This window comes from Quercus lobata, chromosome 2 (assembly GCF_001633185.2).
Source record: "Quercus lobata isolate SW786 chromosome 2, ValleyOak3.0 Primary Assembly, whole genome shotgun sequence".
Classification (NCBI taxonomy): domain Eukaryota; kingdom Viridiplantae; phylum Streptophyta; class Magnoliopsida; order Fagales; family Fagaceae; genus Quercus; species Quercus lobata.
In genome coordinates this window covers 68185603-68329781 of record NC_044905.1, presented here as the reverse complement: position 1 = coordinate 68329781, position 144179 = coordinate 68185603, and the positions used below count along the sequence as shown (strand labels likewise).

The 144179-nt window shown below is 36.2% G+C and overlaps 4 protein-coding genes across 4 annotated transcripts; 2 read left to right on the top strand and 2 right to left on the bottom strand.

The window, feature by feature from the left end:
• The first annotated feature begins 70884 nt into the window (after positions 1-70884).
• Positions 70885-72071, top strand: LOC115978189 (protein SRC2 homolog). Its single transcript, XM_031100208.1, has one exon. The coding sequence runs from the start codon at positions 71024-71026 to the stop codon at positions 71807-71809; it is 786 nt and encodes a 261-aa protein (XP_030956068.1). The 5' UTR covers positions 70885-71023; the 3' UTR covers positions 71810-72071.
• Positions 72072-78015: 5944 nt separating this feature from the next.
• On the bottom strand, positions 78016-79198 carry LOC115978188. The gene has a single exon (XM_031100207.1). The coding sequence runs from the start codon at positions 78949-78951 to the stop codon at positions 78298-78300; it is 654 nt and encodes a 217-aa protein (XP_030956067.1). The 5' UTR covers positions 78952-79198; the 3' UTR covers positions 78016-78297.
• A 10676-nt stretch (positions 79199-89874) lies between these two features.
• Positions 89875-91054, top strand: LOC115978186. The gene has a single exon (XM_031100206.1). It carries the CDS (start codon positions 90088-90090, stop codon positions 90703-90705), a length of 618 nt encoding a protein of 205 aa, XP_030956066.1. The 5' UTR covers positions 89875-90087; the 3' UTR covers positions 90706-91054.
• A 6541-nt stretch (positions 91055-97595) lies between these two features.
• LOC115969105 (glutathione S-transferase T3-like) lies at positions 97596-105504 on the bottom strand. Its single transcript, XM_031088677.1, has 4 exons — positions 105482-105504; positions 105224-105354; positions 97761-98209; positions 97596-97661 (listed from the first exon to the last, which is right to left on the bottom strand). Exons 1-4 carry the CDS (start codon positions 105502-105504, stop codon positions 97596-97598), a joined length of 669 nt encoding a protein of 222 aa, XP_030944537.1.
• Positions 105505-144179: the final 38675 nt, after the last annotated feature.

Below are 144179 nucleotides of genomic sequence, written 5' to 3'. Positions count from 1 at the left end.
GGCAATTTGCTTATGTCCACGGAGTTGCAAGGATTTCACTATTATCAGGGAAAAATTACAAAGTGCGGCTACAGTTTTTTTCAGTCTCTCAAGAACGACAACAACAACAAAACCCTAATCACCAAAAAAATAGTTTCACATCTTGTACACAGGATTCACAATGTGCTACAAAATGGGCCAAATTTTTTTTCCCAAGGGCGTTGCCCCTGAACCCCCAGGAGGCTTGTCCATGAGCGCTCTGGCTAGGGCTTATCGGCCTAAGCCTCCGCTCCATGGACTAAGTCTCAGAAAATCTCCCATTAAAAACCACACAACATTATTCAAGTTGAGTCGGGTCGTTAACCAGATCAAACACAACTAGACTCCACAAAGCCCAACAAATCTCCCACTTGAAGACTAGTTCAATCACCAACATCAACCGCAATCCTCCAAAAAAAAAAAAATCCCTCATCCCTGCAGCTCATCCTCCTGTCCTCAAGCTAGAAGGCCAACCGAAGCTACACACAGCTTCAGCTTCTTTATAGTGACACCTTTAGTGAACATGTCTGCCGAGTTCTTAGATCCACAAATTTTCTCAAGTATTACCAGCTTATCTTCAACAAGGTAACTCATAAAGTGGTATTTTGTCTGTATATGCTTCGACTTTGAATGAAAAGCCGAATTTTTGGCAAGGAAGATTGCACTCTGATTGTCACTGTGTAGAATGCCCATCTCCTGCTTCTTACCCAATTCATCTAAGAAACCATGTAGCCAAATCATCTCTTTTCCAGCTTCAATTACTGCAACATACTCAGCTTCTGTAGTAGACAAAGTAACAAGCTGTAGACACCCCATTTTACAACTTGCATTTAACCAACCAGTAGATCTTCAGATTTGTGATACAAAACAAATCTTGATGTTCTAAGGATCATAATGGTATGTCATGGGTTTTGATCGGACCACCTGATCAAAAGTTATCATACAAACAATTTTCAATGATCATGGCTCGCCTATACGATGGGCTTGATCACATCCTATTCTAAACACTTAATTTTGATTGGTTCTCACAAGAATTAATTTAAAGTTAATCAAGTGTGATTTTTGATTGGATTTCATTTTATTTCTTTTTGAAGAAATAATAAAATTTTTTTTTCTTTATGGCATCTTATCTGCTATTTTAAAAAATAAAATAAAATAAAATTGGAGATATGATCCATGAAAAATTCAAAAAAAAAAGAAAAATGCTCAAAAAACGTCATTATCTTCAGCAGCTACTTGAATCGCATTTTTGGTCAGAAAAACGTTGAAATTTGGATTTCTCTATTTCTATAAAAGTTGTAGAGAATTAAATTTCATTTCAAAAAACATCAATCCCAAATCAATTGGAATTTTGAGCAGCAAGTTATGGCCAAAAAACGAAACAGGTGCAGAAGATAACACAAATTCAGCATTATCTTCAATTTTCTCTCAAAATTTCAAATGAGTTCAACATCAAATCTGGTCAAGCCTATCTAATAGACTTATCCTTTCCCTTTGCTTCAGAAGAAAGATTTTTGAAAAATAAATTGGGTAAAGAAACAGATACAGCCTATGAAAAAATTCAAAAATGCTCAAAGACGTTACTATTTTCAGTAGCAATTTGAAACACATTTTTGGCATGGATAACGTTGAAATTTGGCTTTCTCTATTTCTTAAAAAGTTGTAGATAATTGAATTTCCTTTCAAAAAACACCCATCTTGAATCAATTGGAGTTTTGAGCGGAAAATTAGAGCCAAAATACGAAGCAGGTGTAGCATCATTTCAAAATTTGAATGGGGATCAACACCAAATCCATCCCAGCTCATTTAAACAGGTTATCTCCTCCCTTAGCTTCAGAAGAAAGCTAATAACTTAGCTTTAAAGCTAAGCCATCCCTTCCCCTATAAATAGAGAAGACCTCTTCCATTCTCTGGACCTCGAATTCCCTCTAGAGCGCTAGTGAGAAAGTAGAAAAAAAAAGCTATTGAGCAACCATTGTTCTTACTTTGGTTGTAGTTGAGTACTTCCTTGCTTTCTCTTTAGCCCTTTAGGTGATCATTTCCCCTTTTAATTTATGCTAGTAAGTAGTTAACTTTTTTTTTTATTATTCTTTATACATGCTAGAATAAATGCTTACAAATCATTATTCACTTCTTTTATGCTATGCTTGGATGAACATGCCTATGTCTTATTGGTTTTCTCTTACATGCTTAGATGAACATTTCTAGGCCAATACACAATTTTCTTTTGAATGCTTAGATGAACACTCCTAGGCTAAAACACAACTTTCTCTTTAATACTTAGATGAACATGTCTAAGTAGTTGTTTTACATTTTTAAATGCTTGAACAAACATGTCAAAGTATTTTGATTTTGCCTAGATAAACATGTCTAGGGTTTTTTCTTTTACTTCTCTTCATAATTGCTTGGATGATCAAATATGCTTAAAGGTTTTATTTTTATTTGCTTCTCTTTGCAATTATGTTGATCACAAATAACATGACAATTTTGTTTTCCCTCACATGCTTAGATGAACATGTCTAGGCTAGGAATTCTTTATTTATATTGATCTCTTGGATGAACATGCCATTACCTTCATTTTTTGTTATCTAACAAGTTTTATTTATTTATTTTTTCTCTTTATGTCAAATTCCCCTAACATATATTTATTTACACTTCCTGCAAATCACATGTTTATATGACATATTCTTTGTATTTGTTTGACATGACATGACATTGGCCACCTTAACCTAGGAGACCGGTTTTACAGGGCGAGATGGGTGCTTAATCCCTTCTTATCTTGTAAATTAGCCTTCGAACCAAGATCAAGGGTTCTAGACAATGTTTTTGTATATAAAATTTTACCTTTTTAGAATGTAACTAGGAAATAAAACAATGTAATTTACTTTTCTTAGATTGTACTTAGGACAAAAAGGTATTGTAAATTTGTGTTACAAAATTCGATGTAAATTGTCATATACATTAATAGAACAGAAGTATTTTTCATTAAAGGTTTTCTTTTTTTTCCTTTTTAAATTAAATAAGTGGCGACTCCATGTATGACCCTCGATCTAGGGGGGAGCACATTTTACACAAGCTTTTGTAGATTTGAAGCCCATGATATAGATGTACCACCCAGAGTAAAAACAAACCCAGTAGTACTCTTTCTACTATCAATATCACCAGCAAAATCAGCATCTATATAACCTTGCAGTTTCAAACTTGCACCTGTGAAGCAAAGACATGTATTTGATAAACCCGTCAGATATCTCAGAATCCACTTGACTGCCTCCCAATGCTGCTTTCCAGGCTTACTCATGAATCTGCTCTCAACTCCTACTACATGTGCAATGTCTGGCTTTATACACACTATAGCATACATCAAGCTGCCAATAGCTGAGACATAGGGCACTTTTCTCATATAGTCCCTTTCTTCTTCTGTCTTTGGTGACTATTCTTTACTTAGTTTTCCAGGCTTACTCATGAATCTGCTCTCAACTCCCACTGCATGTTCAATGTCTGGCCTTATACACACCATAACATACATCAAGCTGCCAATAGCTGAGGCATAGGGCACCTTTCTCATATGGTCCCTTTCTTCTTCTGTCTCCGGTGACTGTTCTTTACTTAGTTTGAAATGACTACCCAAGGATGTGCTCACTAGTTTAGCTTCATTCATATTGAACCTGCTGAGAACTTTCTTCACATACTTTGATTGTGAAAGTTTCAGTATACCATTAGCCTTGTCTCTAGTGATTCTTATACCAAGGATTTGCTTTGCAGCTCCCAAATCCTTAATTACAAACTGCTTGGACAATCGCTTCTTCAGATTATTAATCTCCTCAATGCTAGACCCTATAATAAGCATATCATCCACATACAATAGTAATATGAGGTAAGAATTGTCAAAAGACTTAACATAGTAACAGTGATCAGTTTCACATCTCTTGAATCCAATTATATGCATAAAACTGTCAAATTTCTTGTACCACTGTCTAGGAGCTTGTTTTAGGCCATACAAGCTCTTTCTTAGTTTGTAGACTAGATTCTCTTGTCCTTGAACAATAAATCCTTTTGACTGAATCATGTAAATGTCTTCCTCCAAGTCACCATGAAGGAATGCTGTCTTCACATCTAACTGCTCAAGATGTAAATTTTCTGCAGCCACCATTCCCAGTACCAGTCTAATTGTTGACATCTTCACAACTGGAGAAAATATCTCTGTGTAGTCAATGCCCTCCTTAAATATCTCGGTGTAGTCAATGCCCTCCTTCTGCTGGAATCCTTTAACAACTAATCTGGCCTTGTAACGTTTGCTACCATCATACTCATTCTTTATTCTGTATATCCACTTGTTGTGCAAAGCCTTATTTCCTACTGGAAATTCAGTCAGTTCCCATGTCTGATTCCCTAACAAGGAATTCATCTTATCCTTCATGGCTAATTCCCACTTGCTTGAATTCTCATCTTGCAAGGCTTCATTATAACACTTTGGCTCACCACCATCAGTCAACAAGAGATAATTCAGAGTGGGTGAATAACGCTGTGGAGGTCTAATGTTTCTGGAAGATCCGCGGACTTCAGTTACAAGTGTACTCTGATTTATCTGTGAATTTACATTCTCCTTATCTCCTTCACCCCTTTTCTAGACAGTACTTTCAGTCAATTCATCTAAGTTGACAAACTCAGATTTCTTTTGATCTATCTTTGTACCATCTAACACTATAATTGACCTATCCTTGTACATAACCTATTCATTAAATATCACATTTCTACTTTTGATGATTTTCCTGTTTTGTTCATTCCAAAATCTATAGCCAAATTTCTCACCATCATAGCCAATGAAAAAACATATTTTAGACTTTGCATCAAGTTTACTACGAGCATCAGAACCAATATGAACTTTAGAAACACAACCAAAAAACTTTTAAATGCGAAAACTTTACCGCTCCAAACCTCCTCAAGAAGTCTGAACTCCATGGGAACTGATAGTCCTCGGTTTATCAAATAAGTTACAGTGCTAACAGCATCAGCCCAGAAAGTTTTTGGTAGTCCAGCATGCAACCTCATACTCCTAGCACGCTCATTGAGAGTTCTGTTCATGCACTTAGTCACACCATTCTGTTGTGGTGTCCTAGGAATGGTCTTCTCCATCCTAATTCCCTGTGCAACACAATACTCACTGAATCTTCCATCTATGTACTCTCCTCCATTATTTGACCTCAAATATTTTACTTTCAAACATGTTTTTGTCTCAACTATGGCCTTCCACTTCTTAAAAGTTTCAAATACATCAGATTTATTTTTCAGAAAATAAACTCATACCTTTCTGCTTGAGTCATCAATGAAAGTAATGTAGTACCTTGAACCTCCAAGGGATATAACCGGAGAAGGCCCCCACAAATCGGTTTATACTAACTTTAATTTTTCAACCTTCGGGTCCTGTTAGTTTTCAAGAAGCTCACATTTTTCTGCTTTCCTAAGATGCAGCTTTCATATATGTCAAAATCAATGGACTTCAATTTTGGTAGTTTTCTTTTTGACAGCAGCATCTTCATTCCTTTCTCACTCATGTGACCAAGTCTGCGATGCCATAGGCTTGTATCAATACTTGCATCAGCAACTACAATTGCGTCTCTTGGACTTAAGGTCATATATAGAGTACCAGTTTTCTTTCTACGAGCCAATACCCTAACTCCCTTTGTAACCTTCCAAGTACTACCAACAAATAGTATTACATGTCCTTCATCATCAAGTTGTCTAACATAAATCAGATTCTTCCTCAGGTCAGGAATATGTCGAATCTTCTCCAGTAACCAAATAGACCCATTGGGTAACAATATCCAGACATCTCCCATATCTACAACATGCAAGGCTGAACCATCAACCAAATATACCTTATCAAAATCATCTGCAACATAATTTTGTATGATTTCTTAGTGTGGAGTGGTATGAAACGAAACTCCTGAGTTCAAAATCCAATCATCAAGTGGACTGTCTATTGCAAGAAGTAATGCATCATGTACCTCTTCTGTTACAGTATTAGCAGAGTCATCTTCATTCTTCTTCTTAGGACTTTTGTATTACCTCCTAAAGTGACATGTTTTCCCACAGTTCCAGCATTGTACTTGTTGGCCTGATCTAGATTTACTTCTGTTCTGATTACAATTTCTGGATTTTGATCAGCCCTGATTTGAATTTCTGTCAATACCTTGGCCTCTTATCTCAAGGTTTAGGGTAGTGATGAGAATGCAAAATTTCATATTTTTCTTCATTAATGTTTAGTATTTTATATTTATTTGGTGCCTTAATGTACTCATTATTCTTATATTTTGATTTAGGATGCAAATGGAGGCATTAAGTGCAAAATGTAGCTAATTGGGCGATTCTGAACAGATTTGATATCGCTACGTAATCTGGGTATAACTCTCTCATCTGAGTTTCATTTGAGATGATTCAAGATGCTATGGAACACTAAGACAAAGATCTACAACTTTCATGTTTTACGTTTTGAGAGATACAGGCTGCATCAATGTCAAAATCGGGCTTGAATTTGCTACACCTGCACTGTTGACGTTTTGGAATGTTCCTTTGCCTGCAATTCTAATACACAGATCTGATGCAGTTTATTTTTGGAAGCTTCCAAATCTGATACACGAAAATTTCAGCTGAAAAACACCACTTTCCTAGTTATATTTGGACTTTGTTTTTATTTTAATATTTTTCCTCAATTAGTCAGATTTGAATATTATTATTCAGAATATTTTTAGGAGATTTTGTAGGCTTGGAAAAGGGGAATTAACGTGTAAAAGGGGGAGGAGAAATCAGAATTGGACACACACGCCTCTCTCTCCTCTCTTCTCTGATTTTCTTCTTTGAATTTTGAATGTTCAAATAGTGTATAAAACACTTTGAACGTTTAGACCCCCAAATTACAAAATACCAATTCAAGCTTATTATCAAACAATGTATGTGCGGAATATGAACATAAGCTTAGAACAGAATTGAAAAACAATCAAAACCAAATAAAATCACATTCACAGTAGAAATTAAATGGCAAAGATTAAGAGAAGAGAGATGCAAACACAAGGACAACACAACGATGGGTTATCGAAAAGGAAACATAAGCCTTCGGCGTAAAACCTCTCCGCCGCCCTTCAAACGGTTAGTAATCCACTAGAAAATCAAGTTGGGATATATGAACAGCAGAAGACCCTCAAAGCCTAATCTATCTAGTGTATCTAAGCCCTCCAAATTTCTACTCCAACGAGGTTACGCCGAACCTTTATCTTCTCTAGCTTACCGGATTCCACTATAGCCTATAGCATCAACTAACATCAATTGGTCCCTTTCTAACTGCTTCCCAAGCACCAAAAAGCCTTCTCATAGATATAGGTATGGTGAGAAAAGATTTGGCTAATATACCTCGTAAGGATGTAATAATGGAGAGGGTGAGAATAGAGGAATTTGGAGAATCAAAAGATGAAGATTGTAATCTTGTTTTTCTCTAGGGTTTTTCTCCCAAAATTCTCTCTGGAAGCTCTCTACATTTTGTGGGTATGAGGGGTATTTATACTGGTGTGTGTTTGGACTATGAAGAGTCAATTTTTCCTAAACAGAGTGGACTGGCGACTTGGCCTTGCGACTTGACTGAGTCACGAGTCCAAGCTGCGAGTTAACTGAATGGCCAGACTGGACTTTTTGTCCTGTAGTGCTCCAATTGGCTTGACTGTTCAGCTCTTTTGCATGCTTCACTCGTGTGCATCCTTTAGCGACTTGCAAGCCACGAGCAAGCCATGAGATCCAGTCTCGAGTCCCTTATTGGGTGCATAATCTTGAGCTTTTCTTCACACTCTCTCACACACTACCCTTACATGATTCCCACCTAAATACAGAGTTTCTAAATGCTGAATTACAAGCAAATTTGGCATGAAATAAAACCAACAAGATGGTTGATTAAATTCAACCTTACAAGTTTTCATCATGGCCCTAAGTGGCTAAAACTTTTATACTTGGTCAAAGGAAATTGAAGCCTCAGAATCAATAAAATTGTGAAATCTAATTTTTTTTTTTTTTATTGTTCAATTTATGCTTTGAATATCGAATGTTCTTCCGTGCCTATTTTCATGATTGTCTCATTTAATTTCTAGGAGGCCTACTAGTTTGTTATTCGTTGCAATCTATTGCTAGGTTAGATATCAAATTTGTAATTGTTTGATCTCTCTAACTTGTGAAGCAACTAAGATTTAATGATTTGCTACGTCAGAAATTATTAGATCTTAGGAAGAACGCTCGACTAAATTAAATACAACCGCTTGTACTTGTGTTGTTTAGTTTCATCGATCTCTCTAATTCTTAATGCTGTTACTAGATTAAACCTTTAGTGCTTGTCTTGGGTTGTTTAGTAGTTAGGATTTATTAGATCGCTTGTTTTCTAATTAACTGTGACTAAGGGTGTGTTTGGTTCCGGTAAAATGTTTTCTGGAAAATACATATTTTCCGAAAATGCTAATTTCCGGAAAAGGAAATGTATTGAGGCTGTTTGGCTGTCTCGTAAATTGTTTTACAGAAAATTAATTCCGGTGTTTGGTTCGTCCAAACATTTTTACAGAAAATTCTTTACATAGCCAAGCCACCCAATTTTCCATACACTTCCTCAGCTGTAAACATGTGGATAATGAATCAATTCCACACTCATTCACAAAAGAAACAAGAAACAAAACCCAGCAAAAAAATTCATCAAATCCGGTCAAATTGAGATCGCGCAGCGTAGAAGAAGGCGAGATCGCGCGGAGGCGAGATCGAGCGACGAGATCGAGCGGCGCGGTGCTGCGATCGAGAGGCGCGGTGCTGCGATCGACGAGCGGCGCGGTGCGATCGTCAGACTGGAACTCCGTCTGTGGTCGCCGGCGAAGTCTTTTCTTCCTCTCTCTGTCCGATCTGGGCTCTCTCTTCTCTCTCTCTCTCTCTCTCTCTCTCTCTCTCTCTCTCTCTCTCCGGAAATACTTTGAAGTGAAAATGAAAGTGTAAAATGATTTCCGTAGTCAAAGCCTTTTTTTTTGGGTCAACGGAAATCAATTTCCGGAAAATTCTATTTTCCGGACTAACCAAACACCCGCATTTCCAGAAAAGCATTTTTGGAAGTGATTTTCACCTAAAGCAAACACTCCCTAAGGAGAGATAGGAAAATAGTTCCAACGGTGAATATTCAAAGTGTGAATTGATATATACTTGCATCGATGATCAGTTGTAAAATTCTAATGGTGGATGTTGACTTAGATCAAGGTTTGTTCTTTTGATTGAATTCGATACTTTAATTTGAATTGTTCCTTAGTTGTTTTTTTTCTTAAATTTTTTTTCATTATACTCAACACTCCCCCTCCTTGTTCACGTAGCATAAAACTAGGGCAGATACTCTTCGTGGGAACAATCCTTACTCGTACTACTACATATATTTTTAGGAGTATAGGTTTTATTTTTAGTTGCTTGCGACATCACACTGGGCAGAACCAGATCCTGAGGTTTCACCTACATCTCTTCTACGAATCTCCTCAACCAGAATTAAATCTCATATGTCATTGTACTTCAGCTTTTCCTTTCCTGTAGAATTGCTTACTAACATCCTCATTGCCACCCAACTGTTTGGCAAAGAAGCGAAAATGATCAGTGCATGGATCTCATCATCAAAATCAATTTCTACATACGACAATTGATTTGTGATAGTGTTAAATTCATTCAGATGTTGTGCTATTGATGCATTCTCTGCAATATTTAAATTGAACAGTTTCTTCATCAAATGCACCTTGTTGTTTATTGACGACTTTTCATACATACCAGATAAAGCCTTCATCAGATTTACTGTGGTCTTCTCCTTTACAACATTGTGTGCAATAAACCTAGACAGAGTTAACCTAATAACTCCCACTACCTGTCTGTCAAGAAGAGCCCATTCCTCAGCTTTCATAGTCTCAGGTTTTGTCCCTAAAAGTGGTAGATGCAATTTCCTTCGATAGAGATAATCTTCAATCTACATCCTCCAATACGCGAAGTCTGTGCAATCAAACTTTTCTATTCCTGACGCCTTTCCTGCTTCCTCTACCATTGCTCCCACTCAAACTTAACCCTAGGCTCTGATACCAATTGTAGAGAATTAACCCGAAATTCCCAACCTGTAAGAAACAAAAATAGAGAAAACACATGCCAAAAAAAAAAAAATCACATGCACAAGACAATATTTACGTGGTTTGACAATTTGCCTACGTCTACGAAGTTGTAGGGATTTCACTATTATCAGGAAAAAATTACAAAGTGCGGCTACAGTTTTGTTTTTTTAGTCTCTCAAGAATGACAACAACAACAAAACCCTAATCACCAAGCCTCTGCTCCATGGATTAAGCTTCAAAAAATCTCCTATTAAAAACCACGCAACATTATTCGAGTCTAATCGGGTCGTCAACCAGATCAAACATAACTAGGCTCCACAAAGCCCAACAAAAAGTGGTAAGTTGTGGAATCCAAATCTTCTTTCCCATATTTTCTGCTCTACTTTATACTATACTAATAAAAACTTGTCATATGTACACCCATTAAATTCAAATCTAATTTTTAGCATTTTTCTTATTTTAGTTTCTTAAAATAAATAAATAAAAAAATCTAAAACATCCCCACCAACCATAGCCACTATAGTCACCACCAAACTTCGACGATGTCATCAATGACCAACCAGCACCTTCGGCCACCAACCACCACCACCACCACCACCACCCACCATAATTTAAAGCCAAACCATCCCATTAGCCATCAACCACCAACCACCACCACAATCGTTCCTCCGCCACCCCCAACCTTAGTTGATGTCATCAATGTCCAACCACCACCTTCAACCACTAGCCACCACAACTGGCCACCATCACAACCAACCACCAAACCACCCCCCACCAATATCAACCTTTTTTGACACCACTAAGAAGAGATTGCCAATGTCATAGAGTTGAGCGTAGTTGTCAATATCGTACAATATTCGATATGTATCGTGTTGTGTAGAATAAGTTTCGTATTGTAAAGGCATATCAAAAGTGCTCATGAAACCTACTTATTGTATGAATCATATTGCGTATTGTAGGAATTGTATTGTATCGTTGATTCGTACGTATCATAAGATACATAGACAGGTAGGTTAAAAATGAGTTTTGTTAAAATTTGTGGTTTTATTTGATTTAAACGAGTTGTTAGACTTGCTTTTAACAAAAAGTTTTTGTGTTATTTGGTCTGATGATAAAGAGCTATCATCAAGAGCAGATGCCATAGGTTGAAACTCTCTCAAAAAAAAATTATATATATATATATATATATATTTATATTTATATATTGTGTTACTTAATTGAATCCAATAAAATTACATGTCCATCAGTTTTTTTTTTTCCCTTTTATCTTTTTGCTACAAAATTTGAATTGCACACTTGATACTTCATTTTCATATTCGCAATTTTTTTTATGCTATGAATAATGTATTAAATGATAATTTAATTATTTTTTATTTTGTTAATTGTTGTTATAAGTATAAAAAGCTAGATTGCCAAGAAGAAATACAAAGAAAAATTATTAGAATAAAAGGCAAGGAAAGGAATAGTAAATACTATTGATGATGAAAAAAATGTCAATGAAGAAATAATTTTGCAAAATGACAAACAAGATGTTAACATTGACTCAGATAGAGTTGATTATCGGAGATATTGAAAAAATTATTTTAGCTCATATATCATGTATTATCTCTTTTGAGTTTAATCAATTTGAATGTGTATGTTATCTATACTATTAATAACAGAATTCGCTGTTTGAGTTTCATCATTTTGCGTACTAAAATATCTACATACAAAATTTTAAAATAAAAAAAATAACCCTATTTTTTAGTTAAATAATATTAAATTTAAAAACACAAACCGGTTAAAAGATTAATTTACTATTTTTTAAAAAGTTCCTAAGTTTTAGACTTTCAAACTTTTATCAACTATCACATACATAAATAAACTAAAAATTTGGACATTATCTCTATCTCACTTTTAAAAATTATTTCACTAAACCCCCCCCAAAAAAAAAAAAAAAAGAAGCCCCATCTCACTTTTAAACCCATTACTTGTTGTCTCTATATCATCTTCTTGTAACTCTCAATCATAATTAACTACAAGCTTGCATTGAAAAGTTTTTATTTTTTAAAATGAGCATCATCTTTCTAAATTCTAATGAGTATAGAAAAGTTGTCTAGTTCATTCTGAATATATACAAAAAATATTTCTAAAAAAGTAAAACAATTAATGATTTTATTTTATTTGATATATTAAAACATAATAATCTATGTTTAATTAAAAAATAGTGGATTGTTTTTGGTTTTAATTTTAAGAGGGGATTCTTAGGTTTTTCTTTTTAAATTTTTTTTTTAACGTCTTCAATTCTCAGTTATCCAGATTGTTTTTTTGAGCCATTGGATTAATTTTTTTTTTTTTTGTTCAAATTTTTGTATGCCCAAATATTATTTTATTTTAGAAATGGGAAACAACTTTCATTCAATGACTACTGTGAATGGAGTCAAAGTAAAAAGGTCTCTGCATAGTTCGTAGAGGAGAATCCTGTATGCAAATTACATCATCAGTGACAACTTTAGCATGTCTAGCTAGCGAGTGTGCTACAGAATTAACACTTTGTTTAACAGAACTCACAAACTTCCATCGCTGACCTTGGATGAGGAACCGAATATCTTGTAGCACATGACCCAGTCAAGACAACTAAGGGCCAGTTGATGTTAGGGACTTCAAGATAGTAGCATTATAAAACCATATTAACTAAATTCATTAAAGCAATTGAGAATACTAACTTCTAACTTTAAAATTGCATTACAAAATAATATAATATAAGATATTTTTATTTTATGTCTATTACCTTTTTCTTCTCAAAAAAAAAAAAAGTATTTAAAAAACATTGAGAAATCCTATATTTAAAAAGCTTTGAGAGAAATCAATTCTTAAAAAAAAAAATAAATAAATAAAATCTTTGAGCTAAATACAAAAAATTCTAAACAAGTAGATGTTTTATAAGGTGAAGAACAGTATAAAATCCATTATTAAATAAATTCTTTATATTTTATATTTTAAAAAAGAGCAAAATTTAAAAATAGAAAAATTAATTAGTTGTTTTGTCCGAGAACTATGAGAGAATAAGAGTACTGAGTTAATTTGTTTTTATATTTTTAAAAAGGTATTGAGAATTCCAGGGTTAAAAAAAATCTTTGAGCTAAATAAATTAAATTTAAATAATTAACAGTTAAATCTTTTATAATTTTAAAAAAAAAAACAAAACAGTTAAATCTTTTATAATTAAAAAAAAACAGTTAAATCTCTTATAATTAAAAAAAAAAAACAAAACGTTGAGTTTAATTCAAAAAAGTAGTTGTTTAGTATGGGAAACAACTTGGTAGCTTGCGAGGATTCAGGTGGTAAATTTCCATTGATCTGTGGGGAGAGGAAACCCCCCAATCCAATATCCATCAATTTGATATTGAGAGCTACCCACCCTTGGTGGATGGGGGTGCCCTTTAACCCAAGGACGAGGGGCAAGCTAAGACGGACTCCCTATTTACACTAGAGCCACAAGACCCTATTGTCATTTGGGACAGACCAACAGCTACCTCTTCCACCTAGCCGGTTCCATCATACATTCAACTACTTTAATGCCCCAACTTGGTTACAAGCTTACGTTACTAAGCTCGGCACTCTACATGTGCTTTGCAAATACATATAAACAAAACAAATTACTTGAAGTTAAACGGTGTGGGATAATAACTAATCTATTATAATGTCTATTGTCAAGAATTTAGGTTGCGTTTTCTTCCTCTTTCCGAAAGTCTCGATCAATGATTTACAGATACAAAAGTTCTGCGCAAAGAAGAATTTGCACTTTGAATTGAATTGAGCACAGAATTAAACCAAAATCGATCATTCCAAGCACTCAATATATGACAATCAAAATATGACCAAAATTCTTGCAACTCCACCAGTAATGAGACACGCACGCAGCACCAAAAAACAGCACCTTCATGAAGTCCACAGGGAGCTGCCTTTGTACATAAGCTTCAGAACTTCCTTGCTTTTCCTTTCCCCCGCAGAATTTGTGGATGACTTCATGGCGAGATACCCAACATTACACAAGATCTTAATTCATGGATTCTATCAGATGTCTCTTAAAATGTGTACTTTTTGTTATAATATATGTAATGCACCAGATGTTTAATGGTGTTTTGGTTTATTTCGTGCTGATTTTCAATTTGTACATCTTGCAACACATGCAAAGTGTGATATGCTGGCATGTCCATTGTTTTACAAATGTATACCTCCTTTATACTAAGGAAGTTTCTAATATTTAAATAATAAAAAATATGTAATGCACCGGATGCTTGTGTTTCTACTCTGATATCCTCTTTGGACAATATAAACACACTGCCACATGTTATCTTTGAAAGCCAATTCTTTGTTTTGCTCCTTCGTTTTAATATGTCCTCCTTTTTTAAAGATTCGAAGATTATTGTCACGTGCATTTGTGTATTGATTAAGCTTTTTGTAAATCTGATACATTCAGAATAATTGCTGTGAACTAATCGTATTTAATTGGATTTTTTTGCTTTGTTAAGATGTTTGTATTCAATTGAGTTACAAGATTCTTGGCTAATGGTTCATATTGTTTAAATGTTCATTTTTGTTAATATCGTTCCCATAAAAAACCCTTCAAATATGAATGATTAAAATGAAAATTTTGAAAATATAAAGAGCTAATATAAAAATGGAATTACACAAAGTCCTAAATTGAAAATTTTAAATATAAAAGACCAAGATAAATACAACTCCAAATTTTAAGTGTAAAAAAAGTATACTTTAGTCTTAGAAACATGTTTAAGTTTAAAGCTTTTATTTTTAATGACCCAAGTTTAAAAACATTAAATGTACTGCACAACAATATCACAAAGTAAAAACCCAAATCTTAATCCGCACACTCTTGATACGATGGTCATCCCACAAGTATAAGTACTTGTAAGGTGTGAGGGGCAATGATAGGAGTTCAAGTCTTTAGGAAGGAGTTTCACACACATATACACTTAGATTATATTAGAATAGGATTTCTATCTTGTATAAAAAAAAAAAAATACCCAAGCCTTAAGCTTGTGATATTGCTTGGCATTAGTACTTACTCTGTGATATTGCTTGGTAAAAGTTGCACACTACTGTTTGGCTTCACCAATATCACATAGACGTGCAGATGGTTTGAGCAAAAATGTGTAGTAATTTTGGAAATGCACAGCATTATGGAAGGATTGATGTGGGTAAATTTTGAGCAAAAATATGTAAAATGATGCACTTTTTTCATTATAGAGAAACTTATGCAAGTGCTCTTAGTTTCAATCTTCTGCTGTTATCTCTGCAATTCCAAATTCACTTTAACCTCCAAAAACTATGGACTAAAATAATATTTTCATCATTAATTTATGAGAAGTGTTATATTCATAATATTTTTATAACAAATTTAAAATTGCAAGTTGTTACAAGTAAAAAATTAATAACCTACCATCTATAAATTGTTATGAAAATATTATAAATGAATATTTCTCTTAATCAGCATTAGACTGTAGCAGAAAGTAGAGGTGTATACAGTTCAGTGTGATTGGTGTGGTGGCACTGATATTTTTGCACCGAGCGGCATATGTTGTTTTGATCAATTAATTAATGCCCCAATCGTACCACACCGGTGGGTTGGTTCTGTTCAGCCGATTTCATTCAAATTTTATGGCGTTGGTGCGGTCAACTCAGGAAATTTGGGCCGCTGAAAATTGAACAGGGCTGAAAACAACTTTTGTATTTTTTTATTTATTTTTTTTATTTATGCACGATTGGGCTTTTTTTGGGCTGGGCAGATTTTTATTTTATTTATGCTACTATACCCAAAATACCCCAAACTTACTAGATTTTAAAGTTTAAATAGTAAAATTAGACATATAAAATTACTAATTTAGAACTAGCTTTTGAGCTCGCGCGAACTCAGAGGCTCCTCTTTTTTTTTTTTTTTTTTTTTTTTTTTTTTTTTTTAAGTTAATAATTTTTATAAATTATAATTTGAGATTAATATATTTTCCAATCACGAAAAAAATCTAGGGGTATGATGAGTATTAAGCATTTGTGGTGAAATAATTTTATGTGATATGAGTAGTTGCTCAATGGCTAGTGTTTTTTTAATTTTATATGATGTGAGTAGTTTTTTTTTTTAAAATTTTTTATGGAAGTTTTTATTATTATTATTATTATTTTTTTTTTTTAGGAGCCGTGGGTAGATAGCCTTTCTTTCTTATTTTTGGTTAGAAACAAGGGGTAGTGGGGCTAGGAAGTGGGAAGTGTGAGGGTAGTGGGAAAATTTTAGTTGAATTACCATCTTAACCTTATTTCTTTTTTTAAGGAATAACAATAGATTAATTAAATTAGGGGTATTTTTGATAAAAAAATTAATTAACTTTCTAAATCTGCTTAATATATACAGAAGATAAACTCCTAAATTTTAACTAAATTAAAAAAAAAAAAAACAATTTCTTCTATGATTATATACACGTTTCACACCTCCAAGAGTTTCCTACTATCATTTGGTAGTACAATTATTATCTGAATCCTATCAATCTCAATCCTCACACTCCATCTTTTATGCAAAAAAAAAAAAAAAAAAAAAAAAAAAAAAAAAAAAAAAACAAGAAGAAGAAGAAGAAGAAGAAGGTAGGCTACTCAAATCTTTCTTTTTATTATTGAAATTTGAGTTATTATCATGTGTTGTGATTTATGTGGGTTCTGATTTATTTATTTAATTTTCCAATTTGGTGGTGGTGTGTAGGTGAAGAATTTATATGGAAAAGATATAATATAATTGTTATACATTATTAAGATTTTCGTTGTATTTGTACTTTTTACTTAGTGTTTAAAATGGGTAATGCTAAATGAGAAAATGCGAGCAGTAATTGGGCTATGACTGTACAAATGAGACAGGTTTTTTGGTAAAATTGACATCGTTATAGTTTATGCGACTATATGAGAGAAGCCTTTTCCTGTAATTACATTCTTGAAATCTTTTGGGGTTTCCAAAAAAAAAAAAAGAAGAAGAAATCTTTTGGCTTATGTAAATAGCCATATATATAACGTTCTAGAGTTGTTTAGTCTACACGTTCTTTAGTGTCCAATTTTTTTTCCTTGAAACTGTTTAGGATTTTTGGATTCCTATGTTACTTTTCAAAGTTGATTGATCTCGAGGCATCCCTCTTTCTCTCCCATTTTCTTTTTTAATTTTTAATTTATTTTTGGTTTTATGGGTTCTGTTTGCCTAAATATTCCAAGCTAGCACTTAATTTGCATGCCGAGATGTTTATTGCGCCTAAATCCCTTAATTTTTTTATTTTTCTTCTTAGATAGCATTTCTTTTGGGTGCCTAGATGTTTATTGTGGGTTGAGTTTGTTGGTTGGTTTTATGTATTTTGTGATGTTGCTTACTGTTATTGTGAGACTTACTACACATTTTCTAATCTATTGTTTTACAAGCCTTGGCCAATATTTTTAAAAAGTCTGCAGACACAATTGTTTAATCAGCCCTAGTTTAGTTCAAGACACTCGGTTTGGGGTCTATGTGGTATTCAATGAGTCAAACCTTTGCTATTATATATTTTGCCCACAAAGTTTTAAGCAACCAAGTTGATGATTTAGTTTGATTTGAGAAATGAAACCAACTAATGTTTTTATGGTGGATTCCAGATATTTACATTATTCATTCAAGAGATTGGGTTTAATGATGCACTAATTTGTTGTAAATTGAGGGTTTATAAAATAAAATCAGCCTTTGAGCATGTGCATGCTTAGAGGCTCATCTATTTTGCTTCTATGGGTTAGTGATTTACATTTATCATAATTCAGAATTACTACATTTTCAATCCAAAAAACATACCTATGTGTGATGAGAATTATTTCGTAATTTTGAATTATAATGAATGTAAATCATTAACTCTTAGAAGCAAAATTGAGGAGCCTCTAAACACGTGCATGCTCAAAGGCTGGTTTTATTTTAAAAACCCTCAATTTACAACAAATTAGTTCATCATTAAACTCAATCTTTTGAATGAATAATGTAAATATTTGAAATCCACCATAAAAATATTCATATTTTTTTTAATCACTTTAAACTTTTATAGAAAACATTTATATGTGAAGAATCAAAGCAACTAAGAAACTTCTTACAGGGTCTATATAATCCAACATTAGTCTGGTTTCACTTCTCAAATCACATTAAATGATCAACTTGGTTGCTTAAAACTTTGTGGGAAAAATATATAATAACAAAGGTTTGAGTCGTCGAATACCACATAGACCCCAAACCAACTTAATTGGCCAAGGCAGTAATGGGCTCCAATTTATTTGTGTAATAAACATGTAAGAGCATCCCCAATAAGGTAAGCAACCAGGTCCAATACTCTCAAAATGTATTGTACAATAAGGGGGGTAAACTAAAAAACATTTGAGTATTAGCTACAATGGGCTGCTATAGATAGCAGCTCGTTGTAGCTTAAAACTTTAAAATAATTTTTTTTTTTTAAATGTGTGGTTTAAAAAAAAAAAGTATTTTAATGTGTTAATGGTTGTGATTGTTATTTATTGTGTTGAATATATTATTTTATTGTGTTGTTTATATTATTTTAATGTGTTAAATATTAAAATAAAACATTTGATATTAGGTGTATTATAAAGTGGGGTGTTAAAATAATAAAGTAGTGTTTGAATTGTTAAAAACTATATTTTTATTATTATTATTTTTTTTTGGTTTTCCTATTGTGAATGCTCTAAAGAGTGATGTAAAATTGTAAATAGTCCACTGTTTCTTCTTTAGACATATCCCTTACCCCTACATTAGGAATTCTCATAGTCACATTGTGGTTTGTACTAGTTCAAATATAAACAAATTAAGTATTCTAAAAAAAAAAAAAAAAAACTAATTAAAAATAACGCATCAGTTTTTCATCTTAAGTATCTCTATTTCCTTTTTATTTTTTTTTTAAGAAACATACTGTGGGGCCCAAGAATTTGTGGTCCCGACCCACTTCATAATAGGGCCCAAGATCCAAGCCAAGGAGAATAATTTCCGAGAACGCGAAGTAAAAATCCAAAAAAGGCCCAAATATATGGCTGATGACGATCTTATGCTCGGCACCTTACAAAACGTCTGAAGAAAAGGACAAACTCAATACAGGGGCAGGACAAGGGAGAAAACTGCCAACACCATAGTATAGAACCCTGCATCTGACAGGCCCATACTCCAGACCATGTTATTTAACTTTTCCAACCACCCCCAACCACTCTATGTATGGATTGATAGGATAGGTCTATACCCTAGAAAGTGAAACTTACACGTGGACACTGAAAGGGAAGTAAACACTAGTATAAAAGGGAAAGAGAGCCAAGGGGGAGGGGGATCCCCAAAAAAAAAGAGAAATCCTACAAAAGGGAGAAGGGGAAGAATACTACGCTCCTCGAACGTGGTCCGAGGACTTAAACCCTACAAGCCGCATCGACGGAAGGCTTAGCTAGTCAGGCCAAGTCCACCCTCATATAAGCTTCCATGAAAACCACGACTAAACCGCTGTTCGGTAGCCAAGGCCTAGCCTTTCAACCCCACGCTCTACAAATTGTATTGTTTGGGCCCTTTACGTATGAGCCCACAATCATGTGTGGGTCGTTACGAATTGTGTCCCTACAATTGACGCCGTCTGTGGGAAGGCTTGCGCGTTGGCACAGGTGGTGGCAGAGTCAAGCCTTTGTCAAATAAGGGTCTGTGAAAACTCCTCCATTTCCAGCAACACACTGTTGTTGTCCCGACATAAATTTCCGCTAGGGGCTACGCCTCACAGTGTCAATGGTACGGGCAACTCTAGAGGCTTCCAACGTCAAGTTAACGCCCCCCCACCTTGGTCGAGGGGCTAGTCTTTGAAAATAAAAATAAAAAACTACTTAAAAGAAAAAATACAAGTTTTGGACAGAATCAAGGCCTTGTATGGTCATCGGACTCAAGCCTATGGGGAAACCAACTACTTAAAAGAAAAAATACAAGTTTTGGACAAAACCAAGGCCTTGTATGGTCCTCGGACTCAAGCCTATGGGGAAACCAACTACTTAAAAGAAAAAATACAAGTTTTGGACAGAACCAAGACCTTGTATGGTCCTCGAACTCAAGCCTATGGGAAAACCAACTACTTAAAAAAAAAAATACAAGTTTTGGACAGAACCAAGGCTTTGTATAGTCCTCGGACTCAAGCTTATGGGGAAACCAACTACTTAAAAGAAAAAATACAAGTTTTGGACAGAACCAAGACCTTGTATGGTCCTCGGACTTAAGCCTATGGGGAAACCAACTACTTAAAAGAAAAAATACAAGTTTTGGACAGAATCAAGACATTGTATGGTCCTCGGACTCAAGCCTATGGGAAAACCAACTACCTGAAAGAAAAAATAAAGGTTCTGGACACAACCTGGACATTGTATGGTCCTCGGACTCAAGCCTATGGGAAAACCAACTACCTGAAAGAAAAAATAAAGGTTCTGGACACAACCTGGACATTGTATGGTCCTCGGACTCTACCCCATGGAGGAGTTACCCATTAATAGTTGGGTTAATCCCTAGACCGAATGGAATCCCCAGTCCATCCTCAGATCCTCAATACCAAGGGAACTAATGCGATTGTGATAGGGCCAGGTGTTATCAAAAACACGGCCAAAGTCCCTCACTACTCGGCAACCCTCTCGGATGGTTTATTTTGAGTTTCTCATTCTTAGACGGCTGCCTCACGCGCATTACAGAGCACTCAGCTGTTATCTTGGTTAGTCTCATAAGTTTAATCTACTGTGGGTTAGCATTATTATATTTGATAATGTTGATAAGTTCAAATTAATAGGTTTTTGTTACAAGGTTTCCTGCCCTAAGTATCATTAAAAGAAAATACACATGTAGTACACCCATTCACAAAGTAATTGCTGCAGAAAAGAAAAGTATTTAGAAGGAAACAGATTCATCTTTTATTAAAACAAAGAAATAGTACAACGTACAATGAAAGAGCTTGAATAAGCTTATACTAAAAACTAACTACATAAGTAAAAAGAAAAGATACAAGGGAATGAAGGAAAAACAGAAGAAGAGGTGCAGAGAAGAGAGATGCAACAGTTCCAAAATGTTGTCTAAGGAAACCATTCCTCAGTACTTTTACATGCCCATAACTCAGGCAGCAAAAGAACCTAACGTGGGGCTAGCACCTTTGAAGAAAAGGTGCAGGGAGTGGGGTATTCGCAGGTGGCCACATAGGAAGTTGATAAGCCTACACGTTAGCCACGCTTGCGATAGAGCGGATGGCGCTGACGACGGGAAACCCTACTGCTGTCGCACCAAGAATCTGATGCGACCAGTACCTGCTTTGGATTTTGACTGAAAGAGGTAGAGATATCACCCCCACTTGTAAAAATGGAGGATTGTCTTGAGTCTGTGTCTCCCCCGTCCAAACCGAACCACCTTGAGTCTCGGAAGGATCCGGTGCCTCTGGAGCGGGTGTGGTTCCTTCACCCCTACCCGTGCCTCAAACATATTGCTCTAAGGGTGGATTGCACTGGAGATGAAGACTGTGAGTATGGATGAAGGATTATGAATTTGAAGGGGCCGAGGGGTTTATATGTAAAGGAAGTAACCTCCTATCCTACTTATATAAAGGGCAAATTGGTGGCATTTAATTTATACAGGTTTCCAAGAAATGCTACAGACAAGACGGTTTTGGCTCAATTTCCAACACCGTCTGCAACCATAAGATTTGAATATCCTCGTGAAGGCGCGCCTCGAGCACTGAAACGTCGAGGACGCCGCGTGAGTAAATCTAGAGGGATGCCTCATAATTCAGAGCACCTCCCATGCAAATGAAAAAACACCAACATCAATAAAGTATAGAGTTGGGCAAGCCATGGTTTGAGCCCGACATCACCAAAACCCCCTCCCCAACCAGGAGGTTGGGCAGCAGGATTTTGAGGGACTATTGTGGGGCCCGAGAATTTGTGGTCCTGACCCACTTCATAATAGGGCCCAAGATCCAAGCCAAGGAGAATAATTTCCGAGGACGCGAAGTAAAAATCCAAAAAAGGCCCAAATATATGGCTGAGGACGATGTTATGCTCGGCACCTCACAAAATGTCTGAAGAAAAGGACAAACTCAGTACAGGGGCAGGACAAGGGAGAAAGCTGCCAACACCGTAGTATAGAACCTTGCATCTGACAGGCCCATACTCCAGACCATGTTATTTAACTTTTCCAACCACCCCCAACCACTCTATGTATGGATTGATAGGACAGGTCTATACCCCAGAAAGTGAAACTTACACGTGGACACTGAAAGGGAAGTAAACACTAGTATAAAAGGGAAAGAGAGCCAAGGGGGAGGGGGATCCCTAAAAAAAAGAGAAATCCTACAAAAGGGAGAAGGGGAAGAATACTACGCTCCTCGGACGTGGTCCAAGGACTTAAACCCTACAAGCCGCATCGACGGAAAGCTTAGCTAGTCAAGCCAAGTCCACCCTTATATAAGCTTCCATGAAAACCATAACTAAACCGCTGTCCGGTAGCCAAGGCCTAGCCTTTCAACCCCACGCTCTACAAATTGTATTGTTTGGGCCCTTTACGTATGAGCCCACAATCATGTGTGGGTCGTTACAAATTGTGTCCCTACACATACTAACTGTTAAACACACACACACACACACACACACACACAAACACACACACACACACACACACACACTTAATTACACTCTCTGTTTCTCATACTATTTAAAGGGCTTTCTCTATTTGAATTCCTACTTTTATATGCCTAAAATACCATCAAATTTACATGTTTAGAAAGTATAGATATTAGAGTTAGACATGTAAAATTATTAATTTAAAAAATCATAAATTTTAGTTAAACTTGAAAAAACATTGCCTACAAAATGGGAATACTCTTCCACCAACCCACTTACACGCGTTTATTTTATTTTACTAGTGAAAGTCTTTTGTGTTGCACAACTTTAATCATGAATTTTTTTTTAATATATTTTTTTGAGAATAATAACTAAATGAGTTATTATTACATAATTTTAGAACTTGTTTCTAACTAAATGAATGATTATTATTATATAACATGCAAAATTTTTCATATTTGTCCTTATATTTAATATCTCTAATTAAAATTATCAATAAAAACATTTCTAATTATATTTTTTTTTATAATTCCTTATTTATTAATGAAGAGGGCGATTTGAACTCAAGCAGTTAAATCTTTTCCAATACTTGCATAAATAAGGTTATCTTAAAATAATTAATTCCAAATTTAAAATTAAAAAATCAATAATATTTGTACACCTAAAAGAAATTTCATTTTTAAGTCTTATTTTGATACTTAGGTAATGTTTGGATAGCGTTGCGTTTTTGCTGAGTTGCGTTTCTGCGTTTTTTTTTTTTTTTTTTTTTTTCACGCGTTTTTCCCACAAGCGGCTACTGTTCATGCAACAGTAGCCGCAATTTTTGACCGTTCTTCCGTGAACAGTGTACGGATGCACTGTTCACGGACCCACAATTTTCTTTTTTTATTAATTTTTTCATTAAAAATGGGTCCGACAGTACTAGTTACATGTTTAAAAATTATTTTGTTACAGTGTTTTCAGTTTTCAGTTTTCAGTTTCAGCAAAATAAGTTCTATCCAAACAGACCCTTAGTGTGTGTTTGGCATTGGCTTTAAAAGCCAGTTTTTTTTTACTATTCAGCTTATTTTTGCTTCTATTCATGGGTCCCATTGCACTTTTTGGTACTATTCATAGGTGTCATTGTATTATTTTAGCTACTTTTTAGTTTTATCTACAATGCTTTCAGTGAAACGTTTTTAGTTTCAGCTAAATAAGTTGTTTCCAAACAGACAATTAAATCATCTATTTTAGTGTTAATATTATTCAAATGGTTAATACCCTAACTTATAAATTTTGAGTAATGTCTCTAATTATATTGAGCTTTAGCCTTTAAGAATATATTTATTGATATATTATGCATGAAAAAATAATCCAAATTTCTGAACTTAAAATAAAAAATGAAAAAGAAGTTAAGTAAAGATAGACTTACATAGGAATTTGGACCGATAAATCTAATTTACCCAAATATTATCTATGATCTAAAATGATATAGGAGGAATTCTAAATTGAATTTAGTTAGACTTTCGAAGAAATATGTGAGGAATTTTGCATACTAAGAAATTAACACAAAGCAAAAATAGAATTTTAAAATAAAAATCTTACCTAAGAGAAATCAAGAACTTAAATGGGTGTCCTTTGTTTTGCTTCTTTATAGTAGACTTCCTTTAACATAATATCCATATATGAAAATTTAGAAACAAATAACAATAAGTAAGATGAATTTATTTAATCAAAACTATCATATACAAATATAGATGCGTAGGTTGCAACTTGAAAAAAACAAAAACAAAAAAATAAACAAAAACGTGAGGTGCAAGAAGGATTCTATGGAAAAACCATTGGTGAATATATATATAAGTTCTTAAATTTTGATAATAGATTTTTAGTTGGAATATATGATGATATGATATAATCATATCATTTATTGTTACTAGATTTTTGATAATAGATTTTTAGTTGCATGTTTTGTTAAAACATTTATTGTTACTTTATTTAAAGAAACTAATAAGAACAAATAATTTATTGTTTCTATCAACTAAAACCTAGATGCATGTTGTATGTTTTGTTAAAACACTTATTGTTATTTTATCTAAAATGCGTGTTGTATGTTTTGTTAAAACACTTATTGCTATTTTATCTAAAGAAACTGATAAGAATAAATAAGTTTTTGTTTCTATCAACTGAAACTTAGATGAATGTTGAATGTTTTGTTAAAACACTTATTGTTATTTTATCTAAAGAAATTGATAAGAGCAAATAAGTTGTTGTCTTTATCTAAAAAATTGTTTTTATCTAAAATATTGTTGTGATTTGGTGAAGTCATTTGGCACAACTATGGTTTCTAAGCCTGACTTTTATATAATAATATATGATGTTATGATATAATATGACACAAGATTACAAGGTAAAACAAAAATAAATGTTCTTCAGTTTTATTAATATAGATTACTAGTCGGTAACCCATACATAAAGTGCCACATAACATTTTGATGCTTCACTATTTTACGTGTCATTATTCTAATAAATTTTTAATTGATTTTAAATTTTATTCTAAATTAAACCTCCATTAAAGTATTGACACATCATTTTTTTTTTTAATTGTAGAATAGATAGTTCACAATTCCGTATACAAATATAATTAATAAATATTGAAGTTAATAATTATCAAATTTCATATATTTTTTTAGAGAAATAAGAAAATCATATTTTGTAAACTTAATAATAATTACCATAAATATGGTGTCCTATGTTTGTGATTGCTCCCCCCTCTCTCCTCACTATCTACTTAAAATAATATAAATAATAAATACCTAATAATGATTACCATATTATCAAATTTCATAATTAGACAAAAAATAAATAAAAGAGATTAAAAAAAAATCATATTTTGTTAATCTTATTTGTGCATTGCACAGGTTACTGACCTCTCTCTCTCTCTCTCTCTCTCTCTCTCTCTCTCTCTCTCTCTCTCTCTATATATATATATATATATATATTTGAAGAGCTTCTACTTTAATTTGGTTGACCTTAAAAATATATAAAATTGAAGAACTTTCATTTTTAGTTGACCTTATAATATTGTGCCGCATAAATTTTGAAGCCTCATAATTTTACAAGCCATAATTGTAATACATTTTTAATTAAAATTAAATTGAATTCTACATTTAAACCTTCAAGTAAAATCCTAGATAACCGTATTTTTTCAAATGATAAAATAAATAGTTTCCATGTACAAATATAATTATAATAAAATAATTAATGACTATCAATTTTCAATAATTAAATAAAAATAAAAGAGAAAAATAATTATATATTCTTTAACTGGAATGAAAAAGAAAAATCTTAAACTTTATGGTATGTACATATACACGTTATTTCCCACACGACTTTACTCCTAGCATAGTAATAGGTTCATTTTGTGCGGTCTGTACTAGAAATTCCAGAGATAAAATAAAATCATTACTAAAGGGCAATAAGGATCATCATGGAATCACAGTCCATGGAACTCAAACTGATGTCCTGCAAAGATGTGAGAGGTTTCAATTTCTTCCACTTGTCTCACTTGTCAGCTATGATCCCAACAAAAAACTGGGGCCCAATCAGCAAGAGAGAACTCCCATTGTCAGAGAAGGCGATGGGGATCCTGAATGGAACCACGAGATGCGCTTTGATTTGCACCAGGTTTCGGTCGAGAATTGTGATCATGTGTTTATTCATTTTGATCTGCGCCACCAAGGTGTCATGTTCGGAGACAAGGACATCGGTGAACTACCAGGTTCGGAGTTATGAAGGTAAACCCAATGGCGTATTGAGCTTCTCTTACAAGGTAAATGGAAAGGGAAAGAATAATGGGACTAGTTGTGGAAGTAACATAACTGGCTTTCCAATAATTCATGATCATCAGCAACAGTATTCACATGAGAATGAGATTCATTATCCCACATTAGAAAAAGTTCACTACCCATCTCTTGAATTGCTCAATAACTCGGAGGAACCTCTTTTTGGGCCACAAGAAGTTCACTCTTATGCACCACAAGCTTACCATCCGCCACCGGATGCTTACTATGCACCACCTCCGCCGCCACTCCCGCCGCCACCTCCAATGCTACATGGGCCGCCTTTTTATCCTGACCCGTACAAATTTGGAGGGGGTCATGGTTATTGTGGTCCACATGCTTCTTTCTGGAATGGCAGGTGAGGAGGCTTGTAGGAAAAGTTTTAGCTAGTGGTCTTAACCTTTGAAATGTTGTTGTGGTACTGTTAGCTCATTTTTTGTGTATCATTTATGGCATCATATGGTGATAGATTGTGGTTTTGGGTCCAAATCAATAAGGTTGCCTACCAATCATCTCTTAGACCATGCAAAAATGGGAGCTTTGTGCACTGATTATGACATTTTTTGTTGGTTATGGTATCGATATGGTATGTAATTATTAAGCTCTGTGTATAAGGCCTTTTTACCTATCCAGATTCATGAAGTTCTAGTAATTGGTAACTGGCATATATCAGCATAAAAAGATTGGGATCTCCCATTCACAGATGGGTTTCAAATAGTACATTGAGAATTCTTGAAATAGAGCTTCAATTATGGCTGCTTAGTCTTTTCTTCTCAACTAGTACTTCTAAAAAGCATATAAACCTTGTTGCGGTATCTCCACACATGTTCTAAGTTTGCTAAAGGAGTGAATTTCTTGATGTTGTGTAGAATTTAAGAAATCTGAGTCAGTTTATAAAACAGAATGCAAAGAAGAAATACAAAAAAAAAAAAAAAAAAATTATTAGAATAAAAAGTAAGAAAAGGAATAGCAAATACTGTTGATGATTAAAAAAATGTCAGTGAAGAAATAATTTTGCAAAATGACGAACATGATGTTAACATTGACTTAGATAGAGTTGATTAGCGGAGATAATGAAAAAATTATTTTGGCTCATATATCATGTATTATCTTTTTCTGAGTTTAATCAATTTGAATGTGTATATTATCTATACTATAGTTTCAAAAAAAAAAAAAAAAATCTATACTATTAATAACAGCATTTGCTGTTTGAGTTTCATCATTTTGCGTACTAAAATATCCTCACACAAATTTTGAAACTCTAAAAAATAACCTTATTTTTTAGTTAAATAATATTAAATTTAAAAACCAAACCAGTTAAAAGATTAATTTACTATTTTTTAAAAAGTTCCTAAGTTTTACACTTTCAAAATTTTATCAACTCTCACGTACATAAATAAACTAAAAATTTGGACATTATCTTCATCTCACTTTTAAAAATTATTTCACTAAACCCAAAATAAAAAAATTAAAAAAAGAAAAGCCCCATCTCACTTTTAAACCCATTACTTGTTGTCTCCATATCATCTTCTTGTAACTCTCAATCATAATTAACTAAAAGCTTGCATTATTAATTTTTAAAATGAGCATCATCTTCCTAAATTTTATTGAGTATAGAAAAGTTGTCTAGTTTATTCTGAATATATACAAAAAATATTTCTAAAAAAGTAAAACAATTAATGATTTTATTTTATTTGATAAATTAAAACATAATAATCTATGTTTAATTAAAAAAGAGTGGATTGTTTTTGGTTTTAAAAGAAAATCTATTTTAAGAAGGGCTTCTTAGGTTTTTTTTTTTTTTTTTTTTTTTTTTTTTTTTTTTTTTAATAACGTCTTCAATTCAGTTATCTAATTGTTTTTTGAGCCATTGGATTAATCTTTTTTTTTTTGGTTCAAATTTTTGTATGCCCAAATATTATTATTTTATTTTAGAAATGGGAAATTCATTGACTAATGTGAATGGAATCAAAGTAAAAAGGTCTCTCCATAGCGCGTAGAGGAGAATCCTAAATGCAAATTACATCATCAGCGACAAATTTAGCATGTCTAGCTAATGAGTGTGCTACAGAATTAACACTTTGTTTGACAGAACTCATAGACTTCCATCATAGACCATGGATGGGGAACCGAACATCTCGCAACACATGACCCAGTCAAGACAACTAAGGGCAATTGATGTTAGGGACTTCAAGACAGTAGCATTATGAAACCATATTAACTAATTAAATTCATTAAAGCATTTGGGAATACTAACTTCTAACTTTAAAATTGCATTACAAAATAATATAATATAAAATATTTTTATTTTATATCCATTACCTTTCTTCTCAAAAAAAAAATTTTTATTTATTTAAAAAGCATTGAGAAATCTCTCTCTCTCAAAAAAAAAAGCAATGAGAAATCCTATATTTGAAAAGCTTTGAGATAAATCAATTCTATAAAAAAAAAAAAAAAAAAAAAAATCTTTGAGCTAAGTACAAAAAATTCTAAACAAGTAGATGTTTTATACGGTGAAGAACAGTATAAAATCCATTATTAAATAAATTCTTTATATTTTATATTTTAAAAAAGTGCAAAATTTAAAAACAGAAAAATTAATTAGTGGTTTTGTCCGAGAACAGTGAGAGAATAAGAGCGCTGAGTTAATTTGTTTTTAGATTTTTAAAAAGGTATTGAGAATTCCAGGGTTAAAAAAATCTTTGAGCTAAATAAATTAAATTTAAATAATTAACAGTTAAATCTTTTATAATTAAAAAAAACAAAACAGTTAAATCTTTTATAATTTAAAAAAAAAATTGAGTTTAATTCAAAAAAATAGTTGTTTAGTATGGGAAACAACTTATTGGTAGCTTGCGAGGATTCATGTGGTAAATTTCCATTGATCTGTGGGGAGAGAAAACCCCCCAATCCAATATGCTTTATAATCAATTTGATATTGAGAGCTACTCACCCTTGGTGGATGGGGGTGCCCTTTAACCCAAGGACGAGGGGCAAGCTGAGACGGACTCCCTATATACATGAGAGCGACAAGACCCTAATTGTCATTTGGGATAGACCAACAGTCACCTCTCCTCCCACCTTGCTCGTTCCATCATATATTCAACTACTTTAATGCCCCAACTTGGTTACAAGCTTACGTTACTAAGCTCGGCACTCTACATGTGTTTTGCAAATGCATATAAACAAAACAAATTACTTGAATTTAAACGGTGTGGGATAATGACTAATCTATTATTATGTCTATTGTCAAGAATTTAGGTTGCGTTTTCTTCCTCTATTTTCCTGACAGTCTCGATCAATGATTTACAAATACAAAAGTTCTGCCCAAAGAAGAATTTTGCACTTTGAATTGAATTGAGCACAGAATTAAACCAAAATCGATCATTCCAAGCACTCAATATATGACAATCAAAAAATGACCAAAATTCTTGCAACTCCACCGGTAATGAGACATGCACGCAGCACCAAAAAAAGCACCTTCATGAACGCTACCGGGAGCTGCCTTTGTACATAAGCTTCCGAACTTCCTTGCTTTTCCTTTCCTATGCTGAATTTGTGGATGACTTCATGGCGAGATACCCAACATTACAAGAGGATCTTCATGCATGGATTCTATCAGCTATCTCTTAAAATGTGTACTTTTAGTGATAATATATGTAATGCACCAGATGTTTAATGGTGTTTTGGTATTTTTTTGTGTTGATTTTCAATTTGTACATCTTGCAACACATGCAAAGTGTGATATGCTGGCATGTCCATTGTTTTACAAATGTATATACTAAGGAAGTTACTAATATTTAAATAATAAAAAATATGTAATTTACCAAACATAGGCGGAGCTATATGTTCAAGGATGGGGGGCCATGCCCCCCCAATTTTGAATTTTTTTTTAAATATAATTATTTTAATGTTTGCAAAATTTAGTCTACAAAAATAAGATTTGCCCCCCCTCCCTCAAGTATTTGAATTAGTCCATGATGCTCTTAAAAAAAATAATTGGTTTAATAGTTATAAAGACATAACTTTATTTTTCACAATTCTATTTCTTATTGTAAAATTTGCTCTTATATATATTAAATATTTGATAAAGTTTGGCATCAAATATATTTGAATTTATCTTTTTCATCTCGTTATGTGGTGATTAACAAGTCATTGCTAATTCATTAAAAAAAATTTGTCACTAAAACTACATATGAAATGTCTCTTTAATTACCACATAATGGGTTAAAGCAAATATATGTTATATGTTATCAATAATGTTATAAAAACAACAGATTTATGGGGCGAGTTGTGAATCATGAATAAGTGGCAAAACTGGCCATAACTCAAATAAGTATTGCTTTAGTTGTGTCACATAATAAGTTGTGGCAAAAGTGGTAAGTTGTGGAATCCAAATCTTCTCTCCCATATTTTCAGCTTTACTTTATACTCTACTAATAAAAACTTGTCATATGTACACCCATTAAATTCAAATCAAATTTTTAGCATTTTTCCTATTTTAGTTTCTTAAAAAAAATAAAAAAAGCCTAAACCATCCCCACCAACCATCACCACTACTGTCGCCACTACCACCAACCTTCAACGACGTCATCAATGACCAACCATCACCTTCGACCACTAGCCACCACCAGCCACCATAATTTAAAGCTAAACCATCCCATCAGCCATCAACCACCAACCACCACCACTGGCCGTCACCACCACAATCATTCCTCCGCCACCCCCAACCTTAGCTAACGTCATCAATGTCCAACCACCACCTTCAGCCACTAGCCACCACAACCAGCCACCAAACCACCCCCACCAGCATCAACCTTTTTTGACACCACTAAGAAGAGATTGCCAATGTCATAGAGTGAAGCGTAGTTGTCAATGTAATACCCCAATTTTGTTTTTATGATTATCACTGCACCTTCTAATTTTTAATATTGAGCTAAGGTACTATATGTGTGTGCACAGTAATATGGGAGTAGACAATTTGGTGTGGCAATTAAAATAATAAATAAATAAATAAAAGATGAAGATGTTTTATGGGCTTCTTGGAGACTAAAGAGATATGCTCAAGTGGATTTTAAATTCTAGCCCACTACCCCACCAAGCCCACATCTCTGATGTGTTAAAATATAAGTTGGAGGAAAAGATAAATTAGGGTTTTCATAGGAAGGGTTTTTTATCAAGGAGGCTAAGAGGTGTTTTTCCTTAGAGTTAGAGCACATACAATTTAAAAGGCAATCAGATTGTTCAAGGTATGATTTCTCACCATTAGAAACAAAGAATTAAAAGTTTATAAGGTAATCTTGGAATCAGTTGTGATGTTAGATTGTTTAGAAGTTTGATTTTGGTCCTAAAATTCTACTTATATTTTACGGTTAGATTTGCAGCTGTGTATCCATGAACAAAGGCATGACTATTACTTTTTCATTAGGATATATATATATATATATATATATATATATATATATATATATATATATATATAATCCTAGATTGAGCCACGGAATTTCAAGAATCCGTGATTTTGGCTTAAGTCTTCCTTTGGTTTTGTACATATAAAAAAAAAAGTATAATAAGTCCGTGATGCTGCCACCGTTTCATTGAGATTATTCTATTAAAACCATTGAGGTTATATATTAAAGTTTGGAATTGGCTTTTGTGGGAGTATGGTTCTCACTTTGTTCTCTGTGCGTCCCTAGAATAGGTATAAATTATCATCAGGTCTTCTATTAGATTTGTATATATTAGGTCCTTTTAGTTTTGCATGTTTCTTTGATTATATATGTTAGGACGAATTAACGCTTTTTTTGGGGTTTTATATTAAATCCTAGGTTAATGATATTTTGGCTACTGCCTTCCTCATGGCAATATGAGTTTCGATTAATACAAGGGAATATTATTGGTTAGAATATCATTGGTTAGAGAAACTTTACTATAGTGTTAAAAGTATTATTATTTCAGCAAAGTTTAATCCTAGTGAGTCTATTTGTATATTTCTATAAGTTTTATATTTTGTGGAGGATAGTAAGTAATTTCTATGATTGAATATAGGTCTTTTTTAAGAGTGTTTTGAGACTTTTTGGAGGTTGTTTTGGCTGAACTTTCAAAGGGATTCAAGTGTTGTAAGTAATTATGCATAATATGTACAAGTTTTATTCTTTAGGTTCTTAGAAGTCAAAGGTTTTCAAAAGTTATGTTTTAAAGTTTACGTTTTCTAAAGTTTATTGAAAGCATTATTGTTATATCATTGAAAGAGAAACTTCAACTTTTAGACAATGTTTTAAAGAGAAACTTTGAATTTAAAGTGACGTTTTGAATGTCCAAATCTCATTTAAAAGATGATTTCTAAACTAAACTAAACTATTTTCCGAAAATAATCGAGTTTCAAAGTAAGTTTTCTAAAAAGGTTCTTGTTCTTTAAGTTTGTTTTAAACCAAGTGATTTCAAAGTCATATTCTTATTTTTCAAATGGTATTTAAGACATTTCTTTTAGCAAATTGGGTTTTCAAACTTACTCAAGAATTGTAAAAATATTTATATAAACTCTTCAGTTCTTATTCATTTCCTAAAAGAGTCAAGCATAATTTGATTTATGTTCAATTTGATATTGTGATATTCGCTATGCCTTTATATTTGGAATAATTGTTAATATTAAGAAAATTATTCTATTTTGTATATTTTTTTTTTTGTGATATGTGACTCAAAATGAATGTTTTAAGAATTGATCAGATAAATGTGTAAATCCGTTCACAGGATTGGATGTGAGAGTATGTGTTGATCCCTCACTAGCAGGGGTTAGATGTTGGTATCCGCAGCAGGGTTAGATGTTGGTATCCGCTCACAGGATTATATGTGAGAATATGTGATGTGTATATGTGACACTGTGCTCTGATCAATTATATGTATGTGTTTTCTAATTTTTTTGAGATGTGATTACATATGTATTAAGTGATTCATTATATGTTTTGGAATAATTATTTTTGATACCACTGAATGAGTTTGTGAAAAATCAAAATACACATGCTTTGCTTGACTCTATTTCATTGTGTATTCTGTATAATTACTTACTAGATGTGTGACTCACCCCATCAATTATTGATTTTAGATTAAAGTGTAGTTGGGAATACAGAACCTTTGGATCGCTTTGTAAGATGCGAAGTAGAGCGTGGAAGTTGTAGGTGACTTCAGTATTTTCTTGAAGACTTATAAAATTTTAGTTACCTTTATTTTGTAATTTATGTTTTATATAGTGGAGATTATTTCCAATTTGTGGAGTTTGGATTTTTTTGTAAGAGGTTTTTAAGAGTATTGTTTCCTTGGAGTTTTAATTTATTTTGGATTAATTATGTTTAGTGAGTTATATAAGTTCAGTAAGTTAGTCATGCATCTAAATTCATGTTCCATGGATTTGGGTCGTGACAGTCAATATCGTACAATATTCGATACGTATTGTGTTGTGTACAATAAGTGTCGTATTGTAAAGGCATATCAAAAGTGCTCATGAATCCTACGTATTGTATGAATCGTTTTGTGTATTGTAGGAAACATATTGTATCGTTGATTCGTACGTATCATAAGACACATACATGTCCATTAGTTTTTATTTTTTATTTATTTTTATTATTTTATTTTATCTTTCTCCTGCAAAATTTGAATTGCACACTTGACACTTCATTTTCATATTCACAATTTTTTTTTTGCTATGAATAATGTATTAAATGATAATTTAATTATTTTTTATTTTGTTAATTATTGTTATAAGTATTAAAAAAAAAAAAAAAGATTGCCAAGAAGAAATACAAGGAAAAATTATTAGAATAAAAGGCAAGAAAAGGAATAGTAAATATTGATGATGAAAAAAATGTCAATGAAGAAATAATTTTGCAAAATGACGAACATGATGTTAACATTGACTTAGATAGAGTTGATTAGCGAAGATAATGAAAAATTATTTTGGCTCATATATCATATATTATCTCTTCTGAGTTTAATCAATTGGAATGTGTATGTTATCTATATTATTAATAACGGGATTCGATGTTTGAGTTTTGTAGTTGCACGATTTTCCTGGCCCAAATTCGATTGATTAGGCCCTGGCCCAAAGTGCAACCCACAATAAATATTTATAGAGGATGGGTCAAAGAACTTGGTCTCAGTGAGTTTATTCGGTCTGATACATGGGCAGCATTGTTGCAGAAAATAAAAACACCAGAATGGATCTCTCACGTATAAGTTTATTTCTTTAGTTCTTCATACAGAATTTTTCGTTCTCTTCTCTAAGGGACTCCACTACATTATATAGTTCCCTTCTCTCATCTCAACCCTACACTTGTTGACTATCTAAGCACCTACTTGAGTGGCTGTCCCATCAGACGCCTTCATCTCTCCCCATGTGAGTTGCAGAGGCCAAGGCGGTACTGTTCAGGGGTCATTTCCTCATTAATGCGGCCAAGAGGGTGGTTGGGGCGCAATTAATGTGGTGGTAGCTCTCCATGGGATATTTTGGATTTTATTCATTTTATATGTTGGGAGGATGAACTGAAGTGGCTGGGGAGGGTTCCTCGTCTGGACTTCGTGATGTCCGAGGAGGATTTACTCCTCGGACAGGATTCCTTGTGTTTATCGGGATTGAGTAATGCTTCATACGTGGTTTCTCTTCGGGCAGGACGCTCCTCGGAGGGGCCTGAATTTGGAATAGCCCATTATTTCTGGGCCGGGCCCCACATTAGCCCCTCAAAACTCCGGTTTCTATCTCCCTCCGAGGAGGAAAAAACGGGGTTTTGATATTTGGGAGAGGGTGAAAATAAGGAGAGCGTATGGCGCGCATGCGAACCGTTACTTTTTGACGCGCTACAATTTACGAGGCGCGGCCATTAACTTCTGGAGGCGTTATGTTCCCTCATCCAACGGTGTGGCGTGGATCGAACGGCCATCGTTTTTTCTCGTATTTTTAGGCAGGAACGATTTTTTCTCTCTCCTCCTGGCTATTTAAGACGTCAGAGGGGTTCAGTTCCTTTCTTTTATCTGCGTTTCATAAACCTTAGAGGCTTCCAGAGAACTCCATCGAACCCCAGAGATACACGAACACTTGCGACCGTTACGCCATCGTAGCCGTATTTGTGAAGCGTTTCGTCCACGAGAGATTCCCAGGCGCTCATTGAACGTTTTGTGAAGGTACCAGTACATTTCGTTCATCTTGCTGTTTCAATTTCCTCCTCGGACTCTATTTTTTTTCTGAGTCTTTACTTTTGTTCCCCGGTTCAGTCCAGATGGGTAGATTTGAGAAATTAGTAAACACCCCCGCCGCTATGGAGGCCTTTAGGGCTAAATATCACATTCCCCCGGGGGTTGGGCTGCGGTACTGTCCTCTTGAAGGAATATTGACAGATAGGCGTGAGGGAGAAGTCGTTATCCCCATGATTGCTTTCATAGAGGGAGGGATGACACTTCCCATGCGTAGGATTACAAGGGAGTACTTGTTCAACCATAGGTTGACGCCGTACCAGTGTGCCCCGAATATGTTCAAGATACTAGGCTGTGTAGATGTCTTAAACGAGCGGATGAATCTAGGCCTTACTTGGCACGATGTGGCTTATCTGTACGAATGTCATCGCCTCGGGGATGAGGGGTATTATCTTAAGTCCCGGAACGAGGACGTTAGGTTGATCTCTTGTCTCCCAATATCCAATAAGACAGTGAAGAATGATTTCCTTATTGCTTCTGGGGAGTGGTTCGACGGTATTCATTGTCCAACTCGGGCAGGAAACCCAGGTGCGGCGTCTCTAGGATCGGTCCCTTTTGGGATAGGATTTAGCATTGAGGGGTTATACTTTTTGCTTTCTTTATAATGGGAAGATTTCGTGGACTAATCCCCTTTTCCTTGATTGTTTGCAGATAAAATTCACGTCGCCCCTCGGCTAAACTTTGTGAACGTGCCAGCGCTGAACTACCTTCTTAGATCGGAGATCTACGTTTCCGAGGACGGGCAGTTGCGTGCCGCCCATCTGGTTTTGGGCTATCAACCCCTGAGCAGCTCTTTCCAGGCTATCGGTCACGCCATAAGGGCTGGTAGTTCGAGGTTGGCTAGGATTGACGTGTCCAGGGACGGGCTCCTAGCTGAACACGATCTGCCACCAGTTGTGTTGCCCGGTGTTAGAGATCCCTACTTGGCAGAGCAGCTACCTCCGCCAAACGAGCCTGGTGCTGCCGTTCAGGTTGAAGAGGAAGCTGAATCATCTCGTCTTTCCCTTGAGGCAGAGATAGACGAGTTTCATTTTGAGGAGGAAGTTCAACAGACCCCCCTGGTGGAATTTTCTGATCCCGAAGGAGAGCGGGACCGGCATTCTGCAGTTGGTGTTCCTTCCATCATTATCTGCTCGGACGATACTTCGGACGAGGAGATAGAGCCCATGGCAGAAAAAGGAAAAACTCTAAAGGAGCTGATGGCCTCCCGAGGGAAAGGCCGGTTGTAGAAAGGACAGTCCTCGAAGGCGCCAACTCCACCACAGGGCAAGACCTTCCCTCCTGTGGCTCCTACGGACACCTCAGATCTTGGCCTTAAGGTTAATCCGGACTTAAGGAAGAAAAGGCTGGCCGACACTCCTGAGGAAGGCGAGGTGGTTGCCCAGCCGACCAAGCAGCAAAAAACCACTCGCGCGCCAAGGAGCAGGAGGGGCAACTCCTCGGAGAGTCGAGACGAGGAGACTCTTGCGGAGGTACGTGCTACCCCGCGTGTATGGGGCCCCAGATTGGAGCTGGATGGGGTGGCCATTCCCTACAATGCTTCGATCCGAGAGTACAATCGAGGCCGGGTGGGCTACGTGGCCGAGGCCTTAGAGCAGCCCCTACTCCTTCCTCGGGATATGGAGGCTTATAGGCGGTTCTCTCAGCCCGAGATATTCCTATCCCTTAAAAGGGATCTCGCGATGGTAAGTAATCCTTTTATTGTTTCATTAATTTATTTGACCTGAGATTACAGCAATCTTGTTTCGTTTGTAGATTACCCAGCAGGTATTCGTGGCTGAGGAATTTTGCCGTGGTAACAGTAGTCGGGCTGAGGTCGAGAGCCAGGCGCGAGCGGAGGTGGAGAAAACCTTGGGGTCCCTCCAGCACGATCACGCTGAACTCATGGACAAGTTCAAGGAGTCGGAGAACCGGCGCAAGTCTGCAGAGGCTGGTTTGAAGAGTGCTGAGGCCCAGGCGGAGGACCAGCGCAAGGAGCTGTTCTCGACCCAGATTAACCTTGCCACCGAGAAACAGGCAGTGCAGGATCTCAACACCGCTCTGCAAAGGGTCGAGGATGAGCTGCGACGGGTCAAAGAGGAGGCCCAACTGATCCGAGAAGCCACAGAGGTTGAGAAGAGTGCCGCGCGCCAGCTCGGGGCCGAAGAGACGGAGGCCAGGCTATCCGAGGAGATCCCCGAGGTATGCCGGGAGTATTGCGATATCTCATGGTCTCGTGCCCTCGACGCTGCAGGAGTTCCTGCTGACTCGGCGCTGAGACTGCCCGAGAGCATTTTCTATCCTAAAGAGATCCGAGCGCATCCTGATGGTGTCCAAGCTACCTCTGAGCAGGATCTGGCGACGCCTGATGCTGTCCTTGTGCCCGATATGGCGAATGATCCCGTCGTAGACTCTACCATCGAGGTTCTGCCTCCTCAGCCCGAGCAGAAAGGAGATCCTCCCGCTGAGGCTTAGCCTTCTAGGCTTTTGATCTTTGTACTCTTTCCTTTTTTGACCGAGAGTCGTCCTATTTTCCCGTTCTTTTCTAAGGACCTCTCCTTCTAATGTACTCGGAATATTAATATAAAATTTCGTTTTGCTTACTATGGACGCACGTCAGTAGCGTTCTTCTTTAAACATTTGCAACTATGTAGATACAGATAAACGGTCAAGTTAAAATGGGTTTTTGGGCTGCGCATCTGAGGGTTGCGATGGTGCCAGACTGCGCGCACGTATTAAAATGGTTTCCTTTAAGTAATGATCGCCCAATCTACCATAAGTAATAATTTCCCCCAAGTCTGTGGTCCGAGGAGCCATGCAGGACTTGGGTTCTGTTTAAAACTATGAATAGTTGCCTTAAGTATTAATTTCCCCTTAGTCTGTGGTCCGTGGAGCCATGCAGGACTAGGTTCTGTTTAAAACTTATGAGTAATAATTTCCCCCAAGTCTGTGGTCCGAGGAGCCATGCAGGACTTGGGTTCTGTTTAAAACTATGAATAGTTGCCTTAAGTATTAATTTCCCCTTAGTCTGTGGTCCGTGGAGCCATGCAGGACTAGGTTCTGTTTAAAACTTATGAGTAATAATTTCCCCCAAGTCTGTGGTCCGAGGAGCCATGCAGGAGTTCTGTTTAAAACTATGAATAGTTGCCTTAAGCTTAGGAATTAGGGTTAAAACTGTTTAAAAGCCATGCAGGATGTTTAAAACTAGTAGTTGCCTTAAGTATTAATTTCCCCTTAGTCTGTGGTCCGTGGAGCCATGCAGGACTAGGTTCTGTTTAAAACTTGTGAGTAATAATTTCCCCCAAGTCTGTGGTCCGAGGAGCCATGCAGGACTTGGGTTCTGTTTAAAACTATGAATAGTTGCCTTAAGTATTAATTTCCCCTTAGTCTGTGGTCCGTGGAGCCATGCAGGACTAGGTTCTGTTTAAAACTTGTGAGTAATAATTTCCCCCAAGTCTGTGGTCCGAGGAGCCATGCAGGACTTGGGTTCTGTTTAAAACTATGAATAGTTGCCTTAAGTATTAATTTCCCCTTAGTCTGTGGTCCATGGAGCCATGCAGGACTAGGTTCTGTTTAAAACTTATGAGTAATAATTTCCCCCAAGTCTGTGGTCCGAGGAGCCATGCAGGACTTGGGTTCTGTTTAAAACTATGAATAGTTGTCATTAGCCCAGCAAGCAGCGGATAATCATGAAAGAAAACGTATGCTAAGCCATTCTCATTAATAATAATATCTTTTGAGGTTATTTACATTCCATGGTCGAGGTACAGCTTTTTCATCTAAATCTTCTAGGTAGTAGGCGCCTATTCCGGCCACGGATGTGACACGGTATGGTCCTTCCCAATTGGGCCCCAACTTGCCCCAAGAGGGGTTCTTTGCGCTGCCAAGAATCTTCCTCATTACGAGATCACCTGGCCCTAGAGGCCGTGGTTTGACGTTAGCATCATACCCTTGTCTCAGCTTCTGGTGATAATAGGCCACATGAATCATCGCTTTTTCCCTTCTTTCTTCGGCTAGGTCCAGACTTCGTTCCAATAACTCGTCGTTATCGCTTGGGGTAAACGATCTAGACCTCAGTGTGGGAAAGTTGTTCTCAATCGGGAGCACGGCCTCAGCCCCGTAAGTCATCGAGAAGGGGGTCTCTCCGGTCGATCGTCGCGGCGTCGTCCGATAAGTCCATAAGACATGGGGGAGTTCTTCTACCCATCTCCCCTTTGCCTCGTCCAATCTCTTCTTCAGTCCGTTCACTATGACCTAGTTCACGGCTTCGACCTGTCTATTTCCCTGAGGGTAGGCGGGGGTGGAATATCGGTTGATGATTCCAAACTCGCAGCAATACTCCCTAAAGTTTTTACTGTCGAACTACAGACCATTGTCGGAAATGAGTGTACGCGGGGTCCCGAAGCGGGTGATGATGTTCTTCCAGATGAATTTTTGGGCGTCCACGTCCCTAATGTTGGCCAATGGTTCAGCCTCCACCCATTTAGTGAAGTAGTCCGTTCCGACTATTATGTATCGCTTGTTCCCTGCGGCCTTGGGGAAGGGTCCAACTAGATCAAGGCCCCATTGTGCGAACGGCCATGGACTCGAGAGGGGGTTGAGAACTCCTCCGGGTTGGTGGATATTCGGGGCGAATCTTTGGCACTGATCGCACTTCTTAGCGTATTCTTGGGCCTCTCTCTGCATGTTCGGCCACCAGTACCCCTGGGTAAGTGCCCTGTGTGCCAGCGATCTCCCTCCGGTATGACTTCCACAAATCCCCTCGTGTAACTCCTCAAGCAGAGATTCGGATTCTTCTGGGTGTACGCAGAGTAGGTACGGTCCAGAATAGGAGCGCCGATATAGTTTGTGGTCCTCTGACAGCCAAAACCGAGGAGCATTCCTTCGTATCTTCTCGGCTTCCAATTTTTCTTACGTCGTTTTGCAGGAAGTTCTTTATGGGATCCATCCAGCTGTGACTCTTTCTGATCTGGTGGACTCTGGCAGGGCCTCTACTGATGGGACTTGCCTGGGCTAGATCTTCAACCAGGATCACTCGCGGCAGATTATGTGCCGAGGACGTGGCGAGGGTGGCCAGCGAGTCCGCATGGGTGTTGCCACTCCTGGAAATGTGTGTCAGATTGAAGGACTCAAAATTCGTCTGCAGCCGCTTGACTTGTCCCAGATACTCTTGCATCCTAGTATCTCGGGCTTCCAGCTCACCCATCACCTGTCCGACTACCAGTCTGGAGTCCGAGAACGCTTCTATCATTTTTCCGCCCAACCTTTGAACCATCGTCATCCCTTGAAGTAAGGCTTCGTATTCGGCTTCATTGTTCGTAGCCGAGAATCCGAGCCTTAATGATTTTTCAATGGCAGCACCGTCCGGGGATATTAAAACTATCCCAACTCCTGACCCTCTCTGGTTGGCTGCGCCATCTACGTAGACCTTCCAATGCGTGTTCCTCCCTGTTGAGATCGCACCAACCGACTTCCCATCCATGTCCCTCTTCTCGGTTATTGTTTCTATGGAGGGCTCAGCAAACTCCGCTACCAAGTCTGCGAGGACCTGCCCTTTGATGGAGGATCTGGGCATATATTTTATATCAAAGGCTCCCAAGAGCGCACTCCACATGGCGATCCTTCCTGTATAGTCAGCGCTTCGAAGCACTGCTCGGAGGGGAAGCTGAGTCAGAACGATGACCGTGTGCGCCTGAAAGTAATGAGGAAGTTTTCGGGTTGCATGCACTATTGCCAGAATTGCCTTTTCTAAAGGTAGGTATCGCACCTCGGCCTCATGTAGTGATTTGCTCACATAGTACACCGGTCGCTGCACCCCATTATCATCCCGTATCAGTACCAGGCTTACAGCGTGGGGAGCTACGGCGATGTAGGCAAACAGCACCTCATCCGCCTCAGGGCTGGACATGATGGGTGGTCGGGACAGGTAGTCTTTAAGTTGCTGGAAAGCCTGAACGCAATCCTCCGACCATGCAAACTCTTTCCACTTGTTTATCAGGAGGTAGAAAGGCCGACATCGATCCGCCGATCTCGATATGAACCGGTTCAATGCCGCAATCATACCAGTGAGCTTCTGTACTTCCTTCGGATTCCGAGGTGCCTGTAGGCTGTTAATGGCTTTGATTTGATCGGGACTTACTTCTATTCCCCTGTGGGTGACCATATACCCTAGGAATTTCCCAGACCCGACCCCGAATGAACATTTGGAGGCATTCAGCCGCAACCGGTGCTCCCTTAATATGGTGAAGATTGTTCCGAGGTCCTTCACGTGCTCGGACGCCCTTCTACTCTTGACGACCATATCATCTATATAAACCTCAATGATCTTGCCCAGTTGTGGTTCAAACATCCGAGTCATCATTCTTTGGTAGGTTGAGCCTGCGTTCTTTAGCCCAAACGGCATCACCTTGTAATGATAGTTTCCGATGGGCGTCATGAAAGCCGTTTTCTCTTGGTCCTCTAGCGCAAGGGGTATCTGATGATAGCCTTGGAAGGCGTCCAGGAAGCTCATTCGAGGGTGCCCCACGGTTGCATCCACCAATCGATCAATTCGGGGTAGGGGGAATGGGTCCTTTGGGCATGCCTTGTTCAGGTCCGTGAAGTCTACGCAGACCCTCCATTTCCCTGTCTTCTTCTTTACCACCACAGTGTTTGCCAGCCACTCTGGGTAAAAGACCTCCTTGATAGCCCCCGCTCTTTTTAGCTTTGCCACTTCGTCTTTTACGGCACTAGCATGTTCCTTTGAAGGGCGTCGGGGTGGCTGCTTCTTCGGAGTGGAAGAGGGGTTGACGTTCAGGTGATGACAAATAAGGCTAGGATCGACGCCCGGGGCGTCGTAGGCGTCCCATGCGAACACGTCGACATTTTCTCTAAGAAATCCGACCAGTTCCTCCTTTTCTTGAGAGGGCAATTCCGAGCCGACCAGAAAGAACTTCTCCGGGTCGTCGTTGACAGCGATTTTATCTAAACTTTCACACCCTATCTCCTCGGCCAGTCCGTCGTTTTGCTCTGCCGAGGCGGCTGATTGCTATAAACTTTCAGGGGCCGAGGACTCGGCATGGGGCCGTTGTAAGACGGCGGCCACCATACACTGCCTGGATACGGACTGATCTCCTCGGATCTCTTCCACTTGTCCTTTGGATGGGTATTTCACCTTCTGATGAAGTGTGGAGGTTACGGCTTCCAGGGCGTGGATCCATGGCCTGGCGACTATCGCGGTGTAGGGTGAGTAAGCGTCGACGACGATAAAATTCACTTCCACCACCTCCGCCCCAGTCTGTACGGGTAGTCGGATTTGTCCTTTTGGCGTAACCATTCTTCCCTCGAAGCTAAGAAGGGGGGAGTCATAAACTGCCAAATCTTCTGGCTTCAGGTTCAGCCCCTTGTATAGATCAGGGTACATTATCTCTACTGCACTTCCCGAATCCACCAACACCCTTTTCACGTCAAAGCCCCCAATCCTCAGAGTGACCACCAAGGCATCATCGTGAGGTTGAATAGTTCCTCTCTTATCCTCATCCGAGAACCCCAGTATCAAAGAGCTTCCCTTTTTTGACCTTTTGTGTTCCCTCTGCCTGCTCCCGGAGGGGAGCCGATCAACAGCTAACACCCTGGGGATGGGTGGTCCCGTTCTTCCTGGTGCAGCGAAGATGACATGTATCGTCCCGGTGGGTGGTCTTAAGGTCACGTCCTTTCGAGGTTCTTGTGTTGCTTGGCCGGTGTGGCCACTCGATGGGTGCAGCAGGTGACGTAACTTTCCTTCTCGGACCAACTGATCCAGATGATTCCACAGATTCCTGCAGTCCTCGGTAGTGTGCCCATGGTCTTGATGATAGTGGCAGTACAGGTTCTGGTTACGTTTGGAAGGTTCTCCAGCCATCTTTCCCGGCCACCTGAAATAGGGTTCATCTCTTACTTTCTCCAGTACCTGTTGTACGGGCTCTCTGAATATGGCATTCACTGTTTGCGGGCTACTCTGCCCAGCCTGTCGCGAAAAATCTCTCCTCGGCTGACCATGATTGTGCCGTTCCGACCTGAAATCATTTGCTTTGGGGTGGATAACCTTCTCCTTCCCCCTCCCTTGCAGCTGATCTTCCTCCACTCTTTTGTACTTGTCTATCCTATCCCTCAACTGATCAACGTTGGCAACTGGTTTACCAGTGAGGGACTTCCTTAAGCCATGGTCGGTGGGGAGGCCGCTTTTGAATGTGCTGATAGCGACAGCATCGTGGTTATCATCCAGGTCATTATATACTTCCCAGTATCTATCGGAGTATGCTTTCAGAGTCTCTCCCTCGTGCATGGACAAGGACAATAGCGAACCGAGGGGCCTAGGGACTCTGGTGTTGGTGATAAAGCGAGAGCAGAAATCCCGAGTGAGCTGCTTGTAAGAGCTTATGGAATTTGTCTTCAGGCCGTTGAACCACCTCATCGCCATTGATCCCAAGCTGGACGGGAAGATTTTGCACATAAGGGCCTCATTTTGCGAGTAGATCGCCATCTTTTGGTTAAATTGACTCACATGCTCTACCGGGTCTGATCGACCGCTATAGATGGCGAATGCCGGTTGGTTGAACCGTCGAGGCAGCTCAGCCCCTTCAATTCTATACGTGAAGGGGGACCTTAAAACCTGATCCAACGCCTTCTTCATGGCGTCGTTTCCCGAACCCTTACTAGATGTTCTCTCATACTTCCGCACAGGGCGTGGTTCCTTTTCGTAGGTAAAGGTTTCACTTGGGGGGGTCCTTGACCTCCGTCGGTAACTCACATCCTCCGCATTAGAGGACTTGTCTGAGTCTGAAGGAGATCGCCTTCGCTGTGCTCGTCGTAGCTTCCTTTTCAGATCATCTATCTCTCGCTGCATGGCCTGGTGACTATTTCGCTTCTGGGACACGTGACTACCTATCTGAGTGTGACTCTGGCTTGTCCGGATAATATGCACACTTCCCTCGCGATTTCCCCTGTGGCCTGGATTGACGGGGTTATTTTGCCTCTGGGACTCGGCGGGTTGTGTCTGTTGGGAGTCAGCCTCGTGAGGATTCTCCTGGTGCGGACCTAGTTCTGCCATGCTTGACCGTTGTGCTAACTGATGCTCTAGTTCTCCCCACAGACGGCGCCAATTGTAGTTGCACGATTTTCCTGGCCCAAATTCGTTTGATCAGGCCCTGGCCCAAAGCGCAACCCACAATAAATATTTGTAGAGGATGGGTCAAAGAACTTGGTCTCAGTGAGTCTGTTCGGTCTGATACATGGAAAGCATTGTTACAAAAAAAATAAAAACACCAGAATGGATCTCTCACGTATAAGTTTATTTCTTTAGTTCCTCATACAGAAATTTTCGTCCCCTTCTCTAAGGGACTCCACTACATTATATAGTTCCCTTCTCTCATCTCAACCCTACACTTGTTGACTATCTAAGCACCTACTTGAGTGGCTGTCCCATCAGACGCCTTCATCTCTCCCCATGTGAGTTGCAGAGGCCAAGGCGGTACTGTTCAGGGGTCATTTCCTCATTAATGCGGCCAAGAGGGTGGTTGGGGCGCAATTAATGTGGTGGTAGCTCTCCATGGGATATTTTGGATTTTATTCATTTTATATGTTGGGAGGATGAACTGAAGTGGCTGGGGAGGGTTCCTTGTCTGGACTTCGTGATGTCCGAGGAGGATTTACTCCTCGGACAGGATTCCTTGTGTTTATCGGGATTGAGTAATGCTTTATACGTGGTTTCTCTTCGGGCAGGACGTTCCTCGGACGGGCCTGAATTTGGAATAGCCCATTATTTCTGGGCCGGGCCCCACAAGTTTCATCATTTTGCGTACTAAAATATCGCCACACAAATTTTTAAACTCTAAAAAATAACCCTATTTTTTTAGTTAAATAATATTAAATTTAAAAACACAAACTGGTTAAAAAATTAATTTACCATTTTTTAAAAATTTCTTAAGTTTTAGACTTTCAAACTTTTATCAACTCTCACGTACATAAATAAATTAAAAATTTGCACATTATCTCTATCTCATTTTTAAAAATTATTTCACTAAACCCAAAAAAAAGAAAAAAAAAAGAAGAAGCCCCACCTCACTTTTAAACCCATTACTTGCTGTCTCTATATCATCTTCTTGTAACTCTCAATCATAATTAACTAAAAGCTTGCATTTTTATTTTTTAAAATGACCATCATATTCATAAATTCTAATGAGTATAGAAAAGTGGTCTAGTTTATCCTAAATATATACAAAAATTATTTCTAAAAAAGTAAAACAATTAAAGATTTGATTTGATTAGATAAATTAAAACATAATAATCTATGTTTAATTAAAAAAAGAGTGGATTATTTTGGGTTTTAATTTTAAGAGGGGCTTCTTAGGTTTTTTTATTTTTATTTTTTTTAACGTCTTCAATTAAGTTATCCAGAATGTTTTTTGAGTCATTGGATTAATCTTTTTTTTTTTTTTGTTTAAATTTTTGTATGCCCAAATATTATTTTATTTTAGAAATGAGAAACAACTTTAATTCAATGATTAATGTGAATGGAATCAAAGTAAAAAGGTCTCTCCATAGCACGTAGAAGAGAATCCTGCATGCAAATTAAATCATCACTGACAAATTTAGCATGTCTAGCTAGTGAGTGTGTACAGAATTAACACTTTGTTTGACATAATTCACAGACTTCCATTGCAGACCTTAGATGAGGAACTGAACATCTTGCAACACATGATCCAATCAAGACAACTAAGGGCCAGTTGATGTTAGGGACTTCAAGACAGTAGCATTATAAAACCATAATAACTATATTCATTAAAGCATTTGAGAATACTAACTTCTAACTTTAAAATTGCATTACAAAATAATATAATATTAAATATTTTTATTTTATATCCATTACCTTTCATCTGAAAAAAAAAAATTATGTATTTAAAAAGCTTTGAGATAAATCAATTCTTAAAAAAAAAAAAAAAAAAAAATCTTTGAGCTAAATACAAAAAATTATAAACAAGTAGATGTTTTATACAGTGAAGAACATTATAAAATCCATTATTAAAAAATTCTTTATATTTTATATATTAAAAAAGAGCAAAATTTAAAAACAGAAAAATTAATTAGTTGTTTTGTCCGAGAATAGTGAGAGAATAAGAGCGCTGAGTTAATTTTTTTTTATATTTTTAAAATGGTATTAATAATTTCAAGGTTAAAAAAAAAAAAAACTTTGAGCTAAATAAATTAAGGTTAAATAATTAACAGTTAAATCTTTTATAATTAAAAAAAAAAACAGTTGAATCTCTTATAATAATAATAATAATAATAATAATAATAATAATAATAATAATAAAAAACAAAACATTGAGTTTAATTCAAAAAAGTAGTTTAGTATGGGAAACAACTTGGTAGCTTGCGAGGATTTAGGTGGTAAATTTCCATTGATCTGTGGGGAGAGGAAACCCCCCAATCCAATATCCATCAAGTTGATATTGAGAGCTACCCACCCTTGATGGATGGGGGTGCCCTTTAACCCAAGGACGAAGGGCAAGCTGAGACAGAATCCCTATATATACTAGAGCCATAAGACTCTATTGTCATTTGGGACAGACCAACAGCCACCTCTCCTCCCACCTAACTGGTTCCATTATACCTTCAACTACTTTAATGCCCCAATATGGTTACAAGCTTACGTTACTAAGCTCGGCACTCTACATGTGCTTTGCAAATACATATAAACAAAACAAATTACTTGAATTTAAACGGTGTGGGATAATGACAAATCTATTATTTGTCTATTTTCAAGAAGTTAGGTTTCGTTTTCTTCCTCTATTTTCCGATAGTCTCGATCAATGATTTACAAATACAAAAGTTCTGCCCAAAGAAAAATTTTGCACTTTGAATTGAATTGAGGACAGAATTAAACCAAAATCGATCATTCCAAGCACTCAATATATGACAATCAAAATATGACCAAAATTCTTGCAACTCCACCAGTAATGAGACATGCACACAGCACCCAAAAAAGCACCTTCATGAACGCCACCGGGAGCTGCCTTTGTACATAAGCTTCCGAACTTCCTTGCTTTTCCTTTCCTATGCAGAATTTGTGGATGACTTCATGGCGAGATATACCCAACATTACAAGGGGATCTTCATGCACGGATTCTATCAGCTGTCTCTTAAAATGTGTACTTTTAGTGATAATATATGTAATGCACCCGATGTTTAATGGTGATTTGGTTTTTTTCGTGTTGATTTTCAATTTGTACATCTTGCAACACATGCAAAGTGTGATATGCTGGCATGTCCATTGTTTTACAAATGTATATACTAAGGAAGTTTCTAACGTTTAAATAATAAAAAATATGTAATGCACCAAACAGAGGCAGAGCTATATGTTCAAGGGTGGGGGGCCACCCCCCATTTTGAAATTTTTTTTTAAATATAATTATTTTAATGTTTTCAAAATTTAGCCTACAAAAATAAGAGTCGTCCCCCCTCCCAAGTATTTGAATTAGTCCATGATGCTCTTAAAAAAAAAAAAATTGATCTAATAGTTATAGAGACATAACTTTATTTTTCACAATTTTATTTTTTATTGTAAAATTTGCTCTTATATCTGTTAAATATTTGATAAATTTTGGCACCAAACATGTTTGAATTTATATTTTTCAACCCCTTATGTGGTGATTAACAAGTCATTGATTTATTAAAAAAACTTTGTCACTAAAACTACATATGAAATGTCTCTTTAATTGCCACATAATGGGTTAAAGCAAATATATGTTATATGTTATCAATAATGTTATAAAAACAACTCATTTAGAGGGCGAGTTGTGAATCATGAATAAGTTGTGGCAAAAGTGGCCACAACTCAAATAAGTAGTGCTTTAGTTGTGTCACATAAAAGTGTAGGGAATTAACCCAAAATTCTCAACTTGTGAGAAACAAAAATAGAGAAAACACACGTCAAAGAAAAACAATCACATGCACAAGACAATATTTACGTGATTCGGCAATTTGCCTACGTCCACGGAGTTGCAAGGATTTCACTATTATCAGGGAAAAATTATAAAGTGCGGCTACAGTTTTTTTCAGTCTCTCAAGAACGACAACTACAACAAAACCCTAATCACAAAAAAAAAACAATTTTACATCTTGCGCACAGGATTCACAATGTGCTACAAAACGGGCCAAAAAAATTTTCCCGAGGGCGTTGCCCTTGGACCCCCAGGAGGCTTGTCCATGAGCGCTCTAACTAAGGCCTATCAGCCTAAGCCTCCGCTCCATGGACTAAGTCTCAGAAAATCTCCCATTAAAAATCACGCAACATTATTCGAGTCGAGTCAAGTCGTTAATCAGATCAAACACAACTAGGCTTCACAAAGCCCAACAAATCTCCCACTTGAAGACTAGTTCAATCACCAACATCAACTGCAATCCTCCAAAAAAAAAAAAAAAAATCCCTCATCCCTGCAACTCATCCTCCTGTCCTCAAATAACACCTTTAGTGAACATGTCTACCAGGTTTTTAGATTCACAAATTTTCTTAAGTATTATCAGCTTATCTTTAACAAGGTTACGCATAAAGTGGTATTTTGTCTGTATATGCTTTGACTTTGAATGAAAAGCCGAATTTTTGGAAAGGAAGATTGCACTTTGATTGTCACTATGTAGAACGCCCATCTCCTGCTTCTTACCCAATTCATCTAAGAAATCATGTAGCCAAATCATCTCTTGTCCAGCTTCAATTGCTGCAACATACTTAGTTTCTGTAGTAGACCAAGTAACAATCTTTTGTAGATTTGAAGCCCATGATATAGTTGTACCACCCAGAGTAAAAACAAACCCAGTAGTACTCTTTTTACTATCAATATCACCAACAAAATTAGCATCTACATAACCCTGCAGTTTTAAACTTGCACTTGTGAAGCAAAGACATGTATCTGATAAACCCTTCAGATATCTCAGAATCCACTTGACTGCCTCCCAATGCTGCTTTCCAGGCTTACTCATGAATCTGCTCTCAACTCCCACTGCATGTGCAATGTCCGGTTTTGTACACACCATAACATACATCAAGCTGCCAATAGCTGAGGCATAGAGCACCTTTTACATATGGTCCCTTTCTTCTTCTGTCTTTGGTGACTGTTCTTTACTTAATTTGAAATGACTACCCAAGGGGGTGCTCATTGGTTTAGTTTCATTTATATTGAACCTACTAAGAACTTTCTTCACATACTTTGATTGTGAAAGTTTCAATGTACCATTAACCTTGTCTCTAATGATTTTCATACCAAGGATTTGCTTTGCAGCTCCCAAATCTTTCATTGCAAACTATTTGGACAATTGCTTCTTTAGATTATTAATCTCCTCAATGCTAGACCCTGCAATAAGTATATCATCCACGTACATCAGTAATATGATGTAAGAATTGTCAAAAGACTTAACATAGCAACAGTGATCAGTTTCACATCTCTTGAATCCAATTCTATGCATAAAACTGTCAAATTTTTTGTACCACTGTCTAGGAGCTTGTTTTAGGCCATACAAACTCTTTCTTAGTTTGTAGACTAGATTCTCTTGTCCTTGAACAATTAATCCTTTTGACTGAATCATGTAAATGTCTTCCTCCAAGTCACCATAAAGGAATGCTGTCTTCACATCTAATTGCTCAAGATGTAAATTTTCTGCAACCACCATTCTCAGTACTAGTCTAATTGTCGACATCTTCACAACTGGAGAAAATATCTCTGTGTAGTCAATGCCCTCCTTCTGTGTAGTTAACATGAGATAATTTAGAGCGGGTGAATAACGCTGTGGAGGTCTAATGTTCCTAGAAGATCTGCGGACTTCAGTTACAGGTATACTCTGATCTATCTGAGAATTTACATTCTCCTTATCTCTTTCACCCATTTTCTAGACTGTACTTTCAGTCAATTCATCTAAGTTGACAAACTCAGATTTCTTTTGATCTATTATTGTAACATCTAACACTATAGTTAACCTGTCCTTGTACATAACCTGTTTATTAAATATCATATTTCTACTTCTAATGATTTTCCTGTTTTGTTCATTCCATAATCTATCGCCAAATTTCTCATCATCATAGCCAATGAAAAAACATATTTTAGACTTTGTATCAAGTTTATTACGAGCATCAGAATCAATATGAATATAAGAAACACAACCAAAAACTTTTAATTATGAAAACTTTACCTCTTTACCGCTCCAAATCTCCTCAGGAAGTCTGAACTCCATGGGAACTGATGGTCCTCGGTTTATCAGGTAAGCTGCAGTGCTAACAGCATCAGCCCAGAAAGTTTTTGGTAGTTCAGCATGCAACCTCATACTCCTAGCACGCTCATTGAGAGTTCTGTTCATGCGCTCAGCCACACCATTTTGCTGTGGTGTCCCAGGAATGGTCTTCTCCATCCTAATTCCCTGTGCAACATAATACTCACTGAACCCTCCATCTATGTACTCTCCTCCATTATTTGACCTCAAACATTTTACTTTCAAATCTGTTTCTATCTCAACCATGGCCTTCCACTTCTTAAAAGTTTCAAATACATCAGATTTATTTTTCAGAAAATAAACTCATACCTTTCTGCTTGAATCATCAATGAAAGTGATATAGTACCTTGAACCTCCAAGGGATGCAATCGAAGAAGGTCCCCACAAATCAGTGTGTACTAACTTTAATTTTTCAGCCTTCGGTGTCCTACCAGTTTTCAAGAAGCTCACATTTTTCTACTTTCCTAAGATGCAGCTTTCACACATGTCAAAATCAATGGACTTCAATTCTGGTAGTTTTCCTTTTGACAGCAGCATCTTCATTCCTTTCTCACTCATGTGACCAAGTCTGTGATGCCATAAGCTTGTATCAATACTTGCATCAGTAACAGCAATTGTGTCTCTTGGACTTAAAGTTATATATAGAGTACCAGTTTTCTTTCCACGAGCCAATACCCTAACTCCCTTTGTAACCTTCCAAGTAGTATCAACAAATAGTATTGCATGTCTTTTATCATCAAGTTATCTAACATAAATCAGATTCCTCCTCAGGTCAGGAATATGTCGAACCTTCTCCAGTAACCAAATAGACCCATTAGGTAACAATATCCAGACATCTCCCATACCTACAACATGCAAGGCTGAACCATTAGCAAAATATACCTTACCAAAATCACTTGCAACATAATTTTGTATGATTTCTCGGTGTGGAGTGGTATGAAACGAAACTCCTGAGTTCAAAATCCAATCATCAAGTGGACTGTCTATTGCAAGAAGTAATGCATCATGTACCTTTTCTATTACAACATTAGTAAAGTCATCTTCATTCTTCTTCTTAGGACTTTTGCATTGCCTCCTAAAGTGACCTGTTTTCCCACAGTTCCAGCATTGTACTTGTTGGCCTGATCTAGATTTACTTATATTTCGATTAGAATTTCTAGATTTTGATCTGCCCCCATTTGAATTTCTGTCATTACCTTTGCCTCTTGTCTCAATGTTTAGGGTAGTGATGAGAATGCAAAATGTCAAATTTTTCTCCATTAATGTTTAGTCTTTTATATTTATTTGGTGCGTAAATGTACTCATTATTCTTATATTTTGATTTAGGATGCAAATGGAGGCATTAAGTGCAAAATGTAGCTAACTGGGTAATTTTGGACAGATTTGATATCGCTTCGTAATCTGGGCATAACTCTCTCATCCGAGCTCTGATTGAGATTATTCAAGATGCTATGGAACATCAAGACAAAGATCTACAACTTTCTTGTTTTACGTTTTGAGAGATACAGGCTGCATCAAGGTCTAAATCGGGCTTAAAATTGCTACACCTGCACTGTTGACGTTTTGGAATGTTACTTTGCCTGCAATTCTAATACATAGATCTGATGCGGTTTATTTTTGGAATCTTCTAGATTTGATGCACGAAAATTCCAGCTAAAAAACACCACTTTCCTAGTTATATTTGGACTTTGTTTTTATTTTAATATTATTCAAAATATTTTTAAGAGATTTTGTAGGCCTGGAAAAGGGGAATTAACGTCTAAAAGGGGGAGGAGAAATCAGAATTGGACACACATGCCTCTCTCTCCTCTCTTCTCTAATTTTCTCCTTTGAGTTTTGAATGTTCAAATATCGTATAAAACACTTTGAACGTTTAGACCCTCAAATTACAAATTACAAATTCAAGCTTATTATCAAACAATGTATATGCAGAATATGAACATAAACTTAGAATAGAATTGAAAAACAATCTAAACCAAATAAAATCACATTCACAATAGAAATTAAATGGCAAAGATTAAAGGCAGAGAGATGCAAACACAAGGACAACACAGTGATGTGTTATCGAAGAGGAAATCAAAACCCTCAGCGTAAAACCTCTCCGTCGCCCTCCAAACGGTCAATAATCCACTAGAGAATCAAGTTGGGATACATCAATAGCAGAAGACCCTCCAAGCCTAATCTACCCAGTGTACCTAAGCCCTCCAAACTTTTACTCCAATGAGGTTACGCTGAACCTTTGTCTTCTCTAGCTTACCGGATTCCATTATAGCCCATCGCATCAACCAATATCAATTGGTTCCTTCATAATTGCTTCCCAAGCACCAAAAAGCCTTCTCACAGATATGGGTATGGTGAGAAAAGATTTTGGCTAATATACCTCTCAAGGATGTAATAATGGACAGGGTGAGAGTAGAGGAATTTGGAGAATCAAAAGATGAAGATTGTGGATGAGTCAATCTTGTTTTTCTCTAGGGTTTTTCTCTCAAAATTCTTTTTGGAAGCTCTTTACATTTCGTGGGTATGAGAGGTATTTATACTGGTGTGTGTTTGGAATATGAAGAGTCAATTTTTCCCAAACAGAGTGGATTGGCGACTTGGCCTCGCGACTTGACTGAGTCACGAGTCCAAGCTGCGAGTTAACTGAATGGCCAGACTGGACTTTTTGTCCTGTAGTGCTCCAATTGGCTTGACTGTTCAGCTCTTCTGCATGCTTCACTCGTGTGCATCCTTTGGCGACTTGCAAGCCGCGAGCAAGCCATGAGATCCAGTCTCGAGTCCCTTATTGGGTGCATAATCTTGAGCTTTTCTTCACACTCTCTCACACGCTACCCTTACATGATTCCCACCTAAATACAGAGTTTCTAAATGCTGAATTACAAGCAAATTTGGCATGAAATAAAACCAACAAGATGGTTGATTAAATTCAACCTTACAAGTTTTCATCATGGCCCTGCGTGGCTAAAACTTTTATACTTGGTCAAAGGAAATTAAAGCCTCAGAATCAATAAAACTGTGAAATCTAATTTTTTTTTTTTTTATTGTTCAATTTATACTTTGAATATCGAATGTTCTTTCGTGCCTATTTTCATGATTGTCTCATTTAATTTCTAGGAGGCCTACTAGTTTGTTATTTGTTGCAATCTACTGCTAGGTTAGATATCAAATTCGTAATTGTTTGATCTCTCTAACTTGTGAAGCAACTAAGATTTAATGATTTGCTACGTCAGAAATTATTAGATCTTAGGCAGAACGCTCGACTAAATTAAATACAACCGCTTGTACTTGTGTTGTTTAGTTTCATCGATCTCTCTAATTCTTAATGCTGTTACTAGATTAAACCTTTAGTGCTTGTCTTGGGTTGTTTAGTAGTTAGGATTTATTAGATCGTTTGTTTTCTAATTAACTGTGACTAAGGGTGTGTTTGGTTCCTGTAAAATGTTTTCTGGAAAATACATATTTTCCGAAAATGCTAATTTTCGGAAAAGGAAATGTATTCAGGCTGTTTGGCTGTCTCGGAAATTGTTTTACAGAAAATCAATTCCAATGTTTGGTTCGTCCAAACATTTTTACAGAAAATGCTTTACATAGCCAAGCCAACCAATTTTCCATACACTTCCTCAGCTGTAAACATGTGGATAATGAATCAATTCCACACTCATTCACAAAAGAAACAAAACCCAGCAAAAAAATTCATCAAATCCGGTCAAATTGAGATCGCGCGGCGGAGAAGAAGGCGAGATCGCGTGAAGGCGAGATCAGAGGTGAGATCGGAGGCGAGATCGAGCGGCGCGGTGCTGCAATCGAGCGGCGCGGTGCGATCGTCAGACTGGAACTCTGTCTGTGGTCGCCGACGAAGTCTCTTCTTCCTCTCTCTCCGAACTGGGCTCTCTCTCTCTCTCTCTCTCTCTCTCTTTCCGGAAATACTTTGAAGTGAAAATGAAAGTGTAAAATGATTTCCGTAGTCAAAGCCTTTTTTTTTGGGTCAACGGAAATCAATTTCCGGAAAATTCTATTTTCCGGACCAACCAAACACCAGCATTTCCAGAAAAGCATTTCTGGAAGTGATTTTCACCTAAAGCAAACAGACCCTAAGGAGAGATAGGAAAATAGTTCCAACGATGAATATTCAAAGTGTGAATTGATATATACTTGCATCGATGATCAGTTGTAAAATTCCAATGGTGGATGTTGACTTAGATCAAGGTTTGTTCTTTTGATTGAATTCGATACTTTAATTTGAATTGTTCCTTAGTTGTTTTTTTTCTTAAATTTTTTTTCATTATACTCAACACCCCTCCCCCCTCCTTGTTCACGTAGCATAAAACTAGGGTAGATACTCTTCGTGGGAACAATCCTTACTCGCACTACTACATATATTTTTAGGAGTATAGGTTTTATTTTTAGTTGCTTGCGACAGCACACCAGGCAGAACCAGATCCTGAGGTTTCACCTGCATCTCTTCTATGAATCTCCTCAACCAGAATTAAATCTCATATGTCATTGTACTTCAGCTTTTCCTTTCCTGTAGAATTGCTTACTAACATCCTCATTGTCACCCAACTGTTTGGCAAAGAAGCCAAAATGATCAGTGCATGGATCTCATCATCAAAATCAATTTCTACATACGACAATTGATTTGTGATAGTGTTAAATTCATTCAGATGTTATGCTATTGATGCATTCTCTGCCATATTTAAATTGAACAGTTTCTTCATCAAATGCACCTTGTTGTTTATTGACGACTTTTCATACATACCAGACAAAGCCTTCATCAGATTTACTGTGGTCTTCTCCTTTACAACATTGTGTGCAATAAACCTAGACAGAGTTAACCTAATAACTCCCAATACCTGTCTGTCAAGAAGAGCCCATTCCTCAGCCTTCATAGTCTCAGGTTTTGTCCCTAAAAGAGGTAGATGCAATTTCCTTCGATAGAGATAATCTTCAATCTACATCCTCCAATACGCGAAGTCTGTGCAATCAAACTTTTCTATTCCTGACGCCTTTCCTGCTTCCTCTACCATTGCTCCCACTCAAACTTAACCCTAGGCTCTGAAACCAATTGTAGAGAATTAACCCGAAATTCCCAACCTGTAAGAAACAAAAATAGAGAAAACACATGCCAAAAAAAAAAAAAATCACATGCACAAGATAATATTTACGTGGTTTGGCAATTTGCCTACGTTTACGAAGTTATAGGGATTTCGCTATTATCAGGGAAAAATTACAAAGTGCGGCTACAGTTTTGTTTTTTTAGTCTCTCAAGAATGACAACAACAACAAAACCCTAATCACCAAGCCTCTGCTCCATGGATTAGGTTTCAAAAAATCTCCTATTAAAAACTGCGCAACATTATTCGAGTTTAATCGGGTCGTCAACCGGATCAAACATAACTAGGCTCCACAAAGCCCAACAAAAAGTGGTAAGTTGTGGAATCCAAATCTTCTTTCCCATATTTTCTGCTCTACTTTATACTATACTAATAAAAACTTGTCATATGTACACCCATTAAATTCAAATCTATTTTTTAGCATTTTTCTTATTTTAGTTTCTTAAAATAAATAAATAAAAAAACCTAAACCATCCCCACCAACCATAGCCACTATAGTCGCCACCAACCTTCGACGACTTCATCAATGACCAACCAGCACCTTCGGCCACCAACCACCACCACCACCCACCATAATTTAAAGCTAAACCATCCCATTAGCCATCAACCACCAACCACCACCACAATCGTTCCTCCGCCACCCCCAACCTTAGCTGATGTCATCAATGTCCAACCACCACCTTCAACCACTAGCCACCACAACTGGCCACCATCACAACCAACCACCCCCCACCAACATCAACCTTTTTTGACACCACAAAGAAGAGATTGCTAATGTCATAGAGTTGAGCGTAGTTGTCAATATCGTACAATATTCGATATGTATCGTGTTGTGTACAATAAGTTTCGTATTGTAAAGGCATATCAAAAGTGCTCATGAAACTTACTTATTGTATGAATCATATTGCGTATTGTAGGAATTGTATTGTATCGTTGATTCGTATGTATCATAAGATACATAGACAGGTAGGTTAAAAATGAGTTTTGTTAAAATTTGTGGTCTTATTTGATTTAAACGAGTTGTTAGACTTGCTTTTAACCAAAAGTTTTTGTGTTATTTGGTCTGATGATAAAGAGCTATCATCAGGAGCAGATGCCATAGGTTGAAACTCTTTCAAAATATATATATATATATATATATATATATATATTTATATATATTGTGTTACTTAATTGAATCCAATAAAATTACATGTCCATCAGTTTTTTTTTTCCCTTTTATCTTTTTGCTACAAAATTTGAATTGCACACTTGACACTTCATTTTCATATTCGTAATTTTTTTTATGCTATGAATAATGTATTAAATGATAATTTAATTATTTTTTATTTTGTTAATTGTTGTTATAAGTATAAAAAGCTAGATTGCCAAGAAGAAATACAAAGAAAAATTATTAGAATAAAAGGCAAGGAAAGGAATAGTAAATACTATTGATGATGAAAAAAATGTCAATGAAGAAATAATTTTGCAAAATGACAAACAGGATGTTAACATTGACTTAGATAGAGTTGATTAGCGGAGATATTGAAAAAAATTATTTTAGCTCATATATCATGTATTATCTCTTTTGAGTTTAATCAATTTGAATGTGTATGTTATCTATACTATTAATAACAGGATTCGCTGTTTGAGTTTCATCATTTTGTGTACTAAAATATCTACATACAAAATTTTAAAATAAAAAAAATAACCCTATTTTTTAGTTAAATAATATTAAATTTAAAAACACAAACCGGTTAAAAGATTAATTTACTATTTTTTTTAAAGTTCCTAAGTTTTAGACTTTCAAACTTTTATCAACTATCACATACATAAATAAACTAAAAATTTGGACATTATCTCTATCTCACTTTTAAAAATTATTTCACTAAACCCAAAAAAAAAAAAAAAAAAAAAAAAAAAAAAGCCCCATCTCACTTTTAAACCCATTACTTGTTGTCTCTATATCATCTTCTTGTAACTCTCAATCATAATTCACTACAAGCTTGCATTGAAAAGTTTTTATTTTTTAAAATGAGCATCATCTTTCTAAATTCTAATGAGTATAGAAAAGTTGTCTAGTTCATTCTGAATATATACAAAAAATATTTCTAAAAAAGTAAAACAATTAATGATTTTATTTTATTTGATATATTAAAACATAATAATCTATGTTTAATTAAAAAATAGTGGATTGTTTTTGGTTTTAATTTTAAGAGGGGATTCTTAGGTTTTTCTTTTTAAATTTTTTTTTTAACGTCTTCAATTCAGTTATCCAGATTGTTTTTTGAGCCATTGGATTAAATTTTTTTTTTTTGTTCAAATTTTTGTATGCCCAAATATTATTTTATTTTAGAAATGGGAAACAACTTTCATTCAATGACTACTGTGAATGGAGTCAAAGTAAAAAGGTCTCTGCATAGCTCGTAGAGGAGAATCCTGTATGCAAATTACATCATCAGTGACAACTTTAGCATGTCTAGCTAGCGAGTGTGCTACAGAATTAACACTTTGTTTAACAGAACTCACAAACTTCCATCGCTGACCTTGGATGAGGAACCGAATATCTTGTAGCACATGACCCAGTCAAGACAACTAAGGGCCAGTTGATGTTAGGGACTTCAAGATAGTAGCATTATAAAACCATATTAACTAAATTCATTAAAGCAATTGAGAATACTAACTTCTAACTTTAAAATTACATTACAAAATAATATAATATAAGATATTTTTATTTTATGTCTATTACCTTTTTCTTCTCAAAAAAAAAAAAAAAGTATTTAAAAAACATTGAGAAATCCTATATTTAAAAAGCTTTGAGAGAAATCAATTCTTAAAAAAAAAAAAAATAAATAAAATCTTTGAGCTAAATACAAAAAATTCTAAACAAGTAGATGTTTTATAAGGTGAAGAACAGTATAAAATCCATTATTAAATAAATTCTTTATATTTTATATTTTAAAAAAGAGCAAAATTTAAAAATAGAAAAATTAATTAGTTGTTTTGTCCGAGAACTATGAGAGAATAAGAGTACTGAGTTAATTTGTTTTTATATTTTTAAAAAGGTATTGAGAATTCCAGGGTTAAAAAAAATCTTTGAGCTAAATAAATTAAATTTAAATAATTAACAGTTAAATCTTTTATAATTTTAAAAAAAAAAACAAAACAGTTAAATCTTTTATAATTAAAAAAAAACAGTTAAATCTCTTATAATTAAAAAAAAAAAACAAAACGTTGAGTTTAATTCAAAAAAGTAGTTGTTTAGTATGGGAAACAACTTGGTAGCTTGCGAGGATTCAGGTGGTAAATTTCCATTGATCTGTGGGGAGAGGAAACCCCCCAATCCAATATCCATCAATTTGATATTGAGAGCTACCCACCCCTGGTGGATGGGGGTGCCCTTTAACCCAAGGACGAGGGGCAAGCTGAGACGGACTCCCTATTTACACTAGAGCCACAAGACCCTATTGTCATTTGGGACAGACCAACAGCTACCTCTTCCACCTAGCCGGTTCCATCATACATTCAACTACTTTAATGCCCCAACTTGGTTACAAGCTTACGTTACTAAGCTCGGCACTCTACATGTGCTTTGCAAATACATATAAACAAAACAAATTACTTGAAGTTAAACGGTGTGGGATAATAACTAATCTATTATAATGTCTATTGTCAAGAATTTAGGTTGCGTTTTCTTCCTCTATTTTCCGAAAGTCTCGATCAATGATTTACAGATACAAAAGTTCTGCGCAAAGAAGAATTTTGCACTTTGAATTGAATTGAGCACAGAATTAAACCAAAATCGATCATTCTAAGCACTCAATATATGACAATCAAAATATGACCAAAATTCTTGCAACTCCACCAGTAATGAGACACGCACGCAGCACCAAAAAACAGCACCTTCATGAAGTCCACCGGGAGCTGCCTTTGTACATAAGCTTCAGAACTTCCTTGCTTTTCCTTTCCCCCGCAGAATTTGTGGATGACTTCATGGCGAGATACCCAACATTACACAAGATCTTAATTCATGGATTCTATCAGATGTCTCTTAAAATGTGTACTTTTTGTTATAATATATGTAATGCACCAGATGTTTAATGGTGTTTTGGTTTATTTCGTGCTGATTTTCAATTTGTACATCTTGCAACACATGCAAAGTGTGATATGCTGGCATGTCCATTGTTTTACAAATGTATACCTCCTTTATACTAAGGAAGTTTCTAATATTTAAATAATAAAAAATATGTAATGCACCGGATGCTTGTGTTTATACTCTGATATCCTCTTTGGACAATATAAACACACTGCCACATGTTATCTTTGAAAGCCAATTCTTTGTTTTGCTCCTTCGTTTTAATATGTCCTCCTTTTTTAAAGATTCGAAGATTATTGTCACGTGCATTTGTGTATTGATTAAGCTTTTTGTAAATCTGATACATTCAGAATAATTGCTGTGAACTAATCGTATTTAATTGGATTTTTTGCTTTGTTAAGATGTTTGTATTCAATTGAGTTACAAGACTTTTGGCTAATGGTTCATATTGTTTAAATGTTCATTTTTGTTAATATCGTTCCCATAAAAAACCCTTCAAATATGAATGATTAAAATGAAAATTTTGAAAATATAAAGAGCTAATATAAAAATGGAATTACACAAAGTCCTAAATTGAAAATTTTAAATATAAAAGACCAAGATAAATACAACTCCAAATTTTAAGTGTAAAAAAAGTATACTTTAGTCTTAGAAACATGTTTAAGTTTAAAGCTTTTATTTTTAATGACCCAAGTTTAAAAACATTAAATGTACTGCACAACAATATCACAAAGTAAAAATCCAAATCTTAATCCGCACACTCTTGGTACGATGGTCACCCCACAAGTATAAGTGCTTGTAAGGTGTAAGGGGCAATGATAGGGGTTCAAGTCTTTAGGAAGAAGCTTCACACAGATATACACTTAGATTATATTAGAATAGAATTTCTATCTTGTATAAAAAAAAAATACCCAAGCCTTAAGCTTGTGATATTGCTTGGCATTAGTACTTACTCTGTGATATTGCTTGGTAAAAGTTGCACACTACTGTTTGGCTTCACCAATATCACATAGACGTGCAGATGGTTTGAGCAAAAATGTGTAGTGATTTTGGAAATGCACAGCATTATGGAAGGATTGATGTGGGTAAATTTTGAGCAAAAATATGTAAAATGATGCACTTTTTCCATTATAGAGGAACTGATGCAAGTGCTCTTAGTTTTAATCTTCTGCTGTTATCTCTGCAATTCCAAATTCACTTTAACCTCCAAAAACTATGGACTAAAATAATATTTTCATCATTAATTTATGAGAAGTATTATATTCACAATATTTTTATAATATTTTTATTGTGTTGAAAGCTAAAATAGATCCACTGTTGTAGCATGTGAGTAGGTAAAATAGATAAAGTGACATTTTGTGTAGCTAAATAGCTAAAATTTTGCCTCCACTGCTGTAAATGCTCTAACCAGGTCCAATACTCTCAAAATGTATTGTACAATAAGGGAGGTAAACTAAAAAAACATTTGAGTATCAGCTACAATGAGCTGCTATAGATAACAGCTCGCTGTAGCTTAAAACTTTTTTTTTTTTTTTTAAAATTAATTTTTTAAATGTGTGGTGTTAAAAAAAAAAAGTATTTTAATGTGTTGATGGCTGTGATTGTTATTTATTGTGTTGAATATATTATTTTATTGTGTTGTTTATATTATTTTAATGTGTTGAATATTAAAATAAAACCTTTGATATTAGGTGTATTATAAAGTGGGGTGTTAAAATAATAAAGTAGTGTTTGAGTTGCTAAAAACTACATTATTTATTTATTTTTTTTGGTTTTCCTACTGTGAATGCTCTAAAGAGTGATGTAAAATTGTAAATAGTCCACTGTTTCTTCTTTAGACATATCCCCTACCCCTACATTAGGAATTCTCATAGTCACATTGTGGTTTGTACTAGTTCAAATATAAACTAATTAAGTATTCTCAAAAAAAAAAAAAAAAAAAAAAAAACGCATCAGTTTTTCATCCTAAGTATCTCTATTTCCTTTTTATTTTTTTAAGAAACATACTAACTGTTAAACACACACACACACACACACAATTACATTCTCTATTTCTCATACCATTTAAGGGGCTTTCACTATTTGGATTCCTACTTTTATATGCCTAAAATACCATCAAATCTACATATTTAGAAAGTATAGATATTAGAGTTAGACATGTAAAATTATTAATTTAAAAATTCTTAAATTTTAGTTAAACTTGAAAAAACATTGCCTACAAAATGGGAATACTCTTCCACCAACCCACTTACACGTGTTTATTTTATTTTACTAGTGAAAGTCTTTTGTGTTGCATGGCTTTAGTCATGAATTTTCTTTATATTTTTTTGAGAATAATAACTAAATGAGTTATTATTACATAATTTTAGAACTTGTTTCTAACTAAATGAATTATTATTATTATCTCATCTCCCTTCCCCTATATATGTGTGTGTGTGTGTGTTTCTCAAATAAAAATAAGATACTCAGTGTTGTTGAGTCATCCCACATCGGTAAGGTGTGATATTGAAAAGGGGTTTATCACTTGCTCCGCGACACTAACTGCCGCATGTAGTTTTGGTGTTAGCGTGTGAGTGTATTCCCTTATCTCATCTCCCTTCCCCTATATGTGTGTGTGTGTGTGTTTCTCAATTTTTTTTTTAAATGATTATTATTATATAACATGCAAAATTTTGTATATTTGTCCTTATATTTAATATCTCTAATTAAAATTATCAATAAAAAAATTTCTAATTATATATTTTTATAACACATTATTTATTAATGAAGAGGGCGATTTGAACTCAAGCAGTTAAATCTTTTCCAATACTTGCATAAATAAGGTTATCCTAAAATAATTAATTCCAAATTTAAAATTAAAAAATCAATAATATTTGTACGCCTAAAAGAAATTTCATTTTTAAGTCTTATTTTGATACTTAGTGCGTGTTTGGCATTAGCTTTAAAAGCCAGTTTTTTTTACTATTCAGCTTATTTTTGCTACTATTCATGGGTCTCATTACACTTTTTGGTGCTATTCATGGGTGTCATTGTATTATTTCAGCTACCTTTTAGTTTTATCTATAGTGGTTTCAGCGAAACGTTTTCAGTTTCAATTAAATAAGTTGTTCCCAAACAGACACTTAAATCATCTGTTTTAGTGTTAATATTATTCAAATGGTTAATACCCTAACTTATAAAATTTGAGTAATGTCTCTAATTATATTGTGCTTTAGCCTTTAAGAATATATTTATTGATATTATACATGAAAAAAATATCCAAATTTCTGAACTTAAAAAAAAAAAATGAAAAAGAAGTTAAGTAAAGATAGACTTACATAGGAATTTGGACCGATAAATCTAATTTATCAAAATATTATCTATGATCTAAAATGATATAGGAGGAATTATAAATTGAATTTAATTAGACTTTCAAAGAAATATGTGAGGAATTTCGCATACTAAGTTTAGGTACCTTGGATGGACGGATCGTCGGGCCGATCAAGACTGATGGTACACTACTCCCTTGGGTTCACAGCTTATAAGGCAGCAAGTGGGGGGGCTTTCTTTCGATGTTGGATTCCAAAGAGTGCGGTGTAAAAGGCTACAAGGCAAAGCCCTTGGCCCGAAGATCCGTCCATTCGAGGTACCTACACTAAGAAATTAACACAAAGCATAAATAGAATTTTAAAATAAAAATCTTACCTAAGAGAAATCAAGAACTTAAATGGGTGTCCTTTGTTTTGCTTCTTTATAGTAGACTTCCTTTAACATAATATCCATATATGAAAATTTAGAAACAAATAAAAATAAGTAAGATGAATTTATTTAATCAAAACTATCATATACAAATATATATATGCGTAGGTTGCAACTTGAAAAAAACAAAAACAAAAAAAAAAAAAAACAAAAACGTGAGGTGCAAGAAGGATTCTATGGAAAGACCATTGGTGAATATATTTTTAAATTTTGATAAAAGATTTTTAGTTGGAATACCATTTAAATTTTTGAAACTTAGATGATAAAATTTTAGCTAAATTAAATTATAATTAAATCTCATCCCTTAATTCAAGGAAATATATCCTAACAATGAATAAAATAATTAATAAAATGTAAGATGCACCTTGAGGGGAAAAAAGTGTGGGGTGTTGGGTGGGATTTAAGATTTCAATTTAGAATTTATTTTTTATTTTTCTAGAGAAGGAAATTAAAAAAAAAAATTATAATCGATTTTTAGTTTGAATAGAATTTAATTTTTTTTAAAATTTAAATGATAAATTTTTATGTAAATTAAACAATTGTTAATTTTATTGCTTAATTTGAGCAAATATATCCTAAAAATTAATAAAAAAATTAATTTAATAATTAATAAGAGTAGTTGTTTATTAAGAAAAAATTGAGAGAGAGAGAAAGAGTATAAATTTATCAAATTCTATGAATCTATACAACATGTATATCCTTCAAATACATATGTGAAAGTTGGAAAAAAAAAAAAAAAAAAAAAAAAAAAAAAACTGTGAGGTGCAAGAGAGATTCTATGGAAATACTTTGGTGAATATATATAAGTTTTGAAATTTTGATAATAGATTTTTAGTTGGAGTAGGATTTAAATTTTTGAAACTAAGATGCATGTTGCATGTTTTGTTAAAACATTTATTGTTACTTTATTTAAAGAATCTGATAAGAATAAATAATTTATTGTTTTTATCAACTAAAACCTAGATGCATGTTGCATGTTTTGTTAAAACACTTATTGTTATTTTATCTAAAATGTGTGTTGTATGTTTTGTTAAAACACTTATTGTTATTTTATCTAAAGAAAATGATAAGAATAAATAAGTTGTTGTTTCTATCAACTGAAACTTAGATGCATGTTGAATGTTTTGTTAAAACACTTATTGTTATTTTATCTAAAGAAATTGATAAGAGCAAATAAGTTGTTGTCTTTACCTAAAAAATTGTTTTTATCTAAAATATTGTTGTAATTTGGTGAAGTCACTTGGCACAACTATGGCTTCTAAGCCTGACTTTTATTATATAATAATATATGATGATATGATATAATATGACACAAGATTACAAGGTCAACCAAAAATAAATGTTCTTCAGTTTTATTAATATAGATTACTAGTCGGTAACCCATACATAAAGTGTCACATTACATTTTGATGCTTCACCATTTTAAAAGAGAAAAATTTAAATTTAAATTTTTATTAAATTTATTCTAATAAATTTTTAATTGATTTTAAATTAAACCTCCATTAAAGTATTGACACATCATTTTTTGTTTTAAATTGTAGAATAGATAGTGTGAGGACGCGATTTGTAACAACCTGTAACAGTGTTGGGTTCGTACGTAAAAAGGCCCAAACAATATTATTTATAAAGTGTGGGTTTGAAAGGTTAGGCCTTGGTCACAAGACGGTGGTTTTTCCGTGGTATTCATACATAATTAAATTAAGCTCGCCCTAGGATTCTTTCTCCTGGAGGCGGGCTGGGAGGCTCTGGTTTTTGGCCATTTTTCCCAGCCTCCCCTTTCTCTGGATTGCTTCCTTTCCTTTTATACTAGCAAGTGTTCCTTATCCTTCGTCCACGTGTGGGGTTCGATTTTCCTGGACTGATACTTGTCCCATCAGCCCATACCCAAAGTGGTTGGGGGTGGTTGTAAAAAGCTGAAGAGTATGGCTCTGTCAGGTGCAGAGTATTGAATGGCAGTAAGGGCAGCTTTCCCTTTGTCCTTGGTCGTTATATTGTCCAGCGTACCTGTCTTTATTGACCCAGATATTTTAGATTTTTTTCCCAAAATGTTCCTATACCATTTTTGCCCTTCCTTCCAGGGAGACCTCAAATATGCCGAGGATAGAATCGTCCTCGGCTATATCTCAAGACTTACTTGGACTTTTATTTCCTATCCCCGGCTATAACCTTCCTCGGCTCGGGCTTTAGGCCCCAACGTAAAAATGGGCCAGGGCCACAAATTATTGGACCCCACAATAGCCCCTCAAAATCCCGCTGTCCGACCTCTTGGTCGGAGAGGAGGGTTTTGATAATGCCACGCCTTTATTGCGGTCTGTTTAGATCTGCCCTTCATCAATTTGGGTGTCTCTTCATCTATCCAGGAAACATACCGGACTACTAGACAATCTTTTGAATTCATTCGTGGCGCGTTCTTGCTGCTTCATTATCCAAAACGTGCCTTTAATGATTTCCCTTTACGAGACCATTTAAATTCGACGGTTATTGACGGTGTGGGGAAGTGGAATGGGTATATTCTCGTTTACCGATTTTCTTGGAAATATGGGTAGAGTAAATGCCTCCCGTTCTGTCCTTCATATAAGAAGGAAAGCAAGAGGTTATCTCTCTTACACAGAGCCCTTTCAATCCTTTTGAAGTCTGAAAATCCTTAGCCTTCCCCAGAGTTTCCCTTATCCGCTTGCTTACACCTTGAATCGTGATAAGTTCAAGATAGGAGTGGGAATAAAAAGACCATACCCTTCCTAGAAATGCTACATTCTTGCGAAACTCAAAATGACTCGGTCAGGGCAGGGATGGGAGAGACTCAAGATACTTCTCATCCTCCTTTCAGTCAAAATCCGAAGCAGGGGCTCGTCGCGTCAAACTTTTGGTACGGCTAAGCTAGGATCACCCATTATCAGTACCAGCCGCTCTCTTATGAGCATAGCTAACATGGCACCATCGTGTTAGGAGTTAAGACTGACACGGGGACAAAGTATCCCTGCTTCTTCCTCTCTTCCTTTATTGGTGCTTCCTTTTGCCTCTCTTTCTTCTTCTTTCCACCACCAGATCCATCCTGGTGTTTTTCCTTCTTCCCCTTCTTCTCCTCTCCCACCAAGGAAGGTCCTCCTCTCAATATGGGTGCCACTGGGGCAGAGTTTGGAAAGTCTTGGGAGCAGAGCTTAACAAGATTTCTGTTTGTTTTTGTTTTTTTTTTTTTTTAATTATTTTTGTAACTCATTTTCTATATAGGCTTTGTTTAAGCCCTTCATTGTACGCTGTAACACCTCTTTACATTAATAAAGGTCGTCATTTCTTGATTTCGTACATTCTATCTCTTCTTTTGAAATAGTTATGTCGTGAATAGACGTACTATCCTGTAACTTTTTATTTTTTATTTTTATACTATGAATGATGCTTGGGGCCGAAATCCCAGTTAATAAAAAGATCTTGCTCTGTGCTTATTGGAACTATCTGGTATAATAACGCCGACTTGAATAAATGGCACTTAGGGCAGAAACCTTTACTGAGAAAATGATGTTTATAATGAACTTAATAAAATTGTTCGGCACCATAATGCCAACCTGAGAAAGCGATACTTAGGGCAAAAATCTCTTACCAAGATAAAAGATACTATTATGAACTTATGAGAGCTGTACGGCACAATAATGCCGACCTGAACAAACGACACTTAGGGTCGAACCCCTTGCTAAAGAAAACATATTATTATGAACTTAACAGAGTTGTTTGGCACAATAATGCAGACCTGAGAAAACAATACTTACCCCAAAATAGTAGAGATGACAGCTGAATGCTCGGTGCGATGTAGGAGGTAATCATCCGAGGACATATAACCCAAAAATGAACAGCCCCTACAGGTTGCCGAGTAATAAGGCATTTCACCATCTTCCTAATAACTTTCATAGCTTTAACCTCTTTTGGTACTTGATCCGAGGATTGAGCAACTTAGAATTCTTATTAAGTAGCTGACCTTTCCATAGGTTTGAAGTAGTTGGTTTCCCCATAGGTTTGAGTCCGAGGACCATGCAATACCTTGGTTCTGTCCAAACTCAGTTTTTCTTTTTGAGTTCGAGGACCATGCAATACCTTGGTTCTGTCCAAAACTCAGTTTTTCTTTTTGAGTCCAAGGACCATGCAATACCTTGGTTCTGTCCAAAACTCAGTTTTCTCTTCTAAGTAGTTGGTTTCCCCATAGGTTTGAGTCCGAGGACCATGTAATACCTTGGTTCTATCCAAAACTCAGTTTTTCCTCTAAGTAGTTGGTTTCCCCATAGGTTTGAGTCCGACGACCATGCAATACCTTGGTTGTGTCCAAAACTCAGTTTTTCTTCTAAGTAGTTGGTTTCCTCATAGGTTTGAGTCCGAGGACCATGCAATACCTTGGTTCTGTCAAAAACTCAGTTTTTCTTCTAAGTAGTTGGTTTCCCCATAGGTTTGAGTCCGAGAATCATGCAATACCTTGGTTCTGTCCAAAACTCAGTTTTTGATAAGTAGTTGGTTTCCCCATAGGTTTGAGTCTGAGGATCATGCAATACCTTGGTTCTGTCCAAAACTCAGTTTTCTCTTCTAAGTAGTTGGTTTCCCCATAGGTTTGAGTCCGAGGACCATGTAATACCTTGGTTCTATCCAAAACTCAGTTTTTCCTCTAAGTAGTTGGTTTCCCCATAGGTTTGAGTCTGACGACCATGCAATACCTTGGTTGTGTCCAAAACTCAGTTTTTCTTCTAAGTAGTTGGTTTCCTCATAGGTTTGAGTCCGAGGACCATGCAATACCTTGGTTCTGTCAAAAACTCAGTTTTTCTTCTAAGTAGTTGGTTTCCCCATAGGTTTGAGTCCGAGAATCATGCAATACCTTGGTTCTGTCCAAAACTCAGTTTTTGATAAGTAGTTGGTTTCCCCATAGGTTTGAGTCTGAGGACCATGCAATACCTTGGTTCTGTCCAAAACTTAGTTTTTCTTCTAAGTAATTGGTTTCCCCATAGGTTTGAGTCCGAGGACCATGTAATACCTTGATTCTGTCCAAAACTCAGTTTTTCTTCTAAGTAGTTGGTTTCCCCATAGGTTTGAGTCCGAGAACCATGCAATACCTTGGTTCTGTCTAAAACTCAATTTTTGATAAGTAGTTGGTTTCCCTATAGGTTTGAGTCCGAGGACCATGCAATACCTTGGTTCTGTCCAAAACTTGATATTGATAAGTAGTTGGGGGAATTAACCCCTCGGCTATGGCATGAGACCTTAGTTTTAGGGGAATTAGCTCCTCGGCCAAGCCCCTAGGACCATCCGTGCGGCTGACGCTACGAAGCATAGCCCCTAGTAAAGAAACATAGCCCCTAATGGAACTTTACACTAGAATACTACAACCGGCTGTTAGAAATGGCAAGGGAACTCTTTCGACCTACCGCCTATGCCAACTCACAAGCCTTTCCCATAGATGGCGCCAATTGTGAGGACACGATTTGTAACGACCCATAATAGTGTTGGGTTCGCACGTAAAAAGACCCAAACAATGTCATTTGTAGAGCGTGGGTTTGAAAGGTTAGGCCTTGGTCACAAGACAGTGGGTTTTTCGTGGCGGGTATACGTAATTAAAATCGTGTTCGCCTTAGGAGCCTTTCTCTTAGAGGCGGGCTGGGAGGCTCTGGTTTTTGGCCATTTTTCCCAGCCCCCCCCTTCTCTGGATTGCTTCATTTTCCTTTTATACTAGCAAGTGTTCCTTATCCTTCGTCCACGTGTGGGGTTCGATTTTCCAAGACTAATACTTGTCCCATCAGCCCATACCCAAAGTGGTTGGGGGTGGTTGTAAAAAGCTGAAGAGTATGGCTCTGTCAGGTGCAGAGTATTGAATGGCAGTAAGGACAGCTTTCCCTTTGTCCTTGGTCGTTATACTGTCCAGCGCACCTGTCTTTATTGACCTAGATATTTTAGATTTTTTTCCTAAAATGTTCCTATACCACTTTTGCCCTTCCTTCCAGGGAGACCTCGGATATGCCGAGGACAGAATCGTCCTCGGCTATATCTCAAGACTTACTTGGACTTTTATTTCCTATCCCCGGCTATAACCTTCCTCAGTTCGGGTTTTAGGCCCCAATGTAAAAATGGGCCAGGGCCACAAATTATTAGACCCCACAGATAGTTCACAATTCCATATACAAATATAATTAATAAATATTGAAGTTAATAATTATCAAATTTCATATATATTTTTTTTAGAGAAATAAGAAAATCATATTTTGTAAACTTAATAATAATTACCATAATTATGGTGTCCTATGTTTGTGATTGCTCCCCCCTCTCTCCTCACTATCTACTTAAAATAATATAAATAATAAATACCTAATAATGATTACCATATTATCAAATTTCATAATTAGACAAAAAATAAATAAAAGAGATAAAAAAAAAATCATATTTTGTTAATCTTATTTGTGCATTGCACGGGTCTCTCTCTCTCTCTCTCTCTATATATATATATATATATAATTGAAGAGCTTCTACTTTAATTTGGTTGACCTTAAATATATATAAAATTGAAGAACTTTCATTTTTAGTTGACCTTATAATATTGTGCCGCATAAATTTCGAAGCCTCATAATTTTACAAGTCATAATTGTAATACATTTTTAATTAAAATTAAATTGAATTCTACATTTAAACCTTCAATTAAAATCCTAGAAAACCATATATTTTTCAAATGATAAAATAAATAGTTTCCATGTAAAAATATAATTATAATAAAATAATTAATAACTATCAATTTTCAATAATTAAATAAAAATAAAAGAGAAAAATAATTATATATTCTTTAACTAGAATGAAAAAGAAAAATCTTAAACTTTATGGTATGTACATATACACGTTATTTCCCACACGACTTTACTCCTAGCATAGTTATAGGTTCATTTTGTGCGGTCTGTACTAGAAATTCCAGAGATAAAATAAAATCATTACCAAAGGGCAATAAGGATCATCATGGAATTAGAGTCCATGGAACTCAAACTGATGTCCTGCAAAGATGTGAGAGGTTTCAATTTCTTCCAGAAACTTTCAGTCTACGCACTTGTCTCACTTGTCAGCTATGATCCCAACAAAAAACTGGGGCCCAAACAGCAACAGAGAACTCCCACTGTCAGAGAAGGCGATGGGGATCCTGAATGGAACCACGAGATGCGCTTTGATTTGCACCAGGTTTCAGTCGAGGATTGTGATCATGTGTTTATTCATTTTGATCTGCGCCACCAAGGTGTCATGTTCGGAGACAAGGACATCGGTGAAGTCCATGTGCCCCTCAAGGATCTCGTCGAAGAATCCAACGGTGTTGTCCGGTTCGTGAACTACCAGGTTCGGAGTTATGAAGGTAAACCCAATGGCGTATTGAGCCTCTCTTACAAGGTAAATGGAAAGGGAAAGAATAATGGGACTAGTTGTGGAAGTAACATAACTGGGTTTCCAATAATTCATGATCATCAGCAACAGTATTCACATGAGAATGAGATTCATTATCCCACATTAGAAGAAGTTCACTACCCATCTCTTGCTTTGCTTAATCACTCAGAGGAACCTCTTTTTGCGCCACAAGAAGATCACTCTTATGCACCACAAACTTACTATCCGCCACCAGATGCTTATTATGCACCACCTCCGCCGCCGCCGCCACCTCCGATGCTACATGGGCCGCCTTTTTATCCTGACCCATACAAAGATGGAGGGGGTTATGGTTATTATGGTCCACATGCTTCTTCCTGGAATGGCAGGTGAGGAGGCTTGTAGGAAAAGTTTTAGCTAATGGTCTTAACCTTTGAAATGTTGTTGTGCTACTGTTAGCTCATTTTTTGTGTATCATTTATGGCATTATATGGTGATAGATTGTGGTTTTGGGTCCAAATCAGTAAGGCTGCCTACCAATCATCTCTTAGACCATGCAAAAATGGGAGCTTTGTGCACTGACTGACATTTTTTGTTGGTTATGGTATTGATATGGTATATAATTATTAAGTTCTGTGTATAAGGCCTTTTTACCTATCTAGATTCATGAAGTTCTAGTAATTTATAACTGGCATATATTAGCATAAAAAGATTGGGATCTGCCATTCACAGATGGGTTTCAAATAGTACATTGAGAATTCTTGAAATAGTCTTTACTTCTCAACTAGTACTTCTAGAAAGCATATGAACCTTGTTGCAGTATCTCCACACATGTTCTAAGTCTGCTAAAGGAGTGAGTTTCTTGATATTGTGTAGAATTTAACAAATCTGAGTCAGTTTGTAAAACTGAATGCCACATAGTATGTAAAGGTAAACAAAAGTGTACTAGCCACTTAAAACATCATTCAGCTTCATTGTTCAATGCACCAGCAAGACATAATGAGATGCTAGTTTAGTAGTTTAGATTTCATTTTGAGGTTATTGATGCGGTCAATAGTGATGGTGACTGAACACCATGGAGGAAGGCTGATTAGTACATAGAAAGAACTTTAAATGGTTCAAGATTTGGTGCTTTCTTAGGCATGAAGCAGCCACTTCATTGAGAACTACATGTGGTTCAAGATATGGTGTTTTCTTAGGCATGAAGCGGCTACTTTACTGTAAAACACAATATAAAATTTAGTCCAGTAATGTCTATAAGAAGGGATAAAAAAGGCAAGGAGCAGCCATGTCATGCAAATTAGGGGAAATTCAACTCAATGTCCCATTGAAATAGTGCTTCTCATGTCCCAGAAAAAGAAAAATATTTATTTTCTATAATTATAAAGGATTATATTTCCTTCACATGAAAGTTAAGTGGATTTAAGGAGGCTACTTTGAAGGCTTCATAGGTACCAAATGACTGCAGCTGGTTGGAGTGGCTAATTAAAGTGTTTTTTTTTTTTTTTTGAAATTTGAAATGTGACAATAAAGGCCATTAATTAAGCCCTTTGAGGGGAAGAAACATCACATTATTTGGGTTTAAGCAGTTGATGGAAAATACTCTGTTAAAAAAACCTGGGAAGGTCACAGACATTACAAACAAAGGATGAACTGGTGCTATATTGTGTGGTTCAAAAAGGCCATGCTTAGAGTCTCTTCCATCATGTGGTTGGCACTTGGTAGTTCAGTGCATAATTTCCACCAACGGGTGTTTATGTCTTGCAACTTGATTGTTGAAGGAGGTGGTATCCTATTTTACAAGTATAATAAATGCCCTCTTACATGCATGTGAAAGGGGCATTGCATATGGTACATATTTGATTGGTAAAGTTATGTATCACTTGTTCTTTGCTTGCCCCTATACCCTTATACTGAGAGAATATAGAATCATGTCTAAAAAGTGTAACCTCTATTGGAGTAGCAGCTGCTGAGCAGCTATGGTTTTGCAGGTGGTTCTGGGTCATAAGGGGAATTCCTTTCCCTCAATTATATGCACAGTGATGCTTTCTTGTGTTTTCTACCATATATGAAAGAAAAGGAACTCAAGGACTTCTATTAATGAACAGAAACCCGCACATACTATGAGTTATATATATCTTCTGTGTGGATCAAATAGAACAATGTTAAAAGAGTGCAGAAAGATGATAAGAACAGATGGCTGCAGAGAGCCTGGCAATTCCCATGTGCTGTCTTTGATGCTGGTTCAATGCATTCTCTTTTTTGTTTTGTTGATGCCAAAGCCAAAGTCCACATATATCAGCTCACTACATCAGTACAATTTATAAAATGTACAAAAGCAGGAAAATAGGGGATCAAACAATTAAGATAAGTTAAAAAAGGATTTGGTTGGATGCCAAGAGAGGTGAATGAACAAGCATGAGGCTTCAGCTGCTAATCTACTCTGGTTCATATCATTCAGCTTAGCTATGAACCAAACTGGAGCCACAGTTTCTGTTAGCCATCAAAGATCCCATAGGACAGCACCCTTTTCTCTTTTGACCTCCCAATTGGCACATCTCTCTGCAACTGGTAAGGATATTTACACCAGTTTGGTTCATATTTCTGAGCAAAATTAAAGTTTCTCTAATAGCCAATAGTGTTGTAGTAGTTTTATGAGGCACATTCCAGCTAAAACAGCAGTAAGAAAAGGAGCTGTTCTTTTCTCTGCTGAAAATCAGCACCCCTCCATTGATGATGAGGGCGTTTCAATAGTGATAAACTGCATAACTGTTGAGTGTCTACCATAAAGAGCTCTAGATACCTCCTGCTACTTGAGCATCCCTACATAGAGCAGGAAGTTGGGCACTGTGTTGCAGAATGGTGTTAATGTTTACTTGCACCTCTTGATATAGTACTTTATTTTTATGAAGCCAAATTAGTCTAGTTAGTATTGGCCACTATAGCAATGAAATGATTCTGTTGGTTTTTATCCTTTCTCACTCTCTTAAGCCAACTAACCATCCAATCTTTGATGGCTTTGGTTCCAAACATTCATTCTTAATTTTTAATGGGGAGCCAAATCATACTGCATGCACAGCATCACAAGAAATAAAATAATGATAAAGTGTTTGCTCTGCCCTGGAATAGAAGGGGCAAGTTGCATCAGTAACTAGTCTTCTTTCCATGCTTTCTCACTGGGAAGCTATTATTCAGGAGCTTCCAAAAGAAAGTAATAACCTTGAAAGGCATATTTAATTTCGAGTTTGAGTTCCAAATAATAGGCATATGCTCATTCATCACGAATTGATTACAAGAGCTCAATGAGTGGTAAAGCAAATAGGTATTTTTTTTTAACTGAATTGCCCTGATATAGTTTGAGGACAGATCAACCTGTTGTCAGCTCCAATCTGGAGAGAGGAAGCTTCATTATTTCTACCTGAGGGTCATATAATTTATATACTAAAGCATAGTTCCATTGAGTTGACTGATGGTCAATTAATTTATTAACTCAGCTGAGTGATACAGCCCTCCCAATAGAATTTTGGTTATAGTTTCAGGCTTTCAGCCAATGATCATGCCTGAGAGGGATTGATGAACCATTCCAACTAACCAAGTTGAATATGTTAATACAGATCATCTACTTGCCATATTACTGTTTCCAAAAATATATATATACATGCCATAATATTTCTCCAGCCCATGTTACAAAGTTACAAACTTACAATTGAACAGTGAGGGTCACTGCTAGCTAGTAATGAATTTGGTATGTGTTGTAGGCGCCAAAACTCTTTAGCTCCCCTGGTTTGGTTAAAAAAGAGTTTCAGTTTTTCTCAATCCCAATCTGCCCTGATATTTTGGCAGTCAAAGGTTATCCAAACTAGTCATATGCATCTTCCTAGTTTGTCCTCCCCTCCCAAAAAATTTACACAGTATAGAATCAAGCTTCCTGCAAATGCTCTAAGGGAGCTTAAAGAATGACATTGTATAGATTGGAGAAACCTAGAATACTGACTAGATCAATGTCAACTCGCGCTCAAGATGATGACAGCCTAGCTCTCCTAGATTTCTAGCAAAAGTGTCCTGAAATATATATATTTCCATTTTTGCTAAGTTCATGTTTAATCCCAAGTAGGTAACAAGGACTGTAGTCATCTTGATTGCTAACGGATCAGCAATCTCAAAAAAAAAATTTTGTCATTGATGTTTGGACTAATTTAGACTCAAGATGTCTGAAGGTTTACAAATTACCCTGAAAAATCACAGTACCAGTCAAGGATTGACTTAACTATCCGAGCAGATTGCATAGATCCTTCAAATAATAGCAGACTGTCTATAAACATCAGAGGGCTAAGTAGTGTACCTCCCCTACTGAGCCCCAAAGAAAACGCATTCTTTTGTTTCTTCTACTGTCTTGGAATTTCATTGTACCTTTGTGGCTGTAGGCCATGCTTATGTTGGGCTAATGCTACATCCAATTTTGTTTTATTTCTTGTATGAATCTGGCTGGGATAAGTGATAAGACCCCGTGCTTCTGTATAATTTTTCTTTTAATGAAATACTTAAAAATAATAATAAAAAGACAGAAAAGCATGTAATAACAAAAATAAAAGAGATAAGGTATAGCATACCATTTAGCTTCAGTCCCGGTCGTTGGAAATTTGACATTCCAGCAACCATGGATTCCTGTTCCTTCTAAGCCTACCAAGAGAATAAAAATTAGTACTTGTCCATCACAATTCACAAATTAAGCTAAAAAAACAAGCTAGACATATGTTGAACACAGTTGCTCACCTGGATATTATATTATACAACTTTAATGTTCTTAGTCCAGCTCAATGTGGGTACATTGGTACTGAACTTATATTCTCCTAATACTTGGATGCAACATAGTGTTTGAAAATGCCGGCCCTGATAAATGAAATCAAATTCGTGACCTTCACTTTTCCTAATTTGGAATGCCTGATTATGGATTTAATCAATTTAATTCGTACAATTACTTAGGAAAGTATGTAAGCGCTTTGCTTGCCTCTTTGTAGGAAGGAAGGGTGGCTTTAAATTTAGAGTAATGATTATCACAAAGCCTCTTTGTAGGGAGGAAGGGTGGCTTTAAATTTAAAGTAATGACTATCACACACTTGCTATTGCACACTTCGTATACACTTCTTTTGAAATCGTGTTTTAAAAACATGATTTCAAATAAAATTGTTATGATTTCACAATTTTGCACTGTTTTAAAAGGAGTATGTATGGAATGTGCAATAACAAGTGTGTAATGAGATTTTCTTTTAAATTGATGGTTGAAATGTGATCCACAAGTAGGATACAGAAGTCACTTTCAACTTCATTCTTACTTGATCAATGGCTAAAATAATTGTGAAGGGAGTGCGAAAGTGGGTTGAAAGTTCTATTGTGTGGAAAACGAAAGCCCCATTATGTTAGTTCTTTTGCCAATATTTGTTTGTCATATTACACAGCTTCCTTTGAAATTCGTTACCCAAAATTCCCAATTCTAATGTTTTAAATTGGTGAGAGGAAACATCCCAGCAAGTAGTTTTCAAATCTGAAAAAATTTCAACTATATCACAATGAAGGGAATATAAGTAACCTAAACCATAATCATCGTGATTAGTGGTCCACTCTTACTTCACAATTCAGTTATTCCCTCCTTCCAAATAAAGCAAAAGGGGAGACTTTGCTTCTCGAATCTACTACACCATATAGTTCCAAGCAGCTTTGCATATTTTATAGCCCAAATACTCAAGTGGCCTAAGAAAACCCTACTTTTACTCACCATTTATTTTTTTAACCCTCCAATAGGCAAATAGAGGAAGAGGACTTCAAATCATTGGAATATCCCTCGAACCTCCTGTACTATTCAAATTTAGAATTGGTTGCGCTTCTCTTTGAGGATTATCTATACTAAAGGCGTGTTTGGCATATAAAAAGATGGGAAGGAGAGAAATATTAGAAAAAATTTAGGACCACAATCAATTTTACACCCATTTTCACAATTATCGATATGGTTGATTATGAGTGGTAAAAAAAAATTAGTAGGTTTATATGAAAGTGACAGATAGTCAGTCACAATTTGCCACATAAAATATTATGAATCTAAGTGTAAAACTGGTTGTGATTCTAAAATAATTAGAGAGAATGGACTAAATGTATTTCAGTATTGGGGCAATTCCATCCAAACATTAGGTAAGTGAACTCTAAGTTATAAAGCATTCACCTATCCTCATGGTGAGTTGTCCAATCTTAAACAGGCCAGACTAGAAGGTGCAATATATTATTTATGTTGTCGGGATACCTTGTTGATTGAAACATATCGGTCTTAACGGAAAAGAAAAAATGAATTAGAAAAGTAGCTTTAATTTCACATTCCTAAATTTCTACACAATGAACAGAAATAATTCTTAACAGGACAACAGCTAGTAGAAAGGCAAAGCACAACAGAGCTCTTCTTATGGTCATTGGCTATAACACAGAAAACAAATGATTTTCGCAGCATGTAAAGTGGTTGGGTAGGTAAAAGCACATGTACATCGGTGGGCCTAAAAGGCAAAAGTACTACCAAAAACAATAATAATAATAATATTTCAAAATGTCCACCATCATTCATCAAACACATTCCAAATATCTACTGTGATAGCTCACCATTAAAGTAAACCAAAGTGGAGGACATTCCAACGTTACAAATCCATACATTACACTATCATCATGATCCCATATCCATTAAATAAGATCCCCAATAACTAGAAGAAATACTAATATATAGGCAAACAAATGGATGGGAAAGAAAAAAGTTCAAAAAAAATTTACAATATGTATGTGAAATATGGGAATGGTAGATCCAAAATGGATCTATGAGAGTGCATGATGATACATAATAAACTTAATTAGTGAGTTCCTCTAGCAAGCATTTGCTCATATTGCAAATCCTGGTACTGCAGCAATTGCCTATGGCTTTGTACCCTTAGCTGCTCATAGAACCTTCTGATGAATTCCTCAGCTTCATGATCAACTTGTTCATTTTCACCCTCAATCTCATCCTCTGATGAATAATTAGATACCCTTACAGAAAATGGAGATAGTAAAGGGCTATGCTTTTCGCCGGAAGCAAAATCAGACGCATGATCAAACCGGAAGTTGAAAGTGTACTCCGGGGTCTTGGGGACCAAAACAACAGCCTTAGGTTCTTGATGAGGTTGAGGTAGTGGTTCTTCTACTTCTTCAAGAACTGCAGGGGCATTGATGCAAGGGAAGTAATGGTGTTTACGCTTCGGCACGTGGAAAAAAACAGGATTAGGGCTGTTGCTGCAAGAGAATTCGTATTCCTGTATGCCATAGCCAGCACGTGCCATGTTCTTGGAGTGGTGGTGATGAGACATGAGGTTGCTTAATGATTTTCTCAAGAGCTTTCCTCTCTTCATCATCAAGTTCATGTCCATGATCAACTTCCTCTTTGATATCAATCCCTTCCTTATCATGAAGAATGTTACCCTCAACACGTTCCATAGCCTCTTGGCTATCACTGGAGAATGCACTTCCATGACACAACACTTGAAAAACAAACACTACTTGGTTTATATTATATGACTAGGAGCGAGCTTGTTCAATTCGCTCTTTAGAGTAAAGGTAATGATAAAAACAAGAACAAAAAAGAAAGGTTTTGATGATGAGAAGGGGATTGGGCGGGTTTTCTTTTCTTGTTCCTGCGAGGTTTGGTAGACCTCGCAGAAGAAAAGAAAACCCTATGATTCATGGAAGGTGAATTTGGTTGGATTTTATAGCTGGGAGATGATAAAGCTCTAATGATTATAATAAAGGATTAATAATTTTTTAAAGAAAAACATTGCTGTTATAATCATATGGACCCAACGAGCGCTCCTCCTAATTTCCCTTCTGATTTATTTGAGAGAAATAAAAGAAGACAATACAAGAAGAAAACATTTGTTATCAAAAAAATTAAATCAAACATGTGGGTCCTAGTTTTTTTTTTTTTTTTTTTTTTTTTTTTTTTTTTTTAAATAATTCAGTACTTATGACAGAGAGTAAAGATTTGAAATCGATATCTTCATTAGGAACAACAAAAAATACTAACTAATTAAACTATAAGACACTTGTCTATGTAAGTTTTAATTAATTCAACTAATAGAGTTTATAAAAAGTAAAAACAGAAAAAGCATGCACAACTTATAATATATGCTATGAGCCTATAACCTTAAACATATTAGTTGATGAGGTGCTGAAGTTCAAAACAGCTAGCACAGTGTTTGAAAATTCTAAAATAAAGTGGATTAGTGTTGGTCGGAGGGAGAAATATCAAATTAATGTGTTTGCTTTTTCAACGGTTCACATATATTATCTGGCAAAAGCACACAATGGGAGCGTATGTGTATCTTCTTAAGTAATGGGAAATTCATTTCAATTTTAATTATATTAAACCAGCAACTAAGCCTGCCTGTATTAATGACATTTTTTGTATAATTAATGTGAATAGACAGAAGCATTCTTCACGTACTCATATTGTTACATAACTTACATTACATCTTTCAATTTCTGTATTGATGCTCTCCCTTTTTTTTAAAAAAAAAAATGCATGAAAGATATAGATACTACCCAAAAAATTTTAAAATTGAAAAAAATAATTGATCTATAATGACGTTTATAAACCGCAGTCGTAGTGCATTGGTCTGTTTTTATAAGTTGAGTAGGGTGTTTCTAAAAAAGTTATTCATTAATTTTAAGATAGTTACCTTAAAGAAAAGAAATTTGAACCTTGAAAATCTAAGATACTAATAGGGAATTTGATAAGTTTAGTAGCTTTAAAGAGGGGAAATGAGAGATTCAAGTCAATTCCAATGTTTAATGTCTTGTCTTAACGTGGTATGAAGGAGAAGTTAAACGAGGTTTAGAAGGACAAGAGACAGAACAATGGCTGTCTACGTCTCTGTGGTTCATGGTTGACTCTTCAACTGAAAGCTGGAACACAGAGAAGTTGGTGGTCACCGCGTGGATGAATACTAATTTAAGCTTGATTGTCCAATAATTAAGAGTTAATAAAATAACAATATTTCTCAAATCTAATAAATAATTGGATTGTGAGAGGAAATCAATAACTCACGTTAGGTTTTTTTTTGGTGTAATTCAACAGGATCAGCTTAAAAATAAAAATCATCATACTATTAACTGTTGGGCCACAATCTAGTCTTATATGAATTAAGGAAACCAATTAAGAATTTTAATCAATATTTAAAATATATTATCACCAAAATTATCAAATCAAAATATTGATCATACACAATAAAAAAAATATATTGATCATACACAGTAGTATAATTATTTATATTATATGAAAATCTTTTTTATCTTTAAAAGAAAAATCATGAAACAAATTTTGAATACAAATATAATAATGAATTCTCTTTAGGAATTAATATGAACTCACTCGAGATCTTCGCTCACTTTAAATACAACACTTATATGTGAAAAAACTTTCGAATTAATGTATCTTTCCATCCAAAAAAATATCACAAATTAATGTATCTATCCATCTAAAAAAATATATCAGTTTTTTTCACACATTATTTTTCTCTCTTTTTCCTTTTTGCACCCGCACTATGAGTGCGGCTTGCACTTTCTTTATACGGCTGCCTTCTCTTCTTTTAATTGCACACACTACACAGTGGCCTTGAATTTATATTAGCAGCACCGACATCTCTTTTTATTTATTTTTTTGAATGGTCATATTAATTAATAATACTTTAAATCCACTTTTTTACATTTATATTTTCACACTCACTTTTATGTTTTAAATATAGATGTAAACATAGATTATTAGCATATTGTAATTATATTTTAAAAAATATATATTTAAACAATTGTAAGATGATATTTTCTCTGGTAGGGGATATTTTCTCTAATATTAAAAGCAACAAGATTGTAGTGGGCATTAATTTCATGTGAGTTGGACCTAATGCACCCGTGCACCCAGCAACAATTTGATAAGAAATTCATACATATTTCATGGTTCGTGCCAAAAATGTGTCAAGGTTATAAAGATAATTAGCTCATTTTCAATAATTTTCCACTAAAACCTCTTTTAAATTTGGGCTCTCTTTTTTAATTAATAAAAAATCTCTTTTAAATCGGTATATTTTTAAAGAGAATTTTAAATTTTGTCCTTCTTTACTTATAAACCACTTCGAAAAAAAAAATCACATAAATACAGAAAATAATAAAACAAGGGAATGCACAAAACATTAAGTAAAAGTCATCATTTTCTTGGGGATGACAGTAGGCCCATTGGGCAGTGTTTGAATAACACTTTTAATACAATAAATCATTCGACAAAAGAGGTGAACACACCACTCCACGGACCAAAATACACAATAAATCAAACAATAATAGCAGCCAACAGGTAAAGTGAAAGAAAGATGGACGAAAGTACGTTTGGCTACGGCCAAGTTGGTCTTGTATTGCATATATATTTTATCCAAATCTAACCATATAATATATATATATATATATATATATATACTTCATATGATAGAGAGCTTTAAGCACATCAAATTTCTCTATATATACCTAGAAATTTCATGCGAAACACCAGTGATCTGTGTGGTAATTAAATTATAGATAGAGGCTCAATCATGCAAGGTATTACTTGGTGCTAGGAGGCTAGGAGTCCTATTGTCGCTTTATATGATGCTTGACAGAAATAAAGTTGTTCAAGTTATATCACTTTAATGAATGTATTTTACAAATGATGATATTAAACATGATATTATCTATTGCACGTCATATGATATGGAATCAACGAGTATACATAAGATATATATATATATTTTTAGAAAATAATAAAATTATAAAGGCACTACAAAAAAAATTATTTAAAAAAATAGAGAGGCAGAAATTACGGTCGAAGTTCCCCATTAATTTCTCCTTTTCAACACATAAAGTACGGGAAAAGCTAGTCTCTTTTTCATTTTTGGTTCTGATGGCAACAACTACGAAATTGACAAGAAAACGATAGCGAAGACGAACAAGGCAGTTTCTCTCCTTTTTTTTTTCCCCCCCACTGGGTTCCACACTTTTTAACGCTCTTCATTCCTTTTCCGTCACTTCAAAGGGACTGACTTTTGTTTGTTTAACTCTGTTTACTTTCCGTGTTTTAGACCAATCAAACTAGTTAACAATGGGATGAATTAGAAAGGGAACAAAAGCCCACTCAAATCCTTGACCAAACCCCCAATTGAACTTTGAAGTTCATTTATATTTTTTATTTTTTATTTTATTTGAGCTTCTTCATATAATGACCAGCGTTTTTATTATAATTATTATTATTTAAATTTTTTGAAAGTATGAAAAAGATATTTTCGTTGCCACGTTAATTTCTTTATTTTGAGTAGATGTTATACATGCATGTAACGTGATAGACCGTTTAGAAATAAATGTTAACACTTAATAGTATCGGAACAAATTGATTATACACCAAATATTTTAGACATATAATAGAGAGAGGTAATCTTATGAGCTTTTTTTTTTTTTTTTTTTTTGGGTGAGATGAGCCTTGCCCCAGGGCGGAGCCCCCCCGACCCCTCAAAAAATGACCTTTAAATGAACAACTTTAATTCTTTTAAGGTCTTGCCCTTCTTGACATGAGAAAAGAAAAAACAAAGAAGCATTCCCACAATAACCCAACCTAGCTATATTACTGAATCAATAAGCCTAGTACCTAAGAAAAATACACTAGTTCTCACTTCTTGAAAGCCACTGTCACACATGATTTCACCACACCACACCATACCATTCCCACTACTCTTTTATATTTTCTCCCCTTTTTTTTTTTTTCCTTTCAAACCAGCCACAACAACTCAATCAATGGACCCCATATTAATATTATACACAATATAACATAATAATAATAAGTAATGTTAGAGACACAACAAAATGTTATAACAATTATAATGTTTACAGTTGTTTATTTATTTATTATTAATATTGATCGATTTTCTTTAGGAGTGTTAATTTGGGTTAGCGTGTCAGGTTCGTGTCATGTCGAGATAGGAGTATTCGACTAAATGGCTCAACCCTAACCCGATCCATTTAATAATCGTATTATGATCTTTCAACCCTAACCCGACCTATTAATAAGGCGGGTTGACTTGACCCAACCCACTTGATACTCTTAATAAACGAGTCGTGTTGGATTGACACGAATGTAACATAACCCATTTCAACTTGCATAATATTAAATATAACATTCATCTAGAAATAATTTTTTTCATATCCTAAAAGTAATGCATACACTTCAAGTCTTCAACCTACATTCTTGTAATCTTTAAAAGCAATACCCATCAAATCTAGTTTATAAACTATCTCAATAAACCCACTTGCAAGATATGCAGATGTGTCCAACACTAATACAAAAAAAAAAAAAAAAAAAAAAAAAAAAAATGCACAAGACAAAAGCAACAATCGTGGCCTTAATCAACAATTAATATATCTCATATATTAGTAACAGCACTGGGTTCAAAGTTTGTAGAACAAAAGCATTATGTAGAAAAAAATAAACACATGAGAGAGAGAGAGAGAGAGAGAGAGAGAGAGAGAGATAACCAGTTTAAGAGTTTGAGTTTGAGAATTGGACGCGAAACTATAAGATAGTAGAGTGAGTAGTACGGCTGAATTTTTTTTTTTTTTTTTAAAAAAAAGATATTTATAAGAAGGTTTAGAGATTTAGGGCTTTTAGGGTTTGTAAAGTTTCAATTTCCAATTATATCCCTTGTAAGTTTTTGTAATTACTCACTTTTCTTTTTTAATTTAATATATATGTTGGATATAAAAGGTATTTGACAAATTTAAAATAAAATAAATATTTATTTGTTATATAAATAAACGAGTTGTGTTAAGTGTGTCATTTAGGGTTGATACAAATAAATTGATGTGTCAAACATGTCTATTACGGGTTATGCGAGCTGACTCGCTTATGACACATTTCTTATCGTGTTACTTTCGGGTTGACCCATTTATGACCCGAACCCATTGAGGACCAATCCTAACTTAAAAAAACCCGTGTCGGGTTCGTGTTGTGTTCGTAGGTTGGGTCGAGCATTGACAGCCCTAATTTTCTTTAGGCTATTTTTTTTTATATATATATTGTCTTTTAATTTCCCTCCCTAAACTGAAATCCTAGCTCTGCCACTAGCATTGCTTAAAGTGATAAAACTGAAATAAAATATTTTGTAATTTTGTAATTTTTATTTATTTTTTTAAAAAAAGTGATAAAAGGAGGCTAAAAATCTCGTAGTTCAATTAGTTAAGTATTTTTTTTTTGTTTTTAATACATCTAAGTTTCAAATCCAACCATTGTAACTATTGAATTATAGGAAAAAAAAAGTGATAAAATGAGGAAAATAGATCATCAAACATCATAACAAAGCCAACACAAAACCTCCCGCTTTTCCACCAAAAAAAAAAAAAAAAAAAGCCAACACAAAAAAAGAAAGGAAAAAAATGAAAAAAGAAAGAAAAGGGAAATATAGAAAGCACCTGTGGCCGAGGCCTTTTCTAGGTTTAGCCTTATGTCACAATGGGATTAGCCAACTTGTGGACCCTAGTTCAAGGAGAGGAATTAAGTCCAAAACTCGCAGCCGAATGGGCTTCTCGTTCAGCCACATTTGAAACACTTTTCTGACTTAGGCCCAATCTATACATCCGATACCATATTGCCATTTTTCAGGAGTGGCGTCCAAATCAGTGAGATGGTATAGAAAGATGATGATTAATAGAGAAAGTTTCGCGTTCAACGATTAAAGTCTTCCCAATTTAGTCGTGAGAATCTTCTTTGTTATGCGATAGGAAATTTGTCAATTATGGAGGTGTGACAAATAGAACGGTAAAAATGTCCGGTTGAGCTAAGTATCAAAAATTCAACATATTCATTTATTAATTATTTTAATAGGGTTGAACTCAAGCTCATTACCAAATTAAATTACATGTTTAATATTAGTTTATTTCTTTTCGAATAAGGTGAAACTTTATTTATAAGTTACTTGATTTTTTTTCCCCCTTTCTCTACATAGAATAAGAGTAGCGTGGATGAAATGAAGAAATAGTACTTTCTACAACGAAAATTGTGGTGGTGGCATAGATGATTTGAGAGAGAAGGAGATGATTTGAGGATGTAATAATAACAAAAATAAATAAATATTTTAATGTAGTAGGGTATAGAATTGAGAATTAAATGTGAACGTTCATTGAAAAGTGATTGGCCAAAATAGAGAAAATAAATTATTATTTTAAAATAAGCTTTATGTGAATAATTTAACTCTTGTAAAATTACATTTGGTGTAATTCTCTCTTTCTCTATATATATATATATATATATATATAATTTATGTGTGTAAATTCTTTAAGATTTTAGAATATTGATTTATTATGTCATTTAGAAAGTGATTGACATTTTGATGTATTGAGGTTTAAAATTTCTGTATATTGGATTTTTTTTTTTTTTTGGTGGTAATATGGTGTATATGGGTCTTGCCAAGCTGAGGTTGTACAGGCCCACGATACAAAATTAAATGTAGTAAGCCCAGTACAAACTTATTATAATTATTACATTTTTGAGAAACAGCCCAAGCTTAATGTAAAATACATATATAGGTCCTGGTCCGGCCTGTTTTTAAGTATCCCATTGATTAATATCAGGATTCAGGACCTAAAACTTAAAGGAGCCACTAGACAATGCTACAATTTTGTTTTGTTTTTTTTGGTATTTTTTTTTTTAAGAACAAATTACTGATTGATTATTGTTACCATTCTGATTACTAGTTTATTGAGTGTAATTAAGGTTCCTTAACTCAGTTTTAGTAAGTAATAATTAATCCCACTCTCTTTCAGTTTGGAATGCATGGAAGATGGATGTTTGTCTTCTTTAATGAAAGTTCTCTCTTTATCAAAAATGAAAACCACGTAAGATTTCCAACGTTATTATTTTGGTCATTGTGTTACACTCACACATGCCTTCCATGTGCTTTTGCTATGTTATGACAACCTTTCACACGTGGTTTTGCTTGGATTAAAACTAACTAAACCAAATCCAGAAGAAAAATGTGTTTCGACTTTATAGATAGATTTTAATAGTCAGAATAATTGCTTATAATAGATTTGTGTAATCTAATTCATGTTATAAAAGAAAATAAGCGAGCTAGAATCAGCCTAGAATGGAAGAATTAGAAGGCACTATCCATGGGCTTTATCAACTTTTGTTACAGATCTTTACAGGCCATAGTGCACCAAAAACACGAGCTTATTCTTTCCAAAGTAGTCCAATACAAACTTGTTTACCCAAAACTTTAAATAATATCTACTTCAACTTTTCCTAACTTTTCAGAGTGACGAATAGAGGGAGCCTCACTTTCCATCTTTTGTTGTGTACTGGAGCTAGTCTTTCAATCTTTCTGTAATCTTGAAATTATTGTACTTGCAAGTTGCAACTGTTGGTTTTTTTGAAATATTTAGGTTCATGAATATAGATCTCTCATATTAACAAAAAGTTTGTTTAAAAGTCAATATTTTGATAGGAAAAAAAAGATGGATTCTATTACCTATTACGGAAGCTCTTTCTGATGGAAAGTCTAAACAAATGACATCAATTACATTATGGTAGACTTTGAATGTAACAATTGTAGCATCACTCTAGGTCTCATCTTTTTCTCCTTACTTATATAGCAAAAATAAAAATAAAAATGATTGCATTACTCTTGTAGATTTCTCATATTCTTGAAGTTAGGGTGAATCATTGACTGCTATATCGAAGCAAATAAGTGTGCAAATGCCTTTGTTAGGAAAGGAGTAGATTAACTAGTTGATTATATATGTTAAATTTTCATTGTCCTCCTACGGACATTTTAGATGTCTTTTATTCTGATCTTAATGGGTTGAATGTTAACAAGTTATGTCTTTATACAAGTACTCTTAATTTGTTTAATCTATGAATGCTCCAACCTCCATTTCTAATTAAATCATTATTGTAGATATATGTAGGAGTAATATATTGCACGAGACCACTTTGGGATATGGCTTGTTCCATTTGCAACTAAATCTTGAGGAGGAGACAACTTTAATAACAAAGACAAACACTCTTATATAAAATAAAAAATAAAGGAAGAGGAAGACGAACACGGGCATACACGTGTAAAGAGAATTAAATCATAATAATAATAATAATAATAATTATTATTATTTGATAATAATAAATAATAATAAAAGTTTGCAGGTGTGATCACTATCCTCAACCTACTTAAACCCTATTTATGAATGGTGTGAGACCACTCCCACAATAGTGAAGCTTACCACTACTCGTACTCAGAAGGTGATAGATTATGAGGGTTTTCTATTACTAGGCCACTTCTATAAGTGGTAGAAAAGAAGATCATTGTATAAAAGTAAAGAACATGAATTGTATAGTTCCAATTAACCCAATAATCTAATAAATAGACTAATGCATGTTAAGGTTTGGTGGGTGGTAGGTCCTAAGCATGAATCCTAATATAGAAAGAGCTTAGGATTTTCTTCAGGCCATTGCCTCGATGTCAACTAGTGCCTTTGGTGGAGTTGGGTTAGGCCATAGTCCTAAGCATGAATCCTGATATAGAAAGAGCTTAGGATTTTCTTCAGGCCATTGTCTCGATGTCAACTAGTGCCTTTGGTGGAGTTGGGTTAGACTATGGCTTAATGAGCTCCCCTACTTCATAGGTCAAGTTCTAGTAAGTAGGATACAACTATGGTCAAACCCAAAAAAGGATCCCATCTTCTATCACCCTTTGTTACCCTTTGTTTCCATTAAAAACTAAAAAAAATAAATAAATAAAAAAACTAGTACAAGTTGGAATTGTAAAGGGAAAAAAATAAAATTTGTAGGACTTCAAATTATTATTATTACTAAATTACTATTACATCCTAAAAGTTTGGTGTAATTTTGATTTGTCTCCTAAAGTTTTAAATTTTAGGTTTGCTTCTCTAACATTAGAATCTGTTTGGATCTGCTCCCTTTCATCCATGCGTCATGATGAGCTTCCCATTGAGTGCCATGTCAACCTAATTTTTTTTTTTTCATTTTCCTTTTTCTTCATCTAATTCCAGATGCACAGCCAACAATCCCCTCATTTTCTCAGAAATCACAATTTTATGGGAAAACAAACTCACTAAAATGCTAAAAAGCATCTCTCTCTATACTTAGGGATAGAGCCATAAATCTGTTCTGTATGAAATTCAATTGTGTATAAATATACACGAACATGCACAAACTCATACATAGTTATATATGCATTTAGTATTTTGATTGAAAAGGTGATTGAAAATTTTAAATTCTCAAAGCTTTGTGAACGTTATTATTTTTGGGAAGTTATTAGAGAAGTTTAAGTTTGGGGGGGAATGTGCTGTCTAGTGTATACAATAGCCTCTTGCAGGCTAAGTAAGAATTTGCACAATAATGATAGGTACACTAAGTGAGTTAAAAAAGTGTGTAGTGGTCAATAACCATTATTCAAAGAAGCAGCCCACCTTTAGACTTGTTTACAGCCTCGAGTATTGAACACAGCACGATTAAGCAAACAAAATTCCCATTCTACCTATGGTTACTGATAGAATTCAAAGAACTGGATGATTACTGTGGTGCCCCCAGAATCAGATGCGATTATGCAAAAGCTAAAAAGCATACGGCTATTTTTGTCACTAGCTATACCAAACGAAGTTGTAATTCCCAAATTTTGCAATAGCAGTTGTCCTTGATGCTTGCTTAGTTGGGTTCCTCATAATTGTCACATTATCTTATCCCATAGTTAATGGGAAAAATATCCTTAATCAATCATTTATATCTACTAATTTACATGAATGTTTACAATCCATGAAAAATGTAAATATTAACATCTAAAACATGAAAAAAAATGGATGTTAAAGGCCTAGTTAATTTCCTTCAAAGGGTCAATAATAATTAGTAGATATAATCAATCATTTATATCTACTAATTAATTTACACGAATGTTTACAATCAATGAAAAATGTAAAAATCAGCATCTAGAACATGAAAAAAAATGGATGTGAAGGCCTAGTTAATTTCCTTCAAAGGGTCAATAATAATGCCTGGATTTCTCCTCCTCGCTAAGGAATGCCCTACAGTCTCTATCACCTTCTCTTCTGGTATTTGTGACCTAAAAAAAGAAGGGTTCGAATCCACCTAACCAAAAAGAAGCCAATGGAATAGGGACAGCTAGCTGTCCATCACTTTATTAACTTTTTTTTTGCTTTCACTTCTCTTTTTCTTTTCTTAGCTCCCACCCTTTCCTTATTATACACTCACACTTGCTCTCTCTCTCTCTCTGAGTGTCTCCTAGGAAAATGACACAATTATCATAAAGAGTAAAGGCATACAATCATACATTGCTAATGCTATATAAGCAACTGCACCCACCTCTTAGTCTTTCATGCCAATTCCACTTCTTTTGCTTTTGCTTGTGCAAAGAACAAATTCAGTACCACAATCTCTCTCTCTCTCTTTAGCTCTTTTCTTTACAATAATATATCCTTCTCTATTGTGTCTCAGATATTTTTTTTGGTTTCTGGATCGAGCTTAGCCTTGTAGTACTTCTTCTCTCAGTCCAAAGATAGTAATTAAGCCAAAGATGAAGAACAAAGCATCTACAATATTGAAGCAGATAATAGCCACTTTGAGCTCCATGGCCAAGGCTAAAACCCTTGCTCTCAAGAACAAAACAAGGGCCATCAAGACTCGCCTGATTATATTCTCCTTGCTTAAGAACAAGAAGATCTTCATGAGCTCCCTCTCTCACAGTATTCATCAGAAGAAGAGCTACATCTCTCACAAGCTCAACGCTTTGCTTAGCCATCATCATCATGACAAAGACTCCAACGATTTTGAAGACGATTTGGTAGACCAAGACAAGGCCATAGTACAGTACAAAGACAACCTTGATGCCATGGCTCACAAGTACCTCCCGGACCCAACTCACACAGAAGAGGCAGATGTACAGAAAAATGACAATTACCCCGACCTGACTCACTCGCTGTTTTTTTCAGAGGACTTGGACTTTGAATATCCAGGAGGGTCAGTGATAGACTTGGTAAAGAACTCAAAGGAAGAAGCAGGGGAAGAATTCATGTTGGAAAACGAGATAGACCGCGTGGCAGACCTTTTCATAAAGAGGTTCCATAAACAGATGATGATGCAGAAGCAGCTTTCTTTGAAGAGGCACCAGGAGAGGCTGGAGAAGAGTTCCTAGCTTATATTCTTTGCTTCTATATATAATAGTTTATTACTGACCAATCCACTACTAGCATATATCATCTTCTAAGAGCTAGAGAGCCCTGTGTTTCCGTTTGGATAAAAAGGATGAGAATAACCCAGGCGAGTTCAGAGTTGTCTCTGCAGATTTCGTCGACCTCCAAAGTTTGGGAGATGCACTTTCTATAATTGCTATCATACATGGATAAATTCCGAAGTAAGAAAATAGGGAAATGTCTGTACACAACCTTATTTTTTAGTGTGTGTACCATGTCTATGCGTGCAAATAGTGTGTAATAGACGCTCCTCACAAAAATATCTCCTTGAATTATATGTATTTGTTGTACCAAAATATTTTTTTTTTTTTTTTGAGGATCTTGTTGTACCAAAATAGGATTATCAAGTTATTAAAAAAAAAAAAAAAAAAATCTAATTTTGAACAAATGTTTGATTCTTAAGTGTACTAGTACATCCATTCTCTGAAAAAAGCAAACCTTCCCACATGTAGCACTAGCACCTTTTTCTCTAGAAAAAAAAGAAAAAGAAAAAGCAAGCCCTGGTAACGTCACCTTCTTTTGATTTTTCTTTTTAAGTTTTAACGAGTTTTTGAGCAATTTTAAAAGCATTCATAGTAATGGGGTTAAAAATTTAGTAATTTGACACTATAAAAAATTACTTTATCTATTTTACTTACACACATGCTGTAGTAGAGAATCTATTTTAGCTTTCAACATAATAAAATAATATAAATATCATAATAAAATAAAATATCTACTATAATAAAATAATATATTTACTACACACAACCATCACAGCCACACACGCACAATCACTACACATAAAAAATATATATATATATATATATATATATGTATATATTTTACCTTTTAGCTATAATGCACATCTAAAGATAGATGTGCACTATAACTAAAAAGCTAAAATTTTTAGCTTTAGCTCCACTGCTAGAACCTTTTTTTTTTTGTGTTTTGGTGTAACTAAAATAGTTATATAGTTATTTAACTACACTACTACAAGTGCTCTAAGCAACTACAATTTTTGAACAAATTTATAGTAGAATATTAATACTACTACAATTAAAAAAAAAAAAAAAAAAAAAACTTTAACATTTTCCTTTTAACAATTGTCGAGCAAAGATTTCAAGACCATTAGAATCTTATCTCTTAAGAGCACTATTTTTTTTTTTTACTTACACACATGCTGCAGTAGAGGATCTATTTTAGCTTTCAACACAATAAAATAATATAAATATCACAATAAAATAAGATATATATTATAATAAAATAATATATCTACTACACACAACCATCACAGCCACACACGCACAACCACTACACATAAAATAGTTTTTTTTTTTTTTTTTTTTTTACCTTTTAGCTACATTGCACATCTAAAGATAGATGTGCATTATAACTGAGAAGCTAAAATTTTAGCTTTAGCTCCACTGCTAGAACCCTTTTTTTTGTGTTTTGGTGTAGCTAAAATAGCTATATAGCTATTTAGCTACACTGCTACAAGTGCTCTAAGCAACTACAATTTTTGAACAAATTTATAGTAAAATATTAATACTACTACAATTATAAAAAAAAAAAAAAAAAAAAAAAAAAAAACTTTAACATTTTCCTTTTAACAATTGTCAAGCAAAGATTTCAAGACCATTAGAATCTTATCTCTTAAGAGCACTAATTTTATTATTTTATTTTATTAAAAAAGGTGTACCAAAGGCATGCTCGTATAGGAATATCTTAATTAATTTTAATAGGCAAAATTTAAGTATAATTCTTTAAATATTATTCTTTAAATATTGTACCTTAGATTTTTTTTTAATTAAATTTAAGCATACAATTGTACTAATCAATGAAACTTAAACATGCTACCTATATAAAAAAAAAAACAATGTCACATTTTTCAAGAACAATTAAACTCAATGTAACCATATGTTTGAATTTAATTTTTTTTTTTTTTTTTAGGGTAATGTTTGAATTTAATTTGTTAATTTAATATATTACACTTAAGAAATTATATATATCTAAGTTTTACTCAATTTCAATTGGTCATTTAAAAGATTAATTCCTATTAAGTCCAAATAATATATAGCATGCATTTGGATTGGGCGTTTTGCCCAATTCATGCATTTTGCATTTTTAGTAAGTCCTATGGGTACTGTTCACTTTTCCACCAAACTCAGCAAAACACAGATTCCAATGCATTTTTGGGTCTCACAGTACTATTCATATTTTTAAAAATTATTTTACTACAGCATTTTCAGTAATAAATTTTCAATTTTCAGCAAATAAGCGATATCCAAACACACCTATATAGAAATAGTTGTAAATATACAAGCACAAGAAAATTCCATGAATATACTATGCAATTTCTTGAATAGTTTCAAATCGATAATGTAATTATCTCAATAATTTAAAGAAGGATTTTAGTTTGGGATAACTTAATTAAGGAGTCCATGCTCCATAGCAAGCTTAAAACCTGATTTCTCTCTCAAAAAGAAGCTAAATCACCATCGAACCTGATTTATCTTTCTACGACCTCATCGTGATCCGTCTCCACCAATGCAACAACATCGTTGCCATCCTCACTTGCATTGCCGATCGACTATTAGGATTAGTTTACCTTATTTTTGGTTCTTTGTGTTGAATTTGATGACTTGGAATTTCCATTAGTTCTTTGGAGTTTTGATCTTGTCCAAGATAACGTGATTATTCAACTTGGTGTCAGTAAAGGAAAGAAATCATGAGAGAAAGAGAGTCGTTGGCAAAAAATAATAAACCAAAAAAAAAAAAAGATAACTCAACTTTAGTTGCTTTCTCATTCTGGAGATCACGTAGTATATTAATTTTTTTTAAAGACATTACCAATTCACCAATCCTTTATTATAAAATTTTAGTTTTACTTTCTTGTTGGTTCATTTTCAATCTAATTTTATATACTTAAATCTTAAATTATGTTAAATTTTCTACGTTGCAGATGAAAATAATAATGAAATTACTTGTCAATTAACTTTACATGCAATTTGCAAATATAAATATCAAAGTTTTAATGTTGAACCTACCATTAACATGTGAGTTTATATTAGTTTTTTTTTTTTTTTTTCTTCTAACCTTTTAAATTATTTGCTTATGTATAATTGTTAAAGCCACAATTTTTTAATACAAATATATTTTTATTAACTTCCAGTAAATAAGCTTTTAGAAAGAAAGAAAAAGAAAGCTAATTTAATTGCACACTTAGTTATATGTGATTTAATTTTATTTGATGTTTCATGTGTAACATGAATGCATTTTTTATTTTCTTCTTTTGTGGAATTATTAAGCTAATAGACTATTAAAATTAATTTCTGCATTATTATAAACTCAACTAATTTTATGTAAATGTTAAAGTTTTTTTTTTTTTAATTTTTAAAAAACAAAATTTTGATGAAAAAACTATGGGCTATATTGGGTTGACATGGATCCAACCTATAGAAGATTAGATAAATGTAATAAAAACAAGTGGGTACACAACACATTTCTATCAAACATTAGATTTGAATACAAAATTTAACCATTGGATTGAAAGATTGACGTAAAATGTAGGTTTTGATGAAATTTGAGGTCAATTGGATAGTCTGATTGTGAAAATAGGGTCCTACAAGGTTTCCTTAGGGGTGGGAACATGATATGTGTGCATTATGTGGTATACTTAGGTCAAAATTCAACTGTAATATTTGAATAATGTGGTGAGATGTTGGTTTTGGGGGAATTTAATTAAGCTTGATTGGTTGGTTGGAATGAGAAAACAGAGTGGTTAAAGTTTGTGAAAATCAGTCAAAGTTAGTGAAACTCGGTGAAAACTTGTTCAAACTTTGTTGAACTTCATAAATGGTTCCATGATTGTTGGATTTGGTTTAAGTAGTTTGAATGAGAGTGTTTTGAGTGGGTTTTTGGGCATGAGTCAATGATTTTATTGAAATTAAGTTTTCTAAATTTTTGTGCTTTTCTCAGTTTTGAGAAAGGGAAAACAAAAGAACAAGAGTGGTTATTTGCCCAAAACTATTGAAAGAGTGAATAAGAAATTGACTACTAAGATGCCTACTTGAACATGGTTTAAAGTGGTAAAACCTGTGAGTCTCACATAGGAAAGAAATTGGACATTTTATAAATTTATATACTTATGGGTGCAAGTACACATGGACTTTTCACTATTAAATAATTAATTATTATTACTATTTTTAAGCATTTGTAGGAGGTGAAAAATTAGTTAAGCCAATTACAATATTTAGTGAACAATTATAAATTTATGTCTAATTAAATTAATTAGATCAAATGATGGCATCTATCATTTAATTAACATCACATTGGTGAATTAAAATTTGCCACAAGTCATTTGGGCCCACAAAATAAAGATAATTTTTTTATTCAAAATTAATGGATAGTTATCTTTAAAAATAATAAAAATAGAGATAATTATCTACAAGTAACAAATCCTAGTGGGACTCTTTGTTTATTATTATCTTTATTTTAAAAAATATATATAGATAATTATCTACAAGCAACAAGTCCAAGTGGAACTCTCTGACTTTGGGCCAATCATAATGCACTACTTATCCTTAAGGAGATTAATTTAAAGTAGAACTCATCTTCTTAGAACATCTCCAACAAATTCTCCAAATTTTTGTACTATTTGAGAATGAACAGTAACTTTTACATTTAACTACCCACTTTTTCAAATCCAATTTCCAACAGATTCTCTATCCCATTCTCTATCTCATTTAAATATTATTTTTTCATTATTTCTTTAACCTTTCTTTATTCTTTTTTTAATATTTTTTTATTCTTTCTCTATTCATTCCCAACAGCTATATTTTTAAATCTCCCAACAATAATATTTTCAAAGCTACATACACATAATTTGAATGAAAGCCCCTGTATATGGGCAGCACAAACACACACACACACTGCAACAGCAGCAACACACACGCACACAGAGCACCAGCACCAACATACACACACACACACAGCAGCAGTAGCAGCAGCACACGCACACAGAGTAGCAGCACCAACACACACACACAGCAACAGCAACAGCAGCACACACACACAGAGCAGCGCAAGCAAACACCCACTTTTTCAAATCCAATTTCCAACAGATTCTCTATCCCATTCTCTATCTCATTTAAATATTATTTTTTCATTATTTCTTTAACCTTTCTTTATTCTTTTTTTAATATTTTTTTATTCTTTCTCTATTCATTCCCAACAGCTATATTTTTCAAATTCCCAACAGCTATATTTTTAAATCTCCCAACAATAATATTTTCAAAGCTACACACACATAATTTGAATGAAAGCCCCTGTATATGGGCAGCACACACACACACACTGCAACAGCAGCAACACACATGCACACAGAGCACCAGCACCAGCACACACACACACACACACACACACACACACACACACACACACACACACACACACACACACACACACACACACAGCAGCAGTAGCAGCAGCACATGCACACAGAGTAGCAGCACCAACACACACACACAGCAACAGCAGCAGCAGCACACACACACAGAGCAGCGCAAGCAAACACACACACACACACACAGAGCAGTACTTTCTAGGCAGCATAGACACAGCAAACACACACACACACACACACACACACACACACACACAGAGAGCAGCATTTTCTGGGCAGCATAGACACAGCAGTACACACACACACATACACACAGAGCAGCAGCACTTTCTGGGCAACATAGACACAACAGCACACACACATACATACACACACAACAGCACACACAGCAGCACACACACAGAGCCCCTGTATATGGGCAGCACAAACACACACACACACACACACACATAGCAGCAGTAGCACACACACACACAGCCCCTACACAACCCCTGTATATGAGCAGCACACACACACACACACAAAGCAACGCACACACACACAATAGCATAATCAAAGCTTTAATACAATAAGGTTGAACACCACCTCTTTTTATTTTATTTATTTATTTTTTTTTTATGATGAACTGCAATTTCATTAAAAGACTAAGAAGGATTACAAGCAGAGGCATCTCCCTTACAAATTGCCTCAAGCGAGGGGGGGAGATTACCATTAGAAAAACAGAAGGGGAAAACAGATATACATATATAATGCAACAGGATCATATTGTATATAGTGCAATAGGATCACATTGTAGCAAAACAAAATGAATAGTGCAACAAGATCATATTGTAGCAAAACAAAAATGAGTGACCCAATATACAAAACAGGTTTAAAGAGCTCTTTTAATCATATACAAAATAAGAGCATTGATAATGATAATAGTCTAAGAACAAGACCTTCGTTTTTCAAGGATTTCCATTTGACATTAACGAATATATTCTTGCTGCAGTGGAGACAACATACTTACATCCATCATCATAAGCTCTTTTTCTTCCTTCAGCTATTCCATTCTCAATTTCTCCATTTCATTTTCCTCCTTCATTCTTGCTATTTTAAGTTTTTTATCCTTAAGTTGAATTCGTGCCATATCATGCTCCTGGTCTACAAGACGTCCTTTCTCAATACACGCCATTTTCATCTCACTTATTTTTTTCCTTTCTTCCATCATGATATTCAATATGTCTTCTATATGTAAAGTCGTGCCTTCTCTAGACTTTTGTTTCTTCAATCTTTCTTTTTGGGCCTTCACCCCTAGTGGTCTCTCCAAGCTTACAATTGGAACCTGTGGAATATTATCATCCTCTAAACTTATTGACTCTAGATTAGAAGGTGAAGATGGCTCAGATCTCCCTCTTTTTTTTGGTTGTTGACTGTTACCAATAGCCAACCATTTTGGTGAGTGTTTTAATAAATTCCAACAATGTTCATATTGAAATTTGGTATGCTGCAATACTTGATAGAGCTCTTTTGCTGCATTAAGTTGAAAAATTAACAAATAGTTTATAGTTACTATCTTGAAATAGTTGGAACAAATTAGCAAATTAACACGAATTTCTTTATAAGATGTACCTTGTCTTCATTAGTCTTACCACTTTCATTCTTTGATTCAATTTGTGCCAAACACCCACAAAACTTATTGGTGCAAAGTTGAATCGTTGACCATCGGTTCGTTAGAGAACTCTCTTTACGCTCAGAAGTGAAGGTCTTCCATTGGTGGTAATACTCCCAAATTCTTGACCAATATGTTGTGCGTTTTTGGTTAGTGCTTTGCATTGCATCTTGGTTGACATTGAGAAATGCGGACACAAGAAGCACGTCTTCTTGTATGGTGAAGTTGCTGCCACATTGTAGTTTCTTAGTTGTGGATTCAACTTGGGGTGGAGACATTTGGCTAAATGCTTGAGCTTGTGGAACACTATCTTCACCACTTATACGTGAAGATCCTGACATATATTCATCATAACTATCTTCTAAAAGATTAGTGAAAGATGTGTCCCTTGGAATACTCGAATCCATTCCTAGTAACAAAAACAAAATTAATAATTTACATTCAGTTACACAGAAACAATAATTCTATAATGTGTAAGGAATCCCTTACATTCAATTCATGGTTTATTGGCATCAAACTCCCAGTTCTATCACAGTTTCAAGCAATTAACAATAATTTATCTCAATTACACAGAAACCATAAGGAACAAAACTACAATGATCGCCACATTCTAAAAAACTCAACCTCAAAGCTGTCTATAAATTTTTCATTCTCAACCCAAAATATTAACAGCACAAGAGATCTCACAATTAAGATTGTACATTCAGAAACAATTTTCACAAAATCTCATGGAACCAAGCAACAGAAATTACCACATTCTAGAACTACACAACTCAATGCAACATGAACCATTAGATTAGTCACTTACATTTTCATTCATAGAATTATTTACACACACATTTCCCAGAAAACATTTTCCAAAAACCATTCCAACCACATAGATATCAAAAACCCACCAAGCAAAAATGACAAACATGCAAAGCCCAATATGAATTCATCAATCAAACATCATTGCCATCACAATTTCAGCTACAAAAAAACCCAGAATTCAGATTTTCAATATTTCCACACCCAAAAAAAAACCAGAGACATAATAAGATTAAAGTTTGGGTACCAATATTCAAATTCTCAAAAAAAAATTTTTGGGGTTTTTTTGTTTTTCTTGGTTTGGGTACCGATATTCAAGGTTGAGATTAATTTATTGACTCTAATAAGATTAATTAAATAGAAAAAAGATCAAGAACAGAGTGAAAGACAAAGAGAAAAGAACCAAAAACCCAAAACCTAAACCCACATAATGGTGAAGAACAACAGAAAAGGGTGAGCTTCAGAACTCGTACGATAAACTAATAAATTCAAAAATGACAAAAACCCTATTGAATCAAAATTTTGTGTACCGATATTCAAGGTTGAGCTTCAAAACTCTATTCTTCGTCACAAGTGGTTGAGCGAACTTCGATTGAAAGGCACAGTGCGAGTTCTTTTGTGAAAGACACGGTGCGAGATTTTTGTGAGAAAGAGCAACGACGAGGGTTGATTTTGTGAGAGCGGCATTTTTGAAGAGAGGGAGCTTTCTGAAGAGAAACCAAACAATAGAGAAGAAGGAAAAACGTTTGGGAGAGAGAAAAAATTGTAAATTAAATGCCACTATTTAATTTTTTAATATATAATAAGGGAATAGTGTTGCTACAGTGTTCTCTAAAATAAGAGAACCACTATAGCAACTTCAAAAAAAAAAAAAAAAAAATTTAGAGAACCTCTGCATTTGGAGAAGCCATTGGAGTGTGAACAGTAACGTTTTGTGGTCCAAAAATAGTTTTACAGGAGCTGTTGGAGATGCTCTTAAACCACTATAAGTAGAGGGCACCCCCCCCCCCCCTTCTCATTCTCCACTGGTTTTTTAAGACGTGAAAAACTTTGGAGAAGTTTTACCTTAAGAACACCCAAAGAACATTCGAAGAAATTCATTTGAATCCTTTTTCTATGACTCGAAGTTCCATTAGAATCAAACTTAAAAGCCTCCATAAACTTCAAAAACTCCTAAATCATTGAAACTCAATAGAACAAGCCTCTATAGTCTTGAAGAACTTTCACAAAAGCCTTCACATTCAAAGAATCTTCAAAGAACTCAAAGAGGGCTCGCAGAACTTGAAAAATAACAAATCTTTAACAAGCTCAAAGTCAGAGATTTGTTGTGAAAATCTTTTGGTCTATCTTCCAATCAGAGTGAAGAAGATCTTGTGTTCGAGAATAATTAAAAACAGAGAATTGTAAACATTATTTTATAAATAAAAATTTATATTTGTGAAGCACTTTCAAATATTGTTTGATTTTCAAACTTGAGAATTTTATGTTTATAGTGTCTGTTTACTGCCCAATACTTATTTTTTTTTAATGAAACAATGTGTTTGTTCATGTGGCACCATTATAAATAGAGAGTCCATCATTTATCATATATTGTTGTTTAAGTTTTGCATTTCATGTTCATAATCAAAGAGAGACAAAGAGATTGTAGCATTTGGATTGTTATGCTTCTTCTAATTGTTATGATTGTTGTGTCATGAGAGATAAACATTCAGGAGTCCCAACCCACCGATTATGGTTGGCAAAATCTATCTAAAGGAGACTGCATTAAATACAAGTCATCATCAGAATTTGCATAATTCATTCTTACACATCCAATTTATGAGTAATTATATTTTTATTTATTTACAAATTTCTTCCTTGTATTTTTTTTAACATTATGTTGTTGTTATTATCTATAGCATATGTTTGTGTTAATGTTTCCATAATTAGAAATAAAATTAATTTTCTGCAATATATCCAACACAAACATCATCAAAATGTTTTTTTTTTTTTTTTCTATTTTATTTAAATTATAAGCTTGTTATAATAATTATAATTCTAAAAAATAAAAAATAACAACAACAAAAAGAAAAAAATATATTCATGCATAATAAAATATAAATTAGGATACGTTTAGACTCTAGATTAAGAGCAATCACCATAATAAATACAAAATTATAAACTTAAATTACAAATTAAAATGATCTTGGCTTCTTCTATAGCCCAATATATGAAGGGTTTCTGATAACCATATCATTAGCACCAATTAGGTGATAGGAAAGATAAAGGCAACTTCAAGCATTATACCCAAGTGTTTGGAACCTAGATAACAATTAATATGAGAGAAACACAACATATGTATAAATATTAAAAAAATAATAGAAAAATTTACTCACTATCAGATATGAAATATTCGTCACATATGAAATGAAGTGATCAAAATAAAGAAAATCTTTAGTCAAACTAATCAATGATTCTCGAATTTGGTTTGGGAAAGCTTCTACTACATATAATGTGAACGAATATGGATTGAACTGATATGGTTGTAATCATAATGAAGCCATATGAAAATTAATGAGTTGGACATACGAAGTACTTTATATTTCTCATTCTATCTTCCTTCCTAATTTTGATGGTGACATCAATGACATAAGCAATAAAATCAATAACTAACATATTAGTTAGGCTTATGTGATCTCCACATATGGGTACTGCACAAGCCATTGCTAATAAATGTGGTTTTTTTTTTTATATATAAGATTTTAAAAAAACTTTGAAATATGTTTTATCCACTTTTGCGATAATATTATTCATAATCTTTGTGCAAACAACTTTTTAGAAATTCAAAGGAAAGAGCCCTTTGCACCTAGCGTGACTCTTTTAAGTTTGTTAGCATCAATTTTAGTTTGTTAACCATTGATGTGTATAAGGGCAAAAATACCTCATAATTTTGTAATTGTTAGGCATAACAATTGCATTGCTAATACTCTAGGTGCAATTCATTCAATTAACAAAACTTATTTTCGGGGATAATGAAATTAATATGTATTATTGTTTTAATTCTGTGCTGGATTTGGAGTAGTTCTTATCACTGTCAACTTTAGAATTGGGTGAGATATTAAAAATATGTATTATTGTTTTGGGTGATGAGATCGCATAGGAATAATTGACCTAATATTGTGGAATTTTTCACATTAGGGATTGAGTCAGGAAACCCATGAAATAAATGCCTCTAAAGGCTGAGGCCTAAACCCCTCTCCTCCTCCACCAAAAACAAGAAGATAAAACTCTATCTCAATAAATAAAGGCTCTATTTTGTGGGTGCATAATTGTTTTGTTTTAAATAAAGTCTCATTCCAATTTTTTTTTCCCCAAAAAAAGGCCCCAACACAACAATTGTTTTAGTAGAATTAAATTTTTGTATTTTAAAATTGATAAAATGATACTTTAGATTGATTGAATTAGCCATATTGTCAAGTTAAAATGACAGGTAGCAAATTTTGACAACAAAAATTATTTAGCAAATATATAATAATGCTCATTCATTATATTTTCCAGTATTTCACTTCTCAAATTTAAGATAAGGGTATAGAACCAAAACTACTCGTGAATAACTCCCACTTCTATCTATTTTCAGTGTTTGAAAAATGACCAAAAAAACCTTAAATTTGGATGAATAGAAATTTTTAACTTTTTCTAAAAATTGAAAATCCTTTGATTGGGATGAATGAAGAATTTTAACATTAATTTAAAAAAAAAAAAAAAAAAAAAGCCTCAAAGCATGTGCAATGAGACCAATATCCAAAACTCATTCTTTTTTGTTTTTTTAGAAAGTTTCAACCTATAACGTTTACTCTTAATGATGTTTTTTATCATCAGATCAAGATACCAATTGGTTTTTGGTGTAGGTGGGGATTGAACCCCAAATCTTTTATTTAATCATTAAAGACTTTACTAATTGAGCTAACAGGAATCTACATTCCAAAAACTCATTCCTAGATATTACAAATGAATGTAAATTTTTTTGGGGGGGGGGGGGGGGGGAGGATTTTAAATCATCCACATCCAAGATGTATTTATTTGTCCAATTTTATAATCAATTATTAATGCTTTCGCTGGAGTAATGCATTGGTCATTCTGAGCAGACACAACTACACCCGAGGTGTATCTTTGACAGCGCAATGGCTTTTTGGAGGAGTATCAACGCCTAAGTGCAGCGCAAAGTGTGGGAAATGAGTGGGAAATGAGTTTTTTCCTAATACTGTGCACGTGTATTGGTCATTCTTACTTTACTGGGACATCACAGTTTGCATACTTCTTGTTGTCCCCCAAAACTAGAGTTTATTTAGTTATACTTGTATACTTTTTTATCTTTATCTCTAATGAAATTTCTATCGCATTTTGCTCCAAAAAAAATATGCTAATTACAAGATTAGCATATTAACTCCAATTGGTAGCTAGCAATGGCGTTGAGCAAGTTGCACAAAAAACCATCGTCGGCGATAGTGAGAACTGAGAAGTCGAGATCGTTTGCCCATATTGGTATGCCTTTTTCATTTATTTTGCTTTTAAACCGTAAATTTGTGTAGTAAACTTCGTATTCTGATTCTATACTATGGATTCGCATAAATTTAGGGACTATTCGATTGAGTTAATGTTGACACTGCATTCTATACTATCTGAATAATCTATTGAACATCCCTTTTGCTATTATAATTGTTAAATATCATTTTTGTTTTTTTGACAAAATAGTTTGTCATTTATGAGACATATGTATAAAATATAAATAAGTTTATCTTAGTGCATGTAGACAAACTCTACTTTAGCTTTGATTCATCACGCAAGTCTTGTTGTGCTGATAATTGTTTTTGTGATTTTATATGATTTGGCTGAGCCTACTGTTCCTGGACTTTTGTTAACTGGGGGATCTTCCTTAAGTACAATCCATGGAAGAAGACGGGAAACCACTATACTCGATGCAAGAGTTCGATGTTATCAACAGATGGTGAATCTAATGGTAATATCATAGAACTATATTAATCCTACCAAAAACAATATATTAATCTTAATAGTTTTGATATTGAATCATATAATTAAATATAAAATCATAAACAACACTTGGATGATCATTTGCTCTAACTCCTATCCCATATTCCTATGATTTCCTTGGCTTATTGCGACAATATACAAGCTAGTTGCATTTCGTATATTTAGTTCTAACCTTTTAATCGTGTATTGTTTTGTTTTGATTTTTTTTTTTTTTTTTGATTTTTTCCTTTTTCATAGTTAACGATTTATTTTTTTTATTTTTTTTTATACAAATAGAAATTCTACTTTAACCTAATTTAAATGTATATTTGTGTGAAACTTTCTCCTAAAGACTTGAACTCTGATCATTGCCCCTCATACCTTACAAACACTTATACTTGTGGTGACCATCGCACCAAGAGTGTACGGTGGTCGTAGTTAACAATTTTAATGACAAGGACTTATTGTAATTTCTTTAATATGATCATTTCAAGTGAATATAGTTAATAACATTTAATTCAAGGACTTATTATGAAGGCTTTATTATTTAATTCAAACTTTTTTTTTTCATATAAAGAAACGTTATGTTTACAATACTTTCACAATAAATCATAAGTAACATGATGTTACATGTTGTTATTGATGGATAAAAAAGTAATTTCTATGTAGGTTTAAATTATAACTGTAGGGGCAAAGACCCAAAATCATGCAACGGGCCTTGGGCCCTATACGAGAAGATCAACCACGTCCGAGGAGAAGACGTGGGTGCCAAAAGGGCTCCCAGCCCAGTTCTCGTGGGCATGAAGACATTTAAAGGGCGGTCTGAGGAGAAATGTCTCCTCGGACGTGACAAGTATGGCTCAAACATGCACTCTGCCTACTAAAAGGACCCACACCAACGGACATTAGTAACAAGGACGAGTCCTACAGACCCGTGGCAAAGAAGGAAATGTAAGATGTCCAAGGAGAGGCTGTAGTTGCCACATTAAATGCATTGCAGCTACTTTTCTAGCCACATTAATGTGGAGAAGACCTGTGAACAGTGCTGCCTTGGCTCCCACAACTCACAGAAAGATGGAAGGGGTGTCCGATGGGACAAGCACTCAAGTGAGGGTCCAGATAATCAACAAGTGTAAGGCCATGATAGCTTCAAGGAGACTATATAAGAAAGGGAGTCCTCATGAGGTGGAGGACGGAAAAAATAGAACTGGAGACTTAGAGCAAAAACTAGCTAACATGCATCCCATCTCCTCAAACTGAGAATATATGGACATTAACAGGACTTATTTATGTCCAATTGTTGTGTAGCCTAACTTTAACTACTGTCCACTTCACTAAGACCCAATTCTGTAGCTCACTCTCTATAAATTTATTGTTTCTGGGCTCCTTAGACCAAGACCCCGTACTCGTTTAGCTTAGGCCCCAAATTGTAACCCTACAATTGGTGTCGTCTGTGGGAAGAAATTGTACCTCAACAAGTGTGATCGTTAGACATGGAAGGATCAGGTCTGCGCCAAATGGGACTCGTAAACTCCCAACGACAGGGCAACTTTCTTAACCTCGAACAGGAAAGAGATCAAGACAAGCGACGAAAGGGTAGCATAAATACCTCCCATACGAGTAGAAGCCATTCGAGAGGAAAGGCCATGCAGCCCAAAAGCGGGACGATAATAGGGCTTTACAGCAAGAAATCGATGACCTGAAGAGGAAGTTGCACCGAGCACAGCGAAGGCGTCCTTCCTTCAATCCGAACACCAACAATGAAAAGGACAACGAATACAGGCGAAGGTCGAGAACCCTACCAAGTGAAACCTTCTCCTATGAGGAAGAGCAACCTCACAAATGCGGCCACAAAAGTCCGTCTTACAAGGGCCTAGCAAACGACGCCATGAGTAAGGCCCTAGACCAAATCTCCTGATCACCCTTCACACGCAAGATAAAATGGGTTGAACTTCCTCGGCGGTTCCACCAACCCACTTTCGACATATATAATGGTCGAACGGACCCCATAAAGCACGTAAGTCATTTCAACTAGAGGATGACCATCCATTCCAAAGACGAGGCTTTGATGTACAAAGTGTTTCCATCCAGTTTGGGACCCATGGCGATGAGATGGTTCGATGGCCTCAAGCCAAACTCCATAAATTCCTTTAAGTAGCTAACCCAGGCTTTCGGCTCTTACTTCATCACAAGCAGTAGGGTTCCTCGACCCTTAGATTCCCTCCTATCCTTATCCATGCAAGAAGGAGAGACCTTGAAGGCCGGTAGGTACAAGGAGATGTATAACGAGATAGAGGGCAATTATGATGACATTGCCATCAACACCTTCAAGAGAGGCCTACCGACAGAGCATGGTTTAAGGAAATCCCTGATTGGGAAACCGGTCACCAGCGTGCGCCAGCTCATGGACCGAATCGATAAGTACAAAAGGGTAAGAGGACCAGCAAATAGGTAAAGGTAAAGTGAAGGTTGTCCCTCAAGAGGGGAGGGACTTCAAGTCGGACCGATTTAGCAGCAACAACCGGCCGATAAGAGATTACACGGAGTAGCCTGGATCCGCTGGGGCACAGTTAGTCCACGCTGTGTTCCTGGATCCATTACATCAGATCTTGGAGAAAGTTAAGAACGAGTCGTTCTTCAAATGGCCAAATAGGATGGCAACAACCCCGCAAAACGCAACCAGAACCTATACTGTCAATACCACCAAGAACCGGGGCACACCACCGATGACTGCAGAAATCTAAAAAACCACTTGGACTAGCTGGTCCAAGAAGGAAAGCTAAGACATCTCTTGCATCATTCCAGTGGCCAACAAGAACAAACGAGCATTGTGGCAAGGCAAAGCACCTTAAGACCGCCTATTGGCATGATAAATGTCATTCTCACCGCTCTAGAAAGAACCGGCTCCCATCCTTTCAAAGTGATGTCGGTGGCCCGACTCCCCACTGAAGTTGATGATCGTGAGTCTAAGAGGGCTAAGGGGATGGCCTCGCCTATGCTCGGATTCTTGGATGAGGATAAGGTTGGAACTATCCAACCCCACGACGATGCTCTAGTTGTCACATTCAGGATTGGGGGATATGACGTGAAAAGGGTGTTAGTCGATCAGGGCAGTGTTGTGGAGGTAATATACCCCGACCTGTACAAGGGGCTGAAGTTGAGACCCAAAGACCTGACGACATACGAATCCCCTTTGGTAAGTTTCGAAGGGAAAATCGTTACTCTGAAAGGCCAGATTAGACTGCCCATACAAACAAGCTCGGACATAGTGGAGGTGGACTTCATAGTGGTGGACGCATATTTGCCCTACACCGCCATTGTAGCCAGACCTTGGCTTCATAACCTAGGGGATGTTTCCTCAACCTTGCACCAAAAGGTGAAGTACCCGTCGGAGGGGCGGGTCAAACAAATGATAGGAGACCAAGCCATGGCCCGACAATGCATGGTGTCTGCCATCTTACAAAGGCTGAGTGCCGAGCCGTCAACCTCTACCGAGAATGTTTTATAGCAATTAACGACCCCAACCCCGTGTGGTGGGGGATCAACCGAGGAGGCAAGTTGTGAGGATTTGGAAAAAGTTCTTTTGAGCTCCGATTCGGAAAGATTCTTTCAAGTCGGCTCGGAACTGCCACCCCAAGAGAAAGAAAAGCTAATTGATTTTCTCAGAGAAAACGTGGACGTGTTTGCAAGGGATGCCTACGAGGCCCCGGGGGTCGATCCGAACTTCATATGCCATTACCTTAACGTTAATTTGGCCGTTATGCCTAAGAAGCAACCCCCTCGACCGTCGAAAGAGCATGCTGATGCGGTGAGGGAAGAGGTGATGAAACTTAAGAAAGCAGTGGCTATCAAAGAAGTTTTCTACCCCGAGTGCTTGGCCAATACAGTTGTGGTGAAGAAGAAGAGTGGAAAATTGTGAGTCTGCGTGGATTTCATGGACCTGAATAAGGCCTGTTCGAAGGATCCCTTTCCTATGCCTCGAATAGATCAATTGGTGGACTTAACCACGGGACATCCTCAAATGAGCTTCTTAGACGCCTGTGAGAGTGCCTTTTTTTGTGACACTCAGGCCCAAGGATCCCGGGCCTAATAAATGGTTTGGTGGACCGGGTCTTGATTCACCGCAGCTAACAGGCTGTTTAAGAATCAAGTGATGCACAGGGGATACTTCCTAAAATACACGTAAAATGACAAGTAAGGATATTCGTATTGAAAGACATATCAAAACAACAAGGTAAATTCAGAAAATAGGATCAACAAAGGAGCACAAAATAATGTTATAAGGATCTTTGAATCAGTGGGACATATTTTATTAATATATTCTTTGTTATGGTTACAGAATGCTCACTAAGACGTGATACAAGGTTCAATCGAGCTCAAAAATTACAGTCTTGAATGGCTATTTCAGCCTTCAAAACTTGCAAAGTTTGATTCTCTTTGAATTCGAGTATATGCAATAGTGGCTTTTACAAGATACCGGGAAGCAATATTATTAACTTTTCCCTCAGTTTTCCTTTCTTTTACAGAACTTTACTGATAGTTTTTTCTCTCCAAAAATCTTTGCCTTTTCTTCGTAACCTACCCTTCCTTTTATAGTGAAATTTTGGCATCCCAGGGGAACCACTGGTTCCCCTGTTTTGTCTTATGGTTAACAGAGCATGTTCCGTGCCCATCACTCGGCAAGTTCTATTTCCTATTTTTTTTCATTCTTTCCCTCTTTCAGCTTTGATTCCTTTGAAAGTCCATGGCTGGTTACCTACTTCGGGATGTGCTAAGGTATGCCCTTCTCGATCTCACTGTTTGGCAGTTCCCCTTTTCCCCTTTTTCCCGTATGAGCGAAATCCCATTTTCGCTGACTTGAAAGTCGCCTGTTGCCATTCCCCTTTTCATATTTCTCAGTTCTGGTTCCCCGAGACGCTTCCCACTTGTGCCATGAGAAGTCGCTGGTTATTTCTTCTTTTTTTGCTGGGTCTTTTGGCACTTGTGGCTTCTACTCTATTTCTTGTTTTCTTTTCTTGTCATTTTATTTTGAGCTGTCTTAATCTTCCTTTGACTATGCTTATGTGCCTGGAAGGATCTGCACCTCTTGGTGGTTGCTGAGGATCTTGGCTATTTTCTTTAATCTCTTGCCGTGGGTTTCTTTTCCTTCTTGATGTTTCTTCTTTTGGGCTACAAGCCTTCTGGGCCTGCTTTTTCTTTCGTGGTCCCCTTGCACCTGCTTCCTTGGACTTGGGTTATTTTCTTTTGGGTTTGGCTCACTCGTTTGGGCTTCTCTTACTGTGATCCTTTTAGACCTCAACATTTAGCCCCCCGAGCTTGTGGGTTGCCTGAAGCCCACGCGTGAGTAATTTAGGTTTTTCTAAGATTTTTGTAGGATCCCCCCCCCCACCTTTTTTTAATTTCCCCTAGGTTCCCTTTTTTCTTACTTAGGATCCCGGCCTTTCCTGCTGCTTTTTGGTCACCTTACCTTTACTGTGTGTCGTGTTCTCTCATTTTACAGTTTCCTCTTTGCACGGGACGTGGCAGTTGAGTATTTGGGATAAAATTCTTTTACCCACTTTTCTCGTTTCTCTTAACCTCCATTAATAACTGCTAATTAATCCCTTCTTCAAAATTAAATTTTTTGGTAACTGGCGCATCTTTCCATACACTGTCTTCTCCAACTGCTCTTTGCGCCTTTATTGTGGCTGTTTTACATTATCACTTTGCTTCTCTGAGTCTTTCATTCTTGGGTCTCTCTTGTTTTCTTCTCTGTTATTCCCGTCTTCCCCTTTTTCGTTCTTTCAATTTTTTTTCTTCTTATTATTCGCATTGCTCCAATGGCTTCTTCTTCTTCCCGAAAAAGGAGAGAGCGCACCCCAAGTCCTTCTGAAGGCGAAGGTTCTTCTGGTTTCGCTTTGAGTGATTCTCATGAAGTTACTGAACGTCTGGCCTTCCCTTTACGGGACCCCTGGTACTCTCCCAGTCCGTTTTTTCCTCAGGTATCTCATGGCGAGGTTCCTCCGTCTCCTCATGCCTGGATGTTTTCTGGCCAAGCGGGTTTTGCTGGTTCTGCCCAGGTTCCAAACCCTAGAGAGATTTTTGACCTTCAGATTAGACAAGGAATTCGAGAGGCGGTGCCTATCTTTTTTGATTTTGTTTTAGGAAAAATCCAAGGCTGGCCCATCTGAGTAGACAAGGAGCTGTCTGATGTGGAGTTTGTGGGTCGCCTAGAGCGCACTGGTATCCTAAAGGTAGTGGTTATTTCCAAAAATCTTGAGAGTTTTAGAGACGCTAAGGGGCTCAGGCATCTGGTACGCCGTTGATGCCCTTCCCTTCATATTTTTTTCTTTTCTGTTGGTGAATTGACGATTACCCTGGAGGATGTGGTTAATAACTTCCTTCTCCCGGTGTTTGGTGATGAGAGTCCCTTTGATATCAACCTTTCTGAAGAGGATCTTGTGGTGGAAGATAAACTGTTTGGCCATTTTGGCGGTTGTGCTGCCTCTCCTGGTGGTAAGCTGGCTGGAATAGGGAGATGGGTAATGACCCTTTCTCGTGAGAAGAATAAGGAAGTGAGGTGGGTTGGTTTTCTGGCATTTTGGCTTAGCAAGTTCTTTTTCAGCGAGTTCCCTAGGTACAGGGTTAAGTCTTCCTTTTTTTCGTTAGCGATCATGTTGGCTCGAGATATCCAATTTCCTTTAGCCCCTCTATTTTTGGATCATGTTTATTCTCAATTGGATCAGCTTCATGGAGATGAGGCCGAGAGTGATTCTTGTTATGTGATTACCTCATCTCTTCACTGTACTATCCTTCATATTTTTATGTGGGATCGTTCTGCAGCTACTTTGGCCAAGTGCAGGAACTTGAAGTTTGTAAAGGATAAATTCCAAGGATCCCCTGACGTAGTGAAGGGTCTTTGTGGCAATTTAACTGATACTTTTCCCATTATTTTTCGTTGGATTAGCTTGAAAGGTGGTGGCCTCAATCTTGTTAAGTTATTTGATCAAGTAGGGAACTTACATTGGAGATCTCCTCGTGAGTTTGGCTCTGGCTTTGCGTGTGATTCTGTGTTGTCTTCCTTTTTATCTTCTACAGGTAATACTTTTGACTTGCGTCATGGTGATGAGGGCAGTCTGGCTTATCTTGCTTGCATTAGCTCCTCTTGGCTTCCTGTGCCCTCTTTGAGTGGTCCAAGATATACCCATTATTCAGCACACCGAGTGCTCCGACAGTTTGGTTTTGACCAAGACATTCCTCCAGTTTTTAAGGACATAGTGTCGTCCCTTCCTTCTTTGGATCCTTTTTTAAGGCTACAGGCCTTTTCTTATTGGTTATGGAGGAGCCCCCAATTTGCAGTACCTAACTCCCAGAAAGGAGTTTTTGCTTCTAGCGGCTATACTGGTTATTGGAGAAGAATATAGAAGTTTTTTGTCGATTATATTGGCTCTGGTTTAGTTCAGGAAACCCCAAGTCTTGGTATTGCCTCTGCTCCGACATCCAATAGGCATTTATCCCTTCCTACTGCTGGGATTGTTTCTGCTGCCGTAAGTAGCAAGACTGGGTTCGCAGAATGGCATGCCTCCAGGGGAGGTTGGGTGACTTATGCACAGGATTTTCCTGGGACTTGGTTGGGCCTCCGTCTCATTATTGGCACTTCCTCTGGAGTACCTATTAAAAAAGGTGCAGTGGAGACAATAGGTGTTGTTATCGCTTTAGGTAAAGGCAAGGATGTCAGGCTGGAAAAGGTGAAAACAGTTGATGTTGAGGAAAGTATAGAGGGTGTGAAGATTGGTCTTAAGACGAAAAGAAGAAAAACTGGGAAGTCTCAAACACATTTGGTATCCCAGGAAGACAAGGAGGTCGGGCAACCTTTGGCTTCAAAGACCCGAAAGAAGACCAAGGTAGAGTCTTCTTTTTCCCAGGTTCCTGTGATTACTTCAATCCATGATTCTTTAGGATCTTCTAATTTTGTATCCCAGCCCCCTTTAGGACCCTCTGGGCGTACTCATAGTAAGCAAAAGACCTCCAGAGAATCTGTAGAGAGAAAGAGAAGGGCAAGACCTCTTTCCTTCTTCTCTCTTTTTCACTTGTTCATATTGTTGTAGTTACTTACTCTTTGCTGACGAGTGATTGTTTCCTTTGCAGTCCAAACGCAAGTTTGATTTCAAGAAAGGTAAAAGCCAATCTTTTGGTGATGACGTGGTATGTATTTTCCTTGTTTATTTTTCTTTGTTTGCTCTGGTACTGTGTTGTTTGTATCATCCTGTTGTCTTCACTTAGTATTGCTTCCCCTTTCCCTTTTTTTTTAGGTGGAGGTATCCTCTCCTATGACTAGCAAAGCTCTAAAAGAAGAAGCCGTAACAACCCTTTCTATTGCATTTCCTATTATGGGGGAGGAGCCCCCTAGTGGTGGTCTGGCTGAGGAGACCGGGCAACCGATGTAGGGTTCCCAGGGTTCTCAGGATCCTGAAACTTCTAAGATCCCTGCATCTTAAAGTCCTCAGCCTGAGCATACTCCTAGTCCCATCATAACCGCGTTTCCTCAAACATTGTCAGTTAATGAGACTTTGGGAGACACACCTTTATCCAAACTAATAGCTGAGCTGCATTTCCTTTTAAAATTGCGTTTCATCTCTATTTTTCTTTTCCCTATTTTTTTTTTTTTTTTGAGTTTCTTCTTTCCTTTCTCCTTTTAGGTCAAGCCAGTGTGAGGTCTGCTCCTAGTGTTACCTCCTCCTTGGAATCAGAAAACTCAGAAGGTAAGTGCAAATTGTTTCCACTGTGTTTCACTTTTCTTTCTTTCTTTCCCCACCCTCTTTTCTTTTCTTTCTTCCATGCCGAAGCCCCTGCATCTCTTCCTTCTTTTAGCCGCTTTGCCACCGATTCTTCACTCTTTCTTCAACTTGCTTTATGTCCTTTCCCAGAATCTTCAAGGAAATCAGGGGATTAGGAGGGGGGACGCTTCGGGAGTGGCTGTCCCAGATCTTGATTCAAGGATTTCCTCCTCCTAGCTCGTTTTGACCTCTTGGAGTTTAACAGTCTTCCTACCAGCCATTTCTACTCTTTTGGGTCTTCTTATGGCAGCTTCCTGCGTTTCTCTGTGTCTGTTGAAGGCCTGCCGTTGTTAGAGAGTTTGCTCAAGAGTCACGGGGATTTCACCAGTGGTTTCAGGGGAGGCGTTTTTCTGGGTAATATTTCGATGGAGTTGCTATGTGCTGTGCTAGTTTTGTTAAGGAATTCTTCTGTGGACTCTTTATCTGAAGAAAGGCTTTTGGAGTGGAGAGGAGTGGTCCAAGACATTCTAGAGGCCAAGTTCAATTTGTCTTTTTTGTTGGATCACTTGCGCTTGTTGGCTCGCATGCTGTTTCAGAGGCAAACTTCCAAAAGCATAGATGTTGAGATAGCTGCCGCTGAGGAAATTTTGGCTCGTGCTCACAAGGTTTTGCAAGATTTAAAGGTCAAGCGGCAGAGGATTCTTTCTTCTTCAACTATGCCTGTCATTCCTCCAGATGGCTCCTTGTTGGGCGGCCTCATTCCTTAGCTTTCTTTAGATTCGTATAAACAATTTGGGGTTGTATAAGTTTTTGTTTCTTTTTTTTTTTTGAACATTACTCTCTTCTTCTTTTTTAGCTCCATGTTTGTGTTTCAAAACTGTTTCTAATTTCTTAGAATGTGGATCTGCTTTTTTCTTTGATACATTGCCCTCTTTTTTTTTTTTTTTGATACATGACTTTTCTCTTTTCTTTCCTGAATCTTGGACCATGGTTCCTACAGGCTTCACTATAAGTTCTAGTCCAGGTACCCGATGGTTAATTCATTGTGCAAGTACTGAACTAGGTACATTGGTGTCTTTTCCCCCTTTTTTTTTGTATGTATATTTTTTTTTTGAGATACGGTCCCAGTTCATGAACTTTGACGGGTTCCCCTTTTTGCCAAGTGCTAGGCTAGGTATCTTGGGCATTTTACTTTTGCCTGTGATCCTAGACCTATGCGCTTGGAACTGTCTATGGGGTATTTGAAATCATCTGTGAGGTGAATCCTGGGCCATGTGTAAAAGGGTATTACATATCTTTTTCTTTTTCTTTTTTTGACTCAGGTATCCTTCCTTAAATCTATCCAAACTTGGACTTTGCAGTGTTAAAAAAAAAAAAAAAAAAACTCAAATATTGAAGAAAAAGGAACTTCATTAATATATGGTCATCTTTTAAGGAACATAGAGAAAATCATTTAGTATAGTACTGACCACAGAGTGTCAATCTATCATAGATTCCTGAACAAAATCATTTAGACCAGAATTCATGACAAAAGTTGAAAGAAATAAAAAGAGAAAAACAAAAACACTTAGCAGGTTGTGAGGCTGGCAAAAGAATCCTGACGCGTTGAGATCCCTTCGTCCTTATGCATAGTATTGTTTCAACCATTTCCCGTTTACAGGTTTTGTCAGGACTATCCCATCTTCCTTGATAAGGTAATAATACCCACTTTCATGGGCTGCGCTGATGATGTAGGGTCCTTCCCATTTTGGGGTGAACTTGGAGGGTCCTGGTAGGTTCTTCCTTACGTGCTCCGCCATCCTTAGTACCAATTGCCCTTCAGTGAACATCCTTGGGCGTACTGCTTGTGCATATGCTCTAGTCATTCTTTGTTGGTACCTCTGGCTTCTTTTCTTGGCTAGCTCTCTTTCTTCTTCTATCCTTTCCAGATCTGCCAGCCCCCTTTCATTATTTGTGTTCTCACTTTCTTCTTGGCTTTCTTCAAGAACTACCCTTGGTGTAGGAATAACTAATTCCATAGGGTAGATAGCTTCTGTCCATAGATTAGGGAAAATGACGAGAATCTTGTGGCTGTCTTTAAAAAGCTCCTACATGCCCAGAGTACATCTGCCAGATGATCACTCTATTTCCCTTCGTACTCATGCTTCATCTTCTTAAGGATCTTCAACATTACCTTATTGGTAGCCTCAGCTTGGCCGTTTCCTTGTGGGTAGTATGGGGTAGACCTCCCATGTTTGATGTGATATGCTTCAGTTAACCCTTTCATGTCTTTATTTATGAATGGGGTCCCATTGTCACTGATCAATCTTCTGGGGATCCTGAACCTTGTAATAATGTGGTTTCGAATAAAATTTGCTACGGCTGCTCCAGTGGCCTTTTTCAAAGGGATGGCCTTTACCCATTTTATAAAGTACTCGGTGGCTGCCAAGATCCATATGTAACCGTTGGATGGAGGGTTTATAGGCCCTATGAGATCAAGCCCCCAAGTGTGAAAAGGTCATGGTGTCGTCATATCCTATAGAACATTTGGGTGAGTGTGAATTGCATCTTTCAAGACTTGGCAGGCGTGGCATGTTTTGACTAGCTCCTCAAAGTACTTTTTCATTGTTGGCTAGTAATACCCTAACAACAATAATTGCTTGTACAACCTTCTTTTCCCCGGATGACTCCCACAATCACCGAAATGAACTTCCCTGACTACTTCTCTAGCTACTTTTGGCCCCAGGCACCTTAGGGGATCCCTATTGTATCCCTTTTCGAATAAGATGTCATTCTGCAGGAAATACCTGTCCACTAGTTTCTTGAGCTTGTGAGCTAGCATCCTGTCAGTTGGCAGGATCCACTGACCCAGGTATTCTATGAAAGGAACTTGCCAATCTTCTGCAACAAACACAACATAGCTTTCTTCCTTATCTATTGCCAAACGACACTCCTGACATTTTTCCTGTATAATTGCTGCCTCCTTGTTCATATTTGGCCAGTAATACCCCATGCGTTGCATCTTTCTATATAGGCTGACCTTTTTTGCAACTCCACAGGCTTGGGTATGTAATTCTTCTAGTTTCAGCTTTCCTTCTTTCTCGGTGATACATCTGGACAAGATTCCACCTGGTAGCCTTCTATACAATTTCCCTTCTATCTGAGTGTAATCTATTAGTTCTTCAATGTTCTCTCCGGGTCCTGCCTTTTTCATTTTTTCTTTGATTTCGCTCCTCCAATCCCACTGTTTGGACTCTCCGGGGGATCCTTGCAATAGAATGTTCCTGCCTTCCTATTTTTATTAACGTGTCTCTCCCATTGAATGATATTTGGGATCCCAGAGTGGCGAGCGCATAAGCAAACCTGTTTTCACTTCTTTGAGCGTATTCTATGCTAAAGGTCTGAAATTCCAGCTCTGGCCTTTGTGCCAAAGTTCTGTAGGCTGCTAAGCTTTGTTCTCGTAATGCGAAGTCACCTTTCACTTGGGAAACTACAAGATTGGAATCTCCTAACACTCTCATATGCTTTACTACTATACTGAGTACTACAGTCAGCCCAGTTAAGTATGCCTCATATTCAACTGCATTATTAGTGCACGAGAAACCAAGCTTGAAAGACAAGGGTATGATGTCCCCATTTTCACAACTTAGTACAATTCCTACCCCATTTGAAGTTGCCATAGCCGACCCGTCAAACCTCATGGTCCATTTCTTTCCTGGGATCTCTGTTACTACCACCTCACCAAGGATTTCTTCACTCAGCGGGCCTTCCTCCTTTCCTGGGAATTGAGCTAGCAAATCTGCTATGGCCTGGCTTTTGATAGCCTTGGGAGTTCTGATGTCTATGTCATATTAAGAGAGTAAGACTAGCCATTGTGCTATTCTTCCCGTGAGAAGGGGCTGGTGTAGGAGTGCTTTTATGGGGTGAGACTTGGTCATCAAAAGGATTTGGTGAGCTGAGAAGTACCTCTTTAGCCTTTGAGATGCGTAGATGATTACTAGGCATGCTTTCTTTATTCTAGGGTACCTGATCTCAGTATCCTTGAGTGTTCTGCTTACATAATAAACAGGCTACTCATTCCCTTGGTCATCTTCTTGGGCCAGCAAAACTCCTATTGCCTAGGCATTTGATGCTAAGTATAACAGTAGAGGTCGCCCACGTACTGGTGCCTAGAGGGTGGGCAAATGATTCATAATGCACTGAATTCTTTGGAAAGCCTCCTGTTGCTCCATACCCCAGGTAAACTTAGTTCCCTTTTTCAACAGTTTGGATAGACCTACCATAGCTGAAGCCAAACCAAGCGCAAATCTCCTAATATAGGAGACCCTTCCCAGGAAGTTTTTGAGTTCCCTAACGGTAGTCGATCTTCTCATCGTGACAATGGTTGTGGCTTTGGCTGGATCTACACTTATGCCTTTGTGATGTACCAAAAACCCAAAGAACTTTCCAGCAGACACTCCGAAGGCACATTTCATTGGGTTCATGCGTAGTTTGTACTTCCTGCATCTTTCAAAAACTTGCTCAAGTACTTGGAAATATCCTGTCCTAGTCTTTGATTTGACCACAATGTCATTTACATAATCTTCCATCTCCTCATGTATCATGTCATGGAAAATGGTTGTCATGGTTCGCTGATACGTAACCCTCGCATTTTTTAGGCCAAAGGGCATTACAGTGTAGTAAAAGTTCCTGATTGGAGTTCTGAATGCCGTCTTCTCTGCATCTATGGCAGCCATACGGATTTGGTTGTACCCACTGTACCCATCCATAAATGAGAACATTGAGCTTCCTGCAGCTGAATCCACAAGGAGGTCGATATTGGGCAAGGGGAGTTCATCTTTAGGGCACGCCTTATTCAGGTTGCAAAAGTCCACGCAGCAACGGATCTGACCATTTTTCTTCTTTCACAAGTACAATGTTGGAAAGTCATTTTGGGTGTTGGATGGGTTTGATGAATGTTAACTTTTTGACCTCTTGAACTATTTGAGCTTCTACCTCGGTGTGGAAGACCCTAGCCGGTTGAACTACTAGCCTCATTCCTGGGTCCACATTAAGGGTATGAACTACCAATCCTGGGTCTAAACCAGGCATTTCATTATAGGTCCATTCGAACACATCTCTGTATTTTTGAAGTAAGGTTACCAATTGTTCCTTTTCTTGTGCCACCAGTTGATTGGTAATGAAGACAGGCTTTCGGGATCCCGGTTTGGTTCCCAAATCTATTTCCTTTAATTCTTCCTCAGGCTGAATCTGGGCTTCCTTAATTGGTTTTTCTGGAATTTCTTCTTGGGCCATCATGCAGCTTGGTGGTCTGGGACCTTTCTGCATAATGCATTCAGGTCCCGCGTACCTTCACAAACGGTAGATTAGCCTCCCTCCGGGTTCCCGCACCACTACACATTCTCGGGATCCTGAAGAGCTGGGCTCCCTTTTTTGTCTTTTTCTTTCCAGAAGGTTCCTCAGGTCACGGGTGCCCCTCCCTCCTTCTTCTTCTTCTAGGATGGGTGCCCCTGGAGTCCCCGGGTTGGGGCTCTCATCATCTGGCTCCAATTTATAATAGAACATTGTTTCTGCAAAGTTTACTTCCCCCTGACTAAAGGGTTACGGTTGGCAGGGATTCTCACGAGCCTCCCATTCAGTCTCCCTTTAATGCATTGATGGAACGTAGATGGAATAAGGCGATGCTTATGAAGCCACGGGCGTCCCAGCAACACATGGTAAGATACTTTTGCATTAATCACATGAAACCTTGTCAGAGCTACTATTGGCCCTACACTTAAGGCTAGCTGCACGTATCCTTCTGTTGATTCCACCGACCTCCAAATCTTGTTATTTCCATGGGAGCCCCCAGAATCCTTCTGTCAACTAAGCCCACAGCTTCCAGGGTACTTAAGGCTATAAGGTTGAGCGACGCCCCGTGTCCACCAGTGCTCTTCTAATTTGGACACCGTTTATGGTGGCCATTAGATAAAGGGGCCTATAGTGGTATAGGTGTTCAATCTCCATGTCTTCATTGGTGAAGGTTATTGCATTGGTTGTCTCCAGGAAAGCTCGACTAGCATGTGACTCTGTTGTAAAACATTCCATTCTTGAATCTGCTGTTATGCTCATAAGAGACTCTGTGGCCACCCTTCTTGCTTCTGGTCCCAATCCCAGTTGGTTGAATAGTGACCTAAACTTGGGATTCTTCTGGAGTGTCCTGACTGTGCTAGGTTGGAAGGATCCTTCGGCTTCTCCTGCTTTTGTCGGGTTCCTATGAATTACTACTGCTACCACTCCTTTTCCTTTGTGGTTAGGCAAGGGGTTTCTCTGTACTTCTGGCTCCTTCTGAGTGAGTTCCAGGGTTCCTTCCCTCAGCTTTTTGTGGAAGAGTCTGCGAAGGGTCCAGCAATACTTGGTGGAATGCTTGACATAATTATGGATTTTGCAAAATAAAGGGTTCTTCCTTTCTTCTTCAGTTAATGGCCTGGACACAGTAAATGGCCTAACAACTCCATCTCCGATCCATTTGTCTAAGACATGGCTTAACTCTTCGGCTGTACATGGGATCGCCAGTGGTTCTTCAAACACCTTCCCATCTGGCCTCTTCCTTTTTTCTCCTACTGATGCTGTCATAGCTTAGGACACGGGCATCCTTTTTGTCCTCATAGTTTGTGCTGTCCTTCTGGTTCTCTGTAACAAGTCAGCAAACTGCGTGATACACAGATTTTCAAGGTTGAGCCTGTAATCAAAAAGCATGTTGGCTACACAAGTTTCCACGAGCTCCTTTTCTTTGTGGTCCCCATAGCAATCTAGGGACACATCTTCAAATCTTTTAATGAATTAGACGGGATCCTCTCCATGTCTCTGTCTTACCATCTGGAGGTTCTGGAAAGTGATCTTGTCTTCACCAAGATAATATTTGGTACAGAATCTTTCCATCATTTCATCATAGGTTTTGATGGACTTGGGTCTCAGCGTGGTGTACCAAGTGTATGCACTATCCACTAAGGATTTGGCAAATTCCCTTAGACATAGTTCGCTGTCTCTTGCATAGGGACCCATAGTGTAAATGAACCTACTCACATGTTCCACAGCACTTCCACTTCTTCCATCGAAAGGATGGAATTTTGAGGGTTCGTTCCCCTTAGGGTATGGTTTGCCAAGAAGTTCTGGAGGGAACGGGGGATCCCGAGAGAATTGCTTGGGGATCCCTGAGAGTTTTGCCCTTTCTTGCTCCAGGAGGGCATTGACATCTGCCAGTGTTAAGTATTGAGGGTTGGCTCTTCCTTCCACTGCTGATCCTCTTTCTGGCTGTGTTCCATCTTGGTTACCAGCAGGGGGAACTTTGTCCCTGATTTCCTGTGTCCTGCCTTCTTTGAGAAGACAAACTTCTTACTCTAGATCCTTCAACATTGCTGTCATACTAGCCATGAGGTCTAGTTCCTGCCTTGTGTGTCTTTTTCCTGACACAACCTCTTGTTCTACCAGGGGTGCCTCGCCTCTTTGCCTTAAAACTACCTCGTTTTCTCCCGCGGGCTCAGAGGCCGTAGGTGGTACATTAGTTCCTTTGCTGTTTCTTTGTCCTGGAGGCATGCTCTGTGAAGGGATTGCTTTTTCCTCTTCATTGCCTAGTCCCCAGTGGAGTCGCCAAAATGTGAGAGTGCCTTTTTTTGTGACACTCAGGACCAAGGATCCCGGGGCTAATAAGTGGTTTGGTGGACTGGGCCTTGATTCACCGTAGCTAACAGGCTATTTAAGAATCAAATTATGCACAGGGGATGCTTCCTACAATACACGTAAAATGACAAGTACGGATATTCATATTGAAAGACATATCAAAACAACAAGGTAAATTCAGAGAACAAGATCAACAAAGGTGCACAAAATAATGTTATAAGGATCTTTAAATCAATGGGACATATTTCATTAATATGTTCTTTGTTATGGTTACAGAATGCTCACTAAGACGTGATACAAGGTTCAATCGAGCTCAAAAATTACAGTCTTGAATGGCTCTTTCAGCCTTCAAAACTTGCAAAGTTTGATTCTCTTTGAATCCCAGTATGTGCAATAGTGGCTTTTACAGGATACCGGAAAGCAATATTATTAACCTTTCCCTAAGTTTTCCTTTCTTTTACAGAACTTTACTGATAGTTCTTTCTATCCAAAAATCTATGCCTTTTCTTCGTAACCTACCCTTCCTTTTATAGTGAAATTCTGCCATCCCAGGGGAACCATTGGTTCCCCTGTTTCGTCTTATGGTTAACAGAGCCTATTCCATGCCCATCACTCGACAGGTTCTATTTTCTATTTTTTTTTAATTCTTTCCCTCTTTCAGCTTTGATTCCTTTAAAAGTCCATGACTGGTTACCTATTTCGGGATGTGTTGAGATATGCCCTTCTCGATCTCACCGTTTGGCAATTCCCCTTTTCCCCTTTTTCCCGTCTGGGCGGAATCCCATTTTGCCGACTTGAAAGTCGCCTGTTGCCATTCCCTTTTTCGTATTTCTCTGTTCTGGTTCCTCGAGACGCTTCCCACTTGTGCCATAAGAGGTCGCTGGTTATTTCTTCTTTTTTTGCTAGGTTTTTTGGCGCTTGTGGCTTCTACTTTGTTTCTTGTTTTCTTTTCTTGTCCTTTTCTTTCGAGCTGTCTTAATCTTCCTTTGACTGTGCTTATGCGCTTGGAAGGATCTGCGCCTCTTGGTGGTTACTGAGGATCCTGGCTATTTTCTTTAATCTCTTGCTGTGGGTTTCTTTTCCTTTTTGATGTTTCTTCTTTTGGGCTTCAAGCCTCCTGGGCCTAGTTTTTCTTTCGTGGTCCCTTTACACTTGCTTCCTTGGACTTGGCTTATTTTCTTTTGGGCTTCTCTTACTGTGATCCTTTTAGATCTTAACAACACCTTTCAAGGATATCACCAAATACCCCTAGCTACCGACGACCAGGAAAAGATAACTTTTGTCACCCCCATCGGAAACTACCACTATAAAGTGATGCCTTTTGGTTTAAAGAATGCCGGGTCCACCTACCAGAGGATGATGACCAGGATGTTTGAGCTGCAAATGAGCAAGAGCATCGAAGTCTATATAGATGACATGATAGTAAAGAGTAAATTGGTGTCCTAGCATTTGAGGGACCTCGGTGATATCTTTGAAGTCTTGAGAAAATACAAGCTGCACCTGAACGCGTCTAAATGTTCATTTGGAGTGGGATCAGGAAAGTTCTTAGGCTATATGGTGACCCACAGAGGTACTGAAGTCAGCCCTGACCAAATTAGAGCTATCCACAGTACGCAGCCTCCTCGAAACCCGAAGAAGGTCCAAAAGCTCACCGGCATGATCGCCGTCTTAAACCGTTTTATTTCTCGTTCGACGGATAGGTGTAGGCCTTTCTTTCTCTTATTAAACAAGTGGAAAGGGTTCGAGTGGACTGAAGAATGCAACTTGGCCTTCCAACAGCTCAAAAAGTATCTGTCTCGACCATCAATCATGTCTAGTCCTGAAGCCGACGAGGTTTTGTTCGCCTACATTGTCGTGGCCCCTCATGCAATGAGCTTGGTGCTAATCCGGATGGACAACAGCATACAATGGCCTATCTATTACGTGAGCAAGTCATTGCACAAGGCTAAGATCCGTTACCTCCCCCTAGAAAAGGCCATCTTGGCGATCGTACAGGCCACGCGGCAACTCCCCCACTATTTCCAGGCACACACAATTGTTATTTTAACCCAACTCTCGCTCAGGTCTATACTCCGAAGTGCCGATTACATAGGGAGAATTGATAAGTGGGGGACCATTCTTGGCACCTTCGACATTAAATACATGCCTCGCAACGCCGTGAAGGGCCAAGTCCTCACGAACTTGGTGGCTGAGTTTGCTGAACCCTCACCAAAAGAAGGGGGAGGAATGCCAAGCATGGATAAAAATTGGTCGGCACAGTCTCTTAACAAAGGCCCACCTGTTGCAAAGTATATATTGACGGTGCAGCAAATCAAAGGGGCTCTGGGGTGGGACTCGTCCTGATTTCTCCTGAGAGGATTACCATCGAAAAATCACTAAGGCTAGGCTTTTCGGCCACAAATAACGAGGTAGAATATGAAGCCCTGCTGGAAGGAATGTCTATGGTCGAGAAATTGGGCAGAAAATCCATAAACACGTTCTCGAACTCAAGACTTGTTGTAGGACAAGTAAATGGGGAATTGGAGGCAAGGGATGAAAGAATGCAAAAGTACCTGGTCCAAGCTAAGTGCCTGCGGTCGCGTTTTAACTCTTTTAGCCTAATGCACGTATCCAGAAGTAGAAACACTCATCCTGATTATCTTGCCACGCTGGCCACCTCATCTGCTCAATGCCTACCTCGGGTTATACTTGTGGAAAATCTACACAAGCCCTCACTTGTGAAGGCCGAAATGACACATGTCCACAGCGTCAGAGTGGGGCCTAGCTGGATAGACCCTTTAATACTGTTTTTAAAGAAGGACGTCTTACCTAAAAAGAAGAGCAAGGTCGACAAGATTAGAAGAAAGGTTTCTCAATTCTGGCTGTCTAAGGACTTGAAATTGTATAAGCGCTCGTTTTCAGGACCGTACTTGCTCTGCGTACACCCTGACGCCACGGAGCTTATCCTAGAGGAATTGCATGAAGGAATTTATGGGAGCCATATAGGGGGTAGGTCCTTATCTCATAGAGCTATAACCCAAGATTACTAGTGACCAAACATGCAGAAAGAGGCACACGAATATGTGAAGAAATGTGACCAATGCCAAAGGTTTGCCCCAAATATACATCAACCGGGTGGGACCCTCAATTCTCTGTCTAGCCCCTGGCCATTCGCATAATGGGGCCTGGATATCCTAGAGCCATTTCCTAAAGTAGTGGGGAACAAGAGGTATCTTCTCGTCGGCACTTATTATTTCACTAAATGGGTTGAAACCGAACCACTGGCAAACATCAGAGATGTGGACGCCAAGAAGTTTGTTTGGAGAAACATTGTCACCAGGTTTGGAGTCCCCCACACCTTAATCTCAGACAATAGTCTTCAGTTCGATAGTAAGGCTTTCAAAAGGTACCGCAGTGAGTTGAGAATTGCAAATAGATACTCCATGCCGGCTTACCCCCAGGGGAATGGGCAAGCCGAGGCCATCAATAAGGTCATAGTAAATGGATTGAAGAAGAGATAAGACGACGTGAAGGGAAGATGGGTAGAAGGGCTGCCCCATGTCCTGTGGACGTATTGAACCACGCCGTGCAGATCGACAAGGGAGACCCCCTTTTCGATAAACTATGGAGCCGAAGCTGTCATTCCACTGGAAACAAACTTTCCGACACTAAAGACCACCTCATTCCATCCTGATGGCAACAATGAGCTGCTGGAAAAAATCTTAGACCTTATCGAGGAAAGAAGGGAAAGAGCAATGATCCAACTCGCCTACTACTAACACAAACTTAAGCATGGATATGACGTCAAGGTAAAGCTAAGGCCAATAGCACCTGGGGATTTGGTATTAAGAAAAGTTCTAGGTACTGCAAAAAATCCCACATGGGGAAAACTTGGACCAAATTGGGAAGGGCTATATCGTATCACTGTGGTGGCGGGTATAGGGGCCTACTTTTTAGAAGATTTGGATGAGCATGTACTGCCACGTCCCTGGAATGTAAATAACCTGAAAATGTACTATTATTAATGAAAGTTCATACTCTTGATATACCCTTCAATTGCGAAAAGCCTTTATGTTACCTACTCCGCAATTTTATCTAAGTGTTAAACAGAACCCAGGTCCTGCGTGGCTCTTCGGACAATAGGCTTGGAGGAAATTAACCACTATGCAGTTTCATCTAAGTGTTAAACAGAACCTAGGTCCTGTGTGGCTTTTCGAACCACAGGTTTGGGGGAAATTAACCACTATGCGATTTTAACTAAGTGTTAAACAGAACCCAAGTCCTGTGTGGCTCCTCGGACCACAGGTTTGGGGGAAATTAACCACTACGCGACTTTAACTAAGTGTTAAATAGAATCCAGGTCCTGCATGGCTCTTCGGACCACAGGCTTGGGGGAAATTAACCACTACGCGGTTTTATCTAAATGTTAAACAGAACCCAGGTCCTGTGTGGCTCCTCGGACCACAAGCTTGGGAGAAATTAATCAATATGCATTATTGTCCAAGTATTAAATGGAACCCAAGTCTTACGTGGCTCCTCGGACCACAGGCTTGGGGGAAATTAATCATTATGCATTTTCATCTAAGTGTTAACCAGAACTCAGGTCCTGCGTGGCTCCTCGAACTATAAGTTTGGGGGAAATTAACCACTACGCGTTTTAACTAAGTGTTAAACAGAACCCTGGTCCTGTGTGGCTCCTTGAACCACAGGCTTGGGGGAAATTAACCACTACGCGGTTTTATCTAAGTGTTAAATAGAATCCAGGTCCTGCGTGACTCCTCGGACCACAGGCTTGGAGAAAATTAATCACTATGCATTATTGTCAAAGTATTAAATAGAACCCAAGTCTTGTGTGGCTCCTTGGACCATAGGTTTGGGGGAAATTAATCACTATGCATTTTTATCTCAGTGTTAAATAAAATTCAGGTCCTGCGTGGCTCCTCGGACCACAGGCTTGGGGGAAATTAAATACTACGCAGTTTTAACTAAGTGTTAAACACTAGGTCCTGCATGGTTCCTCGAACCACAGGCTTGGGGGAAATTAACCACTACGCGGTTTTAACAAATTGTTAAACAGAACCCAAGTCCTGCATGGCTCCTCGGACCACAGGCTTAGGGGAAATTAATCACTATGCATTATTGTCCAAGTATTAAACAGAACTCAAGTCTTGAGTGGCTCCTCGGACCACAGGCTTGGGGGAAATTAATCATTATGCATTTTTATCTAAGTGTTAAATAGAACCCAGGTCCTGCGTGGCTCCTCGGACCACAGGCTTGGGGGAAATTACCCACTACGCAATTTTATCCAAGTATTAAATAAAACCCACGTCTTGCGTGGCTCTTCGAACCATAGGCTTAGGGGAAATTAATCACTATGCATTTTTATCTAAGTGTTAAACAGAACCTAGGTCCTGCGTGGCTCCTCGGACCACAGGTTTGGGGGAAATTAATCACTATGCATTCTTATCTAAGTGTTAAATAGAACCTAGATCCTGCGTGGCTCCTCAGACCACAGGCTTGGGGGAAATTAACTATTACGTGGTTTTATCTAAGTATTAAACAGAACCCAGGTCCTGCGTGGCTCCTTGAACCACAGGCTTGGGGGGAATTAATCACAATGCACTATTGTCCAAGTATTAAACAGAACCCAAGTCTTGCGTGGCTCCTCGGACCACAGGCTTGGGGGAAATCAATCATTATACATTTTTATTTAAGTGTTAAATAGAACTCAGGTCCTGCGTGGCTCCTCGGACCACAAGCTGGGGGGAGGGAATTAGTCACTCAAAAAGGGTGCAAAATCATGGGGGAAGAGTCTTATTCTCTCATTCACACTTAGTCGTATTACTTAAACTGCGAATAATGGATTATCGTCGGAAATCTAGTAACACAGTTGAAATTCATTCACAATGAAAACAAAAGTTGAAGCAGTAAAAATTAAGTTCAAAGAAGAAATTATATCATTCATTAAGCTCCAAAATGTGTCATCTTACAAACATTAACAAAAGCTAAGGAAATGGAAAGCAGAACAAAACAACTGCAAGAGAAACCCTACACTAATGTCCTAGACTTTATCTTGGGTTGAGCTCTTTGCAGAACCCTCAACCTCGGGACGATCATCGCCTGCTTTAGGTTTAGGACCAGCATCCTTGGCTTGCACGACAATGTCTCTTATAGTGAAGGCGTCCTCAGATGACTTGCCCTTGGCTGGTGGCTATGCCTCCTTGTTCCCCCCCTTTCCCTTCAGGTACGATGGAATTAAGAGCAGTGGTCGGGCAGAAGGGGGCTCCTCAGGAGAATCCGAACCTGGAATCTCACGAATATCCTTAGTACAGTAGATATTCTTGATCCTCCTAATGTCGGAGTCCACAGGAACTGCCACCCGGTCCATGGCTACTCCCCAAGACTCGATGACATAGTCCCTGCAAACCACGACCACCTACTTGGTCAGCCTAGCTTCAGTGTCCGCCACTCTACGCTCATAAGAGGCTGCCACCGCAGCCTCAGCTGCCTCCCTAGCCAAACGAGCCGCCTCCTTCGCCTGTAGCAGCTGCGCCTTAAGGTCCGAGACCATTTGCTTCTCGGTCGTAAGGTTTATTTCTGTTAAATGAAGTTGCTGGCGCATGTCTTCGGCTTGCTTCATTGTGGTCTTAAGGCCCACCTCAGCACTATCCCGAGCCTTGAATGCCACTTTGATCTTCTCGCTTAAGCGGTCTTTTTCCAATTTAAGGGCACCTGCAGCCTTCTTCGCGGCGAGGCGAGATTGAACCTTAGCGTTCATCTCCTCCGAGGAATTCTTCACCCACTCCTCGACTACGAAGACTTGTTGGGTGACCTGCATAAGAATAATGGAAGAATCATCAAAAAACGACAGATAGACGAGCACGGAATAAGAAACCTGAACAAGGGAGAGTCTTCATTTTACCATAGTGAGGTCTCTCTTCAATGACATGAAGAGGTTCGGTTGCCTAGTGGCTCGAAGCCTGTCCATGTCACGAGGCAAAAGGAGGGGCTGCTGCAGGGCCTCGGTGAGGTAAGACGCCTGCCTCCGCTGGGACTCCGAAATGGTAGCATCCCATGGGATGGGGGTGTCGTCCAACTTTAGATGAGGAGACCAAATGCGCTACTCCCTCCTAATGGTAGCCTCCTCTCGACTATCGATGGACTTCGTCCTCTTGTCTTTGGGCTCCTTACCTTTCTTCTGTTTTTTGGCTTTTTCAGGGCTGACCTCGCCCTCCTCCAGTTCTTCGACTGATCTTTTCTGCCTCAAGTTGGGGATGGGTTGTAGTGCGGGGTCAGTGGAAGGAGAAGGAGGAAGGTTGGTAGGAACTTGCTCTTTAGGGTCATCCTTGGAGGATTACCCCTTGTTCCTATTGGACATAAGCCCCCTTAGACTGGATCTCGGCTTTAAGTCTATGCCTTCCTCTTCAACTTCTTGGCTCGTGTCAATCCGAGCAACTACTAGTCTAGGAGAGTGAGTCGCTGAGAAGCAATCAAGATCCGAACTGGAATCTGAGAGCTCTACGAGCCTTGTTGATACCTCGCCTTCCTCATTGAAGTGGAAATGATCGATTTCAGCTTCGAGGGATGAGTGCGAGAAGTCAATTCCCTCCCCTGGAATGGCTACCTCTTGAAGAACACGTTGAGCAGGCAGTTGGACTAGTGGTAGATCTCTCCGAGCAAGGAAGCCTGGCTTAGAAACGTCAATACAAGCTAATCGAGGACTCCCGGCCCTTATCGCCTAGCCCACGTCCACGAAAGCACGAGAGAGAGGCTCATAGTCCAAGATGAGGTGAGCAGCACGCAATTGCCTGTCCTCGCTCACGAAGATCTCAGACCTTAGGAGGTAGTTGAGAGCTTGGACGTTGACCAAACTTATCCTCGGAGTAGTATGTACTTTGTCTGCAAAATATCCAAAGGAAGGATTATGTCAATCCGAGAAGGCAAATAATCAAAACCGAGACCAAAACAAGTGAAAGGGAAACTCAAAACTAAGATCCTAGAGTGCCCCACCAGGTGCTCTTCCATGCTCTGGAGACAATCAAATAATCGTCCTTCAAGCCTTTGTTGGACTTTGGAAGGCAAGATATCAGTCTCACCTTGTCGGACCTGGATTTCAGGTAATACAACTCATTAAGGCAATGAAACTCATACAAGTGAACTACATCGTGCCATGAAAGGCCGAGGTTCATCTGTTCGTTTAGAGCATCTACGCACCCTAGGATCTGGAACATGTTAACAGTGCACTGGTGGGGGGCCAACCTATGGCCGCGCAAGTAATCCCTAGTTATCCTCCCCATGGGAATCGTCATTCCTCCTTCTATGAAAGCGATCATAGGAATAACGACCTACCCCGTTTCTCTCTTGGTTAGGATTTGGTCCGAGAAGCAATATTCTAGACCCACTCCTTGCGGGATACGGTATTTGGCCCTAAAACCTTCCATGTCAGCCGGAGGTTCTGAAACTTACCCATCCTACTAACCCTAGGTAGCACGGAAAAGGTTTGCTAATGGAAGGATGCCGAGGAGAACAACAAAGAAGGGGAGTCAAGGAATACGGGAAATGAACACTTACGGGAAGCACGAGTTCTAAATCTCCCGAGCTTTCAAAGGATCCGCCGAGAATCCTTACAGAAATGGCTATGGACTTTTGAGTGTTTTGCGAGAAAAAGTGCTGAAGTGCTCTGGAACGCTTAAGTGTCTTTTCTAAAAAAGGGAAAGTAGTTCCCCTCTAAAGCCTTATATAGCAAGGAAAAAATAAACAGGATTACTCCCGCTTAAAGAATTGGAGGAATGCCTACCATTGATTAAGCGCCCCACCATTGGATGCGAGGGAACATAAAGCCGTCTTGTGCAATTAATGGCGCCTCGTGGGCTACGAAACGCCAGTAGCAATAATGAGGCACGTGAGACTATACTCCCACATGCGTGAGTCAAGAAATTGTGACAATTTACCCAATAAATATCAAAATTCCACCTTTTCTCCACGGATAAGAGGGAAAAACCGAAATTTTGAGGGGCTATTGTAGGAGTAAAGGCCCAAAATCATGCAACGGGCCTTGGGCCCTATACGGGAAGATCAACCACATCCGAGGAGAAGACGTGGGTGCTAAAAAGGCTCCCAGCCCAGTTCTTGTGGGCATGAAGACATTTAAAGGGCGGTTTGAGGAGAAATGTTTCCTCAGACGTGATGAGTATGGCTCAAACATGCACTTTGCCTACTAAAAGGACCCACCCCAACGGACATTAGTAACAAGGATGAGTATCACAAACTCGTGACAAAGAAGAAAACGTAAGATGTCCAAGGAGAGGCTGCAGTTGCCACATTAAATGCATTGCAGCTACTTTTCTGGCCACATTAATGTGGAGAAGACCTGTGAATAGTGCTGACTTGACTACCACAACTCACAGAAAGATGGAATGGGTGTCTGATGGGACAAGCACTCAAGTGAGGGTCCAAATAATCAACAAGTGTAAGGCCATGATGGCTTCAAGGAGACTATATAAGAAAGGGAGTCCTCATGAGGTGGAGGACGAAAAAAATAGAACTGGAGACTTAGAGCAAGAACCAGCTAACATGCATCCCATCTCCTCGAATTGAGAATATATGGACATTAACAGGACTTATTTGTGTCCAATTGTTGTGTAGCCCAATCTTAACTACTGTCCACTTCGCTAAGACCCAGTTCTGTAGCCCACTCTATATAAATTCATTGTTTCTGGGCTCCTTGGACCAAGACCCCGTACTCGTTGGGCTTGGGCCCCAAATTGTGACCCTACAATAACTAATAACAACTTAATACCTATGGTGTATTGTAAAAATGTTTTGAAAATATTATGAACATAACACTTTTCTTTCACATAAACATCAATTTTTTATGACATCTAAAATACCTAGCGTGTACGGGACTCAGAGTATGATTATGATCAAACACAACAATGGACAATGTAAATCTTCAATTTGTACAACAAGTAGCATTAATCCTGGCCTTGCAAATGAGATTCTTTTTCGGTTTTGGTTTAAGAGCATTAGTCATTTAGTTGCCTTATTTTTTGCCATTATTTGACAAACACATGAAAGAGTGAAATACTTTAAATTACCATTTTCTCCAAGTTTAGAGGTTCTCTTTGACACACCAAACCCTGTTTCATTAGCATATTGCGTATAATTTGCTCTAACTTCCTCTTCTAAATTTCCCATCATTCCAACCTTTGGTTCTAAAACAATTTTATTCCCATTAAAAATCTTTTTGATTTCAAGCTCCTTTTCTCCATTCTTTTCAATTTTTAACTTTTGCTCATTTTCTTCCTTATCGATGACAATTTCTTTATCTGAATATATATAGTCTTTATTGTCTGACAATCACATAATTGTTTCCATTAGAAATACTATTCAATTATGTAGTGAAAAAACAATATAAACTTTAAATCATGTATTGAATTTAGAAAAAAATAAAAATAAAAAGACTAAATATAAAATTAAAATTAAGTAATTTCTTATTAAAAAAATATTCTAGTAGTGAAATTACCGAAAGTAAAAGAATTAAAAGCATCAAATAGCATTGTGGGAGTATCAATCTCGGTCATAGCTTTGATGGGACCGCCACTCAAGCACAACAAAAACAAGTGATAATTAACTGAAAGTATGTGATATCTTTAAGAATAAGAATATAACGTTTATCAAAAGAAGTAGTCTCCATAATTTTGTACATAATGTAATTAGGGTAAAGCTGTGGCTCACTTTCTGGCTAAAAAGGCTGGGAAATTTCTGATGTATAAATCTGTTTGGGTAGTGTGGGGCCCGGCCCAAAATAATGGGCTAGTCTAACTACAAGCCCGTCCGAGAAGCATCCTGTCCGAGAAGAAATCACAGATAAAGCATTATTCAGGCCTAGTAGCGCCAAAGAAACCTGTCCGAGGAGTAACTCCTCCTCGGACATTATGAAGTCCAGACGAGGAACTCGCCCCAACCATTGCAGTTCATCCTCCCAGCATATAAAAAGAATAAAATCCAAAATATCTCATGGAAAGCTGCCACCACCACATTAATTGCACCACAACCACCCTCTTGGCCGCATTAATGAGGAAAAGACCCCTGAACAGTACTACCTTAGCCTCTGCAACTCACAAAGGGAGTGGTAAGGGCGTCTGATGGGACAGGTGCTCAGGTAGATGCTTAGATGATCAACAAGTGTAAGGTTGAGATGAGAACAAGAGAACTATATAATGTAGTGGAGTCCCTCAAAGAAAGGGACGGAAAAACTGTATTCGAAAAAAGAAATAGAATCTTACGTTAGAGATCTATCCTTGTGTTTTTGTTTTCTGCAACAATATTGTCCATGTATCAGACCGAATAGGTTCACTGAGGCTAAGTTCTTTGACCCATCCTCTACCAATATTTATTGTAGGTTGCGTCTTGGGCCGAGATCTGATCAATAGAGTTTGGGCCAGGAAAATCGTGCAACTACAGGTAGTTTACCTCTTGCCTCTGTATTGGTTTGGGAGTTATTTTAACCCTCTTAATAAAGTTTCTTGAGCTAATTGTCATCAATAGTTTTGTAAAAAATAAATTGTAAAAAAGCAAACCTTCCCGCTTGATAGCACTAGCACCAGTTTCTCTAGGAAAAAGCAAACCTTGTAAAAAAGCAAACCTTCCCGCTTGATAGCACCAGCACCAATTTCTCTAGAAAAAAGCAAACCTTGGTAATGTAACTAACGTCAATTTTTTTTTTTTTTTTAATGCATAACTTTTATTAAGAAAAAATTTAAAACATTATATCTTGAATCAAAGCTGACTCAATGAAAGTAGAATTTTCTTCTATCAAAGTTACAAAACTAACAACACTCCTAGTCACTTTCTTTTGATTTTTCTTTTAACGAGTTTTTGAACAATTGTAAGCCACAACAAATTTTGAACAAATTTATGGTAGTATTTACAAACGTAAGCTACTAAAATTTTTTTATAACAAACAATTAGAATCATATCTCTTAAAAGGGGTTATATGACAAATTATTTCTTCTAAATTTGAGTTGCCTTGAATTTTTTTTTTTTTTTTTCCCCAATTTCAATCTTCTATATATGAATTGTTTTCAGTTTGATCCTTCTATCTAATGCTTTCCACATTGTGTCATTATGTGTCCAAAAATGAGTCATCGAAGTAGTTAAAGTTCAAAGAAAAATTAAACTTAACTACAAGTATTAGTCAAACTAAAATGAAAAAATGGAAAGGGGGAAAAAACTTTGGGGCAATAGAAATCATATTTTGTAACCATAAAAATTGACCTTTTCAGTAGTTTTAGCATTAAACGACAAAATGGTAAATTTGCATAGGTACAAAATTACACAATTGGCCCTGCATTAAAATTCACATTACAAAAGGTTTTTATTGATAAAATGGTCTTTCTCAGTCCAAATTAATGCTTTAATCAAGGCATGCTCTCGTAGGAATATCTTAATTAATTTTAATAGGTAAAATTTAAACTTGTAGCTTAGATTTTTTAATTAAATTCAAGCACATGATTATACTGAATAATAAAACATGAATAATGTTAAATTTTTTTTTTTTTTTCCCAAAAGCAATGTTACATTTTTTAAGAACAATTAAAGTCAATGTAACTATATGTTTGAACTTAATTGAATAGCTTAATAATATATTATATTTAAGACAATTTATCTAAGTTTTACCTAAGTATAATTGGTCATTTAAAAGATTAATTCCTATAAGTCCAAATCATAAATATTTGGAGACATGCAAGCACAAGAAAATTCCGTGAATATACTGTGCAATTTCTTGAATATTTTCAAATAATATTTCATAATCAAAGAGAGACAAAGAGATTGTAGCATTTGGATTGTTATGCTTCTTTTAATTATCGTGATTATTGTGTCATGGGAGATAAACATTCAAGATTCTCAAAGTACTGATTGTAATTGGTGAAATCTATCTCTAAAAGAAATTGTGTCAAACACAAGTTGTAAGTACTCAAAATATAAAGGCCCAAGCCCACTTAGATCAGTGGTATCTTATCTTTCAAATCAAGCCCAAATAATAGAATTTCTAGAGAGAGTGAGAATCAGTCCAAGTGCAATTCTAAATTAAGCCCAAGCTTAAGGCCAAGGAGCCCAATGTAACAGATTAAACAACAATTGAGTATAATATCCACCTCGAGCAAGTCCAAGGATTAGCTTTCTTGTATATAAACGTGGTTCAAGTTTTACACCAGACTATTCATTGTTCTCTTTCCTTTTCTATTGATAATGAAAAAACATTCCACCCATTTTTCAGGTGGATTCCCTTCCTTTTATAACCTTTTTTCTTGCATCTTAGCCCTCTACTTGGACGTCTCCAAGCATTTCTCAGGATACTTATCCCATCAAGACTCTAGTGAAGGTGGTAGAAGGAGATGCTAGCTATAAATCTACTGTTCATGAGTCATTTCCACATTAATGCAGCTAATAAGGTTGGTGGAGGACACTGAATGCAAAGGTGGGAGGTACATCCTTCAGGAAGCTTCCTCCCACCATCCTTTACCTCATTGCCAGACCTTCTTCCCTTCTCATGATTTCAAGGGATATCAGTTGTCCTGATTCCCTTACTCTCCTCGGGTAGGTGCAATTCTCGGAAATTGCTTACCCTCCTAAACCTTGGTTATGAAAACTGTTCCTTAATCAAGACTCCTTGATCCTCGGACTCCACTCCTTGATCAGAATTTGCATAATTCATTCTTACACATCCGATTTGTGAGTAATTCTATTTTTTTATTTACAAATTTCTTCCTTGTATTTTTTTAAGATTATGTTATTGTTGTTATCTATAGCATATGTTTGTGTTAATGTTTACATAATTGGAAATATAAATTAATTTTCTGCAATATATTCAACACAAATATCACCGAAATATTTTATTTAAATTATATAGCATGTTTTTATTAATAGCAATTCTAAAAAATAAAAATAACAATAACATCAACAAATGTTTTTTTTTTTTAATTTTATTTAAATTATAAGCTTATTTATAGTAATAACAATTCTAAAAATTTTATTAAAAAATAAATAAATAACTCTAACAATAAATAGACTCATGCATAATAAAATATAAATTAGGATACATCAAGGCTTTAGATTAAGAGCAATTACCGTAATAAATACAAAATTATGAATTAAAAGAAAAATAAAAATGATCTTGGCTTCTTCTATAGCCCAATGAAGGGTTTTTGATAACCCAATCATTAGCACCAATTAGGTGATAGAAGAGATAAAGGCAACTTCAAGGCTTCAAGCGTTATAGCCAAGTGTTTGGAACCTGGATAACAATCAATACAAGAGAAACGCAACATATGCATAAACATTAAAAAAAAATTACTCACCATTAGATATGAAATAAAGTGACCAAAATAAAGGAATTCTTTATTGAAACTAATCAATGATTCTCCAATTTGGTTTGGGAAAGCTTCTACTATATATAATGTGGACGAATAATGATTGAATTGATGTGATTGTTATCATAATGAAGCCATATGAAAATTAATGAGTTGGACATATGAAATACTTTTTTATCCCTCATTCTATCTTCCTCTAAAATTTTGATGGTGACATCAATGACTTGAGCAATAAAATCAATAATTAACATATTAGTTAGGTTTATGTGATCTTTGCATATGATAACTGCATGAGCCATTGCTAATAAATGTGGTTTTTCTTTTCATAAGACTTAAAAAAAAAAAAATGAAATATGTTTTATCCACTTTTGCTCTAATATTATTCATAATTTTTGTGCAAACAATTTTCAAGAAATTCGAAGGATAGAGCCCTTTGCACCTAGCACGACTCTTTATGCTTGTTAGCATCAATTTTTGTTTGTTAACCATTAATGTGTTATGGCTAAAAAAACCTCCTAATTTTTTAATTGTCTAGCATGACAATTGCATCACTAATACTCTAGGTGCAATTCAATTAGGAAACAACACTTATTCTTGGGGATAGAAGTATATATATAGTGCGTCCTTTAGAGTTCATAATATTGGGATACATACGACAACTTTAGAGTTTCCGGTGGTGTGATAAGCATTAGCACAATTCACCTACTAAAAATTTAGATTATCCTTCTGTGAGAGACCGGAAAAATTGAAGGGAAATTCGATTTTCTACAGCTTTGCCAGAAATAGCCTAGTTCAAATTTTGTCAATTATTCCCTTACTTCAGCTGAACTCAAGAAACTTCTAGGTGTAGTGTCTTCTAGAATGAGGAGTAACAATATTCCTTTGTCTTGGTTATGTAAGACTGTGACAAAATCATGGGTGCAAAATTGAGTTTATACATCTTCATAGTCACGAGTGATAGGATTTGTGTTGGACTATTAGCACAATCGGCATGATTTTCTTTTGAACAATTTTTCAATGAAAATGTGAAATTTGGTAAGTGGTTATAATAAATGCCTCTCAAGACCTAGACCCAGGCGCGGCGCCCCCGCCCCCCAACCAAGAAGAAAATAAAACTTTATCTCAATAAACAAAGGTCCTATCTTGTGAGTGCATAATTGTTTTTGTTTTGTTTTAAATAAAGTCTCATTCTAGTTTTAAGAAAAATGCCCCACCACAACATTTGTTTTAGTAGAAATAAATTTTTAAAATCAAAATTGATAAACTAGTATTTTAGATTTATTGAATTAGCCATATTATTAGCTTAAAATGAAAAGTTAAAAAATTTTGACAACAAAAACTTGATTAAAAATTTTGAATCTCAAGAAGAGAGAAGCATTTACATACTATATAGAGATGTAAAATTACTAGTTAAATATTAAAAAAAATAATTTTAGAATCATTGCCTTAGGTGTCGAATTTTATTGAGTCAGTTTTGTAATTACTACACGAATGTCAACAACAACAACAATAACAATAACAATAACAAAAATTGCCCATACATTATATTTTTCTAGTATTCCACTTCTCAAATTTAAGATAAGGGTATACAAACAATCTATCCTACTGTCTATTTTCAATGATTGAAAAATGACCACTAAACCTTAAATTTGGATGAATAGAAAATTTTAACATTTTCTGAAAATTGAAAAGCCTTTGATTAAGATGAATGAAAATTTTAACATTTAAAATTAAGAAAATGCCTCATTGCTTTAAAACTCATTCCTAGATAATATAGATCAATAACAACTTTTTGTAGGCAGATCTGGTGGTGGATTTGAGATGTCTAGGGGGTGAGTTTGCCGAAATTTGATAGTGGATCCATGGTTGTGTATTGTTTGTTTTTTGGTATATTTGCTCTGACTTGGGCTAGATTGTAGGAGGGAATTGATTTTTAGTAGGTATAATAACTGCTAAAGGCTTCCTCTGTATTTGTATCCATTCTGGGTAGTAAAAAAAAAGTTAGGGAAGACAATAGCAGAAAATTGATGCCAAAAAAAAAAGAAAAAAGAATATACACCCAACAAAAACCAAACGGCACTTTACTTTTCATTCATTAATTTTAAAACATCCAAACACAATTTACTTAATTTCATTTCATTCTTTTTCATCCTTTATAATTTTCTAATTCAGATAATATTTATAGATAACAGAGCATCTTAATTTTCCAATCCGTATTCGCTTGGGTTAGGTCAAAACCAAACCGATCTGACTCGGCCCTATTGTGAGGATATACCAAAATTTTTGGTATAAATAAAAGAAGTGTCTTCCGAAGCTGAAAAGTTTGGAAAGTGTATAAATTCACCATCATTGGCAACAATGAGAAGTGGAGAGCGTTTGCCAAGATTGGTATGCATTTTTCATTTGTTTAAAGCATCCCAACAATTCCAATAATTTATTTTGCTTTAATGGTCCGTTTGGATTGAGGGAGAGGGAGGGGGTGTAGAGTAGATTTAGCCGGTAAGTAAAACTTCGTATTCTGATTGTATACTATGGATTCGAATTAAAATTTAGGGACTATTCGATTGAGTTAATGTTGACTCTAAGAGCCACTGCATTCTTATTTCTATACAATCAGTATAATCTATTGAACATCCCTTCTGCTATTATCATTGTTAACTCACATAATCATTTTTGTTTTTAGACAAAATAGTTTTGTCATTTATTGGACATATGTGGATAAGTTTATCTTAGTATAGACAACTCTACTTTAGCTTTGATTCATCACGCAAGTCTTGTTGTGCTGATAATGTTTTTGTGATGATTTTATTATAGGATCTGGCTGAGACTGCTTGTTTCTGAATTTCTCAGACAACACTTGGACGATTTTTCATTTGCTTTAACTCCTATGATTTTCTTGGCTGATTGCGACAATATACAAGTCTAGTTGCATTTACATTTCCATATAATTAGTTCTAACCACTTAGTTCTTTTTTTTTTCTTTTTTTTTTTTAATAAGTAACAATTTTAATGACAAGAACTTATTGTATAATTTCTTTAATATGATTTCAAATGAATAGTCATAGGTGGAATGTCAACTCTGGCATCCTTATTACTTAATATCATTTGATTCAAGGACTTATCCGTATTTATAATGAAGGCTTTATCATTAAACTTAAGCATCCATCTTTTTATGACATATAAAATATCTAGCTTTTCCGACACTCAGAATATGGTTATGATTAAGCACAACAATAGACAATGTAATGTAAAGTGTAAACCTTCCATCAGGACAACAAGTAGAATTAATCTTGGCCTTAAACTCGTGATTCTTTTTTGGTTTCTATTTAAGAGCATTAGGTGCCTTTTTTTTTTTTTTTAAGAGATAATTATAACATGCAACTAACCCCGCAACTCAAAACCTTTCTCCCCTAAACCCCCAAGTACTTTATGCATGGGGAGGTGCCAATTTAGTTAAAAGACCTTTGGCACTTTTTGCCTTGCCTTGACAAACACATGAAAGAGTAAAAAATTTTAAATTTCCATCATATCCAAGTTTAAAGGTTCTATTTGACACACCAAAGCCTGCTTATTTAGCATTTTGTGTATAATATGCTCTAACTTCTTATGAAATTAAATATAACCACCACGCAACCTTGGTGTGATGGTCACTCCACAAATATAAGTGATTGTGGGGTGTAGGAGGTAAAAGCCAAGGTTCAAGTCTCTAGGAGGGAATTTTACACACATATACACATAGATTAGGCTAGAATAGAATTTCTATCTTATATAATATATATATATATATATATATATATTAAACACCATTCCAAAATTCGGTTCTAAAACAATTTTATTACCACCTAAAATATTTTTGGTTTCTTGTTCCTTTTCTTAATTCTTTTCAATCTCTAACTTTTGCTTATTTTCTTCCTTATCGATGACAATTTCTTCATCTAAAGACATACCATTTTCATTGCTGACAATCACTTCATTGTTCCCATTAGAAATACTAAACAATTATCTAGTGAAAGAATAATATAAACGTTAAATCATGTATTGAATTTAGAAACATTAAAAATAAAATGACTAAATTATAAAATTAAAATTAAGTTATTTCTTTTAAAACAAATACAAATAGTAGAGAAATTACCTGAAGTAGAAGAATTAGAAGCATCAAATAGCATTGTGGGAGCATCAATCTTAGTTGGGGGTAGCAATTCGTGTTCACGTGTTGGGTTCGTGTAGTGTCGACTCATGAGTATTGGACTATATAGGTCAGCCCGTACCCATCATATTTATTAAACGGGCTAGGATTCCTCAATCCTAACACAGTGTATTTATTAAACAGGTTAGTCATATCAACCTGTTTATCAGATTTTATCAATATAAAAAAAATAAAAAATTAAAAAAAAAAATAAAATAAAATAAAAAACCTAAATTTAGTATTAACCAGATTAATATGAATTATGAAAAACCAAACAAATAAATATTTTTAATTTAAAATTCAGAACTAACGAGTATCTACATCACAAATAATCATTCAAAACTAAAATATATCTTAATATCATAAATAATCAAGCATAATATGTCAAAGAAAATAAACCACGATAACTAATAAGTTTATATACCTAGGGTTTGAAGGGTATATTGATAAAATGTCATTTAATTAAACGGGTCAAACAGGTTTCATGTGATTGACACTAACCTAACTCGTTTATTAAATGGGTTAATTGTGTCAACCCGAATATGACACGAACCCATTAAACCTCAACTTATAATCTACTAATTTCATGTCATGTCGTGTCGGGTTCGCAAATCATGTCCCATTTTGCCACCTCTAGTCTCAGTTTGGAAAATTAAAGTGATGGACGGTATGTTGAAAATTGTAAGCTACAACAATTTTTGAACAAATTTATGGTAGTATTAACAAACGTAAGCTATTAAAAAAAATTTAATAACAAACCAATAGAATCATATTTCTAGCATGAAGGGAAAGTAAAGAGATGGACAGTATGTTGAAGGATTTTTTTTTATTTTTAAATAGATTTTATTGTAGAGAGATTTTTATTTGAGTTATTTTAATATCTGACATGGATATTCAAATTTTTAAAAGTTGATGTGGAGCATGCTACATCACCAGTTTGGAAAATGTTTGTAAAATATTTTAGGACTTTAGCATTTTCCTTATACTAGTACATCTTTCTCTAGAAAAAGCAAACCTTCCCGCATGGTAGTGACAGCACCAATTTCTCTATAAAGAAGTGTTGGAGCATTTTAACATTAATTAATTAAAATTGATTTATATGATAACATAAATGTAAAGATGTGGGAGTTAGTGAAATGTTTAATTAAACAAAATTTAGTTATAAAATTAGTTGTAGTATAAGGTTACAACCTTACTTAATATCTTTTTATTGAATGTGAATTTTGGCAAGTTCACCATTGGATTACATTTTCTTATTATATTCTCTATGTTTGCAAAATTTCTAGAGAATTGAAGATCAATAGCTGTAATATCAATAAATTGTTTAAATTGCAAGTTTTTGTAGTTTAAAATTATGCATAAAATATAAGCTTATAGATAATATACTAAATAATATCTGATTGACAAAAATTTTTACATGTATATTAAGAGTGTAAAGAACATGCAATTCAACGATTAGATTTTTAAAATATGTAATAATGTCTATTTTATTGCGTAAGATTGTAACCTTAAGTTGCAACTAATTTTATAGCTAAATTTTGTCCTGTTTAATCCCACATTGAAAAGTATTTTATTCTTTTTAATTGTGGTGATTAATGGATTGATATGTATTGGAGCAAATATTGAGATAGATACATCAGAAATAATTTCCATATTTATTGTTGAGTAAATGACCTTTTCTATTTTGAAAAATTAAGAGTCATTCATTCATTTAATGGATTAGTCGTTGGGCCTATTTATTCTTTAGAAATTCCTTATCTCATCCATTAATTGTGTAACTCTAGCCCATCAGATTTATGTCCTGCAATTAATCTTGTAACATCCACTACATCAGAATAATGGACCTAATTAATTAGATTAATTTGGGTAATAATTTTGTGAGACCCATTGAGCCTATAAATAGACTAATTTAGACCCAATCCAAGTTATTGCAATATAATAGCGTTAAAACACCAAAAAATCTAGCAATTACAAGCATTCTTATATGCTAAAAAAAGTGTTCTTTTTCATGGAGTTTTGGGCTTGAACACTTTGTGCAAAGGTTGTTCTAGCCAAAAAGTATGCACCGATTACAAAATTTAGCCAACCAAATGCTTGAATCTACTTAAAGAGAGTGAGTGTCGTGCCTTAGTCCAAATAGTGTTATGTATTTTTCTAATCTCAAATAAATGATATTCAAAAATATTATTTAATTTCTTTTTTTTAATTTCTATTATTATTGTGTTTGCACCAACAAAAAGCAAACCTTGGAACGTCACCTTCTTTTGATTTTTCTTTCAACGAGTTTTTGAACAATTGTATGCTTCTACAATTTTTGAACAAATTTATAGTAGTATTGACAAATGTACACTACTACTATCTACTAAAAAAAAAAAAAAACCTTGGTAAAACTTTAACATTATACAATTTTGTTCATTGTAGCATTTGGATTGTTATACTTCTTCTAATTGTTGTGATTATTGTGTCATGAGAGATAAATGTTCAAGAGCCTCAAAGCATCGATTATGATGGACAAAATCTATCTAAAGAAGATTTTGTCAAAGATAAGTTTTAATCAGAATTTGCATACTTCATTCTTATGCATCCGATTTGTGAGTTTTTTTTTTTTTTTTTTTTTTACGGATTTATATTTCTTGTATTTTTTTAGATTATGTTATTGCTGTTATTTAAAGCATATGTTATATTATTGTTTACATAATCACAAAAATAAACTAAATTTCTACAATATAACCAACACAAACATTGCCAATTTTTTTTATTCAAATTATAAGCTTGTTTATAATAGTAATAATTATAAAAAATAACAATAACAACAACAACAACAAAAAATAGATTCATGTACAATAAAATATAAATTAGGATACATCAAGGCATTAGATTAAGGGCAATCACCATAATAAATATGAAATTATGGATTTAAAATAAAAATAAAAATGACATTGACTTCTTCTATAGCCAATGAAGGGTTTCTAATAATCATATCATTAGCGCAAATTGGGTGATCACAAGAGAGATATAGGCAACTTCGAGTATTATACTCAAGTGTTTGGAACCTAGATAATAATTCATACGAGAGTAACACAACATATGTATAAACCTAAAAAAAGTAGAAAAATGGTAACCATTACATATGAAAAGAAGTGGGCCAAAAAAAAAAAAAAAAAAAAAGGAAATCTTTAGTCAAACTAATCAATGATTCTCAAATTTGGATTGGGAAAACCTCTTCTACATATAATGTGGACGAATACTGATTGAACTAATGTAATTGTTATCATAATGAAGCAATATGAAAATTAATGAGTTGGACACATGAAATAATTTTTTACGTCTTATTCTATCTTTGTCCCAAATTTTAATGGTGACATCAATGAAATCAATACTTAACATATTTGCTAGGCTTATGCGATCTCCAAATATTGTATAGCACAAGCCATTGCTAATAAATATGTTATTTTTTTATAAGATCTAAAAAAAACTTTGAAATCTATTTTATCCACTTTTGTGAAAATATTATTTATAATCTCTGTGCAAACAACTTTCTAGAAAGCCGATGGAAAGAGCCCTTTGGACCTAGCATGACTCTTTTAAGCTGGTTAGAATCGATTTTTAGTTTGTCAACCATTGACGTGTTAAGGCAAAAAAACCTCCTAATTTTTTAATTGCCAGGCATAAAAATTGCATCACTAATACTCTAGGTGCAATTCAATTAGTTAGCAACACTCATTTTTTGGGATAATGGAAGATGTGTTATTATTTTAATACTGTAGAATTTATAATGAATACTATCACAGTCAACGTTGAGGTATAACATTCAGAGTTCCGGGTGATGGGATCTACATAGTACATTCAGCTTGAAGTACATTGTTCAAAGTTTCAAGTGGTCGGTTGTGTGTAGCACATTTAACATGCTATTCTTCTGCAGAATTCTTCCGCTATCACTGGCCCTGCGTCACGCCGTCGCCGGCCATACCACCGCTAGCAACCAATCACAGCATCTCTCTAACCTAGATTAAGCTGATCTCAGCCTCTTTCTATTTCAAACCCAGATCAAACCCATTGCACCCGGCCTCACAAACCTCACCACCAACGGCTTCATCATCTCAGCAATGGATTTAAAGAGAGAGCTCACCTTCAGTCAGCCCATTGAGAGAGAGCTCGAGATATTCCAATTGTTATTTTGGGTAAATTTGGGTTTGTAATGAGAGTGTGGAATGTGAAAGGCCGATAAATTTGGGTTTGTAATGAGAATGAGAGATTCTAATTGTGTAAGGACTTTGGGTTTGTTGAAGGTGTTTTGAATCTTTGAAGGTAGGAGGGACTGACGGGTTAGAAGTTTCTAGGTTCTTCATGTTCTTCCCAAAAAAAAAAAAAAAAAAAAAAAAATTAATTTAATTCTTTTGTTTTCTTTTTTAAAAAATAAGAAGGTTAGAAATTTTTTTTTTATTTTATCTGATGTGGCTTCTTTTTATATATAAATTACTGTGAAATAAAAGGGTGGGAAGCCCATATGGCATGGGTGATAAGTGCCAAGTGGATTTTTAATAATATTTTAATTCTTCTGTCAACCACGTTAGCTTTTTCTGTTAATTGGGTGATGATAAGGACTTAAATATCACGTGTTAATTGGTTTAGGGACTAAAAGTGGTAAAATAAAAATGTAGGGACCAAAATGGAAAAAAGCCAAAATGTAAGGACTAAAAGTGCATTTACGCTTTGATTTGTTGTGTCTCATCATGTTTTAATTAATGATTTGATATATTGATGGATATGTTTTCATATGTTAAGTGTTGCTTTCGTTTTTTGTTGATTCCAATGCATGTTAGGAATGATTTCTGTTTTTGTTTTGATATATTTGTTCTTAGTTTAGGTTGTTTAGATTTATATTAGAAGCATGTTAGGATGTTAGATTTATTTTTTTGAAGCTCTACTTTAGTTTTTGTGTTGCTAGGGTTTCTGGGCTGAAACCCATGTGCGCATAATCTTGGTTGCGTACGTAAGCTTGATTATGCACATGCGGGCTTATTCATGCGTGCGCATGATCCTACCCAGAAACCCCAATTTTTCTAATTTCATTTTCTAATTTCACATGCAACACTTCTGTCTTAGATCATTTTTCATATATTTATGGTTTTAAGCTTTTGTTTCACATGTTCAATTGTTTGTTTGACTTTCACAAGTTAGAATTAGGGTTTATTTTGTGTTTTCCTTGCTTCAATGCTATAAACACGCATTCACATATTCATGCATTTGCCATAGGTGCTAAGTTGCTATAAAGTAAGTGAGGTAAGTCATGCATTGGTATGAACATGCATTTTAATAATGTAATATGTTTGTTTGATGTTTGATTTTATGTCTAAAAGTTTGGAATGCATGTGATGATCTATGTTTGTTTGTCATGCCTATCTTGTTGCCTTGTTTTGTTGCTGCCTTGGATGATGTAATGTGTTATGAGATGTCATGTTAGATGAATGCTAGGTTGATATGACATGTATGCTATGTTTGGGTTGGGATATGCCATGCTAGATGAATGTTAGGCTTTGGTTGACCAGCATGATGGATGTATGGTTAGGGATGATTGGTGTCATGTTGTGTGTTTAGATGTATGTTAGTGTGTGTGTGTGAGTATAGATA

Coding starts and splice junctions, on each gene's coding strand:
- LOC115978189 (XM_031100208.1), top strand. CDS start 71,024: ATGGAATTAGAGTCCATGGAACTCAAACTGATGTCCTGCAAAGATGTG.
- LOC115978188 (XM_031100207.1), bottom strand. CDS start 78,951: ATGGAAGTGCATTCTCCAGTGATAGCCAAGAGGCTATGGAACGTGTTG.
- LOC115978186 (XM_031100206.1), top strand. CDS start 90,088: ATGAAGAACAAAGCATCTACAATATTGAAGCAGATAATAGCCACTTTG.
- LOC115969105 (XM_031088677.1), bottom strand. CDS start 105,504: ATGGCGTCGTTTGCTAGGCCCTT. Junction 105,355..105,481: donor GCGTCGTTTGCTAGGCCCTT/GTAAGACGGACT, acceptor TTCGGATTGAAG/GAAGGACGCCTTCGCTGTGC. Junction 98,210..105,223: donor GGCTTCTACTCGTATGGGAG/GTATTTATGCTA, acceptor TTTTGTTACTAG/GAATGGATTCGAGTATTCCA.